Source organism: Siphateles boraxobius, unplaced genomic scaffold, assembly GCF_051911475.1.
Source record: "Siphateles boraxobius isolate OS27281-9 unplaced genomic scaffold, OSU_SipBor_1 41, whole genome shotgun sequence".
NCBI lineage: Eukaryota > Metazoa > Chordata > Actinopteri > Cypriniformes > Leuciscidae > Siphateles > Siphateles boraxobius.
This window is the reverse complement of record NW_027509042.1, coordinates 39,356,741-39,478,636: the sequence shown is the minus strand read 5'-3', so window position 1 is coordinate 39,478,636 and position 121,896 is coordinate 39,356,741. Positions and strand designations below refer to the sequence as shown.

General features: G+C 38.4%; 7 protein-coding genes across 18 annotated transcripts; 2 read left to right on the top strand and 5 right to left on the bottom strand.

The window, feature by feature from the left end:
- Window positions 1-2,048: 2,048 nt before the first annotated feature.
- Window positions 2,049-13,714, bottom strand: odad3 (outer dynein arm docking complex subunit 3). Of its 4 annotated transcripts, none has more exons than XM_077199639.1 (13): window positions 13,484-13,714; window positions 13,027-13,139; window positions 12,835-12,912; window positions 12,512-12,691; window positions 11,930-12,031; window positions 10,813-10,938; window positions 10,163-10,285; window positions 8,919-9,062; window positions 8,644-8,804; window positions 8,347-8,503; window positions 3,939-4,088; window positions 3,669-3,753; window positions 2,049-2,306 (listed from the first exon to the last, which is right to left on the bottom strand). In XM_077199639.1, exons 1-13 carry the CDS (start codon window positions 13,566-13,568, stop codon window positions 2,176-2,178), a joined length of 1,635 nt encoding a protein of 544 aa, XP_077055754.1. In that variant the 5' UTR covers window positions 13,569-13,714; the 3' UTR covers window positions 2,049-2,175. The 4 variants fall into 4 exon arrangements, with proteins under 4 accessions (XP_077055754.1, XP_077055753.1, XP_077055756.1 ...); XM_077199638.1 differs by having other exon boundaries at window positions 3,939-4,092; window positions 8,348-8,503; XM_077199641.1 differs by having other exon boundaries at window positions 8,347-8,500.
- Window positions 13,715-24,251: 10,537 nt separating this feature from the next.
- Window positions 24,252-49,777, bottom strand: slc44a2 (solute carrier family 44 member 2 (CTL2 blood group)). 5 transcript variants are annotated; one of them, XM_077199598.1, is made up of 22 exons: window positions 49,557-49,777; window positions 36,835-36,883; window positions 36,602-36,675; window positions 36,376-36,460; window positions 34,264-34,348; window positions 34,059-34,172; window positions 32,814-32,874; window positions 32,544-32,670; window positions 32,265-32,348; window positions 31,991-32,103; window positions 31,490-31,621; window positions 30,559-30,658; window positions 30,233-30,325; window positions 29,975-30,059; window positions 29,135-29,397; window positions 28,902-28,996; window positions 27,573-27,676; window positions 27,369-27,442; window positions 27,198-27,268; window positions 26,986-27,074; window positions 26,799-26,883; window positions 24,252-24,539 (listed from the first exon to the last, which is right to left on the bottom strand). In XM_077199598.1, the coding sequence occupies exons 1-22, from the start codon at window positions 49,591-49,593 to the stop codon at window positions 24,430-24,432; spliced, it is 2,130 nt and encodes a 709-aa protein (XP_077055713.1). In that variant the 5' UTR covers window positions 49,594-49,777; the 3' UTR covers window positions 24,252-24,429. The 5 variants fall into 5 exon arrangements, with proteins under 5 accessions (XP_077055713.1, XP_077055710.1, XP_077055711.1 ...); XM_077199595.1 differs by having other exon boundaries at window positions 24,252-25,986; window positions 49,557-49,755; XM_077199596.1 differs by lacking the exon at window positions 49,557-49,777 and adding an exon at window positions 45,584-45,712 and having other exon boundaries at window positions 24,252-25,986.
- A 2,553-nt stretch (window positions 49,778-52,330) lies between these two features.
- Window positions 52,331-61,384, top strand: gcdha (glutaryl-CoA dehydrogenase a). The gene is made up of 12 exons (XM_077199593.1): window positions 52,331-52,463; window positions 52,935-53,050; window positions 53,370-53,405; window positions 53,501-53,641; window positions 54,546-54,608; window positions 54,759-54,929; window positions 55,261-55,390; window positions 58,173-58,389; window positions 58,573-58,676; window positions 59,552-59,677; window positions 59,833-59,993; window positions 60,783-61,384. Exons 2-12 carry the CDS (start codon window positions 52,948-52,950, stop codon window positions 60,854-60,856), a joined length of 1,326 nt encoding a protein of 441 aa, XP_077055708.1. The 5' UTR covers window positions 52,331-52,463; window positions 52,935-52,947; the 3' UTR covers window positions 60,857-61,384.
- A 5,577-nt stretch (window positions 61,385-66,961) lies between these two features.
- LOC143707289 (uncharacterized) lies at window positions 66,962-68,820 on the top strand. The gene is made up of 2 exons (XM_077199996.1): window positions 66,962-67,466; window positions 68,331-68,820. The coding sequence occupies exons 1-2, from the start codon at window positions 67,238-67,240 to the stop codon at window positions 68,645-68,647; spliced, it is 546 nt and encodes a 181-aa protein (XP_077056111.1). The 5' UTR covers window positions 66,962-67,237; the 3' UTR covers window positions 68,648-68,820.
- Window positions 68,821-72,438: 3,618 nt separating this feature from the next.
- acp5a (acid phosphatase 5a, tartrate resistant) lies at window positions 72,439-74,342 on the bottom strand. Its single transcript, XM_077199584.1, has 6 exons — window positions 74,295-74,342; window positions 74,109-74,199; window positions 73,800-73,999; window positions 73,462-73,586; window positions 72,945-73,290; window positions 72,439-72,864 (listed from the first exon to the last, which is right to left on the bottom strand). The coding sequence occupies exons 2-6, from the start codon at window positions 74,197-74,199 to the stop codon at window positions 72,610-72,612; spliced, it is 1,017 nt and encodes a 338-aa protein (XP_077055699.1). The 5' UTR covers window positions 74,295-74,342; the 3' UTR covers window positions 72,439-72,609.
- A 2,671-nt stretch (window positions 74,343-77,013) lies between these two features.
- Window positions 77,014-88,792, bottom strand: ilf3a (interleukin enhancer binding factor 3a). 5 transcript variants are annotated; one of them, XM_077199581.1, is made up of 19 exons: window positions 88,701-88,792; window positions 88,115-88,286; window positions 87,685-87,802; window positions 87,290-87,489; window positions 85,617-85,782; window positions 84,741-84,888; window positions 83,755-83,846; window positions 83,313-83,408; window positions 83,082-83,193; window positions 82,906-83,003; window positions 82,147-82,246; window positions 81,787-81,867; window positions 81,459-81,646; window positions 80,875-81,009; window positions 80,645-80,770; window positions 78,785-78,928; window positions 78,563-78,659; window positions 77,854-78,189; window positions 77,014-77,778 (listed from the first exon to the last, which is right to left on the bottom strand). In XM_077199581.1, the coding sequence occupies exons 2-19, from the start codon at window positions 88,267-88,269 to the stop codon at window positions 77,639-77,641; spliced, it is 2,532 nt and encodes an 843-aa protein (XP_077055696.1). In that variant the 5' UTR covers window positions 88,270-88,286; window positions 88,701-88,792; the 3' UTR covers window positions 77,014-77,638. The 5 variants fall into 5 exon arrangements, with proteins under 5 accessions (XP_077055696.1, XP_077055694.1, XP_077055697.1 ...); XM_077199579.1 differs by having other exon boundaries at window positions 85,617-85,785; window positions 88,701-88,789; XM_077199582.1 differs by having other exon boundaries at window positions 88,587-88,756.
- Window positions 88,793-89,728: 936 nt separating this feature from the next.
- Window positions 89,729-94,875, bottom strand: ptger1a (prostaglandin E receptor 1a (subtype EP1)). The gene is made up of 3 exons (XM_077199995.1): window positions 94,528-94,875; window positions 91,601-92,502; window positions 89,729-90,495 (listed from the first exon to the last, which is right to left on the bottom strand). The coding sequence occupies exons 2-3, from the start codon at window positions 92,450-92,452 to the stop codon at window positions 90,226-90,228; spliced, it is 1,122 nt and encodes a 373-aa protein (XP_077056110.1). The 5' UTR covers window positions 92,453-92,502; window positions 94,528-94,875; the 3' UTR covers window positions 89,729-90,225.
- Window positions 94,876-121,896: the final 27,021 nt, after the last annotated feature.

Below are 121,896 nucleotides of genomic sequence, written 5' to 3'. Positions count from 1 at the left end.
GTCAAGTGTTTTATTAATGTAAATCTTTTTTTTTTTGGAGTGACTCTAAATAACGTAGTTTTGGATATCTATGAGATGTGTCCGCATACGAAAAAAAACCTAATCAATTCATACATCTGCATTTGGCACGATAATTTTCTGAAATGTTAATAATCAACCTCAGCATATTATTGAATGAGCTATCCTATATACACTGATTTGTGTGAATTTGCAATTTTTTATAGCAACAAACATTAAATGAATGAATAATAGGCACATTAACAGTAGCCAAACATTTCGGGAGAAAATCTGGCTACAAGTCATGAAAGGTCCGTTTCATGTTAGATAATGTAGGCTATCACAACACTTTGTCCTAAGTCCTTTTCGGACTGGATTAGTTTAACACGGAGAGGGGTGAGGGGGTAAAGTAATTATTACCAGAGCTTCTCAGTGATTTTAGTTCCGTCCGAATGTGCAATCTCAGTAATCATTACAATTTCAGTAAAGATAACAGCGACTTTAACTGATGTAACTGTCCTGAAGGCTATTTGCGGCAATGTGCCATTTAACAAGAAAATGCAAAATAAATGACACATATTTCGAGTCTTATGTGAAGCTCATGCACAAGTATCATCATCCAAACACATGCAGAATATCTTCATTACTAATGACTACATTACAATAACAGGCTGTGATTGCACTGCAACATGTCATATTTGATATTGTTTACATATCCCTATTTTCTTAGGAGAGATAGAAAAGAAAACTAATTGGCTGACAGTCAAATCAGAAATAACCAGAAGTGATTTCTTTTGTGGCGTTAAACTCTAATTCACAACTATGAATAAAGATTGTTAATGCTGATAATTAGCCGAAATAGAGGGACAATACGGATGATAAAACCATGACACGCACAGAAAAGAACCCTGGATTATTATTTTATTATCTCTTAAGTGCATGCTTCAGCTCTGAGGCCTAATGAAATGCACACACACACTCACACCCTCTTATACCTTGATGAACAGCTCAGCCGTTCACACAGTTTTCTGCTTCAATGCCTTCAGTGTTATATAACAAGGTCAGGAAAGGACTTTACAATAACATAGACAGGGAACCTGACCTGTACATGGAAATGTTGCAGGAATTCACCGTATTACCTTAAAAATGTCTGTGACTGTGATCATGTTTTGTTATGAAACAATTCTCAAAAGGGGAATCAATATTATGCCAACAAAGAATCCTCTGAATATGTCTGTTATGAAGACATCCACGATTTGAGCATTAAGAGTAAGTACAATGTTGAAGTCAAATCATTGATAAAATCCAGGTATTTTCTAGAGAGCGTAATTAGAGAAACCAAGTTCTTCATTTTCTTGCGGGTTTATATATATTTTTAAATTAATGATTACTTTACATTAATTTTACGCTATACACTACTACTCAAAACTTTGGGGTCAGTAAGATTTCTGAAATGTTTTTGAAAGACTCTTATGCTCACCAAGGCTGCTGCATTTATTTAATCAAAAACCCAATGAAACAAAATTGTGAAATATTACTACAATATAAAGTAATTGTTTTCTTTTTGAATATATTTTAAAATGTAATTTATTCCTGTGATCAAAGCTGAATTTTCAGCATCATTAGTGTCACATGGTTCTTCAGGAATCATTCTAATATGCTGATTTAGTGCTGATGAAATATTTCTTATTATTATTATCAATGGTAAAAACAGTTGTGCTGCTATTTTTCTTTTTCTTTTGGTGGTAAAAAGCAGTAATATTTTTTTTTTTTTTCAAGAATAGAAAGTTCAAAAGAACAGCATTCTTTTGTAACATTCTAAACTTCACTGCTGGTGTGCATGTATGCAATCAATTCTAGCAACAATCAAGGGATCCACAGGACATTTTTCAAATTCTGTGCTGAGATTGTATCTCAGCAACACAGGTGTCACATGTGTCATGTGAGAATTGAGATCACAAAGTGTCACGTTAGAGTCTTCTGGAATGCAAGCAATCGTGCACAAACAACTCAAGCAGCTAATACTTTTACAATATTAAAATCAAACTACATCAACTGAGTAATTCATTTATTTTCCAAAGCATTAATGTGTAGACATACAGAAGGGAGATAAAGCTACAGCTGATCATGTTTTAAACTCTGTCAAATGTTGATGAACACTTCAGTGTCTGGATCAGATCAGAGTTTGCCCTTCCTCTTTTTAATGCGAGTCTTCCTCTTGGTGTTTGTGTCAATGATTGACTGCGACTGGTGCTTCAGGGTGACACGGGTGATGATATCACCCTCATCATCGCCACTGTCTTCCTCATCTGTTGACAGAAAAGACATGTAGGTGTGTAAGGTGTGTGTCAGCTCTGTCTGCTAAACGTAATTGCTCTGTTATTGTTCCCTGTACTTATGGATCAACAGCATTCATAGTTCCCATGTACCAGTAGGCCAGTCTCAGTCACACACAATCACACGCAAATGTGATCTGGCCTTTGAGACATTAACAAATCCACCACCATTCTGTACAACAGAAAGGTGAGCTTTAACTTCCACACAGCGTGCAGATTGAGGAATGGAACTAAATCAGAAGAGCACAGGTGAACATCTTGATAAGAGGGAGCTTTTGAACGGTGTACATCAAAAAAACACATGGCCGTTCCTGGTCAAGAGATTTCCAAGTTCACAAACCAGTGATCACTGGTGCAAAATGGAAATCTGAGTGCCCAAGATAAAGAAGTATAATGGGAAAAAAGTTTTAAACACATATAGTATGCCAAGTATGTAATCTCTGTATCCATGTTGATTTCATATGGCTTTTATGTTCAACAAGAAGTTTCAATTTAACAAATGTCATGTGGTATAACTATCAAGTAAAAACTAATAGCATATTTTCTTTATACCTTGATGAATTATAAAATGATAACATTTTCCAAGCTAAAAATAATAAAAAAAAAAATATAATTAAGTAGGATTTTTTTATTGAGGAGTTTTTTTTTTTTACCATATAAATACCCTGAAATGTATGACTTCATTCCCAAAAAGCTTAATTCAGATATAGGATACATGTATGGAAGCCCATTGCCACCATAAAGCAATAATTATGAGATAATAAGTCCATTATGGCATAACAAATTTTAATGATCAGGAAAAAGTCATAAATGTATTTATATATGTATATAAAAAAAGTTGAAATTGTGAGATAAAAAGTAAATTATAGAATAGAGTATTTAAATGATCAAGAAAAGTCATAAGTATTACAAAACGTTGAAATTATGAGATAAAAAGTCAATTATGGCATAAAAAATTAATTATCAGGAAAAGTCATAAATATTACAAAAAGTTGAAATTATGAGATAAAAAGTCAATTATGGCATAATAAAATAAATTATCAGGAAAAGTCAATTATGACAAAAGTCAAAATTCTGAGAAATAAAAGTCAATTATGGTAAAAAAAATTTTATTATCAGGTAAAGTCATAAATAGTTAAAAAGTTTAAAAAAGTTTAAATTAAAATATAAAAAGTCAATTATAACATAAAGAGAATATTGATAGAAAAAAATCCTAATTGTGACAAAACATTTAGACTTTTTATCTCATAACTATGACTTGGTATTTCACCAAAGCATGATTTTTTTCTTTGTGGCAGAAATGAGACTCCATGAGTATATGAGCTAGTGTCTCACCATCAAAAGAGTCCTGTTTCTGGGCCTCGTGCAACTGAATGCGCGTGTTGTACTGGGGTAGTTTTCCTGCTATCCTGGCAGGGAACTGCAAAGAGGCATGAAATAAACAACATATTAGTAATATTACTAAGCGTTATTTTACAACTTCCAAAAAAGTAACATATGACATATATTCCTAAAGTTAACAAAACAGTCAATGTTTCACTAGTTACACATCTTCAACAAGCCAAAATACAACAACAGCAACTTAACAGAATCATTGTTCCTCACCTCCTCTTCCTCCATCTCCTTAAGGATGGTTGCCAGATCTTTGCCCTGTAGTTCCTCCTTTAGTAGCATCAGTTTCTGCTCAGCCTCAGACATCAGCTGCAGTGTTTGTTCTTCTGAGTCTGGAGGCAGCTGTGGTGTCGGACCCTTCATCTGCCAGACACCAAGAGAAATACTCTGATATTTCTAATTTTGCATTTCATGCATGCATCGTTTGAATGTATAAACGTTTTCTTAATCACTAACTACATAGAAAACATCCCTGGACACTTTTTAATGAATATTTCTTATGCAGTTTCTACTCAATTTTACAACAAAAAAAACTAAAAAAACCCATTCTAATACACTACTGTTCAAAATTTTAGGATCAGTTTTTTAAAGAAATTATTTTATTTTGTGAAAAAAGTTAAAGACATTTTTAATGTTACAAAAGATTTCTAATCCAAATAAATGCTGTTCTTTTTAGTTTTCTATTTATATAAACACCCTGAAATACATGGTTTCCACAAAAATATTGAGCAGCACAAATGTTTTCAACATTGATAATAATAATAAATGTTTCTTTAGCACCAATCAAGCATATTATAATGATTTCTGAAGGATCATGTGACACTGAAGACTGGAGTAAAGATGCGGAAAATTCAGCTTTTCCATCACAGGAATGAATTACATTTTAAAATATATTCAAATAGAAAACATGTATTTTAAATTGTAAAAATATTTCCCAATATTACTGTATTTCTGATCAAATAAACGCAGCTTGAGTATGCAGTACAGTATGATGTACTATGAAACATACTGTAACTTTTAGAATTCCCATACAATAATTAAAATCTACATTTACTGAACTGCAACTATATGTAGTATTAAAGGGATAGTTCACCAAAAATGAAAATTCTGTCAGTAATTACTCACCTTCATGTTGTTCCAACCCCGTAACACGAATTAAGATATTTTTGATTAAATCTGAGAGCTGGATCACTTCTCCATACTCCTCTATAGGCTTCTAAAGGGATTGAAACTTGTTCCCCAAAAAGTTATTTAAGACATCGTTAAAATAGTCCAAGTGTCTACAGTGGCTCAATCTTAAGTTTATCAAACGACAAGAATACTTTTTGTGCGCAAAAAACCCCAAAAATAACGACTTTATTTCAACTATTCATTTCCTTCTCTGTGGTCCTCGAGTCAGTTAACGTAGTGTGATTGCGTAGAGCTACGTCACACGTAGGCTCACTATTGGCCGACGCTGGTCATGTGTTGGTGATGCGTGTGACGTATAACAACAGAAGCTTACGCTAGAGGGCTGCATTGGGATTGAGTCCCGCTGGGTCCCACGGGACCCAACGCAAATCTCGGGGGAGCGGGTGGTTTGAACTTTGCTGCGGGCGGGAATGGGCGGCTAAAAAAAACCTTCCGGGATCCGGAGGTAGCCTAGTGGAGAATGAGATGTCAATAAATGACGTGGAAAAGAAGCTCAAACGAGGTATTTACAGCACAAAACGTAAGCAAGGCAAGTCTGACATTTGGAGAAGTTTCTCAATTGTTTGCGACAAAGATGGAAAGGAACTGGACTTTGTTCATTGTGACAAATGTACATAGGATATACAGTGGTGTGAATAAGTTAGGCCCCCCATGCTAAAGTTGCCTAAAAAGAGGAATAAAAAATCATCTTTTGGAAATTGATCTTAATGGCTTAATTGGAAAAATGAGGAAAAATCCAACATTTAAGGACACCAATTTTCTTTGTGTATGAATAATGTATCATAAATAAATAAATGTTCTTCCTTAAAATACAGGGTGCATAAGTCATTGCCCCCCTATGTTAAATTCCCATAGAGGTAGGTAGATTTTTATTTTTAAAGGCCAGTTATTTCATGGATCCAGGATACTATGCATCCTGATAAAGTTCCCTTGGCCTTTGGAATTAAAATATCCCCACATCATCACACACCCTTCACCATATCTAGAGATTAGCATGGGGCACTTTCCATAAGATCATCTTTCAATGCAAATCAAACCAGCTATTAGGCTAACTGAAATAAAACCATGCTAATCTCTAGATATGGTGAAGGGTGTGTGATGATGTGGGGATATTTTAATTCCGAAGGCCATGGGAACTTTATCAGGATGCATAGTATCCTGGATCCATGAAATAACTGGCCTTTAAAAATAAAAATCTGCCTGCCTCTATGGGAATTTAACATAGGGGGGCAATGACTTATGCACCCTGTATTTTAAGGAAGAACATTTATTTATTTATGATACATTATTCATACACAAAGAAAATTGGTGTCCTTAAATGTTGGATTTTTCCTCATTTTTCCAATTAAGCCATTAAGATCAATTTCCAAAAGATGATTTTTTATTCCTCTTTTTAGGCAACTTTAGCATGGGGGGCCTAACTTATTCACACCACTGTATATATATTGACATTGACAACTGATGTATTATCACCGATTCCGACTTGTCAATTACAGCGATGTTTTTGAATGTTTTGTATACTGTATTTTCTTGTGGTAGGCTATATTTGTTTCCCTCTCGGGGTGTTGTTTTGCTTTGCGGCATCATATTTGCTGTGATAGGTCCACAACAGTGCGTTTTTACCTGTCCTTTTCATTATTTCAATTATTGTAGAAAGATGTAGACAGTGGTACGCCTGCATTAACTTCACTGTTGTTGAGATTTTCCCAGAAAACGACGGCTCATTCATTTAAGAAAGAAGTTGAAGAGGGACCCTCAAAAGATCTGCAATCATGTATTTGTATGTATTTATTTAAATCTATTTATCTAAATGTATTAGAAGATGTAGAAGAATAGAAAAACAGCAAATAAATAAAAAATAAATAAATACATTTAAATAAAAAAATACATTACATAAAAATACATTTAGATAAATAGATTTAAATAAATACAAATACATGATTGTATTTGATCCTAAGATACGACTATCTTTTAAAGATCAGTGCGTCAGATGCAGGCCAGGGAAACGAAACAAACAACCCCATGAAGCTCTTTAATAATAGCAATACATATACGTGTTTTTTCCTGCGGGACGGGAGAAGACACAAAATCAATGCATCTCTATTATTGTGCGGGTATAAATTCTAACCAGTTTTGTGGGTGCGGGCGGGAGTGGACATACATATTGCGGGAGTGGGCGGGAGTGTAACACATACGTTGCGGGAGCGGGCGGTAATGGTCAAAAATTCGGCGGGTGCAGGCGGGAGCGGGATGAAGAAAACAGTCCCGCACAGGTCTCTAGCTGACGCTATTACACTAGTGAACTGACTCGAGGCCCACAGAGAAGGAAATGAATAGTTGAAATAAAGTCGTTATTTTTGAGGGTTTTTGCGCACAAAAAGTATTCTCGTCGTTTGATAAACTTAAGATTGAGCCACTGTAGTCACTTGGACTATTTTAACGATGTCTTTAATAACTTTTCGGGGAACAAGTGTCAATCCCTTAAGAAGCCTATGGAGGAGTGATCCAGCTCTCAGATTTAATCAAAAATATCTTAATTCGTGTTCTGAAGATGAACGAAGGTCTTACGGGGTTGGAACAACATGAGGGTGAGTAAATACTGACAGAATTTTCATTTTTGGGTGAACTATCCCTTTAATGCTCTTTTGGCATGCAAATAGGTTAGCCAATCATAACAGAGGGCAGTAACATAGACTTCTTAAATGTACTATGGAAGCAGCTGGCATTCTGACATATGACCTACAAGCAGAGGAAGATGCACGTGAGGTCACGCATGCGTCGTGGTGCTCTTGTGAACACTGAGACTGATACAGAAGAGAGGAAATTACTGAATAAAGTCAATAGTTAGTTTTTATGGTGCACAAAAAGTATTTTCGTCACTTCATAAAATTAAGGTTGAACCACTGTAGTCACATGGACGATTTTAACAATGTATTTCCTAACTTTTTGGGCCTTCAAAATGTTAATTAAATAGCTGTCAAGGGAGCCCCCCCTGAGCCACCGGATTTCACCAAAAATATCTTAATTTGTGTTCCCGAACATGAACGAAGGTCTTACGAGTTTGGAACGACATGAGGGTGAGTAATAACTGACAGAATTTAAATTTTTGGGTGAACTAACCCTTTAACCAGGTTCACAAAAAGCCATGTTTTGTGGAGTATGTTTAAGCCTGGTGTCACAGACAGGGTTTAGATTAAGCCAGGATTAGGACTTAGTTCAATCAGGACATTTAAGTAGCTTTTATAAACATGCCTTAGAAAAAAAAAAATTTATTTTGTGCATCTTGACACAAAACAATGTCACTTTTATATTTTAAGATATTAAGACGGTTCAGTTAAAACAGCTCAAACACGCATTTCAGTCTGGGCCTCGGCTGAAGCCTTATCTGTGAAACCAGGGGGTTTATGTATTTGACAAGATTCATTAGTACCAGTGGTATGTGCTGTAGTTTGTCACAGAGCTGCTGCACTCCTGCTTTGACAGTGTTTAGTGTATGTGTGAGTCTGTCCAGACGATCTTTAACTGCATCACGGCGCAGCTGCTCCTGCTGCAGCTGACGCTCACAATCCTGCAGCATCTGTTGGCTGCTAAACAACCAAACACATACACAGAAGACAATTAGAGAGCTGCACGAGGACAATAATGTTATGTTATTATTCAGTCACAATAACAGAGCATGTGAAGTGATATCATAGTACTATTCATACAGCCTAATGTCTGTTCTCACCTTGAGAGTTCAGTTTCTCGTGAGTATTTCATATCCTGAAGCTGAGTTTGCAGTGTATTCCTCTCTTCCTTCAGTTGAAGCAGCATTCTCTCATTTTCTGCCTTCATCTTCTCCAAATGTTCCTGTGTTTCTCCCTGAGAGATAAACCTGTCCACTATTTCCTATTGCAATAGAAATCAGGAATCAACATTGCCTAACACAAGAACAGAACTAACATAGCTTAACAAGGAGTAATCTATATACACTGAAAACAACTGAATGTTGTCTGTCCTCACCCGTGAGTCTGTGACTCCAGTGGCCTCTTTGATTTGTTGGAAAGCTTCCTCAAAAGTAGAGATGGCTTCCACTTCTTCTACTGCGTTGGCACTGCGCTGGGCCTCGCTGCTCAGCTCATCGGGGTTCATGGCCGCCCACTGGGGCTAAACGTGACAGACGGAAGGAATGGAATGAAGGGGAGATGGCTGAATAAACTCGACAAAATTATTCTAAGATACCTAATTTGGGCCAAGCGGAGAAGGCTTAGTGAAAAGAACGGCCTAAAATAAATGTTGAGAAACATACACTACTGGTCAAAAGTTCAGTAAACTAAAAAAAAAATTACTTAATGTTTTTGAAAGATGCCTCTTATGCTCACCAAGGCTGCATTTATGTGATACAAAAATACAGTAAAAACAGGAATATTGTGTTAAATTATTATATTTTTTAAAATGACTGTTTTCTATTAGAATATATTTTAAAATGTAATTTATTCCTGTGCTGGTAAAGCTGAATTTTCTGCATCATCACTTCAGTGTCACATGATCCTTCAGAAATCATTCTAATGTGCTGATTTGATGCTCAGTTATGCTCAATTATAAATGGTGCTCAATTATTAATAATGGTTATTATCAGTGATGGAAAATATTAATATTTTTGTGGAAACTGTAAGTGCCTTTAAGGTCACTTATAATCAATTGCATCCTTGCTTAATAAAAGTATTAATTTCTCTTTTTTTATCCAAAACCTTTGAACGGTAGTGTATCACAGTTTACACAAAACTATTAAGCAGCAAAAACTATTTTTCAACATTGATAATAATAAGAAAAGTACTAAATCCATATTAGAATGATTTCTGAAGAATCATGTGACATTGAAGACTGTATATGACGCTGAAAATATAGCTTTGCATCACAGGCAGAAAACAGTTATTTTAAATGGTAATAATATATTTCACAATATTAATGTATTTCTCATCAAATAAATGCAGCTTTGATGAGCATAGAAGACTTTACAAAATCATAATTATTCCAAGCTTTTGACCAGTAGTGTATATACTTATAAATAGTTGAATTGTCTATTTTATTTTTATTTGTGTGTTGTGAGTTTTGCAGCATGCTAACACCAAGCTATATTAACATTGATCGCGAGTCCAGTCTCCTCCTGTGCACTTCACATGAGAAGTGCCATTAGTATGACACATATATTTTTATGCTTATTAGAGTATTGCATTGTTAGCTGATATGTGATGGATGATGCTCACTCTTCTCTTCATCCTCTCTGCCTGAGCAATCCTCTCCTCCGCCTGCTTCTTGTAGCGGGAGAGGATTTTCTCACGCTCTCTGCGCTCTCTGTACACCTGCTCCTCCTGTAGCTGCAGCTCAGCCTGGACACACACACACAGACACACATCTTAATGAAATGAGGCATTTATATAGCGCTTTATTATGTACTACTGTACACCCAAAGCACTCTTCAATCAGATCAGGTGGTCTCCCCTCAACCACCTCCAGTGTGCAGCATCCACTGTCAGAACAATGGTGCCAGTACGCTTTCCACACACCAGCTATAGGTGAAAAGGAGAAAGTGTGATAAAAGCCAATAGAAAGCATGAGGATTCTTATTAGTAGAATCAAAAATTCAAAACTGGTGAGCACATCCCAAACACCCCGATTGGGCTCAGGTGCAGGACAACTAAGTAACATAAATGAAAAAAGAAGCGTGAGGAAATCTTATTAGTAGAACATGATTGATAAAGGCCCATGGAGGGAATTTGGGCTGGAAACCGGAGTTACACCCCTACTCTTTTCGAGAAGCTTTACTTGCACAACCTTTACCATGACACACTTACACATATGCTTGCCTTATCATCTCATTACATTTGTTACAATTTATTAAATGCTTTGTCTTTACCTTGGCCTGATCCTTTGACAAGTGAGCGTCACTGTTCATGACCTGCAGTTCTTTCAGCACTTGTGTCTGCCGGCGGATCTCTGCCTCAATCCTGTCCAGCTGTGGCTGAAATGTAAGACTGTCTTCCTGAAGAAACAAATAAGAGGGTTATTTACCATGCTGTTCAAAAGATTGGGGTCGCTAAGAGTTTTAATCTTAAAGGGATTGTTCACCCAAAAATGAAAAAATTCTGTCATCATTTATTCACCCTCATTTAGTTCCAAACCCGTAAGACTTTCGTTCATCTAGGGTACACAAATGATGATATTTTTCTGTCCCTCCATTGACAGCCTATGCAACGACCACCTTCAAGCCTCAGAAAGGTAGTAAAGACATCATTAAAGTAATCCATGTGTCTCCAATGTAATGAAGCGGAAAAAAAACACAATTTACCACATTATTTACAAAATATTCATCTCCATTGCGAGTTCACGCGAGCACCGTGGCGCATGTGTGTTGGTGTTGACGCAAAAGCAGACGTTGTTGCACGAATGCATGCTGGAGATTAATATTTTGTAATTACAGTGGTAAATTATGTTTTTTTGCGCAAAGCAAAACTTTCTACTTTCAATAGATTACTTTAATGATGTCTTTACTACCTTTCTGGGGCTTGAAAGTGATATTTGCGTAGCTGTCAATGGAGGGACAGAAAGCTCTCAGATTTCATAAAAGAAATCTTCATTTGTTATCCAAAGATGAAAAGCAATTAATGACAGAATTTTCATTTTTGTTTGAATTCACCTGTTGGATGCTCACTTGTACAATTTAAAATAGCCTAACTGTTTTCTATTTTATAATGTCATTTTTTCCTGTGATCAAAGCTGAATTTTTAGCAGCCAATACTTTTCAGTCACATGATCCTTCCGAAATCATTCTAATATGCTGATTTGGTGCTCAAGAAACATTTCTTATTATTATAAGAATAAGAATATCTTTTGGTAGTGTAATGGTAGTGTATGAGTGTCATTGGATGACTTTAATTTTTCCCATCACATATATGGGGTATCATGCTTTATAATACACATCTGTGTGGGTTTATGTGTGTGCTGTGACAGTTCATCTGTTCTTTCTCAGATACCTGTAGGTGGTCCTTCAGTTTGAGGTATCCTCGCATTATGTGCTCTGCTTCATGATATTTCAGCTGCGTTTTCTCCAATCGGTTTTCCAGAATGCGCAATTTCTATACAACAAGCATACAAGTTCATTAATTTTCTTGCTTGAACTAACATATTTAATTGTGCTCATTAATACAGGGTGGGTAAACACTCTGCTTAACACTAATCATGACAGAGGGGAAGACGAAAGACTCGAGAGAAGGAAGAAGAGAATTTACATAGGAAGAATGACCACTTAGGGAAACTTATTGGCAGAGGTCCCTTCTTTACTGTAATTCTCATTATGATAATTGTATAATAATAATAATAGTAATAATAAAACATTGTGGGAATGGGTTTGGATAGGATAATTTTCAGTTTTTTTTAAGTTAAAGTAAGGAGAAATTGGAACAAAAATGATTTGACTGACTTAATTTTAAAAAAAAAAGGGTTAATTTTCTTACTGCTTTTTTCCTTTTGATTTTGGAAGGAAACCTGGACGATTCTTAAATTGTAAGATTCACCAGTGTTCATCCAAAATGCACAGAAAAAAAGACAATTTCTACCTTTTCCTCCTCCTCTAGTTTCTGGTTGTCAGGCAGAGGGCTTCTGCTCTGTGGCTTCATGCTCTGGTACTGGAGCTTCAAGTCCTCGAAACGCTGCCTCTGTGTCTGAGTGGTGTGTTTCATAGCATTCAGCTTCTTCATTTTATCACACACCTCTTTCTCCAGCACTGTCCGAGCTGACTGCACAACAAAAATTTCTGTCAACCACAAATTATATGCAGGTGATTCGACTGTAACCACGAGCAATTTGACTGGATAGTACAAGTGAAAGTAGTGAAAAAAAGGTTTTTAAATAACTGATATAAAGGTTCATTTAACTCCACCTTAACAGACATGTTCCTGAATGATGCTTTCTCCATCCCACGGCCTTGAAAAACATCCTTGATTACTTGTTCACCTCCCTGGACAACCATGACCAATATATGCATCAAATACATCTATAACGTTACTTAAATTATATGGTTATGTTTTAACATTACATATATGTGTGTGTGTGTGTGTTTATAATGTCTGACCTCAGCCAGTTTCTTGTGCAGGTTTTTATTCTCATGTCTAAGCTGAAAGATGGTTTCTCTGTTCTTCTTGATGGCAGACTGAGAGCTTTCGAAATACGCGCTTCTGTCTCCCTCTAATGGACAGAGAGAGAAAAACATTCAGCGGCCATTCGAAGTTGGGTGTAATGTCATGCAATATTAACTTTCAGCAGACAATTTTATTGAGCTCTTTATTCAATTTAAAAGTAACATAAATGTATTCAACACCTATAGAAGCAACTTTGCTATATAATAACTCAAGGCTGACATTACAACACAACATTGCCATCCTTGAGAATACATGATTAATAAGAACAATAATAAGAAAACAATTGAAATACTTATTACTCCACTACTGCCGCAATATTACTGAATATTTAAGCAGGTTTTAAGTTAACTGTTTCAGCTTAATTGGCGAAATCTGTAATAAAAAACTTACCCAGAAGTTGAATTTTTCTTTGGAGCTCCGAAATTTGATTATGGATAGGGTGCTTGATGCCCCCTGAGACAGACGTGCCAGGCATTTTTATGAATATTTATTATTTTGAGGTTTAAATTTGGATTTCTGTCTCTACCGCCGTGCCGACAGCCTCCTCGCTTGTGTCTGAAATTCGTTGCTTAGCAACTGAACCACAACGTAGCTGGACGTTGGCTCGTGAATATCAATTAAGTTACGTACCTTTACGCTCGAGAAAGCTAATTAATATTAATTAATTTCTCAACCAGATCACATCACAGATTTAATATTTACACTCCGAAACAAACAAGTACAAACTGAAAAATGGCTACGTCACATGCACGTATTGAAAAACACTGCAAAAAAATGTTTTATTGTAATAAAACGAGTGGCTTCCATTATATAAAAAAACGTTGTCAGATAGCTATAGCCAATGGTTATCATTATTGTAACGAAATATCACAATTTTAAACACAAACACTGTCGTTACTTAACCCTGCAAACAAGCCCGCACTGGCCCTTTCCGGGCCCACTTAGGGCTAGCCTAAGGGCCCCCAGCAGGCTGCTAGCGCAGGGCCCATGAGAATTTGCTCATTGGCAAAACGTTGGCCCTGCATGGGCAGCCCTCACTTAGCCCTCAGGAAGCCCTCACTAAGCCCACACAGGGCCCGCACACACAGGGCCCGCAGAACGTTGGCCCTGCATGGGCAGCCCTCCCTTAGCCCCCAGGAAGCCCTCACTAAGCCCACACAGGGCCCGCACACACAGGGCACTATTCAACTAAAACAAAAGATCTTGTTCACAATTATTTATTTTAATTTTATTTTTTTCAAAATTAATCTGTTTCACTATAAATACTTTTCGGCTACTATAACTATAAGTCTTTGGGAAAAACAATTATTCTATACATCTGAAATGAATGCAGTCACCACAAAAATGTACAGTAGTCAAAGGGATTTCAAATCAATGTATTTATTAAATACAAAATATAAAACATTCAATTCAGGTCAATACAGGTTAATAAAGGTAATTTAACACTCTGAAAGGGACTAAAAATCATCCATACAAATATAAAAATAATTCAAATAAACATAAAAATACCTTTGCTGAAAAAATAAAAAAAAGTTTGGTGTGCTAATCATTCATTGGCAAAGTTCACTCTTCCCCCGAGGTCTCTTGACTAGTCAGCAGACGGTGGTACCGCTCCTTTCGTCCACCCGCTCTGTCTCTTGAATTCCGCAGCCACACCTTTATCTCACTCTCAATTTCGGAATCACGAGGACTTGGCTGAAAGGAACATTTTCTTACAGCCTCTGAAAAGCAAATAGGCATGAGACAACATGGTGTATGGGAAGTAATTAATACATGCCATTTCTAATACCACATGCTTACCTGTTACAACCCTCTTTAGCCTCAGGCTCTGAAAAGGTCTCTTTTGGTTTGAGCCATTCCAGTTCAATTGAGTGGCTAAAGAATGGCCAATCAATGTTGTCAATATTCTCCTAGTTGCTACCTGGACATTACACCCACCAATGGTTCCTAGATAGGCAGTCTAACAGGAAGGAACATACACAAATTAAAAAGGGATTTTTCAATAAAATGTCAACAGCAGCTAATTATTAGGTCCATAGATAGACAACTAAAAACAAACAAATATACAGCAAACAATAAAGTTTCAATACGTATTAATTGCGAAGGGCTTTCACTGTGACTGTGGTTGATGAACATAAATCCTCTCTGTCTGCATGTGAGAGAGAGAGAGAGAGAGAGAGAGAGAGAAAGAGAGAATGCACACAGTACTTACATCTACTGTGTTTACGTGAATACTCGACTTGGCATTTTGATAAATTTTTGTGTTTATTTGGCCATTTAGGAGCACAACCGAAGACAAAGGCTATGCTTGTCTGTGTTGCGCTCGGAGCATGTGCAAAGAATTCCGTTCTCTTTCCCGACTTATCGCACTTTTAATATTTCTTTTCAATATACTGCACATCCTGCTTTTTTTTTTGGTAAGTATCCTCTAAACACAGTTGGTTATGTCTTAAATAAGCATAAAAGTTTTTAACAGAAGCGGCAATTCCCCGGTTGTATGATGAAGTTAAGCGAGATATTCTGCTGTCACTCTCTTAACCCTGAGCATGTCGATCAATTTTTGTTTCTGCATACAAATATGAAAATGTAATCATTTAAAATAATTTCAACGTAGAAGAAATTACTTTATTCGGTGCGCATTCCAACACTTAAGACGAAATTGTTAAATAATATTTTTTTGACTTTCACAAAAACTCTTGTGGATGTATGAGCATAAAATACCACTGACACCCCACAACCTTGTGAAAATCCTTCCCAGAAGAGCGAAAGTTATTGCAACTGCAAAGGGGGGACCAAGTCCATGTTAATGCATATAGACTTGAATGGCATGCCATTTAAGTTCTTGAGGGTGTAATTGCATACTTTTGTCCATATAGTTAGAGCCAGAGGCTCGGTCAATGCTAGTTCAAAGTAATTGGTCTTGAGAAGAGCTACTGTTGACATACCAAATCTTTCCGACATTGATGATCTTCCATTTTTTGCTCCAAGATATCCATGTCCTGGTAGCTTTGGAGGGGTAATATGACGTCATCAGGCAATGTGACCTCTTTTGTGCTTGATCGAGAGCTATTTGCCACTGTTCTCTCCAGCATAGTCAGCCTGTCCTTAATCTCCTCTAGTGTACTGACTAAATATCTATCAATACCTGAAAAGGAAGAAAACAATTAAAACTGAGCACAGAGACCGTTTTAGCAGAATAATAGGCTATAAACTCGATTTACGTCATTTACTCTTTTGCGCATGCAGGCCACATTTAAAAAATCAGTCAGTCAGTCAGTCAGTCTGGCAATAAATCGGATCTGGCAATAAATCGGAATTGAGCATTAATGCCTGCAGTCTGAACAGCCTTTGTGGCTTTCTGTGTCACTTTCTCTGTACTATACTATAGTACTATAATACATAGCCTTTACACAAATACATGATAACTAATGTTATTAAAATACTATTGTATCTGTAATAGGTGAAAATATTAAATGGGCTAATGAATAGAGATGCACAGATTGACCGGAATGGGCCGATTTTCCCGTGATCGGCCATGGCCGGCGACCGGCCGGTCAGTCCATATGCCGATTTTATGCCAGTCAAATGCACTCATGATTACCATCGCTTAGCATCAGCATCACAGCAGTTTCACACCGCAAGCGTGAGCGGCGCATATTTTTTTGGAGTGCATGTTAACCAATGAGTGCATTCACAACGGCAGCATGAGCAGAGCGTGAGCGTCACGTGCGTGCAGTGAAGCAGTGAAGTGGGTTTCGGCACTGAGTCTAGTTTTTGCTGTGCTGCCCCGTTAGCTCAATTAAAGTGAAAGCACCCTTTCGATAGACAAAATAGAAATTATTTCTATTTGAATTATATCTTATTTTATTTTCTATTTGCTCAAAATGCACAGAATAAACATGTGTAGTGAGTTTTAACAAAAACTGGAGTATGTCTGAAAATAAAATGAATAATAAAAATATTTATAGAAGATACACGCATTTAAGCTTATTTTTAATCATTCAGTTGCATTATAGCGATTATCTGTTAAAAAAAATGTTATATGCAAAATGTTCTATTAAAGAAAAGATAGAAAATAAATATTTGTGTGTGCTGTAAAGTGGTTAGAAAAAATGAAATCGGAATCGGCTAAAATAGGTATTGCAGGTCAAACTCAATGAAAAACCGGAAATCAGAATAGGCCTAGTGTGCATCTCTACAAATGAAACAATAAAATCCACAGACAATACATTACAGACAAAATCCTCATATAATTAGGTAATGTAAGGCCTAGCCTAATAAGAAAGAAATGGATATTAACATTGAGTTCTTCTATCAAGAACCAACTCTTATTGTATAACCATCATTACAAGATGTAGCCACAAAGAATAAAAATAACTTTTGCTTCCAAGGCTAGAGAGGTGTAAGCCTTTTTACAGTCTACTAAACATACCTGCTGATAGAGAGTTCCTCACAGGAAGGGGGAAGGCTGCAGGTGAAGGACGGCTTGCAAGTGGAAGGTGGACCTCAGGTGAAAGTTGAAGGCGACTCGCTGGTGGAAGGTGACTCGCTGGTTGAAGGCGACTCGCTGTTTGAAGGCGACTCGCTGGTGGAAGGTGACTCGCTGGTGGAAGGTGACTCGATGGTTGAAGGTGACTCGCTGGTTGAAGGTGACTCGCTGGTGGAAGGTGACTCGCTGGTTGAAGGTGACTCGCTGGTTGAAGGTGACTCGCTGGTTGAAGGCGACTCGCTGGTGGAAGGTGACTCGCTGGTGGAAGGTGACTCGCTGGTGGAAGGTGACTCGCTGGTTGAAGGTGACTCACTGGTGGAAGGCGACTCGGGGGTGGAAGGTGGCTTGGAGACAGAGTAACCAGAGATTTATGACCAGAAGGTGGCAAACCCATGGGTGATGGTGGAACTGGTGGCTGGTGTACGACTGCAGCTGTGACCGTTTGTGATTGTCTCTGCCTTTTCAGTGGAGCAGGTTCAGGCTCGAGATCAATGTAGCGTTTGGTAGGTCTGCACAAAATGAGGAAAAACAATCCAAGAATGCATTTTAACACACATAAACAGCTGGCTCATACTAAATAACTGGCTCATACTATTTTAGATATAGTAATAGTTTGCTTTCAGGATCTTGTTCACAACATTTATAACTTAGAATGCACCAGCACTATAATTTATGTTTAATATTTAACCTAATTTGCATAAATGTACTAGACAGTAAAAGCAATAGAACAACACTTACTGTCTTGACCGCTGACTGCGATCTAATTCTTCAGGTTCACTGGCTACAATTAGATTTGTTTCTGCCATTTTGGCTTTATATCTTGCCTTTTCATAATCCACTGTAAGAAACAAAATAAATGTCAATAGGTCTTTCATCCTTTCACATTTACCTTGACACATTTCATGCAATGCTTAGTTTAAGTTATATACATTTCTGGGAGAGAAAAAAAAATCTACCTGCTGTGCCCAAAACACAGATTTCATGCGCTTTCCAAGTCTCTCCAGGAACTTCATGCATCAACAAAGCTGCCTTCTGTTTACCAGGGTCAGTATAAGGTGGCCACAGAGTTATGGAGGAGTCCTCATTAAGCCATTTGCTGCTCACAATCCCTACTGAGTAATCTGGGAACTCAACAATGCTGTACAGGGCCATCTCGCTGGTGAGGTGGTTCGCTGGTGGAGGGTGGCTCACTGGTTGAAGGTGACTCGCTGGTTGAAGGTGACTCGCTGGTTGAAGGTAGCTCGCTGGTTGAAGGCGACTCGCTGGTTGAAGGCGACTCGCTGGTTGAAGGCGACTCGCTGGTTGAAGGCGACTCGCTGGTTGAAGGTGGCTCACTGGTTGAAGGCGACTCGCTGGTTGAAGGCGACTCGCTGGTTGAAGGCGACTCGCTGGTTGAAGGCGACTCGCTGGTTGAAGGCGGCTCGCTGGTGGAAGGCGACTCGCTGGTTGAAGGTGACTCGCTGGTTGAAGGTGACTCGCTGGTTGAAGGTAGCTCGCTGGTTGAAGGCGACTCGCTGGTTGAAGGCGACTCGCTGGTTGAAGGCGACTCGCTGGTTGAAGGCGACTCGCTGGTTGAAGGCGACTCGCTGGTTGAAGGCGACTCGCTGGTTGAAGGCGACTCGCTGGTTGAAGGCGACTCGCTGGTTGAAGGCGGCTCGCTGGTGGAAGGCGACTCGCTGGTTGAAGGGGACTCGCTGGTGGAAGGCGGCTCGCTGGTGGAAGGCGGCTCGCTGGTGGAAGGTGACTCGCTGGTTGAAGGCGACTCGCTGGTTGAAGGTGACTCGCTGGTTGAAGGTGGCTCGCTGGTGGAAGGTGACTCGCTGGTTGAAGGTGACTCGCTGGTTGAAGGTGGCTCACTGGTGGAAGGTGACTCGCTGGTTGAAGGTGACTCGCTGGTTGAAGGTGACTCGCTGGTTGAAGGTGGCTCACTGGTGGAAGGTGACTCGCTGGTTGAAGGTGACTCGCTGGTTGAAGGCGACTCGCTGGTTGAAGGCGACTCGCTGGTTAAAGGTGGCTCGCTGGTTGAAGGCGACTCGCTGGTTGAAGGCGACTCGCTGGTTGAAGGTGGCTCGCTGGTTGAAGGTGGTGGAAGGCGGCTCGCTGGTGGAAGGTGACTCGCTGGTTGAAGGTGACTCGCTGGTTGAAGGTGACTCGCTGGTTGAAGGTGACTCGCTGGTTGAAGGTGACTCGCTGGTGGAAGGTGACTCGCTGGTGGAAGGTGACTCGCTGGTGGAAGGTGACTCGCTGGTGGAAGGTGACTCGCTGGTGGAAGGTGAGAGAGGGGGTGGGGAGAGGGAGGGGGGGAGAGAGAGAGGGGGTGGGGAGAGGGAGGGGGGGAGAGAGAGAGGGGGTGGGGAGAGGGAGAGAGGGGGTGGGGAGAGGGAGAGAGGGGGTGGGGAGAGGGAGGGGGGGAGAGAGAGAGGGGGTGGGGAGAGGGAGGGGGGGAGAGAGAGAGGGGGTGGGGGGAGAGAGAGAGGGGGTGGGGAGAGAGAGAGAGGGGGTGGGGAGAGGGAGGGGGGGAGAGAGAGAGGGGGTGGGGAGAGGGAGGGGGGGAGAGAGAGAGAGGGGGTGGGGAGAGGGAGGGGGGGAGAGAGAGAGAGGGGGTGGGGAGAGGGAGGGGGGGAGAGAGAGAGAGGGGGGTGGGGAGAGGGAGGGGGGGAGAGAGAGAGAGGGGGGGGGAGAGAGAGAGAGGGGGGTGGGGAGAGGGAGGGGGGGAGAGAGAGAGAGGGGGGTGGGGAGAGGGAGGGGGGGAGAGAGAGAGAGGGGGGTGGGGAGAGGGAGGGGGGGAGAGAGAGAGAGGGGGTGGGGAGAGGGAGGGGGGGAGAGAGAGAGGGGGGTGGGGAGAGGGAGGGGGGGGGGAGAGAGAGAGGGGGGTGGGGAGAGGGAGGGGGGGAGAGAGAGAGGGGGGGTGGGGAGAGGGAGGGGGGGAGAGAGAGAGGGGGACATATACTCTAATTTACTCCGGTCTTATTTTGAAATGTCATAACCTATTTATAGCTAGTTTTACATCATTTACATAGCCTATCTGTTTAAATGTAATTAAATGTAGTCTTTAAGGTAATTAAAATAATCTGATAGTGATAAGTAGATACTTTACCTCAGGAAAACTCAGTCGTCCGTGGTGATCCAGTCAGAAGAGATGTCCGCTGGGCGAAGGGCACTGACTGCAGCTCTGCTGCAGCTTTATATATGCCCTCTGCATTCTTTCGCGGGCTTGCCACGCGAGTGATAATTTATGAACTATGTAATTTTATAAACTTTTTATATTTTTTTAATTTCAAAAAAATGTTTTGTATAGCCTACATCTAAAATACATTTCGTTATTGTACCCCGGCATTATGACTAAATAAAATAAAATAAAAGTGCAGTGTTTTTAAGAAAGAGTGAATTTAGAAATGTAAAAAATAAAAATACAATAGCCTGTCTGGATGTTGGCATATATTTTAAATAGCCTACACACTCAGGATGTCCGTGTCTTTTTGACACCATGGGAAATGAATGGAGAAGACTATAAAAACGATAACTTGTCATAGAAATCACAGAAACATGGACAATGGCGTTGCAACACTATAAATGCACAATTTAAAAATAATTTTGTTTTTTTTTACAAACATTTATTTCACGTTAATGTTTGTTCACTCATTGCATTTTTACGATGTGGTACGTTTGTTGTTAAACATTTACACAACACAAGGAAGCTTGATTTCAATCTTTTAATTAAATTGAAAAAAAGTATAGCACAAATAAATAGGCTAACAATAGCAAAAGAAAAGTTTTGGATAGGTCTAGTAGCCTGATCAGAAATACAGAATATAAATAAAGTAGCAGAATCAACTGTAAAATAACACTGGGCAACTTTCTTTATTAAAAAATGGTAACACTATAATAAGGTTTAATTTTGTTAGCATTAGTTGAACCAAAAATTTTATAAGACATTTTTAAGAAAGTTGTATCTGTTAACATTAGTCAATGCACTGTGAACTAACATGAACGCACATATTTTATAATAACAATAACAAAGGCTATTGCTCTCTGTTAGTTAATGCATTAACAAATGAGACCGTATTGTAAAGTGTTATCAAAAAATCTATTGCCTAACAAAAAAAAAAAAAAAAACCTAAATAAGTCATTGGATAACATTGGGCTGCATATAAAGAAACTAAATGCATGTGCCATGGATCAATAAAATGGAATCGCCTCTGCACCGACAATAAGGAAATTATTTCAATCAAACCATATCGTTGATGAAAATAATACGAGAACAATTATAACGCAATGTTTTTGAAAAAAAAAATATTTTTAATATTACAGTGATAGTAAACATCTTTAATAGCTTAAGTACGGTTTCAAATGACATTGCTGTCAGTGTGAGCTGCGCGCGCTGAAGCTGAAGAGAACGAAACTGAATCGCTTTGCTAGAAGATTAATCAACTCAACGGTTGCCCAATTTACTAATTTATTACAATAGTGAATACAATTATAATTATATGACAGTCCCAATCAGCTTTTAATGTTTTGCATTGTTGTTTAAAGTGCGCGCGCTGAAGCTGAAGAGAACGAGCACCGGGAAACTGAAGAACTTTTCTAGCAGGTTGTTTAAACGAAATGCATCATATGTGAGATTAATCATATATTTATATTACATCAACTTTATATCACGACTTATCTGCAAAAAATGACGTGAATGCACAATCGAACTTGTGCTGGTCATAATGTGTAGGCCCTGTTCTGGACGCGCTATTCCCACAACAAGCGCGCTGAAACGGCAACTAAACTCAGAGAATTTACAACGTTTTATTACAATAATGTTCTCATTATAATGGCATGTATATGACAGTCCCAATTATAGTTATAAATGTGCATTTCTGTTTAAGCTGCGCACGCTAAAGATGATCACCCGTACAATGAAGCGCTACTGCATCATTAACTCAAACCAAACGCATCCCATATTAGATTAATCAGATATATATACACAAAATAAACATGTTATTGCAACTTACAATGGCACAGAATGCTGCGAATGCTCAATAGAACTTGACTGTGCTTGTCATGAAGGCTTAACTCCATAAACGCGCTCTTTCCGCCACAACGCGCTCGTCGCGCTGAAACACTGCGAACAAGAATTCACAACATTCTTTTGCAGTAGTGCTCTTATTATAATATTATGAAGCTTATGTGACAGATTTGTGCTGCACACGTTGCACTGAACTGTATATCTTCCTTTTCGAAGTGAATCCAATCATTCAGAACCATCATAGTGAACAGCGCTAATCTCTCAACTGAAGTAAATAATCTATCTATCGGCTTTGATATATTGGCCCAATTTTCTTATCGGCTCGATAACGATAACGTCAAAGACCATTTATCGGCCGATATCAATATGTGGTCGATATATCGTGCATCCCTAATACCAATATATTGGAACGTCTGTTTATATAGGCCTACTCCATTAATAAAGGAGTCCAGACATTGGAAAAATATCAGTCCACAATCCACATGTTTTTTATATTTAATATGAGGGAAATAGACATGCGTGACACAAAAAATCTTTAACTTTTAGGTATAGCAAATTATTTTTTAGAAAAGTCTGCTAGAATAACGTCGCTCATAAATCATGAAAATGCACACATCTACCAAAATCTTTAACTTTTAGGTATAGCTAAATATTTTTTAGTAATTCTGTCAATTACATTAGATTTCATTGAAGGTAAATTGGAGCGGCCACACTGAGCTGTGCGTAACGCCCACAGACGTGAAGTGAACGCTGTCCGGTACTGTCTGAAAAGGTTAACTCTGCGGCGATGCTTGTGCAAAACAGATTTAACTAATCATAAAGTCAATCAGGATACATAACACAGTAGGCCTACACTAAAAAGTGACTGTTCTTTTGTGACTGTGCCCCCTCACCCCCCCCCCCCCCCCCCACCCCCTCCCCTCTTACAATATAGTTCCAACGTCACTGGACATGAAGAAGAGCTAAATTGCGAGATGGACGTATGCGCATATTTGTTCTGTGTTTTCTTTCTAAACAGTTATATGTTTATGTTGTATTTTTCATGTTTTCATCACGCAATCATGTTTTTGATGCGGTGGGGACGCGTTCACGTTACATGTGAATTATCAATTATCAAAATAATATCCTTTTTAAAGTAAGATTTGTTCTTAGAGTTTTTAAGGGATCTCGCATTGTCTTGTAGACACAATCCAATGCAAATTATTTTTTCTTTTTATTCCTTCTGAGCAGATAAATGGAAGGTCTTATGAATTTCACATTAAATTTTAAAAAGGAGCCAAAACGTATGAAAGTGGGCTACCTAAACAAAACCTGCATGGGCCCAAAGGTACAAAACCAGCTCTGGGCCCGAACGGGATGGCCCACAATGGGCCATCATGGGCTTAATGTGGGCAGCACGCTAGTTTGGGCTGCTCACAGATAGCCCGCGGTGAGCCCAAAGCAGTGGGCCTCGCCTGGGCAAGCCCGCACTGGGCCTGTTTAGGTTTGGCGTGGGCTGGCCCTAGCCCACTGTGCCCACAAAAAGCCAGCGTGGGCCCCGCAGGGGCATGTTTGCAGGGAAGTTATACAGTAACACATAATTAGATATTCAAAAAGTTATAGTTGTTAATAGTCTAATAAAGCATAATACTGTATATACAAATGACAACACAAAATACACAATAATCTGTAATTAGCAAAAACAAAATTAATAGATTTGTAACACTTTTGGCTGTAATGACGTGGCATAATTTACTGGTGCCTGAGTTGAGCCATGAAATCAGTGCAATTATGGCAGGTCTCTCTATTTTTCTCTCCCTACAAAATTCTTTCAATCAATCTTTTCATCTTGTCCTAGTCCACTGTTTTCAGCCCCTCATTGGACTTCTTGAGGATGGACAGCAGTCTCTCTGGCATGAAGTATGGTCTGTCCACTGTGCCATCATTGCGTTCAAGATCCTCCACTGTTGGAACAATTTAGGTTGAAACAAACAGTAGCATGATCTTAACATGAAACATTTGCCAAATAGTACAAACGGTAACAATAGAAGCATCACCTTGTGAGCAAAGAAAGGCTTGAGATCTCAACAAAGAGAGTTCAGTTTATTAAAGCACTGGGAGATCACATTAACAACATGCAAAGATTGAGAAAAGTGAAGCACAGAGGTAGAAAAAGAGGCAATAGAGTGGCAAACAGCGACAAATATCAGGCATTGAAAAGGTTGCAATCTGTCGATACAATAACCAGAGCAGACCAAAATATTGGGCAATACACTTTTTTTTCTTCGAGTGTTTTGTTTTTAAGTTCACATACTTTCGGTGCTTTTTTCATGTTCTGTTACACTGCACCATGAAATGACCACATTAGTCATATAATTTTCACATTTTTCAGATACATTTCCACAAATTCTTACAAAATTACATTTTGGTCTTGGCTGGCATGACTGTAAACAGATGGGCTTTTTTTGTAGTTGTTGCTGTAAACATAACGATACTGCAAAATTGTTTTTTGTTTTTTTGCATTCTTCAAAATGATTAAGACATTGATAAGTAACAATAATTAGGCACAAGTCGAGCACCTACATTACACTTTTACATGTCCTTACATTAAAACGTTCTACATAAATCACAAACACAGTCACATTCTACAAGTGCTATGTAGGCATATCTAATGGGGTTTAGGTCCACGTAAACAATTGTCGCCCGTTCAATCAGCTCATACTTTAAGAATGTTCTCAAAATCGATTGATTGAGTAAACATTATGACTCAAATGAAGGAGGTACTTTCCTTTGTATACTAATGGCTTGCTAAAGCCACCAAAGTGCACTAGTTCCCAAATTAGTAGGCTTCTCTGAAACTCCACCTTCAATGAGCCTCCTTGCACAACTACTCCTGAGGGGTGAGCAGGGTCTCGCTCTCTTGAGGTCCGTTTTCTTGAGGCTTCGGTTCCTCTGGTTCTTGTTCTTGTAGGTTCTCGGCCTGTGGTGGTTCAGCTTGAGGTTGGGCCGCCTGCTCCTCCTTGTCGTCACCATCCACCTCTTGGGGTCCATTTTGCTGTGGAGTCACTTGTGGAGGTTCAGGCTCATGCGTATTAATCTGCTCTTCGGGTTTCTCCTCGGCGGCCACGGGTGCCTCGGGAGGATGTGTTTCTTGGGGAGGCTCGTCAATGTGCGTCTCTTGATTTAGTGGCGTCTCTTCTTCTTGCTCCTGCTTAAGAACTACCTGCTCTTTGAGCTGCACCTCTCCATTCTCCTGCAACGGGACTTCCTCTTCGGCTTGCACATGTATTACTGGTATCTCGGCACGGTCTGTCTCCTCTGCGCTTTTTTCTATAGACAAAATCTGGTGCAGCTCAGGGGACATGAAAAACGGCTTGTCCGAAGAGCCGTCATTTCTCTCCAGGTCTTCGCCTTAAATTTGTGTTTGTATTTGATAGTGATATTTTTTAAATATTAGTGTTTTGAGAGTGCACGTAGCAGAAAGGAGCACAAGGACACATGATTGGACAAAATCATGTGGAAGAGAGAAAAACAGAGAGAAAGAAAGGAAATGGTTAGACAAAGAGCAAGCCAAAAGCCCCTGTAAGCATTTGTGATATGCAGATATGTCAACAGTGGGTCACGGAAGTAAAAGTCCCAGTCATTTTCTCTATACAGAAAGATAAACCATGAGCTCTGAGGTTGTAAAGCAAGGATATGTGCTTCTGTAGAAGCCATAAATGTGATTCAATTTTCAAAAAAAATTGTGTTTAATAGCCAACTTCATGAATAAGAATTCCAAAAATGCTAAGCAGTGATTGCCCACTCCTATAAAGCATTGTGGATGACAATATTGGGTCTCTCTACACTCTACAGAAGAGATGTCGTTACAAGAGGGAGGGGGAGTTATTTTGATTAAAGATCACAATAATTTTTTTTATAAAAATGATATAAATCTATTAAAGTGATAATAGAGAAAATGAATGGGATTCTGATGGGTGGTCACTGTTGCTCTCTATTGCACTGTAGGAAAGAACAACAGTTAAAAGAATGGAAAGAGTGCAGTTTGAGTGCTAATGCATTTAGTTGTTGATAACAATGAAAGTTTAACATCTGTGAAACACCCAATAAAAATCGAACACAACAGCTGCTATTTATCAGAACCGAACGCAGCCAAAACATCGACAACTTGTTCGATTTGTTCACTACGTATTATCGTGAAATAAATAACACTTCACACTTACAGAAACACAGGAAGAGTGTGTCCACACACATGGCATAAACGCTAAAAAAGCCATGAGCAATCAGATACGAGCCAAACACCACAGTCTGTAAATGAAGGGAGATGTAATTAAAACGCAGTCTGGAAATATTACATTTTGGTATTGCAAATGGACAATCTGGCATTGCTTTCAACTCAAGATCACTTACCAATAAAGGCACCCAGTAATAATTAAGGGATGGAGCAACGTTCTCCGCTACCTTAAACTTGCCCGTGAAAAAGAAGAAGGAAAAAATTCCTGAGAAGAGAAGAAACAGCATGCTGTGTTACATTGGTGAATTGGAATATGGGAAGTCAGTTCCAACCAAATAACCTCTGAATTCACGTGACATCTGTGTCTGTCTGTGAGCAAATCACTCACCCACAATTCCAACGATAAGGAGTTTGCCCAAAAATAAGAGGAAGTCTGTCACTTTGTCAAGAACTACCACACTAGAAAGCAAGTCAAGTAAAGAGATTCAACCCTGGACTGTTTCATCTGTTTATTCACACAAAACCTCGACTAAAAGATTTAGATTTAAATAACACTCACCGGACAATGTTCCTCATCAGGAGGAAGAATGCATCCTTGGCAGATGTACAGAAACTTTTACCATATATTGCCACCTGAAAAGAAAAAATACTTCATTATAACTCTGCTTTGGTTTTTAGCAATTGTGTTTGAGCGATATAACACTAAACATGCACTACTGATGCTCCCTTGCCAGAAACAATGCACAAAAGAGAGAAAGAGTACCATGATATAGGCATTTCTGTTCAGGAACTTGATGAATTTCTCCAGACACCAAAAGCAGCACTTTAGGCAACTGAGCAGGAATTTTGCACACTTATTCTGGGCACCTGTAGGGAGTAAATCACACAATCAAGACTCAAACACATATAACAGACAGAATACAATGGATAAAGTATTCCACAGTACTCCATAATCACTTCCCACACTTATTTATTTGATACAGATGTATTGCAGACTTTTTTTGCCTGTCAGTCAGCATATTATATTTGCCAAAAGATGGATAGAATCAAGTTTCAAAAAACATTTCAACAAAGAAGCAGCTGAGATGATCTGATATGTGATACATGTTTCTTTGTTTTTGGTAGTTTTTCTTATGGATTTTGCTTATAGCATTTTAAAGAAATAGTTCATCCAAAAATGAAAATGTGTCAGCCTTTATTTGCTCACATGTCCAAACCTGTATGACTGACTTTCTTTATTTAAAACAAAATAAATAGATTTTTCATGTTGCTCTTTTTCAAACAACAAAACCATAAATTGACCAGTGGTTGCCAAGTGTAATGTGTATGCTCTGTTTTGATTTAGTTTCATTGTGTTTTGCCCTGTCATAGAAAGTTGACCTAGTTTCCTAGTGTGTGCCAGATTGTGCCAGGCATAAAACCACAGCTCGAACAAATCACACTGTACGACATGGATCTAATAAACTTGGGTACGATATGTATGTAGACTGTATGATGATGACAGCAATTGAATCGTAGGCTACGATGCAAGTTAGTATAGAAGAATGAAACCTCATCAGCATTTGTTAGTGGCAAACAAATAGAAAAAGATGAATCGCACTTTGGCAATTGTGGTTTTTATGTGCATTGAAAAAATAGGAGGCAGCAAAAGAGGAGAATGTGATACGGTCATGGCTAGGGAAAAGATGCCAACTTGGCATGCCAATCTTGCAAATGGAGCTTGAGGTGAGTATATTTTAGCGTTTGTTGCGTTTATCAATATGCCATTTCATGTTGCATTTTTATTGGATAGTCAGTTGTAAGTCGTGTCGTAGCAGCAAAAATGCGTTCATCTTTAAAACATCTCCTTTTTTACAAAGGAAGAAAATAATATTGGTTGCGATCAACATGAGGGCGAGTAAAAGATGACAATTTAAATGTGAAATATTTTGTGACTATTTCTTAAATAGTTTGGGGGGGGGGGGTATTGCTCATAATGCATACATTGTAATAAAAGTGAAGGGATCTGAATAGTTTCTGAAGGCACATCCTGAAGCAAAATATTGTAAAACACTGTACAGAAAACATATAGAGAACACTGAACCAGTGAGACCTTTCAACTTCTGATCCATATACTCCAATATGACCCGGATGACCTGAACGATGGCAAGAATGAGGGAACCAAATGCCAGAGAACCAGTGTGATACCTGGAGAATAAGTGAGCAATAAAGAGCATACAAAAATTCAATGTATCACATGAAAAAAGTCACTGTATTAAAAATTCAAAGAAGCATTTTTGCTAAATTTGTGAAAATCAACTGAAAATTATTCGTCTAGCCACACACCTGAGGGCCCGTCCCAAAGAGTTGAAGACAGGGAAAGCTGGTATGTCTTCAGGCTTTTTGAATGCCCAGTAATAGGAGGCAAAGGCCCCTGCCAGTGTGACCTGGCCCAATGCTGTCACGAAGTTGACACACCAGAAGAAGAGGAATAAATTATAGAACTGGAATAGAATCAGGTACTTGTGGTACATCGTCTCTCCTCCATAAAACGCAAACAGACACTCAGCATCAGGACATTCGGTGGTGATATTTGAGCTGTTGAAAGTCTGAGGAGAAATCAAGTCAATGCAACTTTATTAAATGTGCGCATTTTATCAAATGCACAGTTAAAAAGAGCTGTTTTCCATTTTAAATGTAATTTTTCAGCAAAGCTGAATTTTCAGCATCATTACTCCAGCCTTCAATGTCACACGATCCTTCAGAAATCATTACAATATGCTGATTTGGTGCTCAAGAAACATTTCTTATTATTATCAATGCTAAAAAACGGTTTTGCTCTGTGCTGTTTAACATTTTGTTGAGGAAACCAAAATACATTTTTTTTTCTTTGATGAATGGAAAGTATTTGAAATATTTAGTAGCATTATAAATGTCTTTACAGACACTTTGGATCAATTGAATTCATAATTATTTAATAAAACTATTAATTTATTTCAAGCTAAAAAAAAATCTTATTCACTCCTTTCCCCCTCCCAAAATCATACACTGTAATGCTTCATTTATATCAGTGACAAAGAGGCATTGATTGACATCAATGCAGCACAATGCAATACAATTGTCAATGAATAGCCAACATGACTGCTTTTATGTTAAGTTATATTATAAAAATAATAATGCACTAACTTTAGGTTTGCAGGTGTCTCTGGAAAAAGGACATTCGGTTGTATTGAAAACCTTGTATATTGGCTCATTGGAAGTGGACAAAAACCTAAATAACAGTTAAGGAGAAACTACTTCTTTCTAAAATTCACTTTTTTCCAAATGTTTATTACTAAAGTGTTTGGGCTAATGATGGTGTTTAAAAAACAGTGCACAGTTCAAATTAGTAATGCCTTTGTCTATTTGTTGTGATGTGTCAATGCATTATTTTCTTTAGGATACACGGCGGTGATGGCCCAGTATGCGATGACCAAAGTCAGAAGGGCAAAAGTCAGCAGCGGGTAGAACAATGATGACATCACATGACCGATGGCCCTGAAAAATAGATGAGATTATTAGAACTTCCTGTGTAACACTCCCAGTTAACCTAATTATTATTTCATGACTTTAAGCCTCAGTTAATCCATCACACAGCGAAAAACACTGCTGTTTAACTACTAATGATATTAAAGTACCCAAAGAAAGCAATAATATGGAATATGAAACCAAACAACGCCAGCAACACATCTGAAAACAAGGTTTGCTCTACAGTAAGAAGGTAGACTGACTTGCTGGCCTCTTTGATGAGAGCAATAGCAATGAGGATCCTCTTCCTGAGGAAGATGAGGAGGAGGATGATGACCACTTCCACAATAGACAGGATAATTACTGTGTGGTGACAAAGGAGGAATGTAATGAAAATGAATTGTGACAAAGAAACCAGGTACATACTATTTCTCTTTTAAGTGCCACAATTGCAGTTGTTTAATGTTACTTATTCTATTTATTTAAATGAACATGTATATATACAGTATGTTTACTTATAGTACTGTTCAAAACTTTGGAGTCAGTAAGATTATTTAATAAGACTATTTTAGCAAGGATGCATGAAAGTGATCAAAAGTGACAGAAAAGGCATTTACAGTATGTTACATAAGACTTCTATTCCAAATAAATGCTGTTCTTTTGAACTTTCTATTCATCAAAGAATCCTGAAAAATATGTGTCTATTACACTTTCCACAAAAATATTAAGTAGCACAACTGTTTTCAACATTGATTAAAACATTTTTTTCTTGAGCATCATATCAGCATATAAGACATTTTTTGAAGGATCATGTGACTGAAGACTGGAGTAATTTTGCTGAAAATGCAGCTTTGCATTTAAGGAATAAATTACATTTTAAAATGTAGTTATTTTATAGAAAAAATAGAAGAGAACCACCGCTCATCCGTCAAAAAAGTCTTATAGAGAGGTGCTGCTACATTAAATCATATGGGAAATTGTAAAAATACAGCAGCCACACACTCAAACACTGTGCAACATAAATTATCAAAGATCAAAATGTAGTTATTTTAAATTGTAATAATATTTCATAATATTTTGCTTATCTTTTTTTTTTTTTTTTTAACATAAAAATCCTACCAACCCCAAACTTTTTAATGGTAATGTATTGATTTTTGCTTTGCATATTACTGACATAATGATGTAAAAACTCACTGAAGGCAAGCCAGGTCTGCCGAATCTGCAAGTACACAGAGAAATCCGTCTGTAGACCCAGATCCTTGATAGTGACGTCAGAACCAGCCTCTCCTTTCAGACTGGCGTACTGCATGTAACAATGGAAAACACCTGCAGAGAACAGGACAGGGGGAAAAAGCATAAATACAATGAATACAATATTTTTGATATAATTCAGTAAAATATGACTTTGCAACAATAATGAAAATCATCAAAGATAATAATGAGATTTGCAATTACATTACAATAGTAAGAATTTAGAGGAAATTGTGCTTAATATCACACAGCAAGAAAATCTTAATGATCCTAAAACAGGCTTCAATTTCTTTATGCAAAATATATATTTGTATCTATTTATTTTCTATTGATTTTGTGTTAAAGTTAAACACAGCTAAAGTGTTTGGTAACTATAGGATAAACATGCACGGGGCACGTAATGTTATTTGAGAGCTCTAGACAAGACAACACAACAGCCCTTACCGTATCCAATAACAATGACGACCATGATGATCATAACCCAGATCATGATTCCAGCCAGACAACGCAAGAGGAGAATAAAGATCAGACTGACCAGCATGGCGATCACCAAGCCACTGAAAAGGACCGCATAAAGATTTAATCAATGCTCCTGTAATTCATCTAGAAATCACTGGGGCTCACCAACACTAAATCTGACTGCCATAACCGAACACTGGCTGTTATTTAGGCTGATGCAGAGAGGAAATAAAATGAACATAGAATATAATGCGCTTACAGAAGGATCCAGTGCCAGGACTGAGTATAGTCCTCGAAGATCCTCATGGCTACTGCCCGGGCCTCAACCACTACATTAGATTTCCTGCAAAAAACAAACATATGCATGGTAATAATAATCAAAATGATTTAATGTTCAATATGATTCACATTATAATATTTAAATAGTATTATAATATTTAAATATTATTAAAATATTTGAAATAATATGAACCTACACAATAATATATTATAATTGACAAATGCATAATAACACAAACAAATGCATAATGTCACTAACTTTGAGGCTTCAAGGAGATCTGTTGCATTTATATTTTCTCCTTTATCATCTGTGTACATAGTTTTGTTGCCAACCACAACTATACCACCTTTCAAGGTCTCTAGAGCGGGCAAGCATCTCCGTGTGACTGAAACACAGGGTGACGGTCATAATTGTAAGGCAATTTACTGATACAATGCAGATCAGTTGTTAAGTGTAAACAACATTACTTAAATCGGAGTAGCTTAACTACTTTATGTGATTTAACAAGTATGTTTTGAACAGGCTTACAATTCTTGCTAGGTGTGAGTATTGAAGGGCACAAGCCATCCATCAGGATTTCAGGAGCTTTCTATAAAAGAGAAGGACGTTTTTACTACACTTAAAATTAAAAGGTCCAAAAGGATGTTTTTGCAGTGATGTCATAGAAGCACCATTTTGGGTTCCCTAAAGAACTTGGGGTAACTTACTTGATTTACTTGATTATCCATTCATCATTTTTTCAAAAGAAAAATCTGGTTAAAATGTGAGTATCAAATATGATACATAAGGATTTTGAGGAACGTTTATTTGTACATATTTCAATAATCACTGTTGCATTTTATGTTTTGCCCCCACAATAAAAAATCTGAGCTTTGATCATAAAACTAAGCATTAAAATACCATCTTACTAAGACATATTATTGGGAGATATAGACAATTGGTATTTATATATATGCATTTTATGTACGTAGTCTGCTCTACTGGTATAAAGAACTCACTGATTTACATTACAAGATATTAGAATTTCATCTTACTTTTTGGCCATGCATCCTGATAAACCTAGATATTGGGATGGTGTACTTTCCATAATATCATCTCTCAATGCAAATCAAACCAGCTATTAGGGTAACTGAAATAAAACCATGCCAATCTCTAGGTATGATGAAGGGTGTGTGAAGATGTGGGGATATTTTAATTCCAAAGACCAAGGGAACTTTATCAGGATGCATAGTGTCCTGGATCCATGGAATAAATGGCCTTTAAAAATAAAAATCTGCCTGTCTCTATGGGAATTTAACATAGGGGTGTCCTGACTTATGCACCCTGCATTTTAAGGAAGAACATTTATTTATTTATGATACATTATTCATTCACAATGAAAATTGGTGTCCTTAAAGGTTGGATTTTTCCTCATTTTTCTAATTAAGGCATTAAGATCAATTTCCAAAAGATGATTTTTTATTCCTCTTTTTAGGCAACTTTAGCATGGGTGAGTCGTAAAAGCCTGATGAAGCAAATATGATACGCATAAACACATATGCACTTTTTTTTTTTATAGATATTTAATAATATTTTGTCAACAGGTTCAATAAACTGTTCCACTAACCTTAATTTAGGGTTGCTAACCTAAACCCTAAACCGCTGTACTAAAATTGGGGGCAGTATGATCAAAATGTTATTTATCATAATTGTATTTTTCATGATACATAATTTTTTTGCTGGGAATTCAAGAAAAAGTTCCTTCCAAAAAATTCCTTTCCATACAGTAGTTACCTTGTTCATGTCTACTCCTTCCTTGCAGAATTGCTTGTAGTAATCCCTGTCATCGTTATTTTTCAAAGCCTTCACTAAAGTCATGAATTTATTTGGACATCTCTCCACACAGATCTGTCAAATGAACAAAAACGCTGTAATATGTGACAAACACTATAGATACATATGGTACTTCAAAAAGAAGTGTATTGAAACGGTGCCAAACCTGAGTGGTAGGACACTGAAACTCCAGCAGGACAAGAGGACTGGCACACTTCAGGATGTTGAAGTAGAACAGCAGGGGCTTTTTCCTGATTATTCAGACAGATTAAGATAAGAACAAAATAAACGTGCATGTCTGAGATACATCTGAGTAAAGGCCCGTTCACACCAAGGACAATAACTATAACTATAACAATAAAGAAATAGTTTTAAAAATCATTCTAAATGTAAGAGTCCACACCACGATAACAGCACACAGAAACACTGTCATTGGAATCACTTAGCTTACACAACAAAAAAACATTGACAGCCAATCACAATCATAGCTGTCAACATTGAACATTGAAAATAAGGGAGATTTCCCGGAATCCATCCCCAAAATAAGGGATTTTTTTACACGATTCTTACCCACAAACTTTAAAAAAAAAGCACTAATCATTAACAATCTAAAGAGTTTATAACTACATATAGGCCTACATATGTGAGAGAGAGAAAGAGACAGTGTGTGTGTGTGTGTATGAGAGAGAGAGAGAAAGAGACAGTGGGTGTGTGTGAGAGAGAGAGAGAGAGAGAGAGAGAGAGAGAGGTAGAGAGAGACAGTGTGTGTGTGTGTGTGTGTGTGTGTGTGTGTGTGTGTGTGTGTGTTAGGGGTGTGACCGTAACCGTGAGACCGACGGTTATAGTTGAACACCGTCATTAGAACTCTATAACCGCCAAAATCGTGTTATTAAAATATTTGTTACATTTTTTATCATAGAGAATGTTTAAATAGGCCTACTAATATCAGCTTACGAGGGAAACGGAGGCGGAGTTAGTGGTGCTTCGGAAGTTCGGAGGCTGCTGCAGGAGATGATTTGGTAGATGTCTGTGCCCCTTTACAGATCAGAGCGCACGCTGACACGGAGTTAGGGTTAAGCTTTGTTTATACCATGGTTTATACTCGACGCGTCCGCATGAGCGCGAAGGTGCGCGCGGCAAAAATGACCAGTTGGGTGCGCAAGACCACATTTCGCTTTGCTGTGTGCACGGCTTTTTTTGTAACAGCGATTGCGGCGCCGCATCCGAGGATGAACAACTTCAAGCCGAATCTGCCCGAGCTTGTACGTCTCACACAATCAGAGCGTAAAAATACGGGATATTTTACGGGAAAATACTAAAACGGGAAGACAGCGGGAAAAGAGCTAAAATACGTGAGAAACCCGGAAAAAACGGGAGGGTTGACAGCTATGATCACAATTCATCATGCTTTAAGAACTCCAGCATAGAGAGCCTAAGTCCCTACCCTCCGCTTCCGGCTCATGGGACCTTATTTCACAAAAAATATGTATGGTAGTCAATGGCGAGAGACAACTTCTCTTTTTATTCCGTCTGAACTGTGCCCTGAATTACACATAATGATGTTTGTCAATTTAAAAGATAATTATGAAAGTCAAGAAAGTCACAGTTTGTCATAAAACAGAAGAGTAACATTTAGTTTTATGTGAAAATCGCTCAATGAACTACATCTCTCGTCTTGCGCTATGTACGTCACCAAGCTCGTGTGTGTGCAGTCTGGTACAAAACACACAGGCATGATGGCGTAACGTTACGATTATAACGTTAGACTATAGAAAAAATGACAGACGTTAGCTTCAGTAAAGTTAGCTTCATTCACTGAGAGAAAAGGTATGACGTCACATGCGCGCCTTTTGGGTTTGTAGTCTTTGTAATTACGTATTTTCACAATCTTATACCTCAACAGTTTTACATCAAACTGCGACTTTCTTGACTTTAAAATGTATCTTTTAAATTGACAAACATCATATGTGTAATTCAGGGCAAAATCCAAATATTTGTTGTCTCTCGCCATTGACTACCATACAATATTCTTCCGAAATAAGGTCCTGTGGTGGTCCACCGGAAGGGGAGGGACTTAGGCTCTCTATATAAAGGGGCAGATGACAAAACTGCAGTGCACGCTTAGAATAAACAGAACTATACAGTCCGCTGGTGTGGATGCTATTATAGTTATCTTTATGGCTTTAAAAGCCTCAGAATTGCATTAAAAGTCTTTTGTGGAGACCAACACAACATGAAACATGTCTAGGTACGTTTTCAAAGAGACAGCTTTACTCACTCAAGTGGGGTGCCAACCTGCCCACAAAACTGGCCCTTACTGTCTGTGGGGTAAATCACCTTCCGAGGGTCACCTTGAGACCATGCTATAACAAAACACACAGTACTGTCAGTGTGGTAAGACAAATAAATTGTGCTCACAAATGGACAAGGTTTAATACTTTCCGCCCAACTAAACATAGTGGCATTGTGAATAGAAATGTGAAAATTAATAGGCTGAATCTTACCCAGAATGCCAACTGCAAAGTAGCCCAGCAAGGCCAAGATGAACAGTATGCAACAGATAATGTCTGTGCAGCCCCTGTTCACCAAGAAAAGTAAACACGTTCACTGCTACAGCACTAATCTTGCCAGGAAGGTTATTAGATTACATAAATTCCATAATAAATAAATAAATACAAAAATACAAATAAACAAATGGTTTCTAAACATTAGATTTGGCTTATAAACGTTGTCTCACCTGTTATAAATCGGCCCTTTAAATGTGGGGTCAAATTTCCTGGCCTCACCTGGGAAGACATTGAAATTGTGTATTTATTCCCAAAAGAAATTTCATTTGTGGGCATGTCCATTGATATATATATATATATATATATATATATATATATATATATATATATATATATATATATATATATATATATATATAGATACTGTATATATATATTCTATTAAGTAGTTGCTTATTAGCATGCATATTACTAGGATATTGGCTGTTTATTAGTACTTATAGAGCACATATTAATGCCTTATTCTGAATGATAATTTTCTACATCCCTTAATCCTACTCCTCCCTAAATTTAACAACTACCTTTTATAACTATTAATAAGCAGAAATTAGGAGTTTATTGAGGTAAAAGTCATAGTTAATAGTTAGTTAATAGTGAGAAATGGACCCTAAACTAAAGTGTGACCAAAAACTCTAAACTCTTATTGGAGTCCTGAAGAAGGAAAGGAAATCATACAGGTTTGGAACAACAAAAAGGTGTAAATAATGAGAAACAAAATATTTTTGGATAAACTTTCTATTTAAGTTGACAATTTACATACATGTGTTGCATATGCATTCTCTGTAGTGATATTAAACCAGTCCTACCCACAGATAATAGCCCAAATATATTGGTAACCACCTTATTTTTAACATAAGTGCGGGCATGGCGATTTGTCACGGCTTCCAGTTCATTTAAGCTGAAAAAAAACAGCTTGTTATGCTGCTTCATACTGCAAACTGGTAGCGCAAATAGTTTGTTATTCTTAGTTATTTGTAGCAGCTGATAAACAGGAAGTCTCGCACATTCACCGAAAATTGCTCAATTTGCCGTTGCAAAATAGGGTTGATAAAAAGTATTGCAATCTCTACCAACACATTTCTACCATACCAGTAGTATATATCATTTTACCACCCAGGCCTAGTGTGTCCATGTATTGTCTCTCTCTGCCTCCCTTCACGTAAAGGGTTATTCACCCAAAAATTTAAATTCTGTCATTAATTACTCCCCCTCATGTCGTTCCAAACCCGTAAGACCTTCGTTCATCTTCAGAACACAAATAAAGATATTTTTGATGAAATCTGAGAGCTTTCTGTCCCTCCATTGACAGCAACATCATTGCAACTTTTTGTGCGCAAAACCCCCTCAAATAACGACATTATTCAACAATCGCTTCTCTTCCACATCATTCTCTACGCTGTTGACATAGTGTAAACAGTGTAGCGCTTCTGGGTTCTACGTCAGAACGTCACCACATTATTGGCTAGCTCCTGGGTCATCACACACATGATCAAATAAAGATGAAAAACCGCACTCTCTAGTTATATCTCATATAATTATTAATACCATGTCCACAAAGACACGTTTCATCCAAAGCCATCATCAGTGTGTGGGCTGAAACGCGTCTGTGTGGACATGGTATTAATAAATATACGAGACATAACTAGAGAGTGCGGTCTTTCATCTTTATTTGATCATTTTTTTATGACTCGCACCCATAAACGGTTTGGGAGTTGAGCGCGCCTATTCTCAGCACTATCATCACACACATGACCAGCATCGGCCAATACTAGTGAGCCAACGTTCTGACGTAGAACCCAGAAACGCTACACTGCGTTTTACTCACCCTGAGGGATGGGTGACAGAATGGGTGAACTATCCCTTTAAAGGTGTTGCAGCCAAATGGATAACTATGCGGTTTGGCTCCTGTTTTAATGAGGAGGCTGTGCTATCATACAGAATCAAGTAGCAGATTTAATAGGGAATGACCCATCTGCCCCAACACCCTTTTTTAAAGTCGTCCCTGTTAGTGTCAAAGTCTAATGGATCACTTCCGATGATCAATGAAAGGTGAACTCAGTTCAAAAAATATTCTTTCCCATTGTCTAAGGTGAAACACTGCGGATACGGCTGGTTCTGTTCAGTAACTATATAATGAACTGGGTAAAAGTGTATGTTTCTTTAACCTGCAACTTTGTAACTGGTAAGTCTTTACATCTGTCACGTAATTCATCTTACATGAGACGAGCTTTAGCAAGAATGCTGCATTATCAGCCATATTTAGATGATGCTGTGGAGTCTTTTTGTTTAATCGGTCTGAATATTTGGCAAAAAAGGCCTCACTTTTTCTAAACTCAGCCAAGTGTGAATTGGCAAAGCTACAGAGTCTATTTAGGGAAGCAAGTCGGTCGGACAGAAGTGCATCATGTAGTAGCTAAAGTAAATGTTTTTCCTCACAGCATCAATGCATGGCATGCTGCTCCAAACAATTCAGTTTATTTACCATTTATTTATTTATATTTTAATATTTTTTGGATTTCTTTAAGGAGTTTAATTATTTGCTTATATGTGGTCCCAAAACTATTTGATTTAAATGTCCCTAAAATGTTGAATACTTAAAAACGTATTAATACTGTATTGAACAGATCAACAAGGGCCAAACAAATAAAAGCACAAACAAATATTGCTGGTGCTTTTTTAATAATTCTAGAACTGCCTAAACACATTTTGTCTCTTGAACAGTATATAACAGTATAGAAATATATTTTTGTGAAAGTTGATGATTGAAAGGAATTTGTTGTTACATAATGCAGAGACATTTGTACATTTAGTGCATTGAACATTTAGTGTTCAAGCACAATAGCATTTAAAGTCCCTGTAAAGGCAATTTAAAAAAAAAAATTCTAAACACATTATAAATGTTTGAAATGTATTGCTAAAACATATTACAAAGACTGTGAACTGTGAAGTACTGTTAGACCGTTAAACAGTTTTTCACCATTGCTATTTTCCGGATTTTTTGGGCGGGGCTAAAAAAGCGGGGCTCGATGACGCACTGGAGCCCCTGAGCTCCTGGACACGCCCCTACTTGATGACGCACTAGAGCCACTGAGGCTGGCCGCTCCACTAACAATATAAATAGAGCACATTTCGCATCAGTTTGCCGCTCAATCGCTAGTCAATGTCAGTACTGTTATTTGTTACTACAGCGTACAGTTCGCTAGTTAGCTATGTCTTCGTCACGGAAATTTGTACTACCTGGATGCGATCATGAACAAAACAGATCGGTGTCCTTATTTAAATTTCCTAAAAACGATCACATCAAGAAGAGGTGGATTAATTTTGTGAAGAGCCACCTTGATAGAGAGCTGAGGATCACCACCAAAACCCGCCTCTGTAGTGATCGTTTTACACGGGATAGTTTCATAAACTTTCGTCGGAGACAACTGGGATTCACTGATAATCCGCTGTTACTGGTGAATGGGGCCGAATGACCATCTCCCGCCTCGGCCTTCATCCTCCCGTCGCTGGTCCCTTCATCCTGGTGCCATCATCGGCAGTTCGTGCCCAACAATGAGTGTAAGTTGCCTTGTGTGCTTATGTTATAATTAACCTAATAAGCTGCTAGGAGCATCCATTCCGGCTGTAGCGGGTGACAGTTGAGTATGGCAACGGCAGCTGTCCCACGAGTGGGCGTGGTTTCGGCGCAGGCAGCGGACACGCCCCCAGCGCTTGAGAGCCGAGACTACTGCTCATTTTTTCAAGATTTTGATAGCTTATTTTATATACTTGCCGGCTTTTTTATCATTCAAATTTGGCTGGGTGGCTAATAACACATTTTTCTGTGATATGACAAACTCAGAACACATACTTCATTTTGACTTTACAGGGACTTTAAAATAATTTTTTTAAAGAATTTTCAGCATCATTACTCCAGTCTTCAGTGTCACATGATCCTTCAGAAATCATTCTATTACGTTGATTTCCTGCTCAAGAAACGTTTTTTATGTTGAAGCTAATGCTACATGCTCTGACTTGTAGTGCAGTTGAAATTTGAGCAACATAAGTTTGAATTATGACTTGTGGTAATTTCCTGATCTCATCCCCTTCTCTTTCCCACTTCGCTTCCTGTCTGCTCTCCACTGTGCTATACAATGAAAAATAAAAAAACTCAAAATAACGTTTCTTATTTTTTATCATTGATGAAAACAGTTGTGCTGCTTATGATTTCCATTACACGAGAGTAGATGTTAAAACTTCATGCTGATTTGTACTCGGCTTTCGCCAAGATAATCACCAACTAAGACGTAGCTTTACAGTAACCTATGCTTCTCCATCCATTTACGCTTCTTTCCATCTGGTGACGTGAATCTTCTGTCTGGTGTTAATATTGCGCGTCAGCACACACAACGGCTGCAACAACAGTGCGGACCCCCCATAACAACCCCCTGGATTGAGCGGAGTAGGGAACATCTCTAGGGTCTTCAAGTGGGCACCTTCCGTCCTCAGTGTTTCGTCGACTAGCCTCAAGAGGGCTCGACAGTGACTCTGGCGTCCCAGAGTCACCCCCCTCCGTCCCCCACTCAACTCAGCCCAGCTTACTGACCTCTACTTCCCTCTTGCTGCTGAGACCTAACCACAATCTCACAATCTCTCCGCAACCCAACCATACGCGCCAACCCGTTTGACTAAGGCTGTCGAGCCCCACTGGTGCGTTAATATGCAGTTTCAGTGGCAACGGTTCCGTATGGCATACCACCTACCACAAAACACAATATCTGCCCAACCACCCGTCATTCACGCAATATACACAGGAACGTAATGACTGTAAATACTATACGACCTATACAAATAAACCAACAGTTGCTGCTGAGACCTAACCACAATCTCACAATCTCTCCGCAACCCAACCATACGCGCCAACCCGTTTGACTAAGGCTGTCGAGCCCCACTGGTGCGTTAATATGCAGTTTCAGTGGCAACGGTTCCGTATGGCATACCACCTACCGCAAAATACAATATCTGCCAAACCACCCGTCATTCACGCAATATACACAGGAACGTAATGACTGTAAATACTATACAACCTATACAAATAAACCAACAGACCTTTCAAGTTTTCAAGAATTCTACGAAACCGTAGCATGGCGGCCTGTACACAGCCAGCTAGAATCTTTCTGTCTCAACCACAGCCAGTTGCTGCTCCTTTCTGCTGCTTCAGATAAGTTCTTTACTGTACGACGCAACTCTTGGCCACTGAATCCGACGTCTCTGAGGAACCGGGTTGTAGAGTGTGCCACAAAACCTCGACAACCCACTTCCACTGGATAAACCTGGACTCTCCATCCTCGCTGTTCTGCTTCAGTGGCCAGATGAGCATACCGCAGTTTCTTCCTCTCATATGCCTCATCTACCGCATCCTCCCATGGCACTGTTAACTCTATCAGTTGAACAATGCGTGCTGATCCAGACCACAAAACAATATCTGGTCGTAGGTTAGTGGTGGCAATCTCAGGTGGAAAAATAAGCCGTTGATCAAGATCAACCAGCATCTTCCAGTCCCTAGCAGCTTCCAGTTGTCCTGGGCGAGAATTGGTGTTAGCACCTTTTCTTGGTGGTTGCTCGCCTGGGCGGAGGAATATTGTCTTCTGCGTGTAATGTTTGGCTAGAACAGGCGGCAATTTATTGGTCAAACTACGCTTGCCTTCCAATGCTAAAGCCAAACATCGCAATACTTGATCATGGCGCCAAGTAAACCGACCCTGGCTAAGAGCCACCTTACATCCTGTCAAAATGTGCCTTAATGTGGCAGGTGATGAACACAAAGGACAAGATGGATCCTCTTCTACCCAGAGGTTTAGGTTCTGCGGTGATGGGAGAACATCATATGTTGACCTAATAAGGAAACTGATCCTACTCTCTTCCATTGACCAAAGGTCTTGCCAGCCCATTTTGCGTTGTTCCACACTCTCCCATCTCATCCACTCTCCCTGCTTGGCCTGGGAAATGGCCTTTATACATCTCATCCTCTCCTCCTGCTTTCGCACCTCGTTGACTACCAGCTTCCTCCTTTGGGCTGGGCCTGCCTTGTGGCATTTAGGAGGAGCTAAACTGAGCCCAAAACCCACTCTTCCATGCTGTACCTGTCCCACGATATCCCCAATTTGAAGGTCAGCCTTTGCCTCTACTACAGATTTCTTTGCTGACCACTTTCTACCAGTTTTTACCACAGGGGCTGCCTCCCTTACACATTTGTCGCGTGACTCTGCTAAAGTCATTTCCAGTCTGACCTTGGCACACTTAAACTCCTCGGTTAAAGCAGAGACTGGCAGCTGCAATACTCCTTTACTATAAAGTCCCACTCTGCTGAGGCAGCGTGGAACTCCCAACCATTTCCTGATGTATGATCTTATTAACGCTTCCAGCTTATCCACTGTTGTCAAAGAAACCTCATACACAGTCAGTGGCCACAGCAACCTTGGCAGTAGACCAAACTGAAAGCACCAGAGTTTCAGTTTGCCTGGTAGAGCACAGCTGTTTATGCTCTTCAACCCTTCCCCTGCTTGTCGTCTAACTTCTCCCACTCGAACTGTGTCCTTTAGATCCCCATCGTACCATCTCCCTAGACTCTTCACTGGCTTCTGAGAAACTGTTGGTATTGCCTCACCATTAATGAAGAATGTTTTATCTACTACCTTGCCTTTAATTATGGAGATGCTCCTTGATTTAGAGGGCTTAAATTGCATTCGTGCCCATTCAATATTATCTGTTAACTTCCCCAATAACCGATTAGTGCAGGCTACCGTTGTAGTCATGGTTGTCATGTCATCCATGTATGCTCTGATTGGTGGTAGTCGCATCCCAGAAGCCAAGCGCTCTCCTCCTACTACCCATTTTGATGCCCTAATGATTACTTCCATTGCCATGGTAAAAGCCAGTGGAGAAATAGTGCATCCTGCCATTATTCCAACCTCTAAGCTTTGCCATGTAGTGCTGAATTCTGGAGTTGAGAAACTAAATTGCAAATCTCCAAAATAGGCTTTCACTAAATTTGTTATCGACATCGGTACCCTGAAAAAATCAAATGATGCCCAAAGAAGCTCATGTGGCACTGAACCATATGCATTAGCCAAATCCAGGAATGTCACGTGGAGCTCCTTCCTCTCCTTTTTTGCTGATTGAATTCGTTGCCAGATAACACTGATGTGTTCTAAGCATCCTGAGAATCCTGGAATGCCCGCTTTTTGAACTGAAGTGTCAATGAAGCCATTCTTTAATAGGTAGGTTGACAATCTCTGAGCAATAATGCTGAAGAAAATCTTGCCTTCGATGTTTAATAGTGAAATAGGGCGAAACTGACTGATGCTTGTAGCATCTTTTTCTTTGGGTATAAAGACTCCCCCTGCTCTGCGCCATGCTCTAGGTACAACCTGCTTATCCCAAGCCACTTTTATCAATTTCCACATATTTTTGTGGAAACCATGATGCTTTTTTCAGGATTCTTTGATATATAAAAAGTTCAAAAGAACAACATTTATTTGTAACATTATAAATAAGTCGTTACTGTAACTTTTGATCAATTTAAGCTAAATAAAAATATTATTTTCTTTCAACAACAACAAGAAAGAAAATCTTCCTTTTGAATGGTATTTTTTGTGGCCACACTGTACATTTTTGTGTATGTTTGAGCTTCCTTAGTTTCAAGGGATATCCTTAGTATTAACTCTTTGTTCATAACTGATGATTTTATGTTATTGGTCATTTGGCTGGGTACATTGTTGCCGCCGCCCTTGACCCCCATGAGGCTACACTACACTAGTAACCAATGTAGGCCTTGGCTCGTAATAAGCGTTTGTTTTATGTGTGTGTATGTGTGTGTATGTGTGTGTGTGTGTGTGTGTGTGTGTGTGTGTGTGTGTGTGTGTGTGTGTGTGTGTGTGTGTGTGTGTGTGTGTGTGTGTGTGTGGTGTGTGTGTGTGTGTGTGTGTGTGTGTGTGGTGTGTGTGTGTGTGTGTGTGTGTGTGTGTGTGTGTGTGTGTGTGTTTGTGCGCACTATTGACAGTTTATTTTATTGAGGTGCCACCCATTTAGAGCAATCATCAGTGACCCAGACGCACTTAGCTATCCACAAACGGCTCCCTAATGACCCAAGCTTTCCGAAAAAGCTACAATCACACTGACCCACATCTCTCAATGAAGCTCTTCTCATGCTGCGAATCTGCCACATACTGCTTTAAGAAACCTATTTGTGTATTATTCAAACTATTCAAAGTCTAAGGTCCAGTATGTAATAATGACAGCAAGTGGTTGAATGTGTGCAGCAGTCCAAATTCAAAATATTGGAGTAAGTGGTTTCCCTCGCCCCCTTCCCCTTGCCATATTGAGGACACGCAACAGGAATAAACGCAGCTGTCAATGGAATGCGACGAGTGTTACACTGTAAGTTGATCAGATAATGTATATGTTTGCTCTGGTCATTAAACGTTTTAGATGGATGCCGGCGAGGCTTTTTAAGTCGGGTAGAATTAAGTCGCCTTGATGACCCAGTTCGTTTGCTGGCTTCCATGGCTGCAATACGCAGTGTTTTCTATCAATTGGTGGCTAAACCCGTGGCGTCAAAATAGGGTAAAATGGCAGTGGGTAGAATCGCACAGACCAAAACAAAAACAGACATTCTAAATGCTCATTTCTAAGTAGAAATGGCTATAGCATTGTTTTTCAGAGAAACAAGTATATGAACTTTCTTAGCATGTTTCCTAAATCTCTGTAAAAATATTGTGTTCTCTTTAGACCAAATGAATCTCTAGTAATATAGAGACTGATCGATGTTTGTTTGGTGATTCAGAGACATCATAAATTCACAAGAGGGCTGTATGTGAAGCATATTAAGCACATCAATGCTCTGAAAATGCATTACTGAAAGAATTTAAAAAGCCAAACCTTGTTTTCCATAATGTGAACCCTTTCCCATCAGATTGCCTTTTCAGTATTTTTTGCTTTAGCGTTTGTTATCGTCAGACAGTCTGTACACAACTTCCTACCTCTTGAAACAGGAAACTAGTCATGTTTTGCATCCTCAGTAATACGTCTTGACTGTTTTACTCTCCAAACGCACTTCCTTGACCGTAAATGTGTCGCATATTTACATATCATACAACACATTCATCAAATATGAATGCATTTCCTTCAATTCTTTCAAACTGAATCCAACTTCTACAAATCACGGTTATTGATTGAATGAAGGTTATTATATTTCTGGGCGACTGTGTTGACAGAAGATTTATGGTGGTGGCACAATTGTTTATTTCAATGTCATTTCGACAATTGTTGTTTACATGAATGTGTACATGTGTTCAGTCCAAGAAAATCCAGGTGGCTGATCAATACAGAAACACCAGACGTCAGGCACAATGCACAACTTTCCACCATATAAACCTTTCCATGCAAGTTAGATCAGTGACAGGTGTGCAATTAAAAGCAGTGATCAACAGCCTCAAATTACAAATCAACCAATCAGATTGACAATTTAAGCACCAAAAAGAGGGAGCTATTTTCATGAATGCAATCTGTAGTGCTCAGCTGTTGTTTATGTGGAAAGGCATGTTTCTGTGTTATCAATTTGCTCTGCTCTCTCTTCCACAGATTGTGCATTCTTTTCCAACTTGATCTGTTCAGACATATGTCCAGAAGGCAACCTACGGCTTGATTCTAATCACACACTTTGGCCCCTGTTTCAAATTGACCTTTTCCACCCGCAAAGTCACGTGACCTCCAAACACAATAAGGGGCTTGGATATTTGAGATTCCTTTGTAGTTATAAGGGCATTACTGAGTTGTTGTGAGATTGCTAGGCAACTGGAGAGAAACGAACCATTGTCATTCTTGAACAAACCTTATAAGTTAGACTTACAGGCATCATAAGGAAGCACTTTCCATAGTCTTAGTCAAAGACTGACTATAAAGACCTCTGGTGTTCATGTGGTTAAAAGACCATAATGCAAACTAGACGGATGACTACAAGTCATTTGAGTGTGTGAGTCTACATCACTCCTGCCCAGACTCCTGAAATTCACGTTACAACTTGTTCTCAAAAGCAGAACTTGAAAACTTCTAAAAGTCAGGAATGAGAAGGATCAAGAAAGTCTCAAGAAACCTAAAATAAAAAATAACGGTTCCTACAAGCAGGTTTTGCATCAATGCCACAGAAGAAGCATTTTTCTGCCACAGAAGAATCTTTCAGTTAACAGTTCTTAAAATAACCACTGTTTTATTAGTGTGAAGAACAATGTAATAATCTAAAGAACCTTTTTTACAATGTAAAGGTTCCATGGGTTTTAAAGGTTCTTTGAGGAACCGTAGATGGGAATAAAGAACCTTTATTTTAGGAAAGCTGAATCTCCAGCTGAATCTAGTTTAGGCATGTTGTATTGTTTCATCAGGCTTTCTTCATTTTGAGTGACTCTTTTAAAAGTTGATCTTTAAGAAGATGTAATCAAGGAGTATTATTATTCTTAACCATTTTCTTAAGAGAAAAGTTGAGAATCAGACCACAGTTTAGTAGCAGAATATAAACCTCCTGAACCAGGTTCAGCTCATTTACTGACCCATGATAATATAATACACACCTTCCGTGTCATTAAACTAGAATCATCTTCGGTTGAACAGCACACACTGAAGCTAATAATTGTCTCAGATATTACACATTGTATCGGCTGGTGGAAATGAACAAGTACTTCAGATGTCAGAATGAAAAATTTGTTATTTTACCCACTAGAAGTCACTTTTTTGACATCTAGAACTATGGTGCTTATGGCACAGCAGGGTTTGAGTCTGGCTTTGGTCAAGATCGTAAGTCTTTCACTTGAATTCCTTTTCTCTCTACTGTGTCTACCAAAAAAATTGGGGGGGGGGGGATCATAAAATGGTACACAAACACAAACTACAGTAGCTATTTTGGTAGAAATGTAGATTCTCACTAAGTAATTTCATTTTTGTCTAGGGTTATAAAATTAGAGACGCACTGATGTAAGCAATTGTTTAAAAACAGCCAAATATCGGAGCTGATTATATTCTGTCAATCAAAAGGCGACGGAAAAACATGTTCAGACTGCAACTCATACTGTGTGTGAAGAAAATCTCTCTTGTGTTGAACTTATGGAAAGTGGTTCAAATACAGTGGTTCAACCTCAATTGAGTGGTTCAATCACCACATCGAGGTTGAACCACTGTAGTCACATGGACTATTTTAACGATGTCTTCTCTACCTTTCTGTGACTTGAAAGTGGTGGTTACGTTGCAGTCTAGAGTCAGAAAGCTCTCAGATTTCATCAAAAATATCTTCATTTGTGTTCCTAAGATGAACGAAGATCTTATGGGTTTGCAACGACATGAGGGTGATTAAATAATGACAGAAATTTCATTTCTAGGTGAACTAACCTTTTAAAGTAGGCTCTATTTTCCCCTAATCACCCGTAGTTCAAGCCTGGGTTGCCAGGTCTACGGTTTGTCCCTAAATCAAACATTATTTGTAACGCACCTCCCATCCAATAATCGCAAAGAGCTTGGTGCAACTTTTATTCAGTCCATTTTAACACAAAATTCAAACAATAAATTAAGTTTTGACACTCTTAAATGTGACTAGATAGATCGCTGTAGCGCCTCAGTTTAAGTTGCAGCGCGGAGCGAAATCATCTCGTACACTTTAATAAAAGTTATAGCACGAAAAAAACATGAATGCACATCAGAGGGTACGTTGAAAGATACAGTACATCTTACCAAAATAAATCATGTATCATGTAATCTCTTAATCAGTGTTTCAACCCGCGGAGTGCCGTCAATAAAACAGCTTGTGAACAATGTGTCACTTAATGTTGCATTTATACAACAGGAAAGTTAACCAGTGGAGCTTATTATACATTTACATTATATATGTAGCCTATGCTTAAATAAATGCAACCTAGTTGCATACAAACATTTTAGTTTGTATTTGAGTGTATTTATTATATCTGAAAATAAATACCATTTGAATATAATATCTATGTTTTTAATTTCAATCTCTAATAATAGTAATGTACCAAATAAGAGGGTTCTCTGTATAGCTTGCAGCAATATTTGGGAGAGATATTTTTTCCTTTAGAAAATAAATATATCTGTATCGGTATCAGTATTGACAGATATCATTCTGAATAATTGTCAGTATCGACAGAGAAATGTAGTATTGGTGCATCTCCAGTTATTAACTAAAACTTAAACCATAAAAAAATGTGTTACTTGAAAAAAACTTACATATTAAAAAAAACTTGTTGCCAAAGTAATATTGGTCTTATCACAGTTAAAGCAAGAATTATGGTTACAATAATTTGTATTTGTTTTAGAGTAAAATATTGGCTTTTTCTAAATTAGAACTAAATGTTACATTTAGTTGATACACACACACACACACACACGTTTTTACAAACCTTGGTATATTTTCATTATGGCTTATTTTAGAGCGAGTTAAGCCACTGAAAATGCTTTTACAAACATTTAATCGGCCACATTCATTAAATTAATTTTTATAATGGGTGTGGTAGTAATGCAATGCTAGAGGCAATACATTTACTTATTAGGGCGCATAAAGCAACCATATGATGAACGCAGTAATTATTGACCTGAGAGTAATTGCGCCAGCCATGTGTTTCAACACACGCCTATTGTTTTCTTGCTCACATCCGTACAATTGTGTCCTCTCTCGCACTGGTTTAATGAAGTGCTTTATGATTTAAATCGACAACCAGTGAGCAAGTCTGCATTAGGCTAGTATTCTTCATCAAAATGCCTGAGACCCACGCCCCATGTATTAGTCATTGTTTCCATCAGAGGACCATCCCTACCACTTTCTGAGGGAGGAACCCTAAATATCAAAACGTCTTACCATATTTGGACTCTGGATTTTTTTCCTCTGGCTCCATTGCAAGGAAAAGATGCGGACTTGTGGCAGTCACTTATATCTGAAAAGGAATTGTATCGCCGTTGCCTAATCTTGTGAGGAATTGTCCATCAGTTATTCCGCTGCTCTACAGTAGAGGTGTATGGCAGACGGCAGCACATTCTAACAGTACACGCATGACGATGGGTTTCGTTTTTTCCGAGGAGAGTGTGTGAGGGCTGAATCCACCAATGAGAGGAGAGGGAAAAATGACAGACAGTCGTGTAGGCCAATTAAAAATAAAGGCTCCTTCATTGAAAATCGCCGACGCTTGGCACATCAAGAAATCACACATTTAGTTACCTTTAATTGTAAAATACAAAAGAAACAGACAAATTGGTCATTTAATAGGCCTACTCAGTAGTCCCACCATTGACAACTTTTAAAAACATAATCTAACTTTAAATCTCATAAATTCTGAGTCTGAATGATAGCCTTAACGCAACATTGTTTCTAAATTCCAACAAAGCCTTTTTTTGCGAGAAAAACTGCAAATTCATGCAGTTCGCCGGAAAACCAGGACGGTTCCTAGAAATACTAATTAAATGAATGTTTTAACAATACTTACCAAATCTGATACTCTCTGATTGTCATGAATAATGTAATAAACAGAATCATGTTTCACACCAGGTGACAAAGTTGCCACCCACACCCTTTACTAAACTGGTTTACTTTTAACTGCAAGTTAAAATTGTATAGTCAAAAAATAAGGATTATAAAAATAATCAGCGAGTGTAAAGTTGTTATTGTGAGTTTTAAAATTAGTTTTAACCAGTGCTCGAATCGAAAGTCTTATTAGGTGCCCCATCTTTGTTTCTGGGGAGTGGGTGAAGGGTGTTGAGGGGTCGTGTTATAAAATGTATTTATAATATTAAAAAAACAATATGTTTTTATAACTACATAGAATTTATTAAACAGGCTGACGTGTGTTGATAAGGAATAAAATAAATCATATACATTTTCAGTCCAGGCAGTATCAAAGAGAGATAAGCTCTTCTTTTTAATGGCTTACAATACTCGGTTTAAAGGGTAACAAAGCTGCAGAGCCAAAAGGGCAACCATGGCAAAAGAAGCAGGTGACTACATAAGCTAAATTTGAGATAAATTACGACACTACTGTCTTTTAGACCTGCTTTACAGCAGAATCAGATGAATTTCCATTATCCTGCTATTTTTCTGTCTATCAATGTGAAGCTATAAAAGCGCCATAGTAATAAAAGTGTAACTTGACTTCATATAAGGCACTTGAAGAACCACAAAAAGCATGTCTTCAGAATACACTGAAATATCTCAAAACAACAGCAACAACAACAAAAGAGTTGGTTTCCAACCTCACTGGAGGGTCACACTGTCAGATTCAGCAGTGGCACAGGAATAATTATTTCATAATGTCACAGAAGGCGGCAGGGGCGTAATTTGTGGGGGGGATGGGGGGGATATAACCCCCCCAATATTTAAATCTATGCATTACAACCCCCCCATTATTTATACCATGATCACAATATCAGGAGGAATACCCAAACTTCAACCCCCCCAATGTTCAAACCAAATCTACGCCCTTGGAAGGCGGTGATAAAGGAGCAGTCAGTAACTTCAAAAGGACCTTAAAATACCCGTTTAATTTATTTCATTGTTTTATCTTCAGTTACAAGTGAAAATGTCAATTCAAGCTTTGTTGATCAATGGTGCCAACTGTCCCTTTGCACCACGTGCAGGTGATTTCACGTAAGTTTCACATGTCCACATGGACACGGTCTGCTCCGGTCCAGATACACACAGCACAGAGGTCATACGTATGTGCGAGTCAGTGCAGACCAGGAAACGTATTGGACCCATTTAAATTCTCCACAGAATGCTATATTTTTTAAAGCGATATGGAGATTAGAAGGAGAAACGGCCAGAGATTAGGAGGAAACTGTGGCTTTACCGAGCTCAACGTCTCTGACCGAGCTGTGATATGAACGAAACAGTTTTGGCTATTTTTATTTAACTGTTCGATATGTCCCACCTTGTCTTCCTGTTAAATTACATAAACACATTGAATAATGTTGCACGTTTCAAGGCAGTGGGCCTTTAAAAGAATGTAATTCACGATCATTTTATCAACCAAAAATCATAATAATTTGCTAGGGGCCTACAGTTCTACAACCCTGACTTTGTATTATTATACTAATAAAAAAAAGTTTCCCCCAAGGAGGGTAAAAAAAAGAACACAAAAAGAGCTAGAACTGTGAAAGTGTTTTTTCTAACAGGCATTAAAGAGCAACATTTTGTATTGCTTTATTTGTTTATTTTTTACTATGGCACTGTGCTTTACTTCTCTATAGCCTGTAGGGCTATCTGTAATTATGAAAATATTCACAACGAGAATATGTCCGACGACTTCGGCCTTGCAGTCATTTTATGTTGTGTAACAGAGCAATGCACTTTAAAAATTCCTCTCCTCGCAGACGCCTCTTCTAATCATCCTATCAGAGGGCGAGGTGCCGCAAACGCCTTCGATATGTCACAGGAGTTCGGACGTTGTCATCGGCCATTTTGTGTGTGGCATGATCGAACAAATTTACTTTAAAATTTAAAATTTCATTATTAGTTATTTTCCATATTTTGATCATATAATCATTGATGCATGTAATTATGTAGAGTAAAATTATTATTGACGTTATTGTGGAGTGAACGCAGTCAAAGACATTATGAAACAACGCAGAGTCAAAGGCATTATGAAACACACCCACACAAAAGATGGAGGCTGCGGTCTTCCAATTTGTGCATGTGACACGTTCCTCCAATAGTTGAATATAAATAGTGTTACAGACAGTAGACAGGGAAATCATCTGATCAAAGGCTGTGAAGGTAGGATTTTTAAATATATATTTTTTAGTTTGACAGCACGACGAATGGAAACAACAGCTAAGTGTTGTGAATCTGAAATATAAGCAAAATAGACGATTTTGAAATCTGTACATGTGTCTAATATGAGTTGCCGTTGTGTAACAATGCGTAGACTAGACACTTATGCAATGGAAAAAAACTTTCTAAAGGAAAAATAATAACTGATAAAGTAACCTCGCACGATTTTGCCTACAATTATTAGAGATAAGAGTTGCAATGGTTAGGAATGCTTGAATTTTACAGTATGAAATAAAAACAAAAGCTAAAAACATGTATGTAGTACTTTGTGTAATAATGCATCGAACGTAAAACCAACTTACACTTACAGCTAACGTTAATTACCACTGGAACTTTTAAAAATGACAGCAAAATAAACTTGTGTAAACACTGCTAATGTTACTGTAACACTAACAAGTATTGTTACATTTTCAGGTCTGAATACACCATGGCATTAAGAACAGCTTTATCACGCCTGCTGTTGAACTCCCAGCGATGTCCTCTGATCTCTGTGTCAAGGGCCCAGGGCACTTCAGCACCTGCTGCATACGGTATCACTAATTCACCATAACTCAACCATAACTCGGAATGATCATATCAGTTGTGAGGACAAGAAAAGTAGACAAAACAGAAACTTTTTTATAGCAAACTAATAACCAGTGGCATCATCTAGCCTCACATGACAATGTGTAAATGCATTGTGGGATCATCCATACATTTCAAAAAATATATGTCTCTGTAAACTAAACTTATTTTACATTCCTCAGGCTAATTTTTTTTTCAAATGACAAAGTTGGAGAATATACGTGTCCTGATGTTAAAGCTTAGCATCTGCTTGATTGTGCTAATACCATATCCTTTATTTTTCAGAGACAGAGGAGGAAGTGAAAATAACAGCGAAAAGACGTAAATATATTTGTTTCATATTTTCTAATTTGTATTGTTTGAATTTGACATCATGTACTGTATTTGAGCTGAAAAAAAAGCTTTTTGATATATAGCTAAGGTGCATTTTAACTGGCGAGATGCTTTGGATCTGGAGGGGCAGCTCACAGAAGAGGAGATCATGATCCGAGACAGTTTCCGCACATACTGCGAGGAGAAGCTCATGCCCCGCATCCTCATGGCCAACAGGAATGAGAGTAAGTGGAAGACCTAGTCACATCTGATGGATCAGATCAGCAGTCGACTGCCTTCATGCATAATTAAAAGGATAGTTCACCCAAAAATTAAAGTTCTGTCATCAATGACTTGTCCTCATTTCGTTCCAAACCAATAAGACTTCAGTTCATCTTTGGAACATAAATGAAGAGCTTTTTAATGAAATCTGAAAGATTTCTGTCCTTCCATCAAAAGTTTATACACCAATAACTCGGATGCTTCAAAAAGTTCATAAAGAGAACGTAAAAATAAATCCATGTGAATCGAGCGGTTTAATACAAGTTTTCCGTAGAGATGTGATCTGTTATATGATTAACAGATTTAATTCAGGCTATTACTCGCATATAAACATTGATCAGTGAATGTACATTAAGCACTCAAATTTGGTAAAAGCATGCTTGCTTAAAGCACAATAACTAACAAGGTTTGTTCTTATGCCTCAAGCAAGTTCGGTTGAGCTTGCGTTTATCATATTGAGTTCTCTACGTGTGTTCACTGATCAATGTGTATATGTGAATTAAAGCCTAAATTAAGTCTGTTCATCATATAAAGTGATTGTCTATTCAGAAGACTTGGATTGAACTGCTTGATTCATATGGATTTCTTTTACAGTCTCTTTATGAACTTTTCAATCTGTCAGAGTTTTAAGTGAACAGATTTTCAATGGAAGGATAGAAATCGCTCCGATTTCATTAAAAAGCTCTTTATTAGTGTTTTGATGATGAACGAAAGTTTGCAACAGCATGAGAGTGAATAAATGATGACATTTTTCACCCCAAAAATTCGATTTTTGGTTAATTATCCCTTTAATTCTTACCACAGAAAATTTTATTTTAATTTATTTAAAATGCCTGAAATTCAGATCTGTGGCTGTGATTTCTTCAGATTTCCATCGGGAGATTGTGAACGAGATGGGAGAACTTGGTGTCCTTGGGCCTACGATTCAAGGTAAAATCAGATGTTGAAACCACAAACCACAGTCTTTAACTTAAAACTTAAAAGCTTGTGTGTACAGCTTACATGTGACCGTCATTTTTTTGTCCATGAAAAATCAAAATAAAAAATGCCTGTACAGTGTCTGATGTTTTTGTGTTGAAGGATATGGCTGTGCGGGCACTAGTTACGTGGCCTACGGTCTGATCGCCAGAGAGGTGGAAAGAGTGGACAGTGGGTACCGTTCAGTTATGAGTGTCCAGTCTTCGCTGGTCATGCACCCTATCAATGCATATGGAACAGAAGCACAGAAGCAGAAATACCTGCCTAAACTAGGTTAGTCAACTGCTTAAACTGCATGTCGATGCATTGATCTGCTATAAAATGATTTACATAGTTCAATGTTCCCATGGTCATGGATAACCAGTAATATCAGTCATTTTAAAACTGAATTTAAAATAATAATTTATTAATTTCACTGACTCGTAAAATAGTGTAAAGTAATTTTTTACATCCTAATTATTCAGTGGTTAAAAGTGACTGGATAAATTACAGAAATGCATTCAAAATGTCCCCACATTTAATAGTTGCCCCATGTGATAGTGTCTAATTTGATTAAAAACATCATTTATGTAATATATTGTTTTGTGCTTTTCATTCTTCCCAGCTCTTGGAGAGATGCTGGGCTGTTTTGGACTTACAGAACCAAACCATGGGAGTGATCCTAGTGGCATGGAGACCAAAGCCAGATACAACCCCTCCAGCAGGACCTATACCATCAGCGGGGCAAAAACATGGTAAATGCCACCGAATAGTTTGCATAGTTCAGTTTAGTCAGGACTCAGGAGTCTTGCCTTGGACATTTGGACTGGAGTTAATATCACAAAAATGTAGCTTGCTAAAATGCTTTAAAGTTCTCCAATGTCCAATTTCTAAACGATTCATTTTGTGAGCTTGATCGATAGAGTCGTCAACAGCGTGGAGTTGCACAACGTGTCAGTATTTTATGTAAGGGTCAGTTCTTCGGACTGTTTCTTATGTAAGAGATCTCATATGAGGCTGTGTACCAACGTCCAGATTTAGATTTTGTAACTTCACCCTCTACAGGGTGTTTGTCCCTTGCTGGTTGAGGAGGACACTGAAATCTGCTGACCATCTGTTTACTTAATAAGTCTGTATATGGCGTGAATCTGGCTTGAAGTCAGAGATGTTTCTGTCTGAGCAGATTACATTTACAGGTTACATTTAATAATTTAGCAGATGCTTTAATCTAAAGCCACAGTAGTACCGCAATGTGAGTTTCAAGTATAAACTAGAGCTCTGAATGCCTTCATTTTGCAATCTAGTCCAATGGGCTATGTTATATTATCAAATATTAAAATGAAACTTTAAAAAAAAAAGTGTTCTCTCTAAAATAAGCATAAAAACCAAAACAAACTAAATTAAAATCATATGTCATTATCACGTGACCTACCAGCGTCAGTTTTGTCACTTCACTGACATTCACAAATCCTCTCCCGTGGCCTCATGGGACAGTAAAGTGTCACACTTCATAATCTCGCCAGAAGTTGTTGTTCATCCGGGTACTTTTTGCCTTCTCTTTTATGAGTACTGTGAATGAGTACTGTGAGTACTACTTTTGTCACATACTGTTTTTGGTGTACTATATAGTAGGGAAGTATGCGTTTCAGATGCAGCCAAGGCAGAATATCCTCCTCCATTGCTTTTGTTTTGGTTCTTGTTCAAAGTAGGGGTGTCCCCGACTAAGGATTTTCATAGTCGAATCAGAATTGTCAAGTCTTCCCTATAGTCGACTAATAGTCGAATCGTGTGTGTGGGGTTAGGGAGGGGGTGGGGCTTTAACATTTTAAAGCCGCGATGTACAGAACATCACACAAAGATATAGATATAAGAATAACTGTAGAAAGACCACACTGCAGACAGGATTTGCATTTCACATGCAAATCAAATTAAATCGGCTAAATTGCCTGTGCGAGCAGGCTCTAAGTAGCCTACCTACAGAGCGCCGAAAAATAATCAACAATTAATTTACAGAATTAAATTAGAACAGAATATAGCCTACCTTTCTAAAAAAAAACAAAAAAACAACGTAATAAGTCTGAATCAAGTCACAAGATGCAGAACAAATGTGTGCAAAGTGCCTAAAGTGCAGGGGAACATAGCCTATATTCAAAACACAAGCCACAAATAGTTAAATTAGATTACCCTGAGTGATCAATAAATAAAAAATAAAAAAAGATATTATTAAAATATCGAAAGTAGGCCTATAGCCAGAATGGTCAACTTTTTAACTGCAGAAACAACAATAAACGCTGAACTCGAGTGACAGTTTATCTAAACATGTTCACAGCATCCAAAAATCAAATTAGAACCGGCTGAAATGTTTTGAAATCACTTGTAGGCCTACCCTACCTGATCGAGAGAGAAAAATCTTGTCTTTCACTCTGTCTGTGTCTCTGTCCGTTTGAGTCTTTTTAAATTGTGTGCGCGGATAAAATACATTCTAAAACGCTTAACATGAAAAACGTTTAACGGCTTAATGTCCTAAGACAGTTATATTAAAAGATCAAATTCTATGCACACCTTATTAATAAAGCATACTGTATAGCCTACAGAAAAGCAGATGAGCCCAGTATATGAACGCAGCGCGTTTAATTAAACGCTAATTTTCCTCCCATTGAAAACCGTTATTATAAAGAAAACGCTTTACGTGACTTTCTATAGGAGGAACACGTTGCGTTCATATTCTGGGTTCATCTGCTTATCTCTACATTGTACGGTTTCTTAATGAGGTAGCCTACTATACATTAATTAAGCCATGTAAAAGTGCCCTAGCGTTTTAAAAGCTTTTTTCACGTTAAGCGTTTTAGAATGTCCAGAGGAAAACCAACTTGTTAACGTTGGCCTGCAGAAGTGCGATCATGGTTTTCCTGATGCTAAATCCAGTCTGGGAAAATATCCTTTCTGATGGTGTGCATCCACTCTTTAGATTTTCTTATCCCAGACATTTTTAAAGATTTAAATCCCTGCCGCCAAAACGCTCCTCTATCGGTATCGAAAGTGAAACTTAAATCTGTTACGGGGTGTTTGGATTTATTCATGCACGTTAAAAATATTTATTTAAAGCTTCTTCCTTTGCACATTTGTATTTACAGCATTGTCATAATAGGCTCCTATATTAACGTATTGACAGAAAACCAGTAGTTCTATGTGAAATCAGACATTGAGCACCCTTATAACCTCTGCAAAGTTTCGACTGTGAGATTGGTAGTCGAATCAGGCTCCTCCTATCGATGCATCGAATCTTCGACTGTTCGGGGTCACCCCTATTTCAAAGCGCTACTTTTCTTCTTCTATACATCTGAGCAAATGTCCTGTAAATGACACGACTCAGTGCTGCCCTCTGACAGCTGGTAGAGTATAAAAAAGCAACTGTAATGCGCATTCATCAAACACTTACTTCCAGAGAACAGAATTCAAAACTATAATAACTCCACATTGTACAGGTGAATGATAATAAGCCTTCACACTAACCTTTTTTTCTCTCTCTCTGAGCAGGATCACTAACTCCCCGTACGCTGATATCTGTGTGGTCTGGGCAAAATGTGAAGATGGCAAAGTGAGAGGGTTTATCCTGGAGAGAGGAATGAAGGGATTGAGCACCCCTAAGATAGAGGGCAAGTTCTCCCTCAGGGCCTCAGCCACTGGGATGATCCTAATGGACGAGGTTGAAGTGCCAGAGGAAAACCTGCTGCCTCATGTGTCTGGCCTCGCTGTGAGTATGTTGGTTACTATTATTAATGGTGCATACTAAGCATCACTAGTAGTCCTGATCATACTTCTAAACAAACCTTCAACCCCTAAGTATGAAGACAGCATATTCCCTGGCAACCACACAAAGTGGTTCATTTTAATCAGCTGATACACTGCTTGCAGTTATATATGTTGATTTCTGTAGGGTCCCTTTGGCTGCCTGAATAATGCCCGTTATGGCATTGCATGGGGCGCTCTGGGTGCTGCGGAATTTTGTTTCCATGCTGCCCGTCAGTACACCTTGGACAGGTGAGCGGATTAGCATAAAGGTTATCAAATTAACATTTATAGTCATAACCTTCACAATATTAACAATGCAATGGAGGAAATGCCTTAAAATTGTATTTCCATATGAAGTTTATGAATGTGTTGTGCAAAATTCCAACTGATTTGTGCATATACTGTATGATAGTAGTAGGAGTTTTTTGATGAACTTTTAGCAATTAGCATTAGTTTCATTTTAATAGTCATACAGTGTCAAAGTGATACAGAAATTCAATGTATGCATTATAATTGTAATAATGTTTTCATAATATTAGGATCGATTTTGTTTAACGTATTGAAGTAGCATGTCCGACAGCAGGACAACGCAGTCTCTGCTTTAATTTTGATTTAATTTACAATCCGGTAAGATTTATTAATGGTTTTTTAAAGTCCCTTATGCTCACAATGGCAGCATTTATTAGATTAAAAAGTAAAACAGTAATATTACAATTTAAAATAATGTTTTCTATTTCAATATAATTTAAAATGTAATTTATTCCTGTGATGCAAACCTGAATTTTCAGCATCAGTACTCCAATCTCCAGTGTCACACGATCCTTCAGAAATCATTCTAATATGCTGCTTTGCTGCTCAAAAAACATTAATTATCATTATCAATGTTGAAAACAGTTGCTTAATATTTTTGTGGAAACATTTTTCCAGGATTCTCTGATGAATATAGAAGTTTAAAGAACAGAATTTATTTTAAATTGAACTATTTCGTAACATTATAAATGTCTGTACTGACACTTTTGATCAATTTAATGAATCCTTTCTGAATAAAAGCATTAATTTCTTTAAAACGACAACAGAACAAACTTTTGAAACCGAAGTGTATTTGAATGATTTTCCCATTGTAGAATCCAGTTCGGAGTCCCACTGGCCAGGAACCAACTCATGCAGAAGAAGATGGCAGACATGCTGACTGAGATTACGATCGGGCTGCAGTCCTGTTTACAGCTGGGTAGACTCATTGACCAAAAGAAGTGAGTCTTCCGTCTCTGTCTTTATAAATGTTTAATGTGTAACAGGTTATGTAAAACATTTCAAGGAGTGCAGAGCTTGTCAGAATACACCTCGGCTGTCTCATTCTAAAAGAATCCTGTAGCTCACCGAATCTTCTCGCACATTTCTCCAAAAGGCAGTCGCCAGAGATGATCTCCATGCTGAAACGTAACTCCTGCGGTAAAGCTCTGGACATCGCCAGGCAGGCCAGAGACATGTTGGGAGGAAACGGCATAGCAGACGAATACCATGTCATACGCCACGTCATGAACCTAGAGGCCGTCAACACATATGAAGGTGCAAGGAGAAGGAAAATTGTTTTGGTTTCATTTTAAAGTGCCCCTATAATGCGATTTTAAAGATTCCTCATTTTGGGAGGTCTCCTTCAATAGGTTAACATGCATCCAAAGTCAAACAACACTTTAATTTTATCATAATATACATTGCAAAATCACCCATTTTCTCACAATGTCTGAAATGAGAGCTTACTCTGCTCTGATTGGTCAGATGGCCCTGTCTATTTTAATTAGTCTACTGCTACAGCGTGTGTCAGAAAGAAATGTCCATTATCATCTGAATTACAGCTCTGGAGGCTTTCTCGGCACTTGTATACAAACAGAAACAATGAGAACAGAAACGTCTGTTTTTTCGTATCAATTCGAGCCATCCTTTGGAAGTGCAACACAACCCTTCCTCAGCTACAACTACAGTGTTTGAGGGTCAAAGTAGACGTTTTTAGCGGGCAGCCAATGAAGACCATATGCTGGAATTATGCACATTTATTACAAACCTACATAGTTACGAACAGGAATAAAACTGCAAGTACAGATGGCTCATTTTAGGCAGTTCAGAATCCGTTCTTTCTTTTGGGGAACAGTCGCTCCATTTAGCGTGCACTTTGAAATTTTGCAGACTTTTTACATTCACAAACAGCTATATTATAAGGTAATATCTGAGAAAGCATAATAGGGGCACTTTAAACGAAAGCTACATATTTGGCCAGCAGAGGTCAGAATAGGATTAAAGCAAAGATAATAAATGACTGTGAGAGGGCGTATTAATAACACAATATTTTGTTTTTCACAGGCACTCATGACATCCATGCTTTGATCTTGGGCAGAGCCATCACTGGACTCCAGTCTTTTACAGTTGGGAAATAAACCCATATTTCTCTCTTAAAATGGGTATCATGGACTTTTGCGTCTGTCTCTGCAATAAGGGAAACTCTTTATCAACATCCATCCATAAGTGCTTCTATATGCGCTTAAATCTTTTGCTTAGTAAAGGGGTCCAAACTCACATCTGCTCTCTCTGTGGTCACATGCATGTCTGCAAAGTTAAATGGATCTTCTCTAGGGTACTGGTTTGACATGCATTAATATGTCATGTTACAAAGACTGTTGCATTATGAAACGGTTCATGATCTTGTCATAAAAGTAATTATTGAGAGGCATTTTTCCACATTATTCATTTGAACTAAATGAGAACTAAACAATAAGAGATCATTAATAGCAGTTTCAAAAGACTGCTTTTTAGTTAAACTACTTTTAAGTGCTTGCACTTTTGAGATCCAGTGTGACCCACTGATCATGGTCAATGACTCTTGTTAATTTTGTTGTATTTATTAAATAAAGTGAACATCACAAGGATTCTATGCATTCATTCTGAATAAAATATCATTTGTTTTATGAGTGTATTATATGTATCTGTGGGTACATAATGTTAATTATGTTCGAAGGAGTGATGAGATAGTTAGCAGATTGTCATCACTCAATGGCTGACTGTCTAAGTGGTGTCTGCAAAATAATATAGAATTCATAGACAATTGGAAAAGTTTTTGGGGCAAACCTGACCTGTTGAAAAGAGATGGTATTCATCCCTCCTGGGATGGTTCTGCTCTACTCTCTATTAATTTGGATCATAGTCTTAGAGACAAAACATGACAATCTGGGGCTCAGGTCAGGAAGCAGACAAACTGGCTAAACCGACCGTCTGCTAGCGGCCTCGCGTCACCAAGGTCAGATAAATCCCATCACATAGAGCCTCTTTCACCTAGATATCATCATATAGAGACTGTGTCTGTTCCCCGATTTTGGAAATCCAAAAAACGTCCAAACCGATCCAAGGTTAAAAATGTAATTGATATTCAACAAAAAAAAAAAATAGATATAATACAGATGAGCAATCGATAAAGCTTGGGTTGCTGAATATTCGATCCCTTACTTCAAAAGCGCTCATAGTTAATGATATGATTTCAGATTATAACCTAGATGTGCTGTGTATGACAGAAACCTGGCTAAAACCAGATGATTACATTACTTTAAATGAGTCCACCCCCCATGATTACTGTTATAAACATGATCCTCGCCTGAAAGGCAAAGGGAGAGGTGTTGCTGTAATTTATAGTAATATTTTCAAAACCACTAAAAAATATAGTTTTAAATATACTTCTTTTGAAGTGTTGGTGCTTAATGTAAAAATATATAATGTAAACGATAAATCAAGTTTGAGAATTCTGCTGGCAATTGTATACAGGCCACCAGGGCACCATAAAGATTTTATCAAAGAATTTGCTGACTTACTATCAGAATTAGTATTGACTTCAGATAAAGTCCTAATTGTTGGTGATTTTAATATACATGTAGATAATGGAAAAGATGCAATGGAATTGTCATTTAAAGACATTCTTAACTCTATTGGAGTTAGACAACACGTGTCAGGACCTACTCATTGTCGTAATCATACTCTAGATCTAATAGTATCACATGGAATCAATGTTGATGCTGTTGAAATTCTGCAGCAGAGCGACGACATCTCAGATCATTATCTAGTCTCATGTAAATTACATTTAGCCAAGGCTGCAAAGCCAACTCCGTGTTACAAGTAGTTAGACCTATCACTTCTGCCACTAAAGATTGCTTTATCAATAATCTTCCTAATCAGTTTCAGCATCCCAGATAGCTTAGAATAACTTGATATTGCTACAGAAACTTTTAACTCTCTCCTTTCCAGCACTTAAGATACAGTTGCTCCGTTCCGCTGAAAGAAGATGAAAGAAAATAGTCCAACACCGTGGTACAACGAGCACACCCGGGCCCTTAAGAGAGCAGCCAGAAAAATGGAGCGCAACTGGAAGAAAACACAACTAGAGGTATTTCGGATTTCATGGAAGGAGAGCTCGATTACTTACAGAGAGGCTTTAAAAGCTGCTAGATCTGCTTATTTTTCAACCCTATTAAAAGGAAATAAACATAATCCAAGGTATTTATTTGAAAAAGTGGCTACACTAACGAAAAAGAAAGCTTCAAGCCCAGAAGTTTCAAAGAAACACAGCAGTAATGACTTTATGAACTTCTTCACTTATAAGATTGATAATATTAGGGACAAAATTATAACTATGCAACCGTCTACTACAGCATCACATCAGGGAGTGCATTATAGTCTCCCTGAGGTAAAATTTGATTCATTTGTTGCCATAGGAGAGGAAGAATTTTGCGAACTTGTTAATTCATCTAAATAGACAACATGTATGTTAGACCATATACCGACTAAACTACTGAAAGAGATGCTTCCAGAGGTCATAGATCCTCTTCTTAACATCATTAATTCGTCTTTGTCTCTAGGATACGTACCAAAAACCTTTAAGCTGGCTAAGATTAAACCGCTTGTTAAAAAAATGCAACTTGATCCTACAGAATTAGTCAATTACAGGCCGATCTCAAATCTACCTTTTCTGTCAAAGATATTAGAAAATGCAGTATCCTCACAACTGTGTTCCTTTCTTGAAAGAAATGGTATCTGCGAGGATTTCCAGTCAGGATTTAGACCGCACCATAGCACTGAGACAGCTCTCATTAGAGTCACAAATGATTTGCTCTTATCGTCCGATCGCGGTTGTATCTCTCTATTAGTGTTACTTGATCTTAGTGCTGCATTTGACACCATTGACCACAACATTCTCTTAAATAGACTAGAAAACTATGTAGGCATTAGTGGAATTGCATTAGCATGGTTTAAATCATATTTATCTGACCGCTATCAGTTTGTAGCAGTAAATGAAGAGATGTCTTATCGATCACAAGTTCAGTATGGCGTACCACAAGGCTCAGTACTAGGACCGCTGCTGTTCACTCTGTACATGCTACCTTTAGGAGATATCATTAGGAAACATGGAATTAGCTTTCACTGTTATGCTGATGATACTCAGCTCTATATTTCTTCCAAACCTAACGGACTCACCAATTCACAAAATTATCGGAATGCATAGTTGATATCAAAAATTGGATGACTAGTAATTTCCTACTACTAAATTCTGAAAAAACAGAGATTCTAATTATTGGACAAAAAACTTCCACACGTAATAACCTAGAATACCGTCTAACACTTGAAGGCTGCTCTATTAAGTCTTCGTCGTCAGTTATGGAACCTGGGTGTGCTCTTTGATACCAATCTTTCATTTGAAAGTCACGTGTCTAGTGTCTGTAAAACCGCATTTTTCCATCTTAAAAATATATCTAAATTACGTCATATGCTCTCATTGACAAATGCGGAACAACTAGTTAATGCGTTCATGACATCAAGGCTAGATTATTTGTAATGCTCTACTGGGTGGTTGCCCTGCACGCTTAATAAAAAAACTACAGCTAGTTAAAAACTTAGCCGCTAGAGTGCTAACCAGAACCAGGAAGTATGACCATATTAGCCCGGTTCTGTCAACACTGCATTGGCTCCCTATTAAACATCGTATAAATCTTAAAATATTGCTGATTACTTACAAAGCACTAAATGGTTTAGCTCCCCAGTACTTGAGCGAGCTCTTACCGCATTATAGTCCTTCACATCTATTCCGATCTCAAAACTCCGGCCAGTTGATAATACCTAGAATATTTAAATCGACTGCTGGCGGTAGATCCTTTTCCTAGTTAGCACCAAAACTTTGGAACAATCTTCCTTACATTGTCCGGGAAGCAGACACAGTCTGTCACTTGACCTAGCATTCACATTACACTCTATAGACTTCTATAATTCAATATTAGGCTGCTTAGATTAGGTCAGCCGGAACTGGGAACACTTCCCTTAAATCCTGATGTACTCGTTACATCATAAGAACAATGGCATCTACGCTAATTTTACTGTCTTTGATTTTCCCGCAGCCTGCCGGATCCAGGCCGTATCCAGATCTGACGAAGGACTTTCGCCTGGACCTGATGACAATGCAGTGCTGAAGTGCCAACTAGCCTCTCCCTATGGAGGATCCCTATACCACTCTACAGATAAAGCGTTGTGGAATTTTTCGGTTTGCGTACCTACCCAAAGTGATAAGATAAAATTCTGCATCAAAATTTATAGAAAAGACAAGTAGTTTGTTTAGGCATGGTTTGTAAGGAATTACAAACCTGCGCACATATTCAAACGCACATAACTATAGAATCAATTCTTAATGCGCATGTGAACACCATCAGCGTCTATCACAGGTTCGCGTTTAAAGTCTGTTTACAGAGAACGGTGTCGTCTTAGCGGCCCCTAATTTAATAACAAATGATCATTTAGACGGAGGTGAATCAATCAAAACTAACTTTAGCTGGAAAAAACATTTTTCAAGAACCACTATAAAACTAATCTAAAAACTAAAATCTCTGTTACCTTAAATTATATGTTTATCTCTGTAAAGCTGCTTTGAAACAATCTACATTGTTTAAAGCGCTATATAAATGAGGATGACTTGACTTGACTTGACTTAATTTACAGTTAAACATCATAGTTTTTGTATTTATGTCCATTTTAATAATATGTTATATTATTATAAGTTTCCACCCATATTATCAGCCAAAAAAGCTAGATTTCCTCAATTATACAGCTAGATATACTTAACTATTAAATAGCTAATAATTTTACATTAGGCTATATAGTATTTAACTGAAGATTCGGAAAAATAAAAGTATATTTACTAGAAAACTATATTTATTACCCATACTCTCAGCCAAAAAAGCTAGATTTCCTCAATAACACCATTTTAATGACTATAATGACGTATTATCCGTATACAAATCCGTATAATGACGGATATATAGGCCTACTGTAGTATTTACCAGATCACTTGAAAATTTTTGAAAACTATATTTATTATTCAGACAAAAAAAATTTTGCTCAATAACACTTTAATAACTAATAATTCTAAATCAGGTTCATTAGAAAACATAAAAGTATATCTACTACCCAGACAAAAAGCTAAATTTCCTCAATAACACTTTTAAATAATGAATTATTATACATAAGGTTATATTTACCAGATCATTACAAAAATGATAATGATATAAGAATCTTGTATAGAGTAGGCCTATTATGTCTTTTAATATGACTATGTGGTATGGAGTTCTGACTGTTAAATCAAAGCAGAAATTGTCTAGGGTAATTAATGTAGCTAGCGCAATTGTAGGTAAGAAGACACAAAGACAACTGAATGAGATATATTTATTAAAAGTTAAACAAAAATCATGGGTTATTATAGAGGATTTCTCTCATCTCTTACATTCTAAATTTCAGTTGTTACCACCAATGAGACGGTTTAGACAACCTAGGGCAAATAAAAATGTGTACCAGGTGTCATTTTGCCATAAGTCTGCCAACTGCCATTTGAATTTTAAATGTAGAGAAGATATGAATATGAGTAGGGGTGGAGACTATGCATAAGTATGGGAATGTTATTGTTTTATTTTTTTAATGTATATTTTTTATGTTGTGTTGGTGTCCTTGTGTGTGGTGTATAGTGAAGCCAAAGACAAATTTCAATAAAGGAACTAAACTAAACTAAACTAAAAAAGAAAATTTATATTTACCAGATCATTAGAAAAGTAAAGATGTGTTAATAATTAGAAATGCGTGAGAATGTTTCTAATCTTCTATGTATCTGTGTCTAATGCTCCCTTCATGTGCTATAGGAATTATCGTAGGCTAAATACTAGTTTCCTAGTAAAAAATTGGACGAACGCCCTCTCAAGTCAAAATTTGAATGCAATGAGCTCGTAATTACGACTTCAGAAATGGGAAGTATGACATTTCCGATAGCACATGAAGGCAATGACAGTAGCTATTACATCTATCCAGACAGCACAGCACGATTTCTGGTTGACCCTGACTGACCCGTGCGCGCGCCTTGATGAGATTTAAGGGATGACGCGTCAAATCCACCAATCGTCTCGCTGTCCGAGAAAAGATCATGACCGGTCGATGGTGTGAGATCTTCAAACCTCCAACACTTACATCACAGTCCATCTGCACATCTAATCAGGAAAAATACTTAAGAGAATAGCTGGGTTGAAATCGCGTTCTTGAATGAGTGCCCCGCTTTGTTTTACGGCATTAAACTTTGGAAGTATCCTACAAATTCATTGAATATTCTCAAATGACATTATGCGCCCCGTCTACTCACCGACAGACAATTTCCCGTAACTGAAACTGCCTGGAGGACAAGCAAGACACGTTTCTGAAGTGGACTATATATTTTTTTCTTCTTTTGGTGAAATTACAAGCCGTGTTCGATAATGAACCCTGTGAATATGAGCAGATTGAACGCCTCCATCTACGGGGATCACGCATCTCAGTATGCGGGATATGAGTCCCCGCTGTATAAGGATTACAAACCTCCAGCCCGAGATCTCATCCAGCTCCCCAAAACCTTGCTCTACCTGATGATGGCCGCGGTGGTGGTGGTCGCTGTCGCTTATGCCATTGTGGGACATTTAATTAAAGACCTCGCTTATGACATCTTAGGTAAATCTTGCTTTGGTTAGCTTGCTGTTAAAAGTGGTGACAAGTAAGCAGATTGTGCTTGTCAAGTAATGTGGTTGTCCAGTAGTCATGATGATAAAGTATAAAAATTATAAATATTTAATTATTATAATTGTTATGATTTATTTCAAAAGATTAATACATTAAATATAGTTACAAATTCAGCTAAACTATATTCAGACCACCATTATGGCAAATGATTGAAGTTAGTTCTTAGAAAAAAACTTTGCATCATTTGTTTGCAGATACCATTTGATTTTAGTTATTAGATTTTGATGTAGTTATTATTTTAAGTGCACTATTATAGTATCTAGCCCAGACCTGCTTATCTCCATCTCATCCAATAAGCATATGCTGAAAAGGGTGATTTTTTAAAATGTGATAAATGTGTGATTTTCCTACTTTCATTTAAGCATACTGTCTAAAACATGACTGTTAAGTTGGTGTTCATGTGTATAGTATAATTTATCAAAATGAATCATGAGAGAAACACAGACCTCAGATGAAATAACGTCTTCACTTAGAACATCTTTGCATTGTGATTTTATTTTCACGACACTTGGGCACCTTCCCCACAGTTCTCATTGTCATCATGTAAAAAGAAAATATGAAGAAAAAAATAGATGTAATGTATTTATAACATTTCTACAAAAATGTTTTCATTGTAATTAAAAAAAAATCTGTATTACAGTAATGAGAAAACAAAACATCTTGACACACTACAGTTATGAGAATTTGAGAAAAATGTGCTCTAAAATAGGCTTCACTTTCTTATTTATTTTTTCTATTGACATTTTTCTTGAGATTCACACATATACTTGCTGTGTATTTTCCGTGTGTTTTCAGAGTGGGCTTTGGGCCCAGACGAGGAGATCTTGAAGGCCAGCAGTGAGGCAGGTGATGATGGTTCAACGCCCATGCCACCAGTCCTCACACACTCCCACCCCAATGCCTTCCACGTTTGGGATCAGGATGATGTGGTCATCCCCCTCTCTCTGGATCACAGCCCCCAGGCCAGCCCTCTTCTGGCTGCTATCCCATTTATTCCTCACTTCTTTCCCTCTCCTCACAGTGTGCTCAACAGCCCTGCACTGCCCCAAACTCATTCAAGGGAAAACAAGAGCCCCACCAAGACCCCACGTGAGGCCTACGTCTTTCCTTGACCCAAAATTAGAGGACATAGCACCACTCTCTCAAACGTATCATTCCACGAGAGAAGAGATGGGACTGATAAAGTTTGAACTACAGAACAATAGCTCACTCTAGATTGCAGTCTGACCAATTCAGTCTTAAAATAATTCACCAAATAATAAGAATTTCCATAAAACAAAAAAAACTCATTTTTGGATGAAGTAACACGTTACTTTGATGGTCCACTTTAGACATTCTACTAACTATAAGTAACTTTGCAACTACATGTCAACTAACTCTCATTAGAGTATTAGTACACTGTCTGCTTAATATCTGCTAACACTTTATTTTGATGCTCCCCAACAGATACTCTGCAGACTAAAAGTAACTTTTCAAATACATGTCAACTTAATCTTCTAACCCTAACATAACATCTACTAATACTCTAAAGACAATTGGTTGACATGTAGTTGCAATTTAATGAGAGTTACTTATAGTATATGACGAGTTACTTATAGAATGTCTAAAGTGGACCATTGAAATAAGCTTAAATCCCTCTCTTTAATTAAATGAAATGAAAAGTTTCGTTTTTCTGTTCAACGCCCAGTGAGGATGTAGTTGGTATTTACCACAGTACCCCATGCTTTTCAATTTGACTGCAAAAGCTGGGCCTTGCCCTGTGGAGCATGTGAGGATGAGTAGCCTGTTCTTAAAATAAGTGCTGTTGACCCTAAACGACCTCAATAAGCGGAGAGGCATGCCAGTCCAAGCCGCATTACCTGCCCGGTAAAATAAGGACAGGGTGAAGACGCTGCACGATCACGTCTGTAGGATTGTGCCAATTCAGGAGCAGCCTTCATCCTGAAGCCAAAATATATCCTCAGAACATGTTTGAACTGTTGGATCATTCAGTTCAACTCAGGATAACCAGCATTCTGCAGTTTATGGATTTGCACAGAAGGCCTATTTGGAAACAAGTAATACTAAAACTGTGGCCAGTGAAACCGGATTGTATTTGGAATCCAAAATCGTATTTTCAAGGTGCACTAAGTAAAAACTCGGTTTACACCTGGTATTAAGATGCGTTTTGGTCTATTTGATCACAATCAGACGAGGAAGACACATTCCCTTTTACACCTGGTGTTAATCCGTCTCTTTTGTCCACTTTCAACTACTTCTGTCCTGATATCTTCGATGGGAGGGTCTATGGGCGGGTAAATGTTTCAAATCATTTGATGCAATGGACAAAATAAGCTCACGCAATTTACACATGAATGCGACCGGAGATGACAGAAAAATGTACAGAGAGCTTCAGCTTTTGTTTCTGCTCAGTAATTGTGAGAGAACATTGAGCTTGGGTACGTTTTTCTTCTTCAAACCAAACTTGGGACTAAGTTTAAATCCCGTCTGGCTAGAGCGCTTCCCATTTTTACACATTAGGTCAATAGGCTGAGAGTAGACGGTCTTTTGTGACTGTTTGAACACATTCGACCACATGAGCCGTTACACTACGAAATCAGTCCGGTCTAATGTGTTTTCAACCACCTCTGGAAGTGGTCGAAAGTGAACAAGTTCAAAACATTTTAGACCTAGTTTACACCTGTATTCATCCTTGTCTACTTGTGATCCGATCAACCTAACCGCATCTTAATACCAGGTGTAAACAGGGCCAAAAGCTCTTTTCTAACGGTTTTGGTATTTTTTCTCCAATGTAGCCTATATATTGTCGGAGTGTGTTTAGGCCCCAAAATTAAAATGAACACTTGCAGAGCACCTAATGCAAGTAAAGAAGTGGATTTTAACAAAAATAATGAAAATATAGAGTTTTGTGTGTGGTAAAAGTATTTATTACATTTATATATTAAACTTTTATATATATATATACACCTGGCCATTGACAAGTGTTGCAAAACATTACTTTTGAACTCTGGTGTGTGTTACATAACACACTCTTTTCCATGCATGTGTGTCGCTCCTATTTCAGTCATGTTTAATGTTCTGAATGTAATGCTAAGCTTTGGCACCATTCGAGGATCAGCTTAACTGACTAGCTGGTCAAGAACTAGAGTTAAAGTGTTAGGTAAGGATGTTATCAGATTACACTCCCCCCCCCCTTTTTTTTTTTGCCCTGTGAGTTAAACCTGAGCGGGAAACAGTGACAGATTTAGCAAATCACACCCTCTCACATTTTATACATATATATATAGTGTTGGAATTTTTTAAAAATGTTGTCTATGTCATGGTTTCCTTTCTTGTAGAATTCAAGTTATTTTATACATATTTACAAATGTTTTCTGTATAAACACTCTGTACTTGTTAATCTTTGGACTTAAATGACATTTGAGTGCTGGTGACCTCACCTGTTCAGTTAACTGTTGCTGACTGTTAAATGCAGTTTGATCATATCAAACTTGCTGTGATGTTGAATATGCTCATAAGCTTGATCTCATTCAAAATATAATTCTATTTTATTTTCCTGTTGTTAATCAATTTTAAATTGATCAAGGATTCAAACAAATGATCTCTGCAAAAGCTTTTCTTTGTAGTGAAATAATATAAGGACCAAATGTAACATAAGTGGGAATTTGGGATAATTATAAAGCAATATGATGGTTAAGGACAATTAAACCTATTAGTTACCGGTAGTAGTTCATGCTTTTATGTCACAGGCAGGAAATCACCCTGCAAGTGGGTAGAGAAGGCTTAGCATTACACTAATACTAAAGACTAATACCTTATTAGCCAAATGGCAGTTCAGTGCAACAAAAAGCTATAATTTTAAAGAACTGCTCAGGAAGTAATTTATGGAAAATAGGCCAATAAGGCATCATGAATGTTTAGTTTCACAAATGTATTTTTTTGGCCTGGATATAGGTTGTAAGAGCTAAAGAATCTTACACATAGAAAATGGCTTCCTTCGCAAGGCTATACATAATGCTAAAAGCGAAATTAAAAGGGGCTGCACATTGTAAAGGACTTTGCTAACTGTTAAATCAGGGTTTTGGGAATAAAGATTTGACCAGATTGAATTGAGGACAGTCACAGCATGTGCAGAAAGGCTTAGGGCTGGCGTCCTGACTGCCAAGGATATTATGTGAAGGCAGGGATTCATCGGATTAAATTATGAAGCTTAAAATCACACAATTCCCCTAAACAAATACAGCATTGGTTAGAGCCAAACCGTAAGTTACTTTGCAAAAAGTCCCATATTTACAGACATTTCCAATAATATGTTATGAAGATCAGCACCCTTTCCCATCAAGATATGGCCAATTTTTATTATATTAGAAGCAACATCTGATGGTTATTTTAGATTAGTTTGGCTTAAGGTAAAAGCATGTGCTAGTTTAGATGAAGGAAAAGGGATTTTGCCCAGATTATACTGTAGTCAACTTTCAATCAGCTATGATTGTCAGGTTCACACTGCAGCAAGCATTGGATTCTGATCTGTTCCAAACAGACACGATTAGCAGGTGCCCAACTTTGGGAGAACAGGATCAGGTTTAATAAAAGCAGTTTAAAAGGGCCAACAAAAATACCAAGCAAACTGAAAACCCAAACAACTCAAAGACCATGACAGGCCACTGCATTATTAGTTGGCCAGTTTTAGAAATTATATAATTAGGTTTCTAAAACACCATCTTGAGTGTTTGGGATTAGGAAGTACCACTACCAGAAAAGCAAAGTTATAAACACCACTTAAAAATACACCATGGGAGGCATGCTTAAAGCCACAGAGTAAAACGAAGCATGAACACTGATTAGAGTTGACATGATCCATGGAGGAACAAAAAAAAAAAAGCAGACTTAAGGGACCGAAAAAGTAGTTTAAAGAGTTTTAATAATCACTTTAAAACAAACATTTAAAACTTATAAATACTTGATTCAATAGTGCACTTTGAATCTTAAGCGTGTCTTGAAATTGTAGCATTATGCTAAAAGACCTGGGTCAATATCCCAAAGTCACATTAAAACTATATAAGAAATTTCAACCTTAAACATCCTCTCCGGAAATCTCATCACGCCTTTTAAGAACAGCCCTGTAAAGAGAGGTTCCTCTAGCCTGGATAAAAGTAACAGTCAGCTGTTTCTTGTTAACCTCTACGTGGGCAAAGCCCCCCAAGGTGCCAGCGTCACCATTGAAGAACTTGAGGTAGCCTTGAGGAACCTGGTTGCGGTGCCGCACGTCGGGATCCATGAAGTTACCAGCTCCACTAACCACATAACCGATACCAGACTCTTTGATGTACTGAAAAGGCAAAGTGGACGCAAAAAGTCAATTATCTTGAAACAAACTAAACTTGATCTAAATGGTTCTTGTATACCTACTTGTAGATTGTGATCATGGCCACACAGGTAAGCAGTGGCCTTGTACTTCTTAAGCAGTGGTCTCAATCTTTTTAGCAGACAGTCAGTTGGCCCATGCTCTGATATGGACCACACCGGATAGTGGCCAGCCACCAGGAGATAGTCAGCCTTTGACTTTGCCAAGCGTTCCTGAAGCCACAGCAGTTGTCTATTGGCTTGAACACCACTTCGGGGAGCTCGGGGCTGCTGGTCAAGGAAGTCGTCAGAGTTGCCACACAACAACACAGTGTCCAACATGATGATGGTCAAAGTGCGGTGTGTTTGAGGAATGCGGAAGTTCATCTCATAATAGTAGTATGGAAAGTTCCTGTGAGACAGAATGATTGTTAAAACAGGCTATTTGGACAAGAACAGGGTGTTTGCCAAGTCAACACTAAGCACAGCTGCATTAACAGTAGAATAGCATAGCAAATTGGCTTATGAGCCAGGAAACCAAACTCAATTAGACATGGAGGCCTAGATATGTTGGCTCACATACCATCTCTTTGACTTTTGGCTGTACTCAATCTGAGCAAGGACGTTTCCTGCATGGTCGTGATTGCCAGCAATGACGTACCATGGAATATTAAGAGAATCCTGAGTGTAGACGTCTTCAAACGTGACCTACAAAGACCATAATGGGACCGTGGCCTACATTAGACTACATTCATTTGCACTTTCTAATCCCAGCACACAACTAAAAATGGTCACACCAATACTCAACCACTTGTGAGAAGTTAATATTTAACAATTCAACAGCAGACCTGCTTCAATTCACAAAGATGCACAAAAGACCTGCATTTACAAAACACAGGATCTAAACTCCCGAAGCCAAACCTGGAATCTAGGGTCATTGACATCTCTGACGCCCTTATAGTAGAAGTTGTCACCGAGTGCTAAAATGAAGTCTGCGCCCATCTGGGAAGCAGTTTTGGCCATCATGCGGGCAGTGGCCTTCTCTATGGGGGTAACATAGGGAGGATATGGCAGTCCACCCCAGTCCCCCAAAACTAGGAATCTGATGGATGACTTGTTACCTGAATGAAGCAATAAAAGGGCAGGGATGTAAACAGTTTGAGGTTACAACGATCCATAACCCTTAATACCAAGGTTAGGGACAAAACACACTTTAACACAAATACTCACTTCCTTTAGCTTCCAGGTCAATGAATGAGGAATCGTAGCAGAGGGCCCCAGGGAGAGCAGTTAAAAACACCAACATTAGTGGTAACGCCATCTGTACGGAAAGACAGAAACAACAGCATATAAAGTTCACTACCCAATTCTGAAACACAAAACTCAAGCAATCTCATGTTGAAAGAAACCACTTACACCAGCAGCTTTTGCTCTTTGAGAGTCCTCTCTCTACACCTCATTATCCTTCTACAGCATTACCTCTATATTTATATCATTCTGATCATCAAAAAGCCACGCCCCGATTTCAATTACAGCTGTTTTCTTTTACCCTGATGATCAACTTGACCAATGTGATCGTGGAAACCCTGAAGCTGAATTTTAAATAGCATACAACACTCTTAAAATAAAGGTACCTGTGATAGAAATATTTTATTTAATGGTCTCAGAAGTGGTCAAAAGTGTATTTTCAACATGAAATGTTCAGAAAAATGCAGAATACTGATGATCAGGTCAAAGGTAAAGTTCATCAGGTAAACTTATCCAAAAAATGCTTAACACAGCAGAACTAACAGTCATTTGATAAGCTTAGATCATTACAAACCAATCACCAGAATGAATCACAGTGAAGAAGACTTGAGTGACATTGATTTTTTACTCAACTGTATGATAAAAAATAAAAGAGGTTAAATTTACATCTTTCTACCCAGGAGACTCACTTGGTTGTTGTGACCAGTGCTCTCCCGGCTGTGAATAAAACTTAATTTCTGCAAAGAGCAACTTGGGAGTCGTGTCAGATATATTCTGCACTGCTGAGGAATAGAAGTACTAAAGTTTCTAAGCTCAAAAGAGAACAAAAAAACATGGCGTGATTGAGGTAGTGATAGTAGCTTCTTGACAGGACTTATACTTCTGAGAAGTATTGGATTGTATTGTATTTCAAGAAACTACCTCGAGATACTGTAGTATATTATTTAATTATATTTACAAATGGAAGTTTGTTTGAATTGTCAGTGGTGAAGAAGTCAGATTTAGTAGGTTGTATTCGTATTGAGAATTGAGAAACATACCAAAATGGGGATTTCACAGCAATGCCATGGAACAACCATTTTGAGTTCCACAAAGAACCTTTAGTTAAGACAACAGTTCTTAAAAGAACCTTTTTTTTTTCTTAGTGTGAAGAAATTTGAAATCTAATCTTAAGAACCCTTTTCCACTATAAAGAACCTTGTGCAATGGAAAGTTCTTTACCGAACTACAGAGACGGCAATATAATACCTTCATTTTTTTTTTTAAAGAGCAGCACATACTCTTAATATTGTTTTACCATATCTGTAGTAGACTATGCTGGTATTCTGAATACCTAGACATGCAAACATGTACATATATACAATTTCCCAATGATGTGAAATACGAAATACCGTTTTATTTTAATTATCATTTAAATTGTATAATTCAAACAGAAAAAGGGGAACTGTATCCTAAAAGTCGCCTGACTAAACTGTAACTGAGAAATAGTCAATAGGCTTGTGTTTATTAAAACACTATGGCTATATAAACTTTGACATTATGATTACCCAGAGTAGATAAATTAGACTCACAATGTGTGGCTTAGTCCTTGAAGTATCCTTGTGTGAGTGATCCCTCCACTGGATGCTCTGTTAACTCTCATCCATTATATATCAGCTCCCATATAGGGATGGGTGTGTGTATGCATGTGACTTAACCATGCAGGAAAAGCATGTTCCTACTGATTCAATGACCACAGACTCATGTGACAAATTTGTTTCAAACACTCCAAGATTAAGGTTTCCACTTTGGCATTACTTCTGTTCTGTTTTTCTGTTCCGTCCCCATTCAGATGTCTGATACAACCATAGACCATAAATGCTTTTTAAATTATATCAAGTTATTTACACAATAAAACCCATGAATGTTTTGTGACTTTTAGTTCCCATCAGCTTTGAGACTGAATGTTAGTTGACAAAATGTAGAGCATCAGGCACAAACGTTTGGTGACGCAGTCAGCGTTCCAATTCATCCCAGAGATGTTCAGGTTTTGTGCAGGCCAGTCAAGTTACTTCACATATGGATTTTGTTTTGTGCACAGGGTCATTGTTATGCTGGAATAGAAAAAGGGCCCTCCCTAAAGTGTTGTCACAAAGTTGAAAGCACAGAATTCTCTAGAATGTTATTGAATGGCATTGGATTAATAACTGTCCTAATAAAAATGACTGGAAGAGCATATATGTTAATATCTTATAACTGTTGAGGGATAGAGGTGTCCACATACTATTCAGTCAGTAGGCTACAGAGTAAAATTCATTTAAAATTAATAAAATTATAAATTTTCATCAGAGGCACACTTCCATGATTTTTACAAATTTTTTATTAAGTGTTCATTGACCTTTTATTTAGGAAAAAAAAAAATCACATGTTTTTGATTGAGTATAACTCGGGCTTTTAAGGCTGCTAAGTGCTATAGTATGATACAGGAAAATATATAGCTCATACTTTAGGCCCAAACTGAGCAAAAATATGCTATTTGGTGAAGTTTTTGATATGTAGCCAAAAAGTAAAATGATGGGGATAGAAACAATGCAATACAATGATGATTGAGATGTAAATAATTTAGCAAAAGCTCGATGCATCACGTTTGACACATTTTAACACAATTTTAAACCAAAATGATGTATGGATAATCAAATTGCCTCAGTCCAGTAAGTGTTTGTCTTGAATTGTTACTAACAATATAAAAGTTGTTCTTATGCTTAATCACAAAAGATTTCACAGCACGGGTATACCACGACCCAAAGGGTGGTGTTTATATTTGGTAAAAAAATAAAATAAAATAAAAGTATACATGAGTAGGTATGAACGTGTTTCAAAACTTTTGTCAAATGAATCAAGAAAGCAATTAAAAATAGAAAAAAAGGTTTATTTCTGCACAGGTCAAATATATGACTTAAAACATCCACCATCAGAGAACAACATTTCCTGCACTTGCCTATTTAACAGTGAATAGCTATATTCTACAAAAAAGACGATACCAAGATTAAACTGAGTAACGCAAATCACACCTCTTAAAACTCCAAACAAGGAACAGCTTGAGTGGTTTCAGGGAAGTAAACAACAAAGTCGTTTCACTCTATTGTCCACATTCAGCCAAAAAACAAAAACAAAAGAAAACCTGCTAACATTTTAGAGGCAAAATAAAAGGATGACTATAAATATACCTTTGGGGAAAAACAGAATTATGTGACACTTAATTCCCATTTGAGTCACACCAACCATTCAGGCACAGACATAACTTCCACCATCCTGATGTATTATTTCCTGAAACTAGTGGTGAATCAAAACCATGCTAATTCAGTTACCGAGGTGCAGTTCAAACAGCAAAAGTAACACAAACAGTATAAAATCTCAAAAGGTTTAGAGTGTCAATGTTTCAACTCAGTAGGCTATAGAATTACAGAAATGACTTTTCAGTTGTTTAAAAAAAGCATCTGTACATCCTCAAGCTGGGAGAGCAAACAGAACATTTATCTGTATGTGTAGTCTGTGGTACTGGCTCCACTGCTGTAGCCGCCCAGGTTGGGGTAGGCGCTCTGGGTAAAGCTATAGCTCTGATTTGTTGTTCCAGGTGGCCCGAACGTTGCTGTACCAGGTGGTCCACTGTATGCTATTGAGAAGAAATCAAGAGTTTAAGATAGTTCTGGCTTAAATTATTACACAGCATGTCAGCACTTAAACTCACCTGCATAATTGAAATCAGGTGTTCCTCCCATACCCATGCCAGTCCCTTGATATCCATAGCCATAGTCTGGTCCAACAAGAGGAGCTTGTTGATTTGTTGTTTTGCTCTGGTTTTGATTCTGATTCTGGATCTGACCCTGGCCCTGATTGAGAGGTTTTTTGAATTGTGAATAGGATTGGGAGTACTGATTATAATAGCCGGTCATTGGTGGAGGGACAGCCTGGTAGGTGGCCGCGCTGATGGCAGCGGTTGCAGACGGGTCCTCATGGGGAATCATAGGTGTGCTGGAGTTGGTGACAGACATGGCTGGGGTCAGTCCAGCAGTAGTGGTTGAGCCTGAAGAGACAAATGGATAGAGTTATTCAGTAGACATCCACATTAGAGGAACCTATAGCCTATAATGACAAGTCACAGGCGAAGCGTTGATCATCTCCTAACAAGGCCACATATTAAGGTCTGAGACAGTGAGCAAACAATCAGTTCTTGTAATAAATGTTTTAAATGCAGGAGAAATGGGCAGGAATAAAGATCTGAGAGACTTTGACAAGGATCAAATTGTTATGGCAAGGCGACTAGGTATGAGCATCTCGGTGCCAGATACTTGTAGATGCCAGGATCTTGTAGAGACCATGCCTCGGTGGGTAGATGCTTTTTTTTTAAAAAGAAACTAACAAGCAAGAGGAGCCTAAAGCATTTAATGTTAGCGTACCTGCAAAATTGCCAGTGTTGAATCCTCTGCCTCTACCTCTGCCTCTTCCTCTACCTCGATTGCCTGCATTGTAAGGTACTCCAGCCATACCGTAGCCCTAAAGAGAAAAAAAATTATATATATATATATATATATATATATATATATATTTTCCTAACAAGAGGACAAAATAAAATTAGACAAAAGGCTAAAAGAAGCTCCATGAAAACATGTTGTCTTTACCATAGGAGGGAATCTCTTTTTTTTGAGTGGGTCTGCAGGAGAACCTTCTGGAAAGAGCTTTTCTAAAGCCGCAAGCGCTGCGTTGGCTTTGGCTAATTTCTTATTTGATCCAGAGCCCTGGAATTTCTGGCCATCAACCTCCACCTAAAAGAGGGAAAAACACATGCACATAAAATAAGCATAACTGAAAGTTGTTTAAAGCGAGATCAGCCGGAAAACATGTCAAAGGAGTAGATTTTAGCAGCAGTACTGTCCTCATGCTTATTCAAGGAAATCATCATGAGAAACGGGATTGAGGGCAACGGAAGGAACTTTATTTTAATTTAAATAAGAATATATTGCAGAATGATTGCACAGATGCTTACAGTCTGAACTGGGGGTTGAATGACAGGAATATAAAGATATAGAGGATATAGGTTTTGTTGCTGCAGTGCATTGTTTATCACGAGTGAATGCAAACATAAATGTATAATATTTTATAAAAGTATTTTAAATTAAAGTTACGGCATACCAAAAAAAAATATATATATGACATGCCTCCTAATCACTTTACAATGCATCTCCAGCTTCATATGGTAAATAAAAACGGGAAGAGGTGTTCTTATAATACTGAGTCACTGTAATAAGTGATTTATAAAGAGCTGTCGAGTTTGGTAGGAAATCTCAGGCTTCTGTCATTCATTATTATATATTTCCAAAAATATATTAAAAAAAACAAGTTCTAGCTACACACAATTTCAGTGTATCTTTAAGAATATATGTTTTTTAAAAAAGACGCTTGAAACATGGAAATTATTGAAACAATTTATTCACATAACATATACTGTTGAGTTGCTCAAGTTGTCTTTGACTGATTGGGTTCCTAGAGAAAAGGGAAAAAAGCTCTGTTTTAATAACGAATTATTGGACATATGACGAGCGATTTGTGTCGATCTACCATTGATGAATTACTGCTAATATTTTTTTTTGATATTTTCTTTAGAGTTTATATATTTGTTTTCTGTTGCAGATAATTTTAAAGTACATATATTGCCTGCTTTTTCATTTGAGCAGCAGGGTACAAAAAACAGTAAACCCCCCCCCCCCCCCAAAACTCCCAATATATTTAGCACTATAATGTCATTTTACTGTCCAAATTATTTTCTTGTATTTTTTGTTTGTTTTGTTGTTGTTGTAATTTTAGGTTGCATAAACTGCATCTGAGATTAAAAACTTGGGAGTTTTCTTTTTTAGCCTCTTATAGCCTCTATTCTCCCCCATTAAAGGTATGCAGGGCATATAAAATTACATTTAACATTAATTATTTTGATTTTTTAGTAATTGATGGATTAATCTAAAATGTCCCCCCTTTCAAATTTTTATTCATTTTATACATAATTTATTCCCGTGATGACAAAGCTGAATTTTCAGCATCATTACTCCAGGCTTAAGTGTCACATATCCTTCTAAAATCAAATATGCAGATTTGATGCACAAGAAAATCTTACGTCAATGTTGAAAACAGGTTTGCTGCTTAGTATTATTGTAGAAACAGTGATATATATATATATATATATATATATATATATATATATATATATACATATACATTTCTTTCTTTCTTTTTTTCAGAATTCTTTGATTAGAACATTCAAAAGATCTGCATTAATTTGAAATAGAAATCTCTTGCAAGGACTGTCACTTTTGATGCTTCCTTTTCTTTTTCTTTCAAAAAAACCTTTCTGACAGCAAAGTTTATAATACACTCAAACATAGCACCGCTTTTGCTGTAACCATACACTGTACCATTGCTTCCCCACTGGGTACCACCCAATATGTCTTTGTAAACCATCATCACTAGCTTTATTCAACATGTCTAACCTCAATGGTGAAGGTCTTGTCATTGAAGCGTCCCTTGACAGAGACCAGTTCATATTTCAGACTTCGCCGCTTCTCGTTGAGCTCCATGACAGGATTCTTGCCATGTTTGGTGAGGATGGGTCCACCCTGTAAGATGAAGTGGAACCAATCATGCCAAACCAAATTCCCAGAGTGTACAAACAAATCAAACCCCAAAGCTGTTTAAGGAGGAGCAGTCTTTGGAAGCTAACCTCAGTGCCGTCATCAGACCCTGAAGGAGTGGTTTCATCGGAACCAGCGGCTGCAGGTACGGCAACAGACTGGCTCTTATTTTCATCAGCAGGTTTAGTTTCAGACGGCAAGGGCACACCTAATGCCAGCAGCACCTGTGTGTTTTGAACATTGCATAGACAACAACTGAAATTTACAATACATTTTTCACACTTATATTACATCTTGTAAAAAGGCGCATAATAGATCCACTTTAATATAAGTCTCAGGTGTCCCCAGAAGGTGTCTGTGATGATAATTTATCACACCATGTTGTAAATGCCCAATTTTGAGTGGGAGGAAAAACATGCTGTTTTCGTGCATGTATCTTTAAATGCAAATGAGCTGCTGCTCCCCGCCCTACTTGCCAGAAGAAGGCGGAGCCATTACAGCTCGTGCCTCAGATACTCTGTCAAAAACTAATAAAACATCTGTTTGATTTTTGGTTTTAAATGCATATCAGTCAGAACTTCTGATATATGTTTTTTTAAACGTACACATCCGAAGCAAGCGCACAGAAATCTGGCAGTCAGCCAGCACGTCCCATGAGTACCAGCAGACTCACTTTCTGGGCGACATGAAGCTTGGCGCTGCGTTTGGAAGGGCCTATAGCCTCATACGTTATCCCATCCACCTCCACAGCCATTGTGAATTGAGGTTCATGTTCAGGCCCAGTCTGTGATGCCAATCTGTAGAGGGTCCCAGGCCGGAGCTGGTTCAACTTCATTAGGGCATTTGCTGGTTCGCTCTTTTCTGCAAGGAGCAAGTACAGGTATATAGGTCTTATTTCACTGAAAGATGAGACGTGCTATAATTTTCTAACATTAAATATAAAATTAATGCAGGGTAACAAAAGGGGATGCAAGAAAAGAGACTGAAATTTAGATGCCTACCTTTTCTTGGAAATTTCGATTTCATTTCAAGATCCCCAGCATCATAAACTTCCCTTTGTCTCTTTGCTGGGAAATCACCCACTGCAATTTAATTTAATGGAAGGAAGCATTAAATAGGATAACGGACATATGGAAAATATAGGAGTTCATAATACCATGTAGAAAATGCAAAGGTCTCTCTTCAGTGAACCCAAAACAGTGACCCATCTTTGTTTTTCGTTATTCAAAAAAAAATGGCATCATTCACTTTTCTACATATACAGATTTTTCTACTTTACAGATACAGAAGCAAACACTGCTTTTTAATTCAAAGAGAGGAAAACAGTCAGTTTAGGACACCAGAAAAAGTTGCTTTAGTACCTCTGTTGTGTTCGCTGAGCATTCTAGAGGCTTTGGAATTGAGGCGGTCCATTCCAAGAACTTTGTAAAGCTGCCCAAAAGCTGACAGCCTTAATGCAAACTAGGGGTGGGAGGAAAGCAACAAGTTAAATGTGAAAAAGTCAAATGTGTTTTCTCAAATGTTAGAAATCTTGTAAATGTAATGTAGCAACTTTATTAACCATCTTATTAGGCCACTTTAGGACCATCCACAGAATAAAAACAAAATACAAAAGGCAAATTTCGACTTCAAAAAAGTCAGAAATTATAAGATGTTAACTTGCTATTGTGGGAATAAAAAGATAAAGTCACAATTATCTCTTTTATTACATGGCAGAAACATGCTTCCATAGGTCACAGAGTAGTTTACTATGAACAGTTCATATATTCACCATATATTCACCAGTGTTAACAACAGCTTGATTTAAAAATTCCGTCTACAATTCTCACTAGGTTAGACGCCATTCTTCTGCTTATTTGAAAATATTTGGGAGCTGCAGCAGAGGTGAAGATTTTCAACAAATAATCTAAATTTACATTTTTCCTTTTTGGAGCTTGACAAACACGGTCACAAAGAATAGTTACTGTATAGAATTTAGTGTTCTACAATAAAAAAAAAAAAAACACTATAGGTTTGGAATGACATTGGGCCAAATAAATAATGACTATTTTCATTTGGTAAGTTTATAGACTACTACACTGTGAAATAAAGTCAAGCTATAGTGTAAGATTGCAAGTCACCTGGGCACTCTGGGTAATGTCTTCTCGCTCTTGCAGTGTAAGATGAGCGCCAGCATCAGTGCTGTCTCGCTCACAGGGATCAGAAATGCCTGGACCATCTGAAGAGAAGGGTCATGCTCAGTATGACTCAAAACACACCAAAATATGCTTAGACAATGCTTTATTTCAGTCTTTACCCTCCATTAGTATCCCTGACGCAAGACACTCTAGAACTCTCCGGAATGCCTCTCCAGGTCCCAGAAGCCTCTCGCTGGTTGAAATGGACTTCTGACACAGCAGCTCAAGAATCTGCAGACAGACATATGAATAAAGAGACATACTCAGAAATGTGACCAGTATATATATTTATAAAAACACTCAACTTCTAAATGCAAAGATTTCTTGTTTGTTGTTTGAGATTGACTCACCCAGCCTTTGAGCGGGGCCCACGTTGAAACACGGGAACACAAGTCCCGCAAGATCCGAATCACGATGACACACGACTCAACCCCGGACACTTTAGCCTGTTAACCCAACAAAGAGCAAACCTGTTAACACTTTATTATGGATCTAGAAAGAACTTCTAGATATTTTTTAGAGGACGTTTTGTATTAAGCAGATCAATCTGGCCAAATTATAGTTTCTGACCAAGAACGAAGAAATTGCAACCTGGGTAAGATACATCTGACATTTAAACGGAAACAGGTTATACGCAATTCAGTTTAAAACATTTATGGACGTTTCAATATTCAAACAGCCTTTAAAAGTATTTCTCAGAGAAGCTCAATGTGCAAATATGTATTTTCCCCAGGTCAAAGGTCAGATTAAGTTACAAGTCGACTTTTAGACAAATAAAGACGGGATGCAAACCTGGAACCACTTGGCCTGGCGGAGAGACGCCAGAGAAGCCAGGCATTTCTGCCTGTCCAGAGCGTCCTGCGGAGAGCTTTCCGCGCACGGTTCTAGTGACGAATGGAGTAAGAAGACAAGGTACAGTTTGACCAAGGGGGGGTTCTGTCATCTGGCCAGGGGGAAGACGCAGTGTCCCAGTGCCCACAGGCAAGAGGAAGAGGGGGAACTGTTCAGGAAGTAGTCTAACAGAAAGCCTAGTATCCACCCCTGTCACAAAGCCTAGTATGCAGCCCTGTCAGTTTTAACACTGGTTAATGACCATCTTTATACTACTCTACTTCATTAGACATTTCACCCTCTTCTTCTGCAGGCCAACTGCGACCCCCCCTTCCGAGACAGAGAGTTTCCAGTTGGTCAAAAGTCCAGCGCCCCTAAAACTGACAAACTAGAAGGCTTGGTTGAGAGAGTCAATTTGCAACCACAGGCAACAAAAGCAATACTTTAATTTAAATGAATTCAGATGTGAAGAGGGTAAATACTGCAGCAAAATACATGTGAAACCTGTTCTAGACAAACAGATTACACCTTATTAAGCACAAGTAACAGTTGCTACATAAAATTAAGTTAGCTGCAATTATCTGAAATTGTCTAAAAACAATGGCTTACCCACTGTAGAATAAATGTTTAAAAAAAATCAATCGACAAGCACCTCTTAAACTCTAAGCCTACTGCCTAATTTTTGCTGCAATGCAAACCCTTCGTAACGCTTTAGAGGTGACGTTCGGAAGTTTCAATGTTCAACAGTAAAATGCTGAACAGTAACGAAGACAATACTTGTACATTTAAAATGCTGAAAGCATTCAGTATTTGGCTCAGAAAGAATCACCACTTATCCAGCATCCAACAATTAAGTGCAGCAGGACTGTCCTGCAGGACCTTTATTTTCACTCTTCTGATGGTACTGAAGATCTTTTGGGTCCTAAAAAGAAAGTGTGAGATCATACCTCCAGATGCCTCTTTTTCAACCTGCTCCCTGACCATAGGCGAGGTCAGATGGATGCTCAGTTTCAGCATGGGCTCGTTTGTGCTAGTAACAATAATAGCAGCTTCTTGGATAGATGGTGTGATGACGTATTTCTCCTCAGTAACATCCTTTCGAAGAAAGCGAGAGGACAAAGTTCATGTCAATTTACTTTTTCATAAATATTGGCTTATAACAACCCGCCTTGCATGGAATCAGACACTTGAAAAGTTCTATACATTCACTATTCAAAAGTTTGTAGTTGGTAGACTCTTATGCTCACTAAGGCTGTAATTATTTGATACAATAAAAACAGCAATATTGTGAAATGTTTACAATTTAAAGTAACTTCTCAATTTTAATACATTTTAAAATGTAATTTATTTTGATGGCAAAGCTGAATTGTCACCAGCCATTACAGCTTGATGTCATTCTTTTTTAGCATTCTTTGATGAATAGAAAGTTAAAAACAGCATTTATTTGAAAATGTAAAAAAAATGTTATTTTTTGTCACTTATGGTTAAATGAATGCATCTTTACTGAATAAAAGTGTTAATTCTTATTAAAAAAAAATCTTACTGACAACAAACGTCTGAATGGTAGTGGATACATTGCCCCTTGCATGTTTATTGAAAACATTAACCAATTTTATAATGCTTTCAAATATCAATACAAGTGTAGTGTTGTTGTTAGCTCTTTTTAACTTTTTCCTACATTTGAATACATTCTGCAGAAAGATGCCATTTGTTCCTCTTAAGGGGTCTACTGAAACACAAGCAGAGCTATTTGCAGTCATTCATTGTACTGATAATGAATGCTTATATAATGATAGCACTGAATAAAAAAGGGTGAGAAAAACCTTTATGAATTCCGAGAGTTTTCCCGAGATCAGCCTGAGCAGAGAACTGGTGGGCATATCCCTAGAGAGCAGCACCAACTCTAACTCCAAGTTATCTTTCAGCAGGAGTCCTTTAGCCACCAGGCCCACTCTCAAAACACCGCGCAGTTTACTTTGAGGTGAATCACTGTTGGGAAAACAGCATGGACTGCAAGCATGAGTCTTCTAACAAAACTGTACATAAAGTAACTTGCAATAGCTTAAAGGGATAATTCTCTCTTCTACTCGCCCTCATACCATCCCCAATGTATATGACGTTATTTCTTCAGATAAACACAAATGAAGATTTCTAGGAAAATAATCCATCTCTATGAGTCCATATAATGACATTGAAACTACCATTCATTTGATGCTTTAAAAACAACACCACAGCGATTGTAACAGTAAACCATACAAACAGGCTTACAAAACAGGCTTAGCCCCCCCTATGATGATCTCAAGCCCCCCTAGCGGTGATCTGAATGATGATTATGTGACTGAGCGTTCGTGCAGGGTTTTTCTAAACACTTATGAATAAGATAACTATAATCTAGAACCGTCTGAACAGTTCTCTACTTTAGGCCCTTTTGTACACTGCACAGGTCTGCAGTGCATTACGGCTCCGACAAGACTTTATTCCATCCTCCACGCGGTGCCAACTCACACCAGGAGCATTTCAGAAGCAACGCGACTGGATGCGCGAGACCATGTGATTTGCCTGTCCGATGTGATTTTTCTTGATTTTTGGGTTTCTACCTTACAGTCTATGGTTTCTACCCAGGATATTGGTGTGCAATACAATTGGGAGTCCTTACAGGGTGTTTATTTTAAAATGTACAGTGTTTTTTTACTTTGTATTTACGGTGTGGCTTGGACGCGGCGTCCGTTGAAAATAGACTTAGCACCTATCTTTAGTGAAGCGGTGCGGAGAGCCGTTTCTGGGATGCTGTTGAAACGCCGCGTCGCGGTTGGTGTAAACCATGGTGTAAACACAAGCATTGACTAGAGTGGGCGCGATGAGCTCGGTAGCCGTGTCACATCCGTAGCACGCCGCAGATTAGTGTTAACTAGTTTAACACTAAATAATTATCTTTTTTTTTTCAATATGGGGCACGAGAGAAACAGTACCCCCCCCCCCCTAAGAATTGTAAAAGCCCCCCCAAATCGTTTGTCCTGGCGCCGGGACTGCATACGAACCTTATGGATGAATCAATGTCTTCTGAAGTGAAACAACAGGGGTGTGTGTACCAAAAATACTGGTAAAACGGTTTTCAACTATAAATCAATGCTATCGGTCTACGGTCATACGAGCGTTCGCATGAGGGACGTTGTGACGGGTGACATAAGTGCGTCGTAAAGCTTGTGCAGGAGCACGTAGGATGTGAGGCCACCACTTCAATTTCAAAAAGAAATTGTACTTTTCTTACACACACATATTGTTTCGCTTGAGAAGACATTGATAAGTCTACTGAGGCTGTATGCATAACCGTCACAATCGCCTTGTGTGGATTTCAATTGTCTAACAAGCGAAAGACATTGAATGTCATTATATGGACTTACAGAATGAGAGAATTTTCATTTCTGGATGAACTATATCTTTTAAAAGAAAGTCTAAATGCACTAGGGCAGATGACTTCTATGACCAACACCCATACCTTTCAGTATCAGCGGCACTACTCTCTTTTTCATTTAACCAATCAGAGACGGACTTCAGGGCACACTCCATATGAGACACCATGCTCTGCACTGCATCCAGCTGCTCTGCTGATGGGTACACCGTTGTGTGCTTGGCCTTTATATAGCGATCCTCATTCACAAACGTTCGCTGAGGCGGTGGCCTCATTGGTGGAAGCGGCTGAGTAACACAAGTGTTAAATTAATGACACTGGAATAAAAATGTTGCAGTTGCACTTTCATGTTTCTCATTCATTTATGCAAACAAATGTTGGAAATAAAGCACTAGTATTTTAAAGAGTTCTAATAAATATTCTTTAAACAATGAATTTGCATTGTATATATTGAATATATTGTATATATTGGCGTGACATACCTCCCCTGAATGCACGTTCTCCTCTTCCCACTTCCTGTACTCAACGATGTAATCATTGTACTGCCTGAGGTCTTCTTCATAACACAAGCAGTCATACCAATAACGCAACTCTTCATACCTGCAACAGAACTTGAATTTAGTTTATTTGCATCTTTATGCAGCTCAGAGTGTCAAGATACCACTCAGTGGATTTAGAGAGGGTTCCCATCTTTTTGTCACCAGGATCTTTCCAGATATTTGTGAATGGTGGACAAAACTTGGATTTTATTTATTTATTTAAAAGAAAACTGAAAAAACAAATCTTGGGTTTGGGGTTGGTTGGGGGGTGGGTGGCTGGGGGAAATCACAATTATAAAATTCCTTTGTGCTAACAGGTTTTCCATGGACATTCCAAGCCTGTTTAGCTGTAAGAATAGACTAGGTGTTTTACCGGTCGTAGTCCTGCGGGTGCAGGCGGTAACCCTCCTGCATGAGATTATCCCAGTATAACAGCTCCTCATAGGCCTGGTGCTCGTCCCAGGAGGGTGGTGGATGAGGTGGAAGAGGTCCTTCCCTCCGCCTCTGAAAATGTCCCATTTGAGCCATATCCTTCAAACAATGATCTGCACACAAGTCGCACAATGTTGACAAACAATACAAACCCATAATAACACGCGAGCGTTAACAAGCCAGTGAATATAAATGCTCCTCTTTGGTGTTCTAAAAAGGTTTAACGTTCTTGGCGGATTTATTATTAAAACTACAACTTCTTAACACTACAAAGGACAATAATAAAACATGTATTCAATATAAAACATCTATCACGTCATAACAAAACATTCGTTATCGGAGAAGCACGTTAGCACGCGCACGAACGAGTCATTTGGTTAAACGCACGACGTGAAACAACCATTCATATTTACCTGCACAGCTGCTAGTGTAAATAAAAACTCGAAGACGTCTTTAAGATCACGTAGACTTTAATATTGCGTGGCCGTGTGTTTCTCTACAAATCTAAACAGATTTATTTTACTCACCATTCGCTCAGTTTATTCAATGGAAGCGAAAATGCTCAACTTCCGGGCCACGCGCTGACCTCCACAGGGCATGCGCAGTCAAATTTCTCTACGCCTATAGGAAGTATTATGGAACTGCATTCAGAGATTATTTTATTTTGAATTATGAATGTGTCTTTGCTGCCTTTACGCCAAAATGTGTTTTTAACAGTATGAATATAAAATATGCCCTCTGCAGATATAACTACAACAACGGTTATTAGCTATTACTATTAGCCAGTACTTTTTGAGGCATTTTCGGGTTTTTCTTTTCTTTTTTACTTTACATGATTTCAACCATAGGCCTATGCTTTCACAGACAGGGCTTAGACTAAGTCAGGAGCAGGGTTTAGTAAAATTAGGATATTTAAGTAGCTTTTAGAAATGTGCCTTAGAGAAAAAAAATAATTCTGGATCTTGAGACAAAACAATGGCACTGACATATAAAATATGTTACTTTTGCTTTCAGTGAAGACAGCTCAAACATGCATTTTAGTCTGGCCAGGGGACTACGACTAGGCTTAAGTTAAACCAGGGAATAGTTGAATAAGTTTGCTGAAAAGCCTATTTTAAACTATTTAATGGCAGGTTATGTGACAACTTAAAAATAACATGTTTAATCGGTGTTAAGTAAAGAAATGCCTCTCTGATCACTTACAGTACTGGGTATTATAATTCTGGCTTTTTGAATATTCTGTTTCTTAATTAATTAATTTTTATTAAGTTTGAGCTTGCAGATTTGTTTAGTGTGCTCCATAAATTAGTTATGAAGTAAAAACATTTTATATATATATATAAAAACGTGTTTCATTTTATCAACAGAAATGGAATTCACACACAGTAATTTGTCTTGTTTTAGTATAATGCTTTTCAATGTAAAAATACAACAAGCCTCCAAAAAATTGGAGGGATAACACAATAAATAAATTATACTATAATATACACAACAATTATTCACATGAGCATTTTTTACACAGAAACATATATGCAAGATAAACATAAGGGAAACATGAGTTTACCTCACAGTTAATATATTATTGATGATCATGGTATATAAAATCTATGATGGGTTAACATTAGGTGAACATTATTTTTCAGTAAAACAAATACTTAAATATATTTTTAGTGCCACTTGTCACTGTCATGTTTCATGCCCAGGACAGTCATCATGGGGAACAACTGATGAGAAATGAAAATACTGTCCTATACCTTAAGCTACAAAACTGGCTGAATTGATGCTTCAATTACTAACTGAAGGACCAAAACAGCAAATAATTACTGTTCCCTGTTATACTGGCATGAATGTTTCCAGCCAAATCCTGATTATTAGCGGTCTATAAGGAGTAAAAGGAATGTTCATTTCATGCTTTATTTATCTTTATGCAAATTTGCTTGAATGCATTCTTAACATGCGCACCACATGCTGAAATAAAAGGGGACCACTGAGATCCTCAATGGTATTTGACCAAGTAGGCCTCGTGTTTTTTTTACTGATGTACAGTCAGACTCAAAGTCTACTGACAGGATTCTTCTCTGAGCTGGGGAAAGAATGGATCTCCCAGCAGCGAAATGTGCTTTCCTTAAAGTCTGTTTGACGTTTGGTGATGAGGTAAATCTTTTGGAGGATGGAACGGCGGAGAAGAATGTAAACCCATGGGTCCAGTATCTGGTTCCAGGAAGCTATTCGGACCCCCATTATCATCAGGGTCTTATATGAGGCAAGGTCATGTCCAATAGAGCCCTCATACGACTGTTTCACTGTAATTAGGCCAACAATCTAGAGTTAAGAGTCAAAGACAAAACATCATAAGGATTATGATTTCACAAAATATTAGGAAATAATTCGACGCGTTCATGTGTGTTGAAGGAGGTGTAGCTTTGGAGACGCTCTGAAGGGAGGGTGGGATCTCATGCTTTCAAAGCCACTGTAGCTATTGCTAGCATCTTTAATATTTAGACCATTTATTATTGATTGCTAAAAGTATGTGAAGAAAGTTTCAACAAGCATTACAAAAAGTGTTTATAAAAAAAATGGCCTACCCTACCTTTAAGGTCCAAGTAATCTATAATCCAGTCAATTTAAAATATTAGGTGTGTCCCAGCTTGCGTATTTATACAATTCTACGTCATTTTTTTGGTATAAATATTGTGAGTAGTATGTTTCATACTGTCAATTCCAAAAAGAAAAAAGTGCATGCACTTAATTATGCAAAAATAAAGTGAGGAATGTTGGACACTTCATGCTCTCAACTGTCGCAGATTTAAATTTCACTAAACAGAGGAGTTCATAGTGCATAGTATTAGTGCAAAGCATATATGACCTTTGGGACAGAACAATTGTTTTTTTATGTGCAGATACTGGACATAAACAACCCATGTGTTGTATGCCTTCATTAATTCACTTGATTTTTTTTGTTAGGCACCATTACTTCTTTAAGTTTCCTCAAATCATTTGAGTAGTCTAATCTCATTAGGGTTTACAATCTACAGCAAGATATAAAGTCACAGTGTGAAATATAATTATGCGATATAAAATTGTATTAGCCTTTTTATTTAGTTTTTTACTCTGATGCATAAATGAGTTTCAATGCATTTGCTCAAATTTTTTATTTTTAAATTCTAAATTTCTAAAATAATTCTACCTTAAAGCAAGGGTTCTCAACTCTGCTCCTGTAGACTCAACTTTCCTGTAAAGTTTTGCTCCAACCCTGATCAAACACACCTGAACAAGCTAATCATTGTTTTCATTATTATTAGAAAGTTACAGTCAGGTGAGTTTGATCAAGGTTGGATCTAAACTCTGCAGGAAAGTTAACCTCGAGGAACAGAGTTGAAAACCCCTGCCTTTGTGCAGTTGAATTATTGCCATTGCTCATACTTACCAGAAGGGGGCTCCAACAGATACAAGATGTGAACATTATGCCCACAAGTTGTACCACCATCTCAATATCATGAGATTTAGCTAATCGACGATTACATGGTTTCCTTCGTATCCTCGCTAACACCAGAGTCAGTCCACTTATGGTGTTACAGACCAAAGCAATAGCAAGCGATGTCAACCCCAGTCCTGAGAACAACAAAACAAAAGCTACGTCTGCCTTCTCAGTATCCTCCAGCACTTTAATGAAACACCAGGTTCCAGGGTACTGGTAGGTGTATGAACCCAGCTGAAAGCAGGGCAGAAGGGCAACGCAAAGAGCTGCAAACCAGATGATAGACAGAGAGAGTTTAGTCCTTGCAGTCGTAACCAGTGAAGCATGGAGTAGCGGCTTTGTCACACCCAAACACCTCTCAGCTGCCATGGCACAACCAAGAAAGAGCGGACACAGTCCGAAAAACACCATGCTGCCCCCTAGAAACTGGCATAATGGGTCCGCCCTGTTGTATTCTTCAGAGGGTACACCTCCAGAAAGATACATCCTCATGACTATTGAACCAGGTATGACATGTCCCACAAAGTCTGTGGCCACTAGAGAGCCGGCGAACAGGAGAAATGCTCTGGATCGTCGACGTAGACGGGCATATGCGTTTGCCAGGATGAGTAAAGCCACAATGTTAGACAGGATCCCCAGGGTCATTGACAACATCGCAGCTATTGGGCCGTGCAGGATCGGTTTCTCCGAGGTGACATTCTCGGGATTGGCAAGTGATGGAGAGGTGGCCTGTCCTTCCCATTGACTGTGATTGGAAAATGGATTGAGTGGCGCATTGCCTGATGAATTGCTGTGATGCATGGCTAACTCAGTGGAGTGTTTAGCTGCGGGGCTCCCATCTTCATGTAGAGCTGTTGGAGGAGTGGAGAAATATCTTAGAACAGATCATTTGAATGATTGTAGTGTTAAATTTAAGGCCATGTACACAGCTAACAGGGAACATTCTCAGAACGTTCTGGCAAAGTTCTCTCAAAGTTTTGAACAAACATTGTGCCAGTAACATTAATAGAACGTTTATTCAAAGTTATGGACTTTAATAATGTTCTCGAAACATTAAAAAACATTATTTATAGTTTTAGTTGGATGTTCGTGTAATATTTTTGAAATGTAGGCTACTTGTTTCAGAATGTTAGGAGAACATTGAAAAGTAACGATTCCATAATGTTTGCAAAATGATAATGGAATGCTCTCTTAACGTTCGTAGAACCAAGTTTTTTTTTTTAACTGGACGTTTTGAACGTTCAGAGAACATTCAGAAATAACGTTTCATAAATATATATAGGCTATATTATTTTTAAATAACTTAATGGGGATATTAGCAAATATTTTTTGTTAGCTTTAGGCATAGCATATGTTTGCTATTTTCAACTTCCAAATATTTTAGCTGTACAAAACAGTCTGCTTAATATTGCAAACTGTTGTTTGTTTCCATATTATTTTAATTTATTATAGTAATCATAATCATACTGGTTTGAACTTTGTAGTGTAAGCTGCACCATACTGCACTTTGTCATTCTTATAGTTACCTAGCAGAAGTCTTGCACATTCACATAGCTTACTTCCATCTTGCAAAATAAGCGGGATATGCTGATATGACAGTTCACTTTTAGCAAATATATGCATTTAAAATGTAAAATCTCTCTCTTTCTACCCTACTTACTGAATATGTATACACTCTATGCTGCTCAAATAGGCCTACTAAAGACAGTAAGCATTATTCCCAGATAAAGTTTCAAGCCATTATCACGTGACCTCATCGTTTAGTAATCATCTTTGAAATTAACACTGCATTAACACATTTTTATCCAGTTTTGTGTAAAATGCATTGTCCCGCCACATAATTTTTTTTCTGTTTACAGATCAATCACATACAGTGAATATTATACATCATATAATGCAGCAACAGTTCACAAATATTTGTCATTTTTTAAAAAGACTGCAAAATGCTAAAATGCTACATTAAAAAAATCCTGTTTACTGATAAGCTGTAAGTTACATTATCATATACAGAGAAAAACTGTAAAAGGCCGTAAAATATCTTATAGTAATTTTACAAATGTATGTTATTTTGTAAGTCAGAAATATATGAATCACCATATAATATACAGTGAAAAACAGTAAAATAACCAAGAAGTCCCTGCATGACACATCACATGATTATGTTCTATTTTAGTTTTGTTTCTTCTTATTTTTGTTATCAGAGGGCTAAAACATGTTTGGTGTCATACATTTTCATATTCATAGACAGGCCACTAACAATGAACTGATTCATCACGTGGCTTTCTATACATTATTATTATTATTATGGTGGTTTCAGTATATTTGGGTAAATCACCATTTAAGGGTAAAAAATGATTTTGATGGCTTTTAAGTAGACTGGAAGATTCAAGTCATATCACTTGATAGTTGTAAGTTGTAAAACATACCAATATGCCATTCTGTAATATCAAAAACATTGTCACAGTAAATTTCTGGCAACCACAGATGACATGTTTTTTTCTTTTTCACCTAAATCCTCTTTTTCACCCCCCAAATTCAAAAAGAATTTAAGCTAAAGTAGGGGAGACATATTCAGGGCCACACCAAATGTTTACAACTGAGAGAAACAAACAGTCATGTCCTGACAGAGGCTCCTGCAGCCTCAAAACATTTAAAACATTCCTCAAGGTTCATTCGCCTGCCTTTGACCTCTCAATGTTATTCTTTCGTCCTGGAATCAACAGCTCTCTTGAAGAAAACAACAGTGAGTCATATTTAGTTGGTTGAGGATGCATTAAAAATCCAGAAAAGATAAAAATAACTTGCATGCATGTTGCAACAAGTTCCTATGACACAGCATCTTTGTACAGCTCAGTGAAGACCAATGCAATGCTTACCGTTATTAAAGAATATCCATTGGGATTAAAATGTCAGAAACCATGAAAATTGACTAGTTTTGTAAACAAAACAAGTATTTCATTTAATAAACAAAGTTAATTTTACTTTTAACTAATAATAAAAAAGTAAATTACTGTTAAAAAACTAAAACGATGTTTAACAAAGACTACAAAGTTAGCCTATATGAGTAACTGGTGACCGCAGAAGAAAAAGGGTGCATCGTCATATCCATATATTCCATACGCGCGCCTGGTCATCTTTACTTCATTAGCAGAAAAAAATTAAGCAGTTCACATAGGTTATAATGTGATACGAGGATAATATGTCGGTTTTTTCTTCAGATTGATATATTCATATAGTTTCGCGGCGGTACATTCCTCCATCAGACGCGCGCGCTCGGATCAGTCGTTTCAGTAGCCTACAGTGTGTTTCTGAGGGAAACATGCCGGTGATTTTAGCCTAAACCCCTCCCACTCTGAATCACTCTTACCGCTTGAGGTGCATGTTTTTGAGAGAAAGATGCTGCTGTTATTATTATTAGCTTATTATTAAGAATATGGGTTAAAGAGAAAATAAAAGTCTTAGCAAGTCTAAGCCTATATTACAAATTAACACTTGAGTAATTTCAGACGTTGGCTTATCGTGATAGTTATTAATACATTAAATAATAATTCAAAAATGATTAGCAGTTTAATAGTGATATAAATACAGATAGCCTACCTGCATTCAGCATTAGGGTTTCTCTATAGGTCTGACCTTGAACATATCAAATGTTTCAGTAAACCATTTTGTTTTTTGTAGATTGAAGACAGGTGTCTGTGTTTGTTTAATTTTTTTCAACCTGGCAAACTAGAGTGGCTCCACACTTGTGGTTTGAATTTTGACTTACAGCAAAAACAAATTATGGTGATATTAAAGAAGGCAAGCGAAAACATGATGTTGAAGTGCCAGCAACTATTTCTTCTCAAAGACCGAATAGCTAACTAATGTTTGGTCTTTAATATGCATTGAAGCAATATGATTTAATTACCTTTCAGTTTACAAAATAAAAAAGTTTTACAAAAGACTCCACCATAAATCAACACAGAAATTTAAGCAAGATTATGTGTAATATGGTAGTAAAATATGTAGGTCTACATATTTGGACTGATCAGTTCTCAGAACAAGGTGGGACAAGTTGTTGCCTGCTTTAAATGAAAAATATCTGTGTTACCTTTTACATTTTGGACATGTTATGGGTTGGTTTGGGCCTCATAATCATTTTACTATGCAAGTTTAGCTGAAAAGCCCATAAAAGGCTGTTTAATGTTTTTTTTATTTAGTAATGAAGCACAAAAAAAATTGCTGTCAAAAAATCTGTTCCATGACCTATATCTTTTTTTTTTTTGGTGGAAAAATAGAATGTTGTAGCCAATACTTTAAAGGTATGTGTCTATACAAAAAAATCACAAGAGTGTGACAACTAGCCCCAGTCTTTCCTATATGCCATTTAATTAATGCAAATTTGCAATACTAAGTGTATGAAGTGATTTGGGTGTTATCTGCTGAAATATTTAAATTATAATGGAGGTTTCAAGTATTATTTTTAATTTTCTGTGGTTGGTGCTTTTCTTTAATAAAGATGACAGTAGCACAAAAAAAAAAAAAAAGGTTTACAGCAAAGAGCTTGGAGTTGATTGATTCATACAACATAAAATTGGGTCACATATCAGCCACATCAATGAGCTCAAGTTGAAGTTTTGAACCACCCAAGTCTCTCTCATTATGTCATTAGACAGGGATTCTGCTTGTGAGAAGCTCATTATAGGACTACTGACAGGGAACGTTAAAATGGATTAAGAGCGTAATTATTTTCTTTGTCATTTTAAAGATGTGGTGTTCAGAAATGTCAACCAGGAGTACTTATAGCTACAGCACAGATTTTCCATAGCACTATTTATTCTCCCATTCACTTAATAATCTTGTGAATGTAGCCATATTCTGTTTGATTTCACTCTCCAAGCCCACGTCTGAAAGCTCTGACAGCGACCAAAGCTTTTTTTTTTTTTTTTTTTTAAACCCACTCATGCTGCTTCCACTCTTCCCATGTCAAACTGCGGATAACTGAGCCTGCAAATTGAGAGCAGACTATGTTTTGAAAGGGGCACCAAATGAGTCAATCAAGATCTGCAAGACAAAAACGCATTAATGTTGGAAATCAAGGATGTGCTCAAAGATGCGTTTTATAAGTGCCAAGAGCGTGCAGGTCTTAAATATAGACATATTCATTTGAATTTTTAACTGGAGTTTATTTTTTAATATAAAGGAATAGTTGATAAACAGATGTTTAAAAACATGGAAGAGGTCAAAATTAAAATGTATTATTTACTCACCCTCATGTCATTTTGTGGAACACAAAATGCAGCATGTCCAAACGGCTCTTTTCCATACAATTAAAAGTAAATGTTGACAGAACTTTCAGCTATTCATTTAATATTAATTAATATTATTTATTAAGTTTGAGTTCGCTGTGTTTATAGGGTTAGACATCTTGGAATAAAAATTTATTATTTTTAATATAGTCAACTTACTGAGGATAAATAATCTTTAATAAAGTTTGATTCTAATGAAGTTAGACTGTGGAATGAGGGTGTAGGCCAAATGGTAAGATAATTTCTTTAATAAACATAACAAAATTGCAGCCTGAAATGAAAATATTTTGCAAAACTCTGAGAGCAGATTTGGTTTAAATCCCCAGAGCACTCAAAGGGCACAAGTCAGGAAAAGACAGTGGCTCCCAATTTTCCGTAGAGGGTGGAACATGGCTCACTACTTGCCAGACATTACAAATCAACCCAGATGCATATTTTTTCCCTCTGGCACAAGAAGTAAAAACAGGTATTTATCCTGGCATGCACATGGAAATGCTGATCCAGAAGTGGATCTCTCTGGATTGGAATGTGGTCTGTGTTGATCAGCAGGCAGTTGGATTCATGTAGTCTGCATTGTTATAATAGGCTCATTTTGTTTTGCTACATTCTACGTTTGGGTTTTTGCTGATTGCTCATTTGTTTGCTCTAGATCGAGGAATTTTGGATAAGATCACATTGGAGCTGAAATAAGACACAAGGAATGAGCTGTGGGTAGCACTACTGCAGACACAGACGGGTTGACGTTATACATCTGTTTTTGTTCCCTCATTTAAATAAAGCGATCAAGGTTCTCAGTAATATGATTTCTAAAAGGGCAGAGCTTTCCACTGATTTGTCTCTGTGACATTCACAGTAAGGAAAACAACTAAAGCTATTTCCTCATCCAATTAACAAAGCATTTACAGATGAGTGCAAACCAAATGTCTTCTCTACGAGGCAGATGTGGAAGAAACCAAGGTGCCAGACGGATTCTTGGAGTCTTGCAATCATTTTAAGATTGACAACTCCAACTATTTAATGATGGCACACATAGATGTTTTTTTGTTGTTGAAAACTTCAAAGTTGCAAATCAACATGATTATGCCATCATTTCAGAAATGTCTTGTCCCTTGGAAAGGTTAAAAAAACAAAATGATTATATAATTGCTCTAAATATCTGAATTACTTGGAAAGACATATGCGTTACTGTCAAGATAATTCTTAAAACATTACAAAACCAAAGCCTGAATCACATAAAATAACTATTATTATTGTGTAAATAGGTCAGGAAGGTTTCTAGAAATAATTCCTGTTGTTAACCTTTATCCTGACTGTTTAGCCACGAGTCGTCAGCAATTCAAGTCTTACTTCCTGTTACAAACCTATGTAATGATTGATACACGTATTAGTATTGAACCGTTCGGTACGATGCTTTCAGTTCAGTACGCATTACAAACCGAACGATTCATTGGACCATTTTTCCTGCCGGTGCGACCAAAATTTTGGTGAATTTAAATAAAACAACTAAAGCTATTTCCTCATCAATTAACAAAGCATTTACAGATGAGCGCAAACCAAATGTCTTCTCTACGAGGCAGATGTGGAAGAAACCAAGGTGCCAGCCGGATTCTTGGATTCTTGGAGTTACCTTTCATGTAAAGTGTAGCATATCTGTTTGTAAATGCAAAAGGCTTTCAGTTCAGTACGCATTACAAACCGAATGATTCGTTGGACCATTTTTCCTGCGGTGCGACCAAAATTTTGTTAGCAGTCTGTTAGCTGTTAGCTGCCAAACATCAAATGGCAAACGTAATGAAAGCGGAACAAAACTGCGCTATACTCATTATTTTGTTCTTCACGGACCGTTTATCAGTTTAGACCAATCTTGATCAAGCAACACTGTTAATACAGCGCTAAGAGATCCAGAAAAGAAAGCATTTGAATTAGTCACTGAAGTAATAACATTGCTGCAAGATCTAGTGAAATTTCTCTGTTATTAACGGATCAAACAGCGCTGACATGCAAACCAGGAGAAACATTGTGCCATGAATGAACTAGTTATAGGCTTTAAGTCTTCAGATCAGCAACATTCACCATGGAATTAATGTAGTAACCTTAACCATGGAAGTTTGGCAGGAATAGTAAAATGTTTTCAAGTACGTCACACATCTTTTTCCAGCACTTCAAAACTCAAATAGGCTATTATCATATTTAAATGTTATTTTTAATGGGATACCCAAACATTATTTGTTCATCCTTCAAAGATTACCCCCATTTATAAAACTAAAAATTTCATGATGTAGAAAAACGTCTCAGGTTACGTATGTAACCCTGGTTCCCTGAGAGGGAACGAGACGCTGCGTTGAGACGCGGTGGGAACCCTATACCCACTACACCATAATGAGAAATACCCGTTCTGTGTGAAGTCCTTGCGCACACTAAGAAGCAAAAAGCCTAGCCCCGGGAGTGGAGAGGTCTAGGTCATAAAATCTGACAAATGTATGTGGTGAGGACCAGCCTGCCGCATTACAAATGTCCTGAAGGGAAACCCCCGAAATTGAAGCCTAGAGGCAGCCATACTCCTTGTAGAATGGGCCTGAACAGCCATAGGTGAAGGCTGTCCGGCCGCTTCATAAGCAAGTTAGATAGCCTCAACTACTCACTTGCTCATTATCTGTTTGGATGCAGGGCAACCTACCTTAAGTTACCCGAAGCAGACAAATAATTGTTCTGATATACGCCACTGAGCAGCTCTGTGGACATACGCATCCAAACCCCAGACAGGGCATAACAGATTAAGTTTTTCCTGATCTGGGGTATTAAAGGTGGAGGACAGAAGGCCTGGAGCACAAATGACCCGCACATTTAGTAGGGAACTAAGAAATACAACCCGACCTGGGGTGAAGAAATACTACCACCAAACCAGGTGCAAATCCAAGTACGTGCAGGCCTCAGCCTCATGTACCACGGAGAAGACGAAATAAAGGATCTCTCCTCTGAGATAACCCAGCAAAGAAACATTCATTACAGAAATCAAGTACTGTACCAACAGGGCAGAAACAAGATTCAGAAGGCGTTCTCTGCACCAGGCAGAGAACAGTTTCCATGTCAATGCATATTTAGTCTTCTCGTGGAGGGAGCTCTGGACTGGAGTATGGTCTCCACGACCTCAGTCGAGAGACCTGAATCTATGAGCTGGGCCCCCTCAGAGGCCGAGCCCACAGTATCCATAACTCCAGAGCTCCCAGGAGCAAAAGATATCGGGAATGCGTACAGGTGTAGCGTCAACCACAGCTAATACATCACGTCCAGTCCAAGCGGAGCTGGATACGTGAGGGAGAACCACAAAGGGCAATGCATTGTACAAACGATGCAAAAGGTCGACTTGAGTTGACCGAAGTTCTCCCTAAGAAGCTCCACCACTTTGGGGTGAAGTTTCAATTCCCCGGGCCACAGCCCCTGCCTCAACAGGATATCTGCTCTGATATATGAGACCATCAGTGTGTTGTCCGGACCCTTCGCCGAGCGACCACTCATGATGGCCCCCGACTTGTGAGGGAAGCATTATCGAAAGCATTATGTGTCGACAAGAAGCCCCTAACACTGGGCCTGGGCGAGGAACCAAGCTTCTTCCACATGACCGAGGCACGAAGGCATAGCCGCGTGACCTTGATCATGCGAAAACGGATTTCCCCTCGGAGAAAACCCCTTGGTCCTGAGCCACTACTGCAGGGGTCTTTTGTACAGAAGGCCAAAAGTAACTACGTTGGACGCAACTGCCATGAGCCCCAACCAAAGACCTTTCACCGAGCGGCCACTCATGACCGCCCCCCATTCTGTGAGGGAAGCATCCGTCGATAGTGTGACGCGTCGACAAGAAGCCCCCAGCACTGGGCCCTGGGTGAGGAACCAAGGTTTCTTCCACATGACCGAGGCACGAAGGCATAGCCGTGTGACCTTGATCATGCGAAAACGGATTTCCCCTCGGAGAAAACCCCTTGGTCCCGAGCCACCACTGCAGGGGGCTCATGTACAGAAGGCCAAAAGTAACTACGTTGGACGCAACTACCATGAGCCCAAACAGTCTCAGAGACTGTTTTGCAGTGAATGACTGACCTAGTTTACATTCTTTACGGCTGAGAATCGCAGAAATACGTGCAGGAGACAGACGTGCTTGCATGCTGTCGAATCCCATATTACACCTAGAAAAGTGGTCCTCTGAGCTGGGAGGAGTACACTTTTTGGAATCTCAGAGGAGCCAGAGCTGCATCCACACATATTGTAAAGGTGCGGGGTGATAACCTAGGCCGAATGGAAGAACCATACTGGTATGCTTCGCCCCTAAAAGCAAACCTCAAGAACCTCCTGTGATGAGGATGGATAGATAAGTAAGCGTCCTTTAAGTCTATTGTGACAAACCAGTCCTCGGACTGAGTCTGTGCCACAATCATATTTAGCGTAAGCATACTTTGAACTTAAGATTCTGAAACCGGCTGTTTAAATGACGCAGGTCTAGAGTAGGACGCAACCCCTCCTTCATAACAATGAAGTAATGGCTGTAAAACCCTGACTGTCTGCCAGGAGGAGGAACCACTTCTACAGCTCCTTTTGCAGAAGTGTCAGTACTTCCTGCTTCATAACCAAAGCCTGCTCGGGGTCCACCACAGTGGGGAGGACCCATAGAAATCTGGGCGGACAAGAACCGAATTCTGAACCTTTTCCTATAGTGTGCAGGACCCACTGAGAAATATGTGGCAGTAGTTTCCACGCTGCCAGAAATTCTACTAGGGGAACCAGTCTCTCAAGACTGGCCTCTGGATTTGGTTGAACAGTCACTACGGTGCCCTGAAGCGGCGAACCGGCAGGGAACAACCGAACTGGCAGCGCTGCGACCCTCCTCAGAGAGTCGCACCCCAGAGGGCGCCAAGGAGAAACGATTTCTCAAAACCGTCCCTGCCCCGGAGGAGCCCTCAGAAGCCTGATAGCCTTGTTTTTTGCGACAAGACTTCCTGTCTAAGCTTTATAATCCTCAGATTTTGCCTACCTCTAAAAAGCTTAGTTCCTACGACCCTATTCGGAGGATCATTGGAAAAAGCAGGCACCTCGGCACCCTGAAACGAGGAACCGGCAGGGAAACCGAACTGACTGCTCTACGACCCTCCTCGGAGGATCGTTTGGAGACACTGACACCTTGGTGCTCTGAACGGCGAACCGGCAGGAAAACCGAACTGGCAGCGCTGCGACCCTCATCAGAGAGTCGCACCCCAGAGGGTGCCGAGGAGAAACGATTTCTCAAAACCATCCCTACCCCGGAGGGGACCACCCTTAGAAGCCTGATAGCCTCTGCGTCAGGGCTTCCTCTTTGTCCAAGCTATTTTAGAGATAAAACAGTCCTCAGATCTTGCAGTCATGAGCTGTATGCCAAAATCATCAGTATTAAAACAATAAAAGACCTGAAATATTTCAGTTGGTGTGCAATGAATCTAAAATATATGAAAGTCTAATTTTTATCATTACATTATGGAAAATAATGAACTTTATCACATTATGCTAATTTTTTGAGAAGGACCTGTATATCACTCCGTGGACACCAGCAGGAAAACAACCGAACTGGCCGTGCTGCGACCCTCCTCAGAGAGTCGCCCCCCAGAGGACGCAGAGGAGAAACGTTTTCTCAAAACCGTCCCTCCCCAGTATAGATTATCTGTTTTTGCACGTCGCAATTCTCGAAAAGCGTCAGTGCCGACATCCTCACATTCATCCATGTCCTCATCCTGGCCGCTGCCTAATAAAATTTATTTATTTAAGATGGCTGTGGGTAGCGTCGGGGTTAAAAACGATCACTCCGACTTGGGAGAGAGAAAGCTCGCAAGCGTCTCTTTAACCCGAGGCACTGTCATACCATGATACTTAATACCCAAAGCATTACTATAGTTAGACGTTTGGGCATTAAACACATAAAATAGAAACCGGCTCATTCCAAAATCTCGACACCTCAGTGTGGAGATAGGGAGAAACAGCAGTCCCCAACGAGGAGGCTGAGATAGAGTTTTTCTGTTTTTAGATATATTTCATCTAATAAACTCTTTTAATTTTCACTCTCATAATGTTCAGCTGGCCAGTAAATATTTAACTAGCAACAGCACTAGATAAACCTCCTTGTAAAGCTCCTCTTTATTCAACAGAGTTATGAGCTGACTTATTTATTTATTTATTGAAAACTCAAAAATCTGCCTTTTCTTAATATCTTTTTTTGTTTTGTTCTCTTTTTTCTAATCTAAACACTAACGATACCAATTCCTCGGAACTGGAAATCGCCAGCACTGGATCTGACAGGTACGAGATAGGGCGGAGCCTGTCCCAACCCCCGCTGTCAGATCCGTCCAAAAATGCGAGTCGCCGCCGTGCCTCGGCAACCGCGGGACCCGCGCGGGGAGCGCAAACCGAACCGTCTTCCTCGAAGAACGCCCGGCGGGAGCGGAGCGTCCTCACAGCCAGCTTCTCGCAATGCTCACATTCAGCCCACTCGAGAACTGACTGTGGCATGCTCCACTCCCAAATAGTACCAAAAAGCTGATATATATATATATATATATATATATATATATATATATATATATATATATATATATATATATATATATATATATATATATATATATATATATATATATATATATATAAATAATAATATATATAAATATATATATATATTGCAACTTGACAGACAACAATAAATAAGACAAGGGCAGAATACACAGACCGCTTGCTGAAGGCACAGAAGCTGTCGCGGTCTGTTTTCTGGTGTGCTTTATAGCTTCCTGGTCTATGACGTCACCCGCCTATGACGTCTGGCTCTTCCATTGGACTGATTATACACGTGCTTCACGACGCAATCACGCAGAGCCGCGTCTCAACGCAGCTCGAGCTTTCTTGAAAGGGAACTCACTTATTTAGAAAAAGTTTTAATAATTTTTTTGAAGTCAATGAAATTTCTCTGGCATTTCTTTCTTTTTGCTGTATCGAAACGAAAACGTATCGAACCGTGACACCGTGTTGTATCAACCTGAACCATGAATTTTGTGAACCGTTACACCCCTTGTTATGATGTAACAAAATTTGCATAATGCATGGTCTTCATTGGCTGTCCACGAACAACGTCTACTTTAACCCGCCCTCAAACACAGTTGTATCTGAGGCCTGGTAGAGTTTGATTCTTGTCAATATATCAAGAAGACGGTGTTTTTAGAGCTGCTATTCCACTTTGCATGCACTTCCAAAGGATGAGGGCTGCGATAAAGCCTTCATCGTTACTGTTCGTATAACTGTGTATCAAGTTCTGAGGAAGCCTCTGGAGCTGAAATTCAGATTTAGTAATAGCTGTTAACGCACTGTAAGCTGTAGATCAATCACAATAGAGTAGACCATCTGACTGTGGCGTGCAGGACGAGGCCGAGGGATGTGAGAGAACAACGCGAGACCTCGCTGCTGTGCTCCTGGGTCGAGGAGGGGTGGCTGCCGTCCGAGAGGGAGCGGAGGAGTCGCTCCCGTTCACCGTGGGCTGGAGCCTGTTGCCGTCGGCCATGATGGGGGCGGAGCAGGGAATGGGGGACTCACTGCCGGCTGCCCTCAACCGGTGGAGCCATTCCCGTCCGCCAGGAGGCCGAGGAGCGTTGAGCGGTCCCCCAAAGGATGTCCAGTACCATCGCATGGGACCGCGAGTGAGTCTCTCAGTTGGCTGAGGACCAAGCGGCAGTGTGTGCGGCAGAGCGGACCAAGATTTTTTTCCTTTTTTTTTCCTCTCTTCCCTCTCTCGGATCTGTCGCTCCTCATGCTTCCGTCTCCATTTCCCTCGGCTCGTCGGTCCATACCCCCCAGGGATTGCGGTCGGGGGAGGTGGTGGGAGTAGAGCGCAGTCTCGTGGGTACCCCCTGGCCTGCGAGGGGCGATGAGGGTATGTGGCGAGCAGGACTAGGCCGAGGGACGTGAGAGAACGGCGCGAGACCTCGCTGCTGTGCTCCTGGGTCGAGGAGGAGTGCTGCCGTCCGTGAGGGAGCGGAGGAGTCGCTCCAGTTCGCTGTGGGCCGGAGCCTGTTGCCGTCGGCCATGATGAGCAGGGAATGGGGGACTCGCTGCCGGCTGCCCTCAACCGGAGGGGCCATTGCCGTCTGCCAGGAGGCGGAGGAGCGTCGAGCCGTCCCCCAACGGATGTCCAGTACCATCGCATGGCACCGCGAGTGAGTCTCTCAGCTGGCTGAGGACCGTACGGCAGAGTGGACCAAGATTTTTTTTTCTTTTTTTTTCCTCTCTTCCCTTTCTCGGATCTGTCGCTCCTCATGCTTCCGTCTCCATTTCCCTCGCCTCGTCAGTCCATAGTCCCCAGGGATCATAGCCGCTTGCTCGCGAGGGGGGGGGGACGGCGGTTGGGGGGTGGTGATAGTAGAGCGCAGTCTTGTGGGTACCACCTGACCTGCGAGGGGCGATGAGGGTATGTGGCGAGCAGGACGAGGCAGAGGGAAGTGAGAGAACGGAGCAAGGCCGGTGGCGTGAGTGATAATGAATGACACCTGTGAGAAGCACCGGTCTCGCATCTCTCACGGTGCTGATCCACTTGTCTGAAACGACTATCGCGTGGTGTTGCGACGCCTCCCCCACATTTGTACGTTGATGGGCGTTCCTCTGTTTACTGCTATGGCCGCGGTTTTGACGGAGCGGGAAATGTTGCGTATTAGAACAGAGGACCTGCGAGAAACTTCCCCCTGTCTCCATATCCTCTACTTCTATTGGATAGTCGCGTCGCGTTTAACGGAATTCATTTGCATAAAGATGGGCGTCACCCAGCTTTTTGACGCGCAGCACTTTTCCAAATGAAGCGCCGCCGTCCCGGAATGCTTTGCGGGCGCGTTAAAGTAGCTTGACGTCACCCATAGGAATAAAGTGGACTGCGGCGCGACAGAAGTGTCGCACGGACAAGTGGATTAGCACCGTCACGGAGGAGCGGAAGCATAAAAGGAGGAGCGACGATGCTGAAGATCGAGAGAAGAACAGGCCTAGGTTTATGTTGTGTTTTATTTATGTTCTGCGTAGCCAGCAGTCATCCACGAGGTGCTGCTGGCAGTTACTTTTGTTTTTTGTATTTGTTTTATTTTATGATTCAAAATTGTCAATTGTTCGCTGGTTCCAGCCTCCTTCTTCCCATAACATCTGAACCCTGTTAAACTGACCAATCAGTGCAGAGTAGGCTCTCGGAAAGGAGGGGTTTAGAGAGACAATCTTTATATGAACCGTTTTCAGACTCTTTGAGAAATTAGGTGATGTGCGATGTATATTATGAGAAAATTAGCGTTTTTGACCTTTAAAGCATGTAAACCTATTGTAGGAGACCTCCAAAACAAAATCAGGAACGTTTAAAATAGTATAATTTGGGCAGTTTAAAATATGATCTGAAAAAACTTCCATTGCATTATGTAAATAAAAGTAAATTCAATTTAAAGGAATTTCGAAATCAAATTTATTATAGCGCTTTTCATACTAAAAATATTTTTCTTGTTTGAGAAGGACTTCACTCGGATATACAAGACTATCGCAACTTCCATTTCACGCGACTTTAAAAACAGAGCTAAACTGTCAAAACATTATTAAACATATAATATTGAAAGTAACAGCACAATAATCTGTTTTATATCTTTATGTAATTAAAGAATATGCAGCGAATGCACTTTCTTCAATTCATCGTAAGCCACTAAAAGAACATCATGTTCAGAACAGAACAGAGCATTTTCTTCAGATATATACTGCAGCTGTCAGGATAAATAGTTGGTTAGAGATTGCAGAGAGAGAAGGGAAAAAAACCCTGTGATCCCATTCAGTAGTTGTGCGAACACAGGCGTGCACCAGAAGATGTCCATTTATATACTTTTTTATTTCAGCATTCATCTGAACATAAGGCTCTGGAAATGAATTGCAAACAATGTTCATAAAAAAGGTGGCAGGACTCATCGGGACATTCTGGTCGGCATGGTTTTCTCTGTCTCTCGCGTATTCAGGCCAGCCTCAGGGCACCGGGGGTCAATACTAAAACCTGCGTATGAAGGTCTTGCTTAAGGCCACATGAGAAAAACGAAGGCTTTATCTTTTCAATGGCAAATCCATTGAAATCAAATTAGGCTTTAAGCATACTTTTAATTTGCTAACAAAATACACAGTGAGCAAAGCAGTGCAAGTTAGACTGTAAAGGTCTAGGGTACATGCATCTCATAATTCAATTTGAAGCTATTCAGACACGACTGTTTTGCCGTGCACACTTGCTTGGTAATATTATTGATTCAGTATTGGCTCCATTACCAGATGGTATAGACTAAAATCAATTAATGGACTTTTCTCCCAATATGTTCTGTCACTTCCGCTGATTTATTGTATGCAGTTGACCCTTAATGGCTTAGTTAGCAATACTGAAGCTTGCTATTTTTCATTCCATGCTGGCATGTGTTTTATGCACTTGTGAGTTCTGCGAAATGGCTCTTACAAGAAAACCCTACTTGCTTAAGAAACTATCGAGGATTATTATGGAAAAGCTCTTTTACCACAGTCTTTTGATCTGAATATCATTTTCTAAATGTGAAAAAGGATTAATTGCAGTGATAAAATGCTAGCTGAGCAAAGATGATAAGAGTAAAATGTTTTTACAGTATGTGATAAACAACTGGCAATGATAATTCTCGGTCCATTCCACACTAGCAGTAACAACTCTTGGTCCATTAGATTTGCTGTAATTTGTAAGACTGTCATGGGCTGAAAATTGAACATATGGTTGCTGGGTGGCGAGAGGACCATAATTACATTAGGAACGATGTGTAAGAAGATTCATATACTGGGGAACATCCATGGAGTCAACATGAATCAGACAAATGACCTCAATACAGGCATGTTTCGGCTTTGATTATAGAATGGACACTATTGGCAAGGTAAAGACTAAACACAAATTGACTCTCTCTCTCGAAAGCAGTCAAATTAACTAATGATGGTTTATAAATGATTTTATGTGAGGTTGAGCTCACATAAACTGTCAATGAGTGCCACACTAAAAGAAAAAAAGATAAATTAATTCTATATCTAAAGACAACAACCTTGCAGGGTTTCTTAGCCACAGAACTAGCCTGTTTTTATAGCTAAACATGGTCAAATTCTTGACCTATTCATAGACATAACCAAAACCACGTCCTGTAGCCTGGAGGTTATGATCATGGCTAAATATTGAATTTACCCTGGTGGATAAAAAGCCACTGTTAGATATCAGATGTTAAATATAACCAAAGTTCGTTAGAAACTTGATGGCATGTTTGATTAAAACATGGGACAGATACCAGTCCTTTAGTCTCTTTTATGTTAGGTTCAAGATGCTTAAATCTTGAGTAATTCTCATAACATGAAGTTTATGGATTCACATGAAACATATTCACAAGATGTAAATGGACAGGTGTTAACGGATGGACAGGATGAACAGGATGTAAAGGATTGTCTTAAGTCACTACAAACAATACAATAAAGGAAATCGAACTCATACAATGCATCAATAAACATATAAACAACATATACATACTCAATCCAAATAATGATTAAATATCCAATCCAAACAATTCATAAACAAATTCAAACAATACAATTGGCAAAACAAACTCACTTAGCACATCCTAAGGAAAGGACTCAAAGGATATGCTTGAGTGTTCAAACACACACACTTCACCAATACAAAAAAAAAACAAAGGAAAGAAGTGAGGTCTACTTACAGGTCCTTCTCAATAAATTAGCATATTGTGATAAAGTTCATTATTTTCCATAATGTAATGATAAAAATTAAACTTTCATATATTTTAGATTCATTGCACACCAAGTGAAATATTTCAGGTCTTTTATTGTTTTAATACTGATTTTGGCATACAGCTCATGAAAACCCCAAATTCCTATCTCAAAAAATTTGCATATTTCATCCGACCAATAAAAGAAGTGTTTTTAATACAAAAAAAGTCAACCTTTAAATAATTATGTTCAGTTATGCACTCAATACTTGGGCGGGAATCCATGCATGGAGGCAATCAGCCTGTGGCACTGCTGAGGTGTTAAGCTTAAGCTCATCCAGAGTTTCGGGTCTTGCGTCTCTCAACTTTCTCTTCACAATATCCCACAGATTCTCTATGGGGTTCAGGTCAGGAGAGTTGGCAGGCCAATTGAGCACAGTAATACCATGGTCAGTAAACCATTTACCAGTGGTTTTGGCACTGTGAGCAGGTGCCAGGTCGTGCTGAAAAATGAAATCTTCATCTCCATAAAGCTTTTCAGCAGATGGAAGCATGAAGTGCTCCAAAATCTCCTGATAGCTAGCTGCATTGACCCTGCCCTTGATAAAACACAGTGGACCAACACCAGCAGCTGACATGGCACCCCAGACCATCACTGACTGTGGGTACTTGACACTGGACTTCAGGCATTTTGGCATTTCCTTCTCCCCAGTCTTCCTCCAGACTCTGGCACCTTGATTTCCGAATGACATGCAAAATTTGCTTTCATCCGAAAAAAGTACTTTGGACCACTGAGCAACAGTCCAGTGCTGCTTCTCTGTAGCCCAGGTCAGGCGCTTCTGCCGCTGTTTCTGGTTCAATAGTGGCTTGACCTGGGGAATGCGGCACCTGTAGCCCATTTCCTGCACACGCCTGTGCACGGTGGCTCTGGATGTTTCTACTCCAGACTCAGTCCACTGCTTCCGCAGGTCCCCCAAGGTCTGGAATCGGTCCTTCTCCACAATCTTCCTCAGGGTCCGGTCACCTCTTCTCGTTGTGCAGTGTTTTTTGCCACACTTTTTCCTTCCCACAGACTTCCCACTGAGGTGCCTTGATACAGCACTCTGGGAACAGCCTATTTGTTCAGAAATTTCTTTCTGTGTCTTACCCTCTTGATTGAGGGTGTCAATGATGGCCTTCTGGACAGCAGTCAGGTCGGCAGTCTTACCCATGATTGCGGTTTTGAGTAATGAAACAGGCTGGGAGTTTTTAAAAGCCTCAGGAATCTTTTGCTGGTGTTTAGAGTTAATTAGTTGATTCAGATGATTAGGTTAATAGCTCGTTTAGAGACCCTTTTCATGATATGCTAATTTTTTGAGATAGGAATTTGGGGTTTTCATGAGCTGTATGCCAAAATCTTCAGTATTAAAACAATAAAAGACCTGAAATATTTCAGTTGGTGTGCAATGAATCCAAAATATATGAAAGTTTAATTTTTATCTTTACATTATGGAAAATAATGAACTTTATCACAATATGCTAATTTATTGAGAAGGACCTGTATAAACCTTGCCCAGGGGTAATTTAGTCCACTAGATTTGGTGTAGTCTGCTTGGAATTGTGGGATATAGTGTCATTTTTTATCTGGACCAAGATTACATGTGATACTAAAGAAATAACCTACTTTTGAACAAACTTCAACTTTACTAAAGCAATATCACTTGAGGAAGAGTGTATTATGGTCGCTTATTTGCATGATTGTGATTACGCGTGTTAACAAGAGGCAGCACATTTGTGTGATTTTACTTTTATACACTGTTCAATAAACAGGTTAATGTAACTTAAATTTTAGGCACAATATTGACAGTTACTTTGTTTTTGCTTCGTCAATAAAAACAATCCCACACAAAGCCTGAACACACAGCAGTGGTGTTGCAATATTTTCATGGCAATTCGTAACTACTTTACATTTTGGCTTATTCATAAAAAAAATTTAGGCTCCGCTACACCATGATGAAACCCCCTTGTATGAATTGCCATCTGGTAAATAGTCATGTTTTCTCACGAGATCGGATTGGTTTTCCTTTCTGAACGGATCAGCGTTTTGATCGATTAGTTTGAATGAATGATTCAGTGACTCACATGTAATGATGTAAGAAAGAGACAATGAAAAATCCCCACCATTGAGGCAAAGACTAACCGTGTGTCTGAAAGAAAACAGACAAGCGGAGAGATACATTGAAAAAGCCCAGGGATTTTGGACTGTCAATGTTGTTTGACAAATCAAATTTAAGGACCAGTGTTTACATTTTAAATCTTGTAAAAAAAAAATGTCTACAGATAATACTCCACTTTCTTTTGAAGAACTTTCTTCCTTGAAAAGGAAATGAGCCTTTAAGAACAAAGTAGTATCTTAGCCTATATTTGACTAAACAGCATGTTTTTAAAGGTCATTTGTGAAATGTATGACTTGATTGCAATGTTTTGTATGTTTTTCATTCAAATATACAATTCTGATGCTTTTACTGTGGCTTGTGCTTCGAAATGCCCGAAACACAGATCGAATATTGTGCTGAGATAGATGAGACCTTTCTAGCTGTCTTTAACCTCTTCCCTGCATGAGAGCTGGAACATCTGGAAAATTATGTGGAAGTGTCTTTATCAATGGTCATTCCGTGGAAAGTTTCATCGCCGTCATTCTGTGGAAAGCAAATTGCATCCCCCGTGGTATTATATAAATAAATGAAACTATAATTATTCTGAACCTTCTCTATAGCATGGTCTTGAGAGCACTGTGACCCTAGGTGGTCTGTGGCGGTACAGCAGGGGGTCAGCCAATTATTGTTTGATCTCAAACTAATTTTTACTGCATTAAACAAAAACAGTGTAAAATTTTGTATTGACCCTATCATATTTATCCAAAGCAATTTAAAAATGAGGACAAACACATTTAGTAGATTTCCTGCTTTTATGGACCTTGTTCTTCCATAGCTGCCGAGGCTGATATCAAATTACAGCTGTAGAGAATCCAGGCTGTGAATGAACTGGTTTTTGGTAATTTGGGAAATCTACTCCATAGCCATTACAGGACCTCTAGTGTTACCATTTAATATTGTCAGCTTTCAAGATATGGATATGTGTTTCCCCTAAAGGACTTTAGATACAAATAAAAAGTCTGACTGCATATAATCTATTATCTAAAACAAACTGCTAAGAAAGACTTTTGGGGAAACTAAAAAACACACACACACGCACACACACACACACGCACGCACGCACACACGCACGCACGCACGCATGCACGCACACCGTTAATTCTTCTTTTAAAGCATTTACTGTAAGAATCGGAGAAACACCTGTGAGAAATCAATACACACATTTCCTTCATATCAACACAGTACATCAGGACATATTTTTACATACTTTTCTTATATTGTAATATCATACATTTTAGGCTTTTAGAGTTTTTAGCGGCACACTGTCATGGCGTTGAAATTATAAAATTGGATAGAACCTCAGAAAATGTTAGTAAACATTTTTTTTAATATACTAAAATCATGTTAACAATTAACATGCATATCTTGTGAAACAGCAGGGAGTATTTTAATGTATACTGATTAGCCTCATTCAATTCCATTGTAGTTGTTTTTTAAAGACAAGTAAGGGTGAATATATATATATATTATATATATATATATATATATATATATATATATATATATATATATATATATATATATATATATATATATATAAACATTCTTAACTTGTTCTGAACCCATATTCCTTTAATGATTCTCTCCAGTGTTTTTGATGTCCTTGAGAGCTTTATTTATTTAATGAAGCTTGAGTCTTTTACTGCTCAGGCAAGAATAAACGTCTCCGCTGACTTTTTAATTGACTTTATGTGTGAGAATTCAAGCTGTGAGGTGTAGTGTCCAAAGGCTGGCATGGCCTGGGTTGTTTTTCTTCCTGCTTGACCTGGATGAATTCCTGCTTTAATCTTCTTTTTCAAAAACAGGGTCCATATTACATATCCATAAAGGCAGCTGCTGCTTAATTCCTCTATATCTCATTCTGCCAAGTTTAACACGTTAGTTTTCCTTTGAACTGCACTCTCAAAAGTCTGGATCTGAAACTGAAAAGAAGATTCAATCCAGAAGATTGAAATATTTTGTGAACTACTCACAAACCCTTTATTTCTGACAAAGGAATCAATGTAAAATGAAAGTTGAATACATTTTACATCCCACACAACACCTTAACCACCATTCTCATTCTGATTTATATCAGTAAATGCAACAGATATTTTGTCTTTTGATGAAATGCTAGAAATACTCCCTCACAGGTTCCAAAAGTCTGTGACTATATTGAAAATCAGTGATTTAAAAACAAATTTAAACCTTTAAAAGAAAGGTTATACAATAAAATTATAGTCTGCACTATTTCTAGGTTACTGATCAAATGAGAAAATACATTGCATTAATCATGTGAACTCAAAAGGTCAGATTTTAAAGGTGAAGTATATAATTTGCACAAATTGAATTGCACAATTATTGATTGTTTTCAGACAAGTTTCTCAAACACTCCCCTCCATCTTCTATTGACCAGACAAACAGATGACCCCGCCCCTCGATCACACCATTGGTCGAGCCAGTGTTACTGTGTTTGCTGCATGGTTGGATTGCAGTATTCAGGGGTACATATTTGATATGGTACAATGTGTTTAACAGAAAAAAGAATAGGCCTATTAGACACTTTGATAACTGAAAGCATAAAATAAACAAACTATAATATAACAAAAACACAAGTTTGAGTTTTGTTAATGACAAGTTGCCAAATTTTTTGGTCTAGATTTGGTTGGAACTGGGAGAAAATATTTTTATATAAACATACACATTTCAAATTTAAGATTCCATAGATAATATATTGAGAACAGATCAAATAAATGCATGTGCCAATAAAATTTTGCATCTGGAAAAGGTTGATTTTGTGACCAAAACCCTATTAGTTAATGTCTTTGGCAAACACAATGGATTTCTCAATGGATTTGATATTTCTGGAGGCTCTGTACTCTTTGAAGACTCCTGAGAAATGAAAAGTATGTCCAGAGCTATTAATCAAGAGCGGACATACATCTCGAATGTGAGATGTTGAATAAAAAGTGAGATGATGAAAGATTGTCTCATAACTCATTTACTTCATAGAATAAGCACACACTGGTGTTCTTTGTTGGATTTACTGTTACGGTCAATCTGTTCTCCTTGAATAAAACACAAATGGTTTGTCTCTTCTGGGATTGAGGTCTATTGGAATAGACCTATAAGAAATGTTATATAAACAATCTAACAAAACAAATTTAATATGAAAAATAGCTTATAACAAACATCAAATATCTGGCTATTTTTTAATGCATACAATTTTTCATTATGCATGGTTTAATTTTCTTAATGGATTTAGAAAAAGTCTATTTAATTTTGATGTTATAGCTAGAAGATTACAAATAAATGAATACAATACAAAAAATAAAACATTTAATATATTATAACATTGTCACATATGCTGGGCAATGTTCTGCTGGAAAACCTTGGGTCCGGCCATTCATAGACTTAAATTTGACATGTGCCACCTACCTAAACATTGTTGCAAAGCAGGTCACCCCTTTTTAAAAATTTCAGGAGGCTAAACTTCTTTCACAGAGCATTTGATTAAAAAACAAAATTAAGATGAGTTTCAGAACTTTGTAGCCCACCATGGGATTTGCAGAAAGAAAAAGAGTCAGTGTGAGAATCAGTCAGTGAAAAAAAAAAAAAAAAAAAAAAAGAACTGGAGAAAGAGAGAAGGTTGGGAAATGTGAGAAACACAACAAAACCAGTCTCCAGACCCTCGTCTCTGGACTGTTTTGTCTTTCAACGGTGTCTAGAGATTCATGATTCATAACACAAACCTTCATGGATTCCATTTGTTCATCACAACAACGAAAAAAGCTATTTGATATTTTTTATTGCTGGTAAATAAACTCAAAAGACCAAGAGTCCCCTGCAATTCAAATGCACTTATATTTCCCCAACTCCCTTTAAATGTAAGTGCAAGGGAATGTAAATAAAGACTAAAGAACAAGCCAATGAATGATTCAGACACTGGGGAGAGATAAAGGTACATATTTATCTATTTTAATATTTAAAAGATAGCCGATTGTCATAGAACATAATCATGCACTGAATGCCAAACGATTAAGCTTTCTTGTGTGAATGAGTTTTAAAGTATTTGGAAGTAGTATAATTCGTAGTAAACTGAGAAGGTTTTTTTTTTTTTTAACTGAGAAGTTATAGGATGGCCAAGCATGACAAGTTAAAGGGGTCATATTTTTGTCATTTTTCTTACTCATACACGGTTAAGAAAATGACTTCCATTTACACAAAAAATTAACACACAAAAATGGTGAAAGTTTAATTTAAATTCAAATTTAAGTTTAATTACTGCCCTAATTCAAGTCAAATCAAAATTACAAGCTACAGTGATGAGTTCATTGTACTTTTTGAACAGTTCGAACATATTGATGAAGAAAATTGAGCTGCAACTTTACAGTTTTTTTTAAATTGCTAACAAGCATTGTTCAATACTGAAACCACATTGTCAAAACTCTTCATACAGTCTGCATTGCCAACATTAATTTTGGCCAAACCAAAACTCACTCAGACCAACAAAACCCTTCATACAAAATAAGCTCGTTCCACTATCACTGGCAACAGATTCTCATTCAGAAAACATGCATGTCACTCATAACACACTGACCTAAAAAACGCTAGCAACAGGGAGCATTATATAAATTATGAACTTTTATTTGTAAAGTTTGAATGAATTTTCACATAATTTCATTATAGAATAACAGTTTTTTTTATTTATTGAATTTACTAAAGCATACGTATGTAACAAGAATAAATGAATATAGTACTTTATTTGTGAAAATACTGTAAATGGGTGAAAAAAACAAAAAAAAAAACAAATCCTGATTCCAGGGCAAAAAAATTAATAAAAATAACTCAAGGCATGTAGTCTAATCACTCATTGTAAAGTCCTGTGAAGGTTCTAGTCCTCCCTCTCTCTTGCATTAGGCCACAAGTTCTCATCAACATCACATCTGATGTCTTCTCTGGCAAAGCATCTTGGAAAGGATCTTCTGGAATGTCTAATCCAACCCTGGCAGTCTTCAGGAGAAATGTCTCCACACCCCGCATTCATTGCCTCCAGTAAAGTCATCTGGTCATGTGGATGGTGGTCATAAACCTTCCACCTCCATGCAGAGAAAAACTCCTCTATGGGGTTTAAGAAGGGGGAGTATGGAGACAGGAATAATACTGACATCCTAGGATGTGCTGCGAACCAGTCTGTGACTGCAGCAGAGTGGTGGAATGCCACATTATCCCACAACAACGAAGGTCAGTTTGATGCCCCTCACCTTCTCTCCTCTATTGGCACATGTTGATGATGCAGGTCATTCAGAAAAGAAATAAGCCCCTCTGGATTGTAGGGGCCAATGAGTGGTTTGTGTAACAGCAAACCATCATTGGACAGTGTTGCACACATCGTGATGTTAGCTCCTCTCTGGCCTGGGACATCCACGGTTGCTCTTGGTCCAATCACATTTCTTCCCATGTGTCTTGTTTTTGCCAAGTTCAATCCAGCTTCATCCACAAAGATAAAAGTACGTGGAGTTCGGCTGGCTTTCATCTCCATTACCCTCTAAATTACAGACAGTTTTACAGTAATTTACATTATGATTAACTGCATGTGTATGTACCCTGTTTGGTTACTGAACAGACATCTTACCTGGACATACTGATACCGGAGATCTTTCACTCGTTCAAAGTTTCTCTCAAAGGGTACAATGTACAATTGCTTCATCCTTATATTATGTTTCTCTAGGACTCTGGCAATTGTCATTGTGCTGACCATATTCACATTTCCAAAAGTGATATTGTCTGCCAGTACTCTATCCCGCATTTCCCACAGTTTTATTGCATTGTTGGCAATTACCATGTCGATTACAATAGCAAGTTCCTGCACGTTTGAAAAGATTCTGCCTCTCCCTCCTCTCTGAGGCAACCTTTGGATCCTAAAACACAACAATTACTGTATTGAAATGGGTTTCAAAATTTAGACATATTGTATTGTACTGTAATATGTATCATCTCACCTGTTGTTTTGCCGGAACATTCCTACTATTGATGCAACGGTTGAGCGGTGCAGATTTGGTGGCGCCCTTAGATCGGCCTCTCTCAAAGTGAGACCATGGTTCACAACATGGTCAATAATTGTGGCACTTATTTCATCAGATATCACCGCTCTTGGTCTTCCTCTCCTTTGTCCTCCACACACTCTCCCTCGTACCACTCAAACTTAAACCCATCAACACTTCAGTCTTCTGTGGTCCATATTTCCAAACAAAATCAGTTCCAAGCTATCCCCTTTTACTAAAACATAATGAGACTAAAGCAGGACACCTGGGTTGGCTTTGAGCTGAAATTGCAATTAGCTTGGAATGATTATTATTTCATTTTCTGCTAAGATTTTCTATATTTCAAAATAATTACTGCAGAAATGCTTGAAATTTGCCATCATTCTGATTTGAATGTGCTTTTATCAGTTTTGAAAGCAGTGTGTTAGCATATGAATAATATCCTACAAATATATAATTTTTTGCATTATGTGGAGTATGAATGACAAAAGTGTTTGTGGATTTTGAAAAATGTGGTGATTGAATGCATTTTGTCTGTAAGCAATGAAAGATTATTTACAGTTTGGTCCGTATACACTTGTGTGTCGCTGAATGTGTGAAGAGTTTTGAAAATGTGGTTTCAGTATTGAACAATGCTTGTTAGCAATTGAAAAAAACTGTAAACTAAATAGAAATAGTGAGCAAAAATGACAGAAATGATTGTGACTGACGTGACAACCTAAATGGAAGTAAACAATAGCTTACAGGAGATAGCTGGAGTATCACAAGGAGATCTCACAGGTAGAGCAGGTAAATTGTCTGTAATCTGTGCTATAGAGACCAGACTAATGGCACTTTTACATTACCAGTATCAGCTCAACTCGACTCGCTTCGGCTCGACTCGCTTTTCGCTCCGTTTTCCATTACAGATAGTACATCCACAATAGTACCTGGTCGTCATAGCAACGCCACAGGAACTACACGACACACACCCACACACACACAGGACAATGGAGGAAATCGAGTGTATGCTGTTTTTGATCCTTGGGATGTAGCTATTTCTCATATCAAGAAGACAAACGTTGTTTCAGGAGAGGCTGAGGGCAGCAAAACAAAACACTGCTGAAAAAAACAGCTCCGTCTGGCGTGTGCAATGATGACGCAGTGAATAGTGACGATTGTCTTTAACCAATCAGCGGTCTGCAGTGTTTTCACGTCACATTTTAGTATTGCCTCAGCTCGCTCAGAACCTCGCTGGAGGTGATACGAAAAAAAAGTAACCGAAAGCAGGTACAGGTAACAACTTTTATACAGTGGAAAACCAAACAAAGGCGAGTCGAGTCGAAATGATACTGTGTAGTGGAAAAGCGCCATAAAGGGCCGTTTACACAACTTATGCGTTTTGGCCGTTCATTCACACAACAGCGTTTCATAAGTTGTGAAAATAGGGACGTCATGAGCATGCGTATTACGTGTTCAGTCTATAGGTGCTTAGCATTTCTTTACGAATGTAACGGACGTTGGCCAGTAAGAGGCGTGCTAGTGACTGACGCTAGGGGCTACGGTCTAGCGTCCTTGTTAGTGTGCCAGATACCCCGGTTCAAATCCCGCTTGGAGCGGGTCGAGTTCGGTGCCGTGACCCGGATAGGAGAGAGGTTTGGGTGGGTGAGTTTAACGGACGTAAGCCTCAAGAGGCTTACACTAAGTGTCATCAGCAACTACTGGTATGGCAGCATAACACTGCGTTTTTAGTCATTTTCGTGGATCCATGTGAACGGGGATCGTTTTGACAACATTGTTGTCTGTACACAAAAAACGCAAAGGAAAAACTTGTCCGTTTTTAGTACATCGTTGTCATGTAAACGCACCAAAAGAATGGCTCTGAGGTGTGTGCTTTTATACAGGGATGCTGTAGTTTCTGACTAGGATTGGACTGGTGAACAGATAGAGAGCATACGTGACTTTTGTAAAACATTTTAAATTGAACTCTAGCTACTACTTGCAATCAGACTCTCTCTTTCTTTCTCATGCATAAATTTCAACAATTCTCAATTCTCATCTCAATGACCCTCTGCCTGGATTTGTCATTGAATCAGTCTGCTTTAAAAATAGCCCATCTGTAAGTCAATGCGGTGGCTGGACCGTCAGAGAGGCCAAACATCAAATAAGGAATCATCTGGAAATGTATTCAGACAGTGTACTCGCTGTCCAGGATATTATTATTAATATTCAGCCTCATATTGTTACGTGTGCTCACATGAATTATGTGCTGAAACATTCTTTTCATTTAAAAAATAAGACAGAATGTTTTTAAAAAAATCAGATCATCTTTCGTGAAAGTGTGACGGTATATAGAACATGCCTCAGGACAAAATCAAAATAACTTTAAGACTATAAGACTAACTATAACTTTAATAAGATAAGCCTTTTTGAGTTCTGCAAGTTACAGTTTTTGCTGATTGCTTACACACTTTTTGCAGACTTTGGCTCATTATGTCAAAACTCTACACACAAGCCAATCAGACATAACACTTGGAGATTAACAACTCACATTTATGGAAAAATTAAACTGCAATCAAAACTTAACACTCCTTTCTAAAAATGAAATTCTTGCAACAAAACCATACACACAAGCACCATTTGAATTACTCTTTCATATCACCAGCAATACAATGTTGGGGTTTATATAAAACTTTTATGGGGTTTATATTTTATTGTCATTTTCTCAGACTCCGTCTTCTGTAAAACTCAAAAGTAGAATTTCTGCAGTAATCAAACAAGAGTTTTTACCAAAAAAAAAACTTTCTTACAGAAATAAAGAAAAATAGAATCACAAATCATCACATTTAGCAACAAAACAAAAGTAAAAAAACAAAACAAACAATTACTGGATACATTTCCATGGGGAAAAAAACAACAACATATACAATAGTGTGTGTGGTGGGGGGGCTTAAGGATCCCGCCTTCTGTTCAGATCTGGCCACAAGACCTCTTCAACATTACAGGCGATGTCCTCGCGGGCTAGTCATCGGGGAAAATATCGCCTTGTGTGTGTAAATTGCATTTAGAAAGGGGCTGTAAGGAGGCAGGTATAAAAGTGTGAAATGGTTAAGGTTGTTGAACCAATCTGGGACCACAGTATCCCGGTGGAAACTAACATTATCCCAAATGCAGAGGTGTCAATTCCAGGGGTCAGAAAGTAAAAGTCCTGCCATATGTTTATTCCACCCATTACAGTTTTTCTCAGTCGCTTTGGTGCATTTCTTAGATCAAAAGTGCAATTCTTCATACTACTTGTACACATTCCAAATCATCTAGTCACTTGTGCACATCATTAAAGCAATTTCTTATTCCTTTGAACAAATTGCAATTGCTTTTGTACATATTGCAATTGATAATGTACAAGTGTCAGCTTTTTTCCACATTTTCAATTGCTCATGTCATGTTGATCAAAACATAGTATATGGTTCTCTGTTGAATAATCTTACCCCTAAAAACATCTAAGCATTAGTTCCTTGCATAAGCCATTACATGCAAAATTGTTGAACTATTTGTCATAACTGTCAAGCATAGTTTTACACAATTCTATTAGACCTTTTGTAAAAAAACGTGAATTGATGAATCGTGCAGGTGAAATTGACTCTCACTCATGAAGGAATGTAAAGTCTTAGTTCAACCAACAATCAACCAGTTGTCTAAATTACTCAAAGGTGCATCTCATGAATACAGTAATCAATTAGCAAGCATATAGACAGACCACAACTTAGGGGTGTTTCCTGTGTTTCTTTCTAATTTAGTTTTTTTTTCCTTTGTGCCCCTTGTCTTTTTCTTACTGTAAATTATTTAGTTTTTTTCTTTCATAAAGTAGCACTAGTAAAAGCTAGGGGTGTAACGATTCCCTCATGTCACAATTCGATACATATCACGATACTGAACTCACGATACGATATTACAGTATTGCGATACTCCAAGACATTTGATAAAAAAATTAACAAAAAATGAACTGTTGATTAAAATGCTAATTTTGGTATCACATTGTGTGTGTGTAAATGAATAGTGCTGGAAATACAGGACAATAGAGACACCAGAATAACAATATTCAATGATTCTGAAGCTGAAAATACAGAATTATTTTAGATGAATATGCTTGAACTGACTAGATATATTTAAAATAATGTTGGACACTTTTACTGGTAACATTAGGCATTATCAGGATCCACAAATATTCCTCCATTGCAGTATTATACATTATATTCAACATTATATATATATATATATATATATATATAGTATTTTACGTAATGTAGTACTGACACTACAACTCTTTTTGAATTTTTTTACAGTATTTTGGGTGAACTACACACAATACAGATTGTCACGATCCACGATACATATTGTTGGATTTTTGTATTGCGATATATTGTGACATGATATATTGTTACATCCCTAGTACAGTAAAAGCTGTGAAAAACAAAATCCTGTCCATTCTCTTTCTATCAATAACCCACATACAGTAATATGTAAATAGTACTGTTGAAATTGATATATGCCATTGAAGTGCAGCCTTGTGCAATTTCAATACAGTAACTGTCATCCAAACTGAAGCCTACTGTAAGTTTACATCAGGTAATACTGTCAAAGTACACAGTTACAATTGACAACATGCCTAAACATTTTGACGACCTTGTTCGTGAACAATGACTCAATGACTTATCATTCTGATGACACTGACATGATCATTGGCATGAATATTTACTTTTGAGAGATGTACTAAGGATTTTTAGTGACGGACTAGCTTTAGAAACATATCTATAATATATTGCAGTTTGTACAAATTGTTCTGAGAAATGCACTTATTATTTTGCACATGTTAGGGATGATCTGAAAAACGCACCAAAGCGACTGAGAAAAACTGTAACTCAGCCAGCTGATTTCACTAATTAGTTCTATCTCCTGGCTGAAAAACTGTGCTAATTAGCAAATCCA

Bases quoted from the DNA above. Each gene is read 5' to 3' on its own strand.
- odad3 (XM_077199638.1), bottom strand. From the start codon at position 13,568: ATGCCTGGCACGTCTGTCTCAGGGGGCATCAAGCACCCTATCCATAAT. The intron at 12,032-12,511 runs GTAGAAATTGTC...CTTGTTGTATAG, and splicing joins AACTAGAGGAGGAGGAAAAG to AAATTGCGCATTCTGGAAAA. The intron at 4,093-8,347 runs GGTACTAATGAA...TCTTGGTGTCTG, and splicing joins AAACTACAGCACATACCACT to GCAGATGAAGGGTCCGACAC.
- slc44a2 (XM_077199595.1), bottom strand. From the start codon at position 49,593: ATGGAGCCAGAGGAAAAAAATCCAGAGTCCAAATATG. The intron at 32,875-34,058 runs GTAACTACTGTA...TCTCTTTTATAG, and splicing joins AAGGAGTAGACATGAACAAG to AAAGCTCCTGAAATCCTGAT. The intron at 32,671-32,813 runs GTAAGCCTGTTC...CCTGTGTTTCAG, and splicing joins ACTCACACCTAGCAAGAATT to TCACACGGAGATGCTTGCCC.
- gcdha (XM_077199593.1), top strand. From the start codon at position 52,948: ATGGCATTAAGAACAGCTTTATCACGCCTGCTGTTGAACTCCCAGCGA. The intron at 54,930-55,260 runs GTTAGTCAACTG...CATTCTTCCCAG, and splicing joins GAAATACCTGCCTAAACTAG to CTCTTGGAGAGATGCTGGGC. The intron at 58,677-59,551 runs GTGAGCGGATTA...TTCCCATTGTAG, and splicing joins CGTCAGTACACCTTGGACAG to AATCCAGTTCGGAGTCCCAC.
- LOC143707289 (XM_077199996.1), top strand. From the start codon at position 67,238: ATGAACCCTGTGAATATGAGCAGATTGAACGCCTCCATCTACGGGGAT. The intron at 67,467-68,330 runs GTAAATCTTGCT...GTGTGTTTTCAG, and splicing joins CCTCGCTTATGACATCTTAG to AGTGGGCTTTGGGCCCAGAC.
- acp5a (XM_077199584.1), bottom strand. From the start codon at position 74,199: ATGGCGTTACCACTAATGTTGGTGTTTTTAACTGCTCTCCCTGGGGCC. The intron at 74,000-74,108 runs GTGAGTATTTGT...TGCTTCATTCAG, and splicing joins TGACCTGGAAGCTAAAGGAA to GTAACAAGTCATCCATCAGA. The intron at 72,865-72,944 runs GTAGGTATACAA...TTGCCTTTTCAG, and splicing joins GCCATGATCACAATCTACAA to TACATCAAAGAGTCTGGTAT.
- ilf3a (XM_077199579.1), bottom strand. From the start codon at position 88,269: ATGGCTCAAATGGGACATTTTCAGAGGCGGAGGGAAGGACCTCTTCCA. The intron at 85,786-87,289 runs GTATGGGTGTTG...CTGTTTTCCCAA, and splicing joins AGTGCCGCTGATACTGAAAG to CAGTGATTCACCTCAAAGTA. The intron at 82,247-82,905 runs GTGACTTGCAAT...TCCCACCCCTAG, and splicing joins ACATTACCCAGAGTGCCCAG to TTTGCATTAAGGCTGTCAGC.
- ptger1a (XM_077199995.1), bottom strand. From the start codon at position 92,452: ATGCATCACAGCAATTCATCAGGCAATGCGCCACTCAATCCATTTTCC. The intron at 90,496-91,600 runs GTAAGTATGAGC...TCTTAACTCTAG, and splicing joins TCTGTTGGAGCCCCCTTCTG to ATTGTTGGCCTAATTACAGT.